Here is a 117995-nt window from a genome sequence, read left to right as displayed (position 1 = left end):
CTAATAAATATGCACCAAAATTTAGCGCGTGCATGCGCAAACAACTTTATCTACGTAGAGATGTCACACAACTTAACCATGAAAATAGAGTGCTGGGTAAGCCTTATAGGTACACTAATTTGGTACATGTTAACATAGGAATGCTATAAGCTCCCGTTTACAAGGACTGAGCGGAGCAAGGAAGAGTCCTAGCTGTGCCTACCATCACCCCCCCACTCCCCGGCCCACCCACCATCACCCCCCGGACCACCCACCATCACCCCCCCCGGACCACCCACCATCAAAACCCCCCACCCCCACTCCCCGGCCCACCCACCATCACCCCGGCCCACCCACCATCACCCCCCCCGGACCACCCACCATCACCCCCCCCCCACTCCCGGCCCACCTACCATCACCCCCCCGGCCCACCCACCATCACCCCCCCGGACCACCCACCATCACCCCCCACTCCCCGGCCCACCCACCATCACCCCCCCCCTTTGCAACACCCACCATACCTCCACCCCAGAAACCCACGCCAACTCACTCACCGTGATACCCACCTCACCCCACCGGTGTATATCTCATCACTATATACACAGAGTACCAGCGTCTGACGTGCAACAGGTCAAGTTTACGGGGCATATTTCATCCGCGCCAGTGACTTATGACCACCCAACATTCTACAGAGTACCACGTGAGTGACATGCTGTTCTGCATAATGCCACGTGAGTGACATGCTGCTCTGCAGAGTGCTACATGTGTGACATGCTGTTCTACAGACTGCCAGATGAGTCACATCCTGTTCTGCATAATGCCACGTGAGTGACATGCTGCTCTGCAGAGTGCCACATGAGTGACATGCTGTCCTACAGAGTGCCACATGAGTGACATGCTGTTCTGCAGACTGCCAGATGAGTCACATCCTGTTCTGCATAATGTCACGTGAGTGACATGCTGCTCTGCAGAGTGCCGCATGAGTAACATGCTGTCCTACAGTGTGCCCACATGAGTGACATGCTGTTCTGCAGGCTGCCAGATGAGTCACATCCTGTTCTGCATAATGCCACGTGGGTGACATGCTGCTCTGCAGAGTGCCACATGAGTGACATGCTGTCCTACAGAGTGCCACATGAGTGACATGCTGTCCTACAGAGTGCCAAATGAGTGACATGCTGTTCTGCAGACTGCCAGAATGAGTCACATCCTGTTCTGCATAATGTCACGTGAGTGACATGCTATACTACAGAGTGCCGCATGAGTAACATGCTGTCCTACAGTGTGCCACATGAGTGACATGCTGTTCTGCAGGCTGCCAGATGAGTCACATCCTGTTCTGCATAATGCCACGTGAGTGACATGCTGCTCTGCAGAGTGCCACATGAGTGACATGCTGTCCTACAGTGTGCCACATGAGTGACATGCTGTTCTGCAGGCTGCCAGATGAGTCACATCCTGTTCTGCATAATGCCACGTGAGTGACATGCTGCTCTGCAGAGTGCCACGTGAGTGACATGCTGCTCTGCAGAGTGCCACATGAGTGACATGCTGTCCTACAGAGTGCCACATGAGTGACATGCTGTTTTGCAGACTGCCAGATGAGTCACATCCTGTTCTACAGACTGCCAGATGAGTCACATCCTGTTCTGCATAATGTCACATGAGTGACATGCTGTTTTGCAGACTGCCAGATGAGTCACATCCTGTTCTACAGACTGCCAGATGGAGTCACATCCTGTTCTGCATAATGTCACATGAGTGACATGCTGTCCTACAGAGTGCCACATGAGTGACATGCTGTCCTACAGAGTGCCACATGAGTGACATGCTGTTCTGCAGACTGCCAGATGAGTCACATCCGGTTCTGCAAATCACATCACGCTACAACCCTGAAGCCCCGATCCCATTTATGCCGCTCCCATCTACATCCTTTCAGCTGAGGGTTTGTTGGTATCCTCTCATGTCCCTCAGTACAATGTGACACGCTTCGATCATTCCTGCACATGTAAGTCACTCTGACTCACTCAGTGTAGGACATACTCTATGTGCTTATAACATTACAACAGCCCTCGGGTAAATACTCTGTACTCCTTACGCACAGTAACTCCTCAATCCCATCGTCAGCCTTTCAGCCTTTCTCTCCCCATAAATCATTCCGTCTCACTTCCTGGTTCATACACCCTCCCCCCACTCAATCTTTGCCCCCAAACACACTGCTTTCATTATATGTTATTCACTCAGACCTCCTAAATACATCCTACACTCTCCCTATCTTTATTCCACCGGTATTCTCCTATCTTCTCACTCAACTTCTTCCTCGTCACTCCATGCCCTGAGTACAAGACAAACACCTGCGGATATTTCTCCAGGACACGTCAAGTCTTCCAGCCACTGCTCTAAACACCCGCCTCACTTTACCAGGTTGCCGAGTTGTGGCACCTTCTGATGAAACTACAGCCACCGGACCTTCCCTGGCCAATATCTCTGTCTGGACGACTGCCTCCGATTTTGTCACTGTTGAGTATGAAGGGAAAAGATTACGTCTCTCCTCAATAATTCAGGGTTTGAAATCCGCATACCGTTTAAAATGTGAAAAATACTACACCCTTTGCAAGTAATGTGAATTGAAAACAAAACAACCTAAATCGCGTTTTAATGGATAAAAGTTCCAGAAGTATTAGGAAATCTCCAACCGAAGGATTTACATGTCAGTTAAGAACGGGACAATATATGTAATCGAAGGGAAATTTCCCAAAAAAGATTTGGATAGCAAAACAATAGAAATTATTTTGAAATCAAGAACAAAGTCCTCCAGATGGCAATCCATGAAGAAGAAAGCAAAATATGTTCCCAAAGAACAATTTTCCAGAATGATTTTACATTACAGATATATGGCCACTTGTCATATCCCGATGTGGCCACTCGTGTCATAGTGTGCCGGGAAAAGAATGCCACAATAAGTTCATAAACCCCTGTAGATATACCTGTTTCTGGCCTCTGTTCCTCCTCATCTTGTTCGCATCTCTGATGTCCTTTCTTAAACCCACCGCGGTTATCTGGGCGGTTTAGCATCAACCAGCCGTAGCGCTGATCAACGGACTGAGCAGAGACAGGGGTACCGTCAGCCCACGTGTCTCTCTCCACCATTTCATACCCGTCCCAATCGTCGAGCATATTGCTCTGGATATCCTGTTGTCTGGCTTTCATCTCTGACTTGGTCAGCTGCCGCTGCTTCATCCTGACACTACTGCGGCCCGTGTAACTGTTAGAGACGGTCAGCCATATAGACGTGCTGTAGATCCTCAGGCGGTCATACTGTGCAAAGCGGACCCCGAAGCGAGGGGCCGTCCGCTCACTGGCTGTGCTCCTCAGACAGCCACGGCGTTCCGATGATCCCCCTTTCTCCAATTTCCAGACACAAGCTTCTGCAGTCGGATGACTTGTCTCTGAAATATAGCAAACCTTACATCAGAGATAGAGAAGGGCGCAGGGGTAACATTTAATTATGCCAGAATCCAAATTTTGTCAAGGTCACTGTCTATACCGTGGCAGATCAAGCACACTTGGTTTTCATGCTTGATGTTGTTTATAAAGGAAAATTGTACTGGTGTGTCTTGATCTTTGTCAGATTATTTCCAATTCGTTGACTACACAAAATACGCTGACAGCAACAAGTAGCAAAACATCAAACCTCACATAGCACATGCAATGAGTACGATATACACGTACAACACAACGTGTATTCATCTTAAATTCTTGGAATAAGTTTATTCCAAATCAGATATAAACAAATACACATAAACGCTTGGGAAAAAAACATGAGTAATTTGCCTTGGTCTGTCTTACCTTTGCTGATTGGCTGGGCATCATGCACCTGTAAAGAAGGTTCGCTTGGATGTGACTCTCGGGTTTGGGGTAAATCTCCATGTATAGAGCCTTGTCGAGTTAAACAGACGTCCACAGGGTCGGTTTTGCTTGAGTTAGAGGACGGTTCACTCAGGGTTTCCTTTAACGTACAGCTAATGTCGGCTTCGCGGACGGGGGAAACCTTATTACTGCGATGCCCATGTGAAGAGCGTGTAGCCCCACGGGTTGTGGCCCTGACTAAGTTCTCGGGCGCGGACCCGTGGATGGAGACAATGGTTGAGCTCTCGGTTGTGGACCCGCGGATGCAGACCCTAGCTGAGCTCTCGGTTGCGGAGCCGCGGATGTTTGCCCTTATTGTGCTCTTGAGTGATGATTTGGGGGGACGACATCGCGCATCAGATCTTGCGCATAAGATTGAAGGAGGTTGGGTGTCTTTGGCTGTTGTAGTATGTGTCGCATGCAAGCTGGTTGTGGAGGGGCATAATGATGAATCATTGTTTGTCTCCAAATCGTCAGACGACAAATCTGATGATGAATTAGAGGAATCTGCTGAAGGCTGTGAATGAGGCTGAACAGTTATCACCTTTATATCATTCACCCTGGGGGAGGACAGTGCTTGGAAGTCCAGTGAATCCAAATCTGATGATTGTGAATCCGACAATGGCAGATCTGATGACGACAGATCCAGTGATGACATGCCAGATGAAGACTCGTCCGGTGATGATCCCAGCAGATCACTGGCTCTAGAGTCCGTGGGGGAAGTGTATGCTGTTTGTTCCCTTGGAGACAGATTATGCTGTACAATGTCTCTTGGCGCAGGCTGAGTAGTTTTTCCTTGTGGTCGGGCGTCTGTGATGACGGCTAGGTCATCCGATAATGGACGATTGGTCCAGCTTAGCAGAGGCTCTGGGGAGATCAACATCACATCTCTCATTTGATGAACCTTAGCTAGGTCCTCGGCTTCACTGTAACTGGCATCTTGTCCATGGTTTGTCACAATCTGCTGGGGTTCGTCTTCCTGACGCGGTGAAGACGGGACATCAATTGTTAAGTTGTTTACCGGATTAGAACGACTCGCTGGTGGGAATCCACCTTCTGCACTGAGGTTTTCACTCATGGGTTTGTACCAATCTGGATCAAATGCGCAAAGATTACAAATTCCATTGATAGATCGCTCGATGCAGTGATTGAGCAAGAACCCAAAGTTCCTAATAACTGTATGAAAATACACTGCGCATAATGGACAGGCATAGTCTGGCCCTCGCCTACCTGTCGACCCAATGAGTTTATCTTTTGGACGACTAACCAGTAAGGTCCAAGTTGTTAGAATCAAGAGTCAAACAGGAGCACAAATGGACATACATCTATTTGATATACCAGAAATATGCACCAACCATGGACGAGTGTCTCACATACTCAATGTGCCTGGTGAATATCATGAATGTCATCTAAGTAGTCTTGCAAACTGCACCGGACTCGCCCAGACCCACGAACACAAAGAGACGAACTGATGGACAGACAAGACTAAAAACATGCAACAACCACAGCCGAGATCTTCAGTAACACATTCTAATGTCATGAGCTATAACCACACTATCGGCGATCTGACGCACATCGTGCACGTTTACAGTAACACGTTGTAATGTCATGAGTTGTGAGCCATGAGTTGTGAGTGCACTTTACCCGATCTGACATACACCGTACAACTTTACACTAACGCGTTCTAATGTCAGGCGCTGTAACCACACTATCGCCGATCTGACGCACATCGTGCACGTTTACAGTAACACGTTGTAATGTCATGAGTTGCGATCATACTTTCGCGGATCTAATATGCACCGCACACATTTACAGTAACACGTTCTAATGGCAGGCGCTGTAACCACGCTGTCGTCGATCTTACGTACACCGTGAACATTTATTTATGTATTTATTTGATTGGTGTTTTACGCCGTACTCAACAATATTTCACTTCTACGACGGCGGCCAGCATTATGGTGGGAGGGAACCGGGAGAGCAGAGCCCGGGAGAAATCCACGACCATCCGCATGTGCTGTCAGATCTTCCCACGAACGGCTGGAGACGAAGCCAGCATGAGTTGGACTTGAACTTAATACGACCGCAGTGGTGAGAGGCTCCTGGGTCATTGCGCCAAACTGGCGTGCTATCCCCTCCCCACCAGTAACACGTTTTAATGTCATGAGTTGTGAGCACAGTATCTCCGATCTAATATAACACCAAGCACGTTTACACTAACATATTTACAGTGATATGTTTTAATGTCATGAGATTTGATAACACTATCCCTGATCTAAATTACACCGAGCACATTTACAGTATCACGTTTTAATGTCATGAGATGTAACCAAACTCTCCTCGATCTATCTTACACCGAGTACGTTTACAGTAACACGTTCTAATGTCATGAGCTTTGACCACACCATCCTTATGTACACAGATCTAGACTGGATCAAGTAAGGAAAGTTCAACTGTGGATAGCGATGCTATACGCCAAATAAACACAGGAACAAAGAAAGAACTTGGTGAAAAACACCAGGACAAACCAGCGTTTAAAGAGTATTAAGGCTTACCTTATGTACACTTATTAAAGATGGTTGTTTCCTTCTGTTTGTGCTTACCATGTCGCTGCTATGTGAACAAATGAAGTGATTGTGACGTCACGTCATCACGTGACAAGTTTGAGGGTAATCGGACGTCTTGGTAACCTCCGATTGACCTGGCGCATACAGACTGTACTCATGGGCGCATGGGTTTTTCAACTATTACGACGTCACATTGTAACAGAACTTTTCCACAACCCTTTGAAACTGTTGGATATTGTTGTCACTGGCTGTGACCACGCTATTCCCGACCCACCAATCTAACTTACACGGTGCACGTTTACAGAAACAGGTTTTAATGCCATGAAACCATACTATCGCCGATCTAACTTACACCGACCACGTTTACAGCAGCACGTTCAAATGTCATGAACTGTCACCACACCATCGTGGATCTAACTTACACCGAACACGTTCACAGTAACACGTTCTGATGCTCGGAAACTGTCAACACAACATCCCCAATCAAGCTTACACCGAACACGTTTACAGTAACACGTTCAAATGCCATGAACTGTCACCACACCATCACAGATCTAACTTACACCGACCACGTTTACAGCAGCACATTCAAATGCCATGAACTGCCACCACACCATCACCGATCTAACTTACACCGAGCACGTTTACCGTTACATGTTCTGATGCCATAAACGGTCACCAAATCATCCTGGATCTAACTTACACCGAACACGTTTACAGTTACACTTTCAAATGCCATGAACTGTCACCACACCATCCCGGATCTAACTTACACCGAACACGTTTACAGTTACACGTTCTGATGCCATGGACTGTCACCACACCATCACCGATCTAACTTACACCGACCACGTTTACAGCAGCACATTCAAATGCCATGAACTGCCACCACACCATCACCGATCTAACTTACACCGAGCACGTTTACCGTTACATGTTCTGATGCCATAAACGGTCACCAAATCATCCTGGATCTAACTTACACCGAACACGTTTACAGTTACACGTTTCGATGCCATGAACTGTCACCACACCATCCCGGATCTAACTTACACCGAACACGTTTACAGTTACACGTTCTGATGCCATGGACTGTCACCACACCATCCCCGATCTAACTTACACCGAGCACGTTTACAGTTACATGTTCTGATGCCATAAATGGTCACCAAACCATCCTGGATCTAACTTACACAGAACACGTTTACAGTTACACGTTCTGATGCCATGGACTGTCGCCACACTATCCTCATCTGAAGAGATCTGGAATCTGGCTAGGATCAAGTGAGGGACGTTTATCCAATCATTCCCGTAACATATGTCAACAAACAAAGGAACAAAGAAAGAGCTGTGGTTCAAAAACAACAGCATAAACTAATAGCGAGCATTAAGGCCTACCTTATTAAGGCTGTACACTGATTGAGATGATTGTTTTCAAATATTTGGCCGAATTGTCGCTGCTATGTGAACACCTAAGGCTACTGTGACGTCACGTCATCAAGTGGCGATTTCAGAATTATTCGGACGTCTCCGTAACGTTGCACAGACGCAAAGTATACGGGCTGCGCTTTGGCTCATGAGCTCTTCAACCATTGTGATGTCACCTTATAATACAACTTCGACAGATCTAATAATAAAAAAGTCAAGGCATCACCACGTAAATGTAAAAGGTTTCACAAGCTTTCGATCCACTTGCCGGATCGAATTAAGATGATTATTAAGATGATGGTGATGGCTTGACTTTATTATTATTACTGAACCTACGTACAACTAGGAGTCTTGAGCAGTATATAATTCAAAAGACCCGTTAGCACTGCTAGATATAGTGACGTCTTGTTATAATAGTACAACTCCGCTAGACCTGTTAGCGCTGCTTGGTGTGACAACTTTGCTAAGAATGTACCCCAAATCAAATCATAAACAAGTTTAAACTGAATCCAGTTGTAATAATGCGTCGGTTCACACGACCATGAGCTCAAACTAGTTTTAAGCCGGAATTTGTTTCTTCATGCGGTCAGATTTAAACCAGTTCATTTATAGCAAATTGACGTGAAAAATGTGCATTTGCGACATTCGATCCACTTACCATTCCCACAACAAGTATAAATCGACTCTGTTGGTCTCGGGATCACGCAACGATCTTGGACTTAAACCAAATATGCAATTCTTAAATTTGGTGTTTTCCCTTCCTTTATTTTATCTGAACGCAATACCTTTATTTATTACATTTTATCTGAGTATTATTTTGCAATACCTTACCTAGAATTTACGTTGTCAAGAAAAAAATTGACATTGGTACATAAGAAATAACAATTTCTTTGTGATCCCGGGGCCTAAAGCTGGTTGAAAGCCACGTCGTTACCGGGAGCAAATAAAGTAAATTAAATTTCCCCTCTTCAATGTCAGACTGGCATAAAGCGACTTTTTGAACCAGCGTAAGACTGTCTCCAATGGGGTCGGCTATGGGAGCTTTAATATCTGGTTTTCAATAAAATGAGTGTTACATGGGGTCTGTTGGTTATTAGATGAAGGTGAAAAGGTTGTGGTATAAACAGGAAGTCTCTGCTGTATGATTCTACAGGTGATGAGCTGTAAACAGAAAGTCTCTGTGGAATGATTCTACAGGTGATGAGCTGTAAACAGAAAGTCTCTGTGGAATGATTCTACAAGCGATGAGCTGTAAACAGAAAGTCTCTGTGGTATTACTCTACAGGTGATGATTTGTCAAAAGAAAGTCTCTGTGGTATTACTCTACAGGTGATGATTTGTCAAAAGAAAGTCTCTGTGGTATTACTCTACAGGTGATGATTTGTCAAAAGAAAGTTTCTGTGGTATTACTCTACAGGTGGTCAGCTGTGAACAGAGTCTCTGCTGAATGATTCTACAGGTGATGCGTTGTAAACAGAATGTCTCTGTGGAATGATTCTACAGGTGGGCGAGGTAGTAGATAAGAAAAGATGAATCAGTGTGGAAAGTACCAAAAATTTGATAACCTCTCGGCAAACGGTGAACAACCCGGCCATCAAAGTCATATTTGCTCAAAGTGCAAATAAATCCATATAGCTAATTCTCCGCACAACGACTTATTATAGGCCTACTTTCTTCCTCAGCGTGAGTCCAGCCAGCAATTTTCTGCAGTCGGGGCGTTTATTCAGAATATCGCATAGCTCTACCTCTAAATCCGCGATAACTTGGAAAACGGCAAGTAACAGTAGCCTGTTCATCTAAAACCCTTGATATCGCGGTAAACATATGCTATTGGCTCTGTGCAGTTTTCTTATGCAAGAAATAGTGGCCTGACCATCTAAAGCCCTTGATATCGCGGTAAACATTTTCATTGGCTCTGTGTAGTTTTTCCATGCAAGTAACAGCAGCCTGACCATCTAAAGCCCTTGATATCGCGGTAAACATATGCCATTGGCGCAGGGCAGTTTTCCTATGGAAGTAACAGTAGCCTGACCATCTAAAATCCTTGATATCGCGGTAAACATATGTCATTGGCTCTGTGTAGTTTTTCCATGCAAGTAACAGTAGCCTGACCATCTAAAGCCCTTGTCATCGCGGTAAACATATGTCATTGGCTCTGTGTAGTTTTTCCATGCAAGTAACAGTAGCCTGACCATCTAAAGCCCTTGTCATCGCGGTAAACATATGCCTCTGGCTCAGGGCAGTTTTCCTATGCAAGTAACAGCAGCCTGACCATCTAAAGCCCTTGATATCGCGGTAAACATATGCCACTGGCGCAGGGCAGTTTTCCTATGGAAGTAACAGCAGCCTGACCATCTAAAATCCTTGACATCGCGGTAAACATATGTCATTGGCTCTGTGCAGTTTTTCCATGCAAGCAACAGTAGCCTGACCATCTAAAGCCCTTGATATCGCGGTAAACATATGCCTCTGGCTCAGGGCAGTTTTCTCATGCAAGTAACAGCAGCCTGACATTCTAAAGCCCTTGACATCGCGGTAAACATATGCCACTGGCTCAGGGCAGTTTTCCCATGGAACCAACAGTAGCCTGACCATCTAAAGCCCTTGATATCGCGGTAAACATATGTCATTGGCTCTGTATAGTTTTTCCATGCAAGTAACAGCAGCCTGACCATCTAAAGCCCTTTATATCGCGGTAAACATATGTCATTGGGTCTGTGTAGTTTTTCCACGCAAATAACTGCTATGAAATAATCCGAAAAATTAGTTATTTGATTTTACTGATTCCTACATTGCCCAGCATTATGGTGGGATAAAAAACCGTGCAGCCCGGCGGAAATATATGACCATCCACAGGGTGCTGGCAGACCTTCCCAAGTACGGCTGCAGAGGAGGCTAGCATGAGCTGGACTTGAACTGACAGCGACCTCATTGGTGAGATGCTCCTGGTTTATTGCGTGCTAACAACCTCAGCCAAAAAGTAACGCGAAATCCAGTTATATAAACATATATGATAGCTTTATTTCTTGTGACGGACTTTCCATACAAATTTTATTTACAGTAGACAACTGTGTCTCCGCAATGAGCTGTGTGAAATGATTCATCCTGTACAGAGATAACGCTACTTTATGTATGCATGCTGTTTCCCAGCTACACGTGGAAAGCTGTCACGAACACAGCATCCACTCATGGAACATCAGCTAGACGCAGAGAGCTGTGGCCATGTATGGTTAAACTTACGGCGCTGTTCTGTTTTCCTAGCAGGAAGGAATCGGACTGTATTATTTCACCGTGGATGGTATACACAAGTGTATCAACCTCACCGTGGATGGTATACACAAGTGTATCAACCTCACCGTGGATGGTATACACAAGTGTATCAATTTCACCGTGGATGGTATACACTAGTGTATCAACTTCACCGTGGATGTTATACACATGTGTATCAATTTCACCATGGATGGTATACACATGTGTATCAATTTCACTGTGGATGGTATACACGAGTGTATCAACCTCACCATGGATGGTATACACAAGTGTATCAATTTCACCGTGGATGGTATACACAAGTGTATCAACTTCACCGTGGATGTTATACACATGTGTATCAATTTCACCATGGATGGTATACACATGTGTATCAATTTCACCGTGGATGGTATACACGAGTGTATCAACCTCACCGTGGATGGTATACACAAGTGTATCAATTTCACCGTGGATGGTATACACAAGTGTATCAACTTCACCATGGATGTTATACACATGTGTATCGATTTCACCATGGATGGTATACACATGTGTATCAATTTCAGTGTGGATGGTATACACGAGTGTATCAACCTCACCGTGGATGGTATACACAAGTGTATCAATTTCACCGTGGATGGTATACACAAGTGTATCAATTTCAGTGTGGATGGTATACACATGTGTATCGATTTCCCCATGGATGGTATACATGTGTATCGATTTCACCGTGGATGGTATACACTAGTGTATCAACCTCACCGTGGATGGTATACATATGTGTATCAATTTCACTGTGGATGGTATACACAAGTGTATCAATATCACCGTGGATGGTATACACAAGTGTATCACTTTCACTGTGGACGGTACATTGGTACACAAGTATATCAATTAACATTGATTCTGTCACTTCCTTTCACCGTTTTATCATAAGACGGGAGAAAAGTAACATACATGTACAGCCCTAGTGCAGACAACGCGGACTTCCTCCACAGAAATATGGACATGCATAAATTAACCACTAGCACATGGATATGAAAATATACAGCTAGGCTTATGGATAGGACAAACAATAACTCACAGAAACAGCATAAAATGAACAATAACACTTATAAAATCCCGCACAACAGTGGCAGACAGCAGAAAAGGTATGGAGTATAGTTATAGCTATGGTTCTTGTCTAATACTCTACTGGTAAGTATCGGTGTTTGACGGGTGTCCAGTTGGCGCTTGCAATGAACTGGGCAGTTTTAGTGGGAACACCATCAGTGTAACATAAAGACCAAAATGCCTGAAGCTCAGCCTTTGTACTCTCGCTACAGGTATGTCGATGTCCATAGCTAATGTCAAAATGATAACATTTCAAAGAAACTATCTGATGTAAGTATTTGTGGTTGATGACTTGTCTTCTCATGGCACTCTGTAACAAGAGCTTTCACCATCCCCATACTATATTACGTGGACCCTCTCAGTGAACACTTTGTCCTGAAGAGTGAATTTTGTCACCTATGTTAACCCCAGTTGATATATATTACGTGGTTGATAATAACCTACTTCTACCCAGAAGTACGTAAATACCAACCACTTCACTCTTACCCTGACCAAACACAGGTAAGTCCTGAATCTCTACATATACAGGTAACACAGACCATTGTCCTGCACAAATACTGCTGGCCATGCCTACATAGAATTTGGCAATTTTCACTCTGAAGCATTATTCAAGTATTAGTATCAGTACAACAAAAATCTCTCTCACTTATAGTAATTAAAACCCTTTGAGCTGCATAAAATACATGGACATGGGCACAGGTGTACAATTCTGTACCGAGTCCTCTCCCACATTACCATATCCATATCACCACAATGCTTTCATTAATTCTAACAGCTTTTTAAAACCACTGTTCTGGAGACAATAAGAAGTTTATCCTGGTTCTTCGGCATTAACGTTTTGGATGGAAAATGAGTCAGTTGGTAACTTATTTCATGAAGCCAGCTCCTAATTGCTGGGGGGACAAGCATTTAGTGTTACTGATCTGATGCATACGTAAGGGCAATATCACAAAACAGATAAATCGTACCTGCATGTTAAACTTAATTGTAGCCCTCAAGCACATGTGCCTTCAGCTACAGTGGCTTTTGTGGAATCCATTTTTTTAAATTGGGCTACACATGTAACAGGAGAAAGATAATATGATAACTTCAAAACTTGGTACTTCAGAGTAGGGAAGAAAAGGAGACCTACTGTGAGAAAGACAAAATGAAGTCGACACCTAAGCAAAAATAATTGTTGACCCAATATATACAGCACAAAAGAGAAAATATAGAGGAAGAGAAGAAAACACTAGACACACATGATGGTATAAAACAATTAGCAAACATTCAGGACACCACTACGTTCATATGCATATTCTTATTATTCATCTGATTATATACAGGATTTGACCACATTTACACCTGATCAGGCTCATTGGGATGCATGTGTATACAGGATTTGACCACATTTACACCTGATCAGGCTCATCCGGGATGCATGTGTGTACAGGATCTGACCACATTTACACCTGATCAGGCTCATTGGGATGCATGTGTATACAGGATCTGACCGCATTTACACCTGATCAGGCTCATTGGGATGCATGTGTATACAGGATCTGACCACATTTACACCTGATCAGGCTCATTGGGATGCATGTGTATACAGGATCTGACCACATTTACACCTGATCAGGCTCATTGGGATGCATGTGTATACAGGATTTGACCACATTTACACCTGATCAGGCTCATCCGGGATGCATGTGTATACAGGATCTGACCACATTTACACCTGATCAGGCTCATCCGGGAAGCATGTGTATACAGGATCTGACCACATTTACACCTGATCAGGCTCATCGGGATGCATGTGTATACAGGATCTGACCACATTTACACCTGATCAGGCTCATTGGGATGCATGTGTATACAGGATTTGACCACATTTACACCTGATCAGGCTCATCCGGGATGCATGTGTATACAGGATCTGACCACATTTACACCTGATCAGGCTCATCCGGGATGCATGTGTATACAGGATCTGACCACATTTACACCTGATCAGGCTCATCAGGATGCATGTGTATACAGGATCTGACCACATTTACACCTGATCAGGCTCATCCGGGATGCATGTGTATACAGGATCTGACCACATTTACACCTGATCAGGCTCATCCGGGATGCATGTGTATACAGGATTTGACCACATTTACACCTGATCAGGCTCATCAGGATGCATGTGTATACAGGATCTGACCACATTTACACCTGATCAGGCTCATCGGGATGCATCCGCATACAAGATTTGACAACATTTACACCTGATCAGGCTCATCCGGGATGCATGTGTATACAGGATATGACCGCATTTACACCTGATCAGGCTCATCCGGGATGCATGTGTATACAGGATATGACCACATTTACACCTGATCAGGCTCATCAGGATGCATGTGTATACAGGATCTGACCACATTTACACCTGATCAGGCTCATCCGGGATGCATGTGTATACAGGATCTGACCACATTTACACCTGATCAGGCTCATCCGGGATGCATGTGTATACAGGATCTGACCACATTTACACCTGATCAGGCTCATCGGGATGCATCCGCATACAAGATTTGACAACATTTACACCTGATCAGGCTCATCCAGGATGCATGTGTATACAGGATTTGACCACATTTACACCTAATCAGGCTCATCGGGATGCATGTGTATACAGGATTTGACCACATTCACAACTGATCAGGCTCATCCGTATACAAGATTTGACAACATTTACACCTGATCAGGCTCATCCGGGATGCATGTGTATACAGGATTTGACCACATTTACACCTGATCAGGCTCATCCAGGATGCATGTGTATATAAATGTATATGTATAGAGATGTATATACAGAGATATGTACACATCAGTATAACAGTTAGCAGTTGTACATGTGACAGTAAAAAGAGTAAAAACACAGAGCTGTACATACACAGTCAGACTTCACCAGTTTTACCAGCCAAACATTAGCCATACGCAGTCTCTACATTCACATATGTTCACATATGCTCTTCCCCAAATATATACAAATCATTTGGAATAAAGGATCACAAAATGATGCCAGAGCATCAATAACAGGAAGTCACATTGTCTGCCTCATAAATAAGAATACCATACATTTAAATGTGAAGAATGTCAATGATATGAAACTCATACAGATTTATTTGATTGCTGCTATACGCTGTACTCAGGAATATTTCATTTATACGACAGGGGTCAGCATTATGGTGGGAGGAAACCAAACAGAGCTACGACCTTCCACAGGTTACTGGCAGACCTTCCCATGTAGAAACTCACACAGATGTAGCCAATGTTCTCTCCCATAAAGCAGGGACCCCCATGTTAGTTTAGTCAGGGGTATGCATGTGAGGATGGATGGAAACAGGTAACTTCTGTGACAATGCCCAGAAAAAATCACAAACATGTGACGCTATAGCTCTAATACAAAGTTCACACCACAACACCAAGTGCCAATACAGTACAAATGTAGGGAGTCAGTACAGTACTCCCACCTGCATACTGGTATTCTACTTCTGCTTTTTTTGAAAAAATGGTATGTGTATGAGGTGCTAACTGACACATGTAAATGCATCAACAAAGCTTTTTATACCTATTACTAGCTCTTCTCCACCAGCTGAAGTATGCATGTAGAATATAGAGCAACATGTTTACCTGGTTAAGAGCTTATAATGGAATCATCTTTAATGCTCAGATTAACAGATTAAACAGATTTAAAAAATTGCCATTTCCATGGAAACAATGGTGACACAATGACATAGCAGCAGCTTTACTGCATTACATCTCAAGTACATGTAAGAATAGCAAATAGCTAACACCACATGCTAGCCTCAAACACCACATGCCAGCTTCTCAAATACCACATGCCAGCCTCAAACACCACATGTCAGTCTCAAACACCACATGCCCGCTTCTCAAATACCACATGCCAGCCCCAAATATCGTATGTCGGCTTCTCAAATACCAACTTATTAAAAGAGCTCATATAACAAACAGTATAAACAGTGCCTCACATGAAAACAATAATAATAAAATGAAGTATGTTTAGACATCATCTTTGTCTAGAGGTTGATCATGGATATTTTATACAAAACAGTTCAGACTTTATCCAGGCTTGTACCAATACGACTGAACGAGAACTGTGGACTTCCAGCCAGGACTTGTGTAATACACTCAGAGTTGTGTCCCCTCTCAAGCATGAACTGATATCACATTTAACAGGAAAAACTGATATATCAGAGACTGCATTAAAATGACGACCATTCCGATTACAAAGCACATATCACTATGCCTCTCTGTACAAAAAATGTGTATGAGTTTTAAACTCGTGTTATTCACATTTCATGGCAGTTCCCAGGCCTTTTGCCTATATTGACAGTATGCATATAGTTTGCATGAGCTATGGACAGAGAAATTCACTGTTATACAATGTACATATAGATATTCCTGCTCAACTAACAATTTACGGACACTCCTCCTTCCCCTCCCTCCCAAAAAACAACAGAATTTTATTTTATGTATACAGAGACAATGTTGTGTGGTAGGTACAACTCTTCAGTCACATTACAACATTACTAGAAAAATCTGCTGTCCATTCGACATTTTTACCTGAACATGTACAGATGTAGAGGGCTCTCAACACCCAGATGTATACCCGTCCACAGCATTAACAAACTGACAAAATATACACACCTAGAAGTATGCTGGAGGGTTACAGGAACAAAGGATTTCACAATCACTTATCTTTAAACCATTCTCCTTTTACACAGATTCTTCATGACCACACGATGGATATAGACAATCTTTTCTCAGTCGCATTATGTACAGTTGTTTCCTCACCAATTGTGCAGTAATGGCAGCAGTTATGACACACCATACATATAATCACATTTGGAGACAAGCCGTTAAATGAAGACATACCCTGATAGCATCTGATGCCAGACACATTCAACACAGTCCTCTGTGTCCATCACCCTGGAGACTTTCCCCATCTTCACCAAACCAGTGAGGTGTGAATACTTGTGTTTCAGCTTTCTGTATTGTTGTATCCTGTGTAACAGAGCCTCTCAACCTCAGATGGTCAATGGTTTCCACAGATCTGGACATTTCACTCAATCACCATTTTTCCTAGCACTTTCAGCTTTTGTTCTTATTGATATTCACCCTGACTACATTATCTACACACACTACAGATGTGGGAGTACTATGCCTGTGGCACATGTACAATGTGACCGGGTCGTTTATTGCTAAGGTAGTTTTGGACACACTATACCCACTAACATAACAGCCCCATTGCAGAAATTTCCATACATGTAATGCTGAAGGTGTTACCAACACTAGCATACATGTAAAACAACTTCATCATGGACTGGTGTTCTTCATTCCATGTCTGTAATGCTGAATGCATTTCCAACACGAACATAAAACTTTTTCAGCACAGAGCGTAGTTCTGGCTTGAGGTCGTAAACAATCATGTCACAGACAAGACTGTAGTAGGCTTTGGTGTGGACTTGAAACTGAAACACAACAAACCAGACACATTTTACACAGTTGAACATCTGACAAAGATGAAAAAGACAAGTGAACACTTCCCATAGCTGAACATTTGACAAAGATGAACATCTGACAAAGATGATCATTTGACACAAGTAAACACTTCCCACAACTGAACATTTGACACAAGTAAACACTTCCCACAGTTAATCATTTTACAAAGATGAACATTTGACACAAGTAAACTCTTCCCACAGTTGAACATTTGACACAATAGTACATTTCACAGTTGAGCACTTCCCATAGTTGAACATTTCACACAGTAGAACACTTCCCACAACTGAACATTTCGCACAGTAGAACATTTCCCACAACTGAACATTTCCCACAATAGAACATTTCCCACAGTAGAACACTTCCCACAACTGAACATTTCACACAGTAGAACACTTCCCACAACTGAACATTTTGCACAGAACACTTCCCACAACTGAACATTTCCCACAGTAGAACATTTCCCACAACTGAACATTTCACAAAATAGAACATTTCCCACAACTGAACATTTCGCACAGTGGAACACTTCCCACAACTGAACATTTCACACAGTATAGAACACTTCCCACAACTGAACATTTCCCACAGTAGACACTTGAATGACAAATGAACAGAACACAGGGTAACTACACTAGTCCCCACCCTACCCATGGTCAGTACTCACCCTCTTGTCTGACATCTTGAGGAGGCGTGTCAGCAGCAGAATGAGCAGACTTCCCCAGGCTTCCCTGTGACTGTCTGATTGTAGACTGAGGAAGTAATCCAGGGCTGTGCCACACACACTGTCAACATACAGGCAAATTGTGCAGTAAGTCTCATCCAACCAATAGTTTTAAAGCTTTAAAAATGCCTGAAAATTTCAAACCTTTGTCAAGTCTGGATAGCAACTATGTTGTTCAGCAGGTCATAAGTGTACACATACATGTACATGTATCAATCAATAGACTTTTGGAATATATCTATATGTCGTGGACTTTCTGAGAATCGCTTGATTGAACACAGAATGATCCTATAACTATTCTATCCTATAATCTGCTTCCAAAACAGGTCATGTTTACATCTTTCTGTTTTATTTCCTCATGTGTTTCACTCTGGATTAGTAGGCTGTTTTGCAATTTCTATACAACAAACAATTTCTATACAACGAACAATTTCTATACAACAAACAATTTCTATACAACGAACAATTTCTATACAACGAACAATTTCGGCAAAAGGTTCAGAAAGTTCAAAACAGGACAACAACATTATCAAACTCTGCAAGAAGTTTCAATTCAATGAAAAGAACCGATTTGACAGAAAGTCTGTGAAACTATCCAAAAATAATTTTAGATGATAAAATGAATAAAACACCTTAAAACTCAAATCTGGTTTGTGTGTCATCAAGGTGAAGTGCAAAGTCTCAATTCAATACCAACTCAATTCAATTCAACACTGACTGACGGACTGACAAATGAGGCTAGATGTAACCTATAGGGCGTTAATACCTGATGAGTCTGCTCTCGACAGCGGGCCATGCATCGTGCCGTGCGTCATCATTATACATTCTGAACAGTATCCTCAGTAAACATGCCAAGCTCTGGGTTTCCTGCTTCAGTAAGTTAGGTTTGGCCTTCCCCTTAAACCCTGTAACATACAACAGACACTCAATATCATAAGAATTACAGAACAAACCTTGTTACACAGGCTCTCTACAGACTCCGCAGGAGTGAACCGCTAGTCTCTCTGTAGCTCACATGAGGTGCACTGAAGCTGTGCTTCAGTTGAGCTTCTGGTCACAGAGTCCAAACATCCCAACAGTATGTGTACAGCCTGTGCAGGTCAATGACAGTGGGCTGCTGTGCTTCAGTTGAGCTTCTGATCACTGTGCTCAACCATCCCAACAGCATGTCTACAGTCTGTGCAGGTCAATGACAGTGGACTGCTGTGCTTCAGTTGAGCTTCTGGTCACTGTGCTCAAACATCCCAACAGCATGTCTACAGCCTGTGCAGGTCAATGACAGTGGACTGCTGTGCTTCAGTTGAGCTTCTGGTCACTGTGCTCAAACATCCCAACAGCATGTCTACAGCCTGTGCAGGTCAATGACAGTGGACTGCTGTGCTTCAGTTGAGGTTCTGGTCACTGTGCTCAAACATCCCAACGGTATGTCTACAGTCTGTGCAGGTCAATGACAGTGGGCTGCTGTGCTTCAGTTGAGCTTCTGATCACTGTGCTCAACCATCCCAACAGCATGTCTACAGTCTGTGCAGGTCAATGACAGTGGACTGCTGTGCCTTAGTTGAGCTTCTGGTCACTGTGCTCAAACATCCCAACAGCATGTCTACAGTCTGTGCAGGTCAATGACAGTGGGCTGCTGTGCTTCAGTTGAGCTTCTGGTCACTGTGCTCAAACATCCCAACAGCATGTCTACAGTCTGTGCAGGTCAATGACAGTGGGCTGCTGTGCTTCAGTTGAGCTTCTGGTCACTGTGCTCAAACATCCCAACGGTATGTCTACAGTCTGTGCAGGTCAATGACAGTGGGCTGCTGTGCTTCAGTTGAGCTTCTGGTCACTGTGCTCAAACATCCCAACAGCATGTCTACAGTCTGTGCAGGTCAATGACAGTGGACTGCTGTGCCTTAGTTGAGCTTCTGATCACTGTGCTCAAACATCCCAACAGTATGTCTACAGTCTGTGCTTACAATATCTGAGCTAGTGGCGAGCTTGTAGCATGCCATAAGAGACTGGTACTTGGGTGATTAACAGTTACAGGGAAGTAGTCAGACAGAAAACTCAACCAACTACATGTTGAAAAAATTGCTTTCAGATTGGGACTTAATGCTTTCTATGTACCCTTGCTAATTTAGCATTCCTTAAAAGACAAGACAGCACCTGGCTAAAACATATTTTAATCAAAAGCCTGATACTCAAGCTTTCTAAAAAGTATCACATTTTATTATTTTAATGAGAGTTCACCAAATAACATGTAGAACAAAATGACAATACTTCACAAATGACTGGTGTGAATCAAGGTAGCCATCTTGGGAATTGTATCCCATCAAGCACTATGCTATCAGATTTTGTGGCCTAATCTGTGACATAGCTTTTACCCATTCACTGCATGAAATGACAGATGATAAGACAGAGCTACTGGATAAAACATCATTTTATTATTGTTTACAATGATTTAGTTACATGAAGCCGTAGCCTCATTTCACACAGTATTATGGGAGCGTTCTGTATCATTTACGGACCACAGCAGACGTAGAATTACACGAATTACAAGCCGAGTAATAATGAACGACAGTATCACAAAGGATGTAAGTACACAGGATACTGTATCTGCCTAAACTGACTTCATCCCCCAGCAGACCCTTAGCCTACTTAGTCACTCTGTTCAAATTATACAAATACATTGTTTTGTCGTTTATTTTATCGTTTAGTCAGTAGTTTCTAAACAACAAATGTCAGAGTCAGTGAAATTAAAACTTGTATATTTTTTCTCTGAAGTATCAACTGGTAGACCACTCACCTGCTTTCCAGAGTATATTTCGCTGCTCATGGTTTGAGTTGAAGGCCTTGGCAAAAGTGTGTGACTCAAGGAGACAGTCTGCTAGCTGGAAGAGCTGTGAGGAGGCTAGATACTGGTACATGCCCTGATCTTCCTTCTGCTGGCTCGGGTCACTGCCATATGGGATCTCATCCCCCTCAGCCTGAACACAACAGCAACAACATGGCAGCAGGAAATATCAACACAACAAGAGGCCTGGGTGGCCTACAGCAACAACGTTGAGGAATATTACATTATTTAGCCTGTAATGTAACCACTGCACTAAGTGACAGGGCCCAGTTGCACAAGCTGTTTTAACGTTACGAGACTGCAAATACAAGGACGACATAATGCCTATGGTAGTGGTTGCCGAGGTGGTTAAGTGAACGCAACGTTAAGAGGGCTTGCCAAAATGGGTATGTACATATACTTATAGCAAGTTAATCTGCTCTGTCAGGTGACATTTCTGACACAGCTTGCCTGAGCAGCACTCAGGTTCTCAGATATCAGTCATTTTATTTATAAGAAGTTTATCTGCTCTGTCAGGTGACATTTCTAACACAGCTTGCCTGCGAAGCAGAAGCCAGGTTCTCAAATATCAGTCTTTTCACATATAACAAGTTTATGGGCTCTGTCAGGTGACAATTCTAATACAGCTTGCATGAGAAGCAGCAGCCAGGTTCTCAAATATCAGTCTTTTCACATATAACAAGTTTATGAGCTCTGTCAGGTGACAATTCTAATACAGCTTGCATGAGAAGCAGCAGCCAGGTTCTCAAATATCAGTCTTTTCACATATAACAAGTTTATGAGCTCTGTCAGGTGACAATTCTAATACAGCTTGCATGAGAAGCAGCAGCCAGGTTCTCAAATATCAGTCTTTTCACATATAACAAGTTTATGAGCTCTGTCAGGTGACAATTCTGTCAAAGATTACCTGATTAGCACCTGTCAGGTGACCTTTCTGCCATAGCTTACCTGATCAGCACCTGTCAGGTGACCTTTCTGCCATAGCTTACCTGATCAGCACCTGTCAGGTGACCTTTCTGCCATAGCTTACCTGATCAGCACCTGTCAGGTGACCTTTCTGCCATAGCTTACCTGATCAGCACCTGTCAGGTGACCTTTCTGCCATAGCTTACCTGAGCAGCAGCCAGGTTCTCCATGTCCTCCTTCTTACTGGTCGTAGGGAAGAAGACAATATTATCAATTGTCTGTATCAGCTCTAACTGAACTACACACTTTATCAGCAGGGCCTGGAACAGTCTCTGTTCAGGAGGCACTTCTGTAAACAGGGTCAGTCATATTTCTCAGTGGTATTTTACAACATCCAAGAGTTCAAAGGATTACATAGCTGTAAATTTTCTGCGTCTCTAGGGAACTAGAGACATCAGATATATACTTGTACGATGTATACAGCACACACGAACACTATCAAGGTCTTCAACGAACAGCAGATCTTAGGCACTTCTAGTTTTACCACAGCAATTCTGAACAATGAATTGTAACCCAAAGTACAAGTTAATTACTGCAGAATTTCAAGCTTGAGTATACCATTTGTGTAACAGGTCCTCAGCAAGGCCATTGTCAATACGCTGTGTGAACAAACACACCGGACACATCCCTGTACATCATTTAAATGGATAGACTTTATCTTACTAAAGATCATACTAAAACTGAAAACAAATCTGAAATGAGTCCTAATAAAAGTAGATAATATTAGGGTACATGTGCACTGTAGCTATACTCAATGGACTTGGGGATTTTGTGTTCCTGGGACTCTACAGACTCTATAGCTGCTATAGGTACGTGTACACTGTAGCTATACTCACTGGACTTGGGGATCTTGTGTTCCCGGAACTCTACAGACTCTATAGCTGCTATAGGTACGTGTACGCTGTAGCTATACTCAATGGACTTGGGGATTTTGTGTTCCCGGGACTCTACAGACTCAATAGCTGCTATAGGTACGTGTACACTGTGGCTATACTCAATGGACTTGGGGATCTTGTGTTCCTGGGACTCTACAGACTCTATAGCTGCTATAGGTACGTGTACACTGTAGCTATACTCAATGGAATTTGGGATTTTGTGTTCCCGGGACTCTACAGACTCCATAGCTGCTATAGGTACGTGTACACTGTAGCTATACTCAATGGACTTGGGGATCTTGTGTTCCCGGGAATAGCTGCTATAGGTACGTGTACACTGTAGCTATACTCAATGGACTTGGGGATCTTGTGTTCTCGGGACTCTACTGACTCTATAGCTGCTATAGGTACGTGTACACTGTAGCTATACTCAATGGAATTTGGGATTTTGTGTTCCCGGGACTCTACAGACTCCATAGCTGCTATAGGTACGTGTACACTGTAGCTATACTCAATGGAATTGGGGATCTTGTGTTCCCAGGACTCTACAGACTCTATAGCTGCTATAGGTACGTGTACACTGTGGCTATACTCAATGGACTTGGGGATTTTGTGTTCCCGTGACTCTACAGACTCAATAGCTGCTATAGGTACGTGTACACTGTGGCTATACTCAATGGACTTGGGGATCTTGTGTTCCTGTGTCTCTACAGACTCTATAGCTGCTATAGGTACGTGTACACTGTAGCTATACTCAATGGACTTGGGGATCTTGTGTTCCCGGGAATAGCTGCTATAGGTACGTGTACACTGTAGCTATACTCAATGGACTTGGGGATCTTGTGTTCTCGGGACTCTACAGACTCTATAGCTGCTATAGGTACGTGTACACTGTAGCTATACTCACTGGACTTGGGGATCTTGTGTTCTCGGGACTCTACAGACTCTATAGCTGCTATAGGTACGTGTACACTGTAGCTATACTCACTGGACTTGGGGATCTTGTGTTCTCGGGACTCTACAGACATGTTACTGTTGACACTATGCTGGCTGTCTGCTCTCTTCAAGCGTGAAGTGTCAGAGATGTTATCCAGAGAAGTCTGTGAACGGTCATCCTGTAAAGGAAAGGATCCCATCAACCACTAAAGGACTTGCCTGTAAGAAGGATATTCAATAGTTTGGGGAAATTTTAACCCTATTTATATGTGTGTACAATATACATTCATGAATATTGTCATAATTCAGATTTAATGCTTGTGTGTGAATATAAACTAAAAAACAACACGACATTTAAATAAATAAATGTTACGTTGATCGCATCCTCATTTATTGTATATTTATATATAACTGGGTCAGACTGCCTTTATACCAAAAGGTGGTCCAAAATACCCACCATACAAAAATATTTTTAAATGGCATTTTCTCCTTGAAAAAAACAGTTGGAAAAAAAATGACAAAATTCTCCACAAAATTTCTGAAGTGCAGCAAGAGTCTCCTAGTTGAGAGCTTGATAAAAAGTTATGGCTGATTAATCGCCACAGACTGGTGGAATGACTGCAGAGGGTGTGCTAGAGGCTTGCTTCAGATATCCTACCCTTGTGACACAGATGTAGATGGAGTGCATACCTGAATCTCTTCCCGATGAGACACATCATAGTCTGGTATTGTATCCTGACGCCCTGTCTTCAGTGGAGACCCATCATCTAGTTGAGTATCAGGTCTCCATGACAACAAACTAGAGAGAGGGGGAAAGGGTACACATAGCATGATTTAGATACAAAAAAAAAGAAAAGAAAAGAAAAAAATAACTGCCTACAGAATACTTGAATTACATTTCCTTTATAAATATTGGCAGCGAAAATTCTTAAACAAATGCCACAAATATTCCCGAAAGAGTTTTCATCACTGACACCAATTTCTAAAATCTTGATCATGACATTTCACTGCATGCAGAATTCCATATTAAACCTGCAGAACATATACCCATGTATGTACCTATTGTGTTCTACAGCTGCTATAGCTGGCTTCAGCCTGACACTCCCTAGGCTAGGAATGGTAGTCCTCTATAGTCGGCTATAGCCTGACACTCCCATGCTAGGAATGGTAGTCCTCTATAACTGGCTTCAGCCTGACACTCCCTTGCTAGGAATGGTAGTCCTCTATAGCCGGCCATAGCCTGACACTCTCATGCTAAGAATGGTAGTCCTCTATAGTCGGCTATAGCCTGACACCCTTGCTAGGAATGGTAGTCCTCTATGGCCGGCTTCAGCCTGATACTCCCTTGCTGGGAATGGTAGCCGGCTATAGCCTGACATTCCCTTGCTGGGAATGGTAGTCCTCTATACCTGGCTTCAGCTTGACATTCCCTTGCTGGGAATGGTAGCCGGCTATAGCCTGACACTCTCATGCTAGGAATGGTGGTCCTCTATACCCGGCTTCAGCCTGACACTCCCATGCTAGGAATGGTAGTCCTCTATAGCCAGCTTCAGCTTGACAATCCCTTGTTGGGAATGGTAGTCCTCTATAGCCAGCTTCAGCCTGACAATCCCTTGTTGGGAATGGTAGTCCTCTATAGCCAGCTTCAGCCTGACAATCCCTTGCTGGGAATGGTAGCCACCTACAGCCTGATACTCACTTGCTAGGGATGGTAGTCCTGAAGATGTCCAGCATCACAGAACCTGTTTTATCCCATACTTCTGATGAGAACTTGAGACCATTTGATATGACCAGGTTCTCCAGACAGTTTGTCCCTGATCGGGCCAACTGCTCGTTATCTGCAACAGGAAATGTAACGTACACAAGTGTGTTGTACTGTAGCATTGGTAGAGGAGCATCGTAACATACACGTGCGTGCTGTACTGTAGCATTGATGGAGGGGCATCATAACATACGTGTGTGCTATGAGCACTGGTAGAGGAGCATCGTAACATACATGTGTGTGCTGTACTGTAGCACTGACGGAGGGGCATCATGACCTACACATGTGTGCTGTACTGTAGCATTGATGGGGGAGCATCATAACATACGTGTGTGCTGTGAGCACTGGTAGTGGAGCATCGTAACATACATGTGTGTGGTGTACTGTAGCATTGACAGAGGGGCATCATGACATACACATGTGTGTGGTGTACTGTAGCATTGATGGGGGGGGGGGGCATCATAACATACACGTGTGTGCTGTACTGTAGCATTGACGGAGGGGCATCATGACATACACATGTGTGCTGTGCTGTAGCACTGATGGGGGGGCATCATAACATACACGTGTGTGGTGTACTGTAGTATTGACGGAGGGGCATCATGACATACACATGTGTGCTGTACTGTGGCATTGATGGAGGGGAATCATAACATACACGTGTGTGCTGTACTGTAGCATTGATGGAGGGGCATCATAATATACACGTGTGTGCTGTACTGTAGCATTGATGGAGGGGGATCATAACATACATGTGTTTGCTGTACTGTAGCACTGGTAGAGGAGCATCGTGACATACATGTGCGTGGTGTACTGTAGGATTAGTGGAGGGGCATCGTAACATACATGTGCGTGCTGTACTGTAGGATTGGTGGAGGGACATCGTAACATACATGTGTGTGGTGTACTGTAGCACTGGTAGAGGAGCATCGTAACATAATTTGTATAGGGGCATCGTAACATACACGTGTGTGCTGTACTGTAGCACTGATGGAGGGGGCATCATAACGTACATGTGTGTGCTGTACTGTAAATTGATGGAGGGGCATCATAACATACATGTGTGTGCTGTCCTGTTGGATTGGTGGAGGGGCATCGTACCATACATGTGTAGAGGGGCATCGTAACATACACCTGTGTGCTGTACTGTAGCATTGGTAGAGGGGCATCGTAACATACATGTGCGTGCTGTAACGTAGGATTGGTGGAGGGGCATCGTAACATACATGTGCGTGCTGTACTGTAGCACTGGTAGAGGGGCATCGTAACATACACGTGCATGCTGTACGTAGGATTGGTGGAGGGCTATCATGACATACACGGTGTGGTGTACTGTACCATTGATGGAGGGGGCATCGCTCTGAGAGCAGAATGAGTGTAGGATGTCTTAGGACTTACCTTGCTGGACACACCAGTGTAGCTGCTGGTAGAGCTCTGAGAGCAGGATAGGTGTAGGATGTCGTAGTACTGAGTGAACACGTCCACAATGGCATACAAGGCATGGTTGCAGGTTGTCGTCATCCACTCTGCTTTCTGAATTGAGATACAATCTGGTCAAACACTGGCTGCTTAGGCAGATCACTATCTACAGTTTGACTTGTATAACAAACGATGAATGGAATGCTGGGAGAAACGATGGTCATTTGAGAGGTAGCAGTCAAAGCCCGAGCTTTAAGTAAACCGGTCAGGGGCTGACTCACCAACAACAGAGGCACACGTTATGAGGGGTATATTAAGCAAAGCAGCTTACACTACCACTTTAAATAGATATTCTTCTATGTCCTAAATTAAGTTGAACCTTACTCCCTTACTACAACTACGTACCTCGTTCTGCTGCTCGGGTAACTTCATGTTATCAAAGATCCTGAAGACAATTCTGAAGAGGTCTCGCCACCAGTGCTGCTGGAATGATTCTCCATACGTCTTCTAATCTCAAACATCACAGTCAAGCCTCTGTCAAATGATAACACAGCAACATGTAGATTAAATGCAACATGTTGGCCTTGAAGAACTCAGTTATTGCACTTATTTTATTGGTGTTTCAGCAGCAATTAGTTAATGGGTAGAGGGAACCTGAAGTATCCATAAAAAAAAAACGAGTATGGCACACCAAGTACACCTGTACCCGATTACACCCCAGTCTAACCAGCAGAAGCAGGATTTCATGTCACAGCCTCAATGGTGAAGTTTTGGACAAGTTGTCTTCTTACAGAACACAGTGGACAACATGTCCAGCATGGATCCTTGGTATTGTAGTAGTTATACAAAAGGTGATAACACTCTAAAGAATCTAAATAATGAAAGAATAAAAGTAATGGTTAGCAAATCGTCACAAAAACACATGGAACAGAACATGGAGGAGTTCTCTAGTCTGACTCACGTTGTCCTAATGTGAGATTCACACCTGTTAATGATACAGGAGTGTTCACACCTGTTGAATTATACAGAAGAGTAGTCTAGTCTGACTCACCTTGTTCTGACACCCAGTTTACACCTATTGATGATACAGGAGAGCTTTCTAGTCTGACTCACCTTATTCTGACATTGAGTTCACACCTGCTGATGATACAGCAGAGTTTTCTAGTCTGACTCACCTTGTTCTGATATTGAGTTTACACCTACTGATGATACAGGAGAGCTTTCTAGTCTGACTCACCTTGTTCTGACATTGAGTTCACACCTGTTGATGATACAGGAGAGCTTTCTAGTCTGACTCACCTTGTTCTGACATCGAGTTTACATCTACTGATGATACAGGAGAGCTTTCTAGTCTGACTCACCTTGTTCTGACATCGAGTTTACATCTACTGATGATACAGGAGAGCTTTCTAGTCTGACTCACCTTGTTCTGACATCGAGTTTACACCTACTGATGATACAGGAGAGCTTTCTAGTCTTGACACCTTGTTCTGACATCGAGTTTACACCTGTTGATGATACAGAAGAGTTGTCTAGTCTGACTCACCTTGTCTTGATGTCCGGTTCACACCTGTTCATGATACAGAAGAGTTTTCTAGTCTGACTCACCTTTTCTTGACGTCCAGTTCACACCTGTTGATGATACAGGAGAGTTCTCTAGTCTGACTCACATTGTCCTGATGTCCAGTTCACACCTGCTGATGATACAGATGAGTTTTCTAGTCTGATTCACCTTGTTCTGACATCGTGTTTACACCTTCTGGTGATTCAGGAAAGCTTTCTAGTCTGACTCACCTTGTTCTGACATCAAGTTTACACCTGTTGATGATACAGGAAAGCTTTCTAGTCTGAATCACCTTGTTCTGACATCAAGTTTACACCTGTTGATGATACAGAAGAGTTGTCTAGTCTGACTCACCTTGTTCTGACATCCAGTTTACACCTGTTGATGATACAGGAGAGTTCAAAGAGAACAGGGAACCAGCCTTTGACCCAGACTCGGTCCTCCTCAGGGACGTTCATCTCTTCACTGCCATGTTCGCGGAACATCTGCAAAATAAGCACGTCACCCAGCTTAATCCTCAAGCCTTACAATTTACACTGTCCCTCTCATCAGTATACTGATACTCCCTCACCCTGACTGTCAGGTTAAGTTGTACCAAGTCTGTCATGTCTAATGCCCCATGACTGTCCTGTCAGGGGACTCACCTTTGGGTTTGAAAAAAGTGTGTCATGTTTAACGTCCCTGGACTGTCCTGCCAGAGGCCTCACCCTAGGGCTGCACCAAGTCTATGATGTTTAATGCCCCAGGACTGTCCTGTCACGGGACTCACCCAGGGGATGTACCAAGCCTGCCATGTTTAATGTACCAGGACTGTCCTGTCATGGGACTCACCCAGGGTTTGTACCAAGCCTGCCATGTTTAATGTCCCAGCACTGTCCTGCCAGAGGCCTCACCCCTATCCTGACTGTCCTATTGGGGGACTCGCCCTGGGGCTGTTGTAATACACATATATGTGTAATTTAACTGCCCTTTTCCTACTTACATTTGGTTTCTCGGCCACATATTTGGCACAGTTTCTGATGAGTCGTATGGCCTCCATGCTGGTGTCTGGGAAGGCTGCGTTACAAGCAAACTCTGACAGACACTTCACAGCATCTTGGAAAGAGTCAATAATGGAGGCAAAGTGCTTCTCAAAGATACTGGCTGTAACAGACAGAAGGAGGACACATATTACTGACATGGGTTTAGAAGAGAGTACCATTAAGTATTCATCATTACAAATTACCTGTACACAATTGAGACTTACAGGTAGGCACACTTACTCCTGGGGTACAGAATGACATAAGGTACAAATTACATCACTTTATAACACAGTTATAGGTCTAATTATTTATCTGACTGCCTTTTTACACCAAACTCAAGAGCACTTTACTTATACAAAAGTTTACAAATTAATGGCTGGATACAAAGTTACCCAACTCTCCCTCTCAGGAGTTAAATCTGAAAAATCTGTGTAAAAGCTGCCAGCCAAATTACCTGGTGCAGCATTCAAATATCTCACTGGTAACCTCACTGGCTAGATTCCCAAAATGAGAGACTCCAGTCTGACGGCTATAATTCTGAACCAAGCATTTTCTATCCGCACACAGAGCCTAGAAGGTTCCTAGCCACACACAGAGCCTAGAAGGTTCCTAGCCACACACAGAGCTTAGAAGGTTCCTAGCCACACACAGAGTCTAGAAGGTAAGAGGTTTCCTGACTCACATATGATTTTCCCAGTTGTCTGGAAGGCCAGCTCCACAATACCCTCATCTAGATCTGAAGCAGCCAGATGGAACACACTGAAGATGTTCTTCCAACCAGACTTGATGTTTCCTGCCTGTGAGTTGACCATCTGAGCTACACAGCGGACCACCATATCCCGAATTGTTGGTGACCTTCACGAGGCAAAGGCACAAAAACTCAGTAAAGTATGTAATATCAGCATTTTTCAGCTTTCGGCTCTTTTACAACCATATGACATTCAATAACAAAATATTATTATACTTCACAAATACATTTTTAATTTCATGCAAACGGTTTTGGGCAAAACATTATTTTTGTACTCTGTATCCGCACACAGAGCCTTATACTTCACAAATGCATTTTTAAAATATATTTTTAATTTCATGCAAACGGTTTTGGGCTAAACATTATTTTTATACTCCTAGATGATCTTACCTATTCTTTTTCATGATATGTTCAAATGGTCGGAGAAAATCTTTCTGAAATCTGAAATTGGCAAATTCTCCTTTCTCCAAAAACTTCATAGAGAGTTGACGAAGTGAGTCTACGGCAAAGAAAGCAATGTCCTCATTTGGGTTACACCCGACCTGTTAAAGAGAGTAAAGGAATAACACACCATAATACATCATACATCATGATACGTCATACATCATGATATGTCATGCCTCATGATACTTCATGCATCATGATATGTCATGCATCATGATACGTCATACATTATAGTACGTCATACATCATAGTACGTCATGCATCATGATACGTCATGCATCATGATACGTCATACATCATAGTACGTCATACATCATGATACCTCATACATCATGATACGTCATACATCATAGTACGTCATACATCATGATACCTCATACATCATGATACGTCATACATCATAGTACGTCATACATCATGATACGTCATACATCATGATACGTCATACATCATGATACGTCATATCATGATACATGTACATCATGACACACCACACCCCATACCTCATAATACATAATACATCACGATACATCATGATTATACTGAAATGACTAGGGTAGACAGGACTACTACTCATGGGTATGCTGAAATGACTAGGGTAGCTAGGACTACTACTCATGGGTATGATGAAATGACTTGGGCAGCTAAGACTACTAATCATGACTGCTGAAATGGCTAGGGTAGCTAGCACTACTACAAATAAGTAAGCTGAAATAACTAAGGCAGATAGGACTACTACTCATGGGTATGCTGAAATGACTAGGGCAGATAGGACTACTACTCATGGGTATGCTGAAATGACTAAGGCAGCTAGGACTACTACTCTTGGGTATGCTGAAATGACAAGGGCAGCTAGGACTACTACTCATGGGTATGCTGAAATGACTAGGGCAGATAGGACTACTACTCATGGGTATGCTGAAATGACTAGGGCAGCTAGGACTACTACTCTTGGGTATGCTGAAATGACTAGGGCAGCTAAAAATACTACTCATGGGAATGCTGAAATGACTAGAGCAGACAGGACTACTACTCATGGGTATGCTGAAATGACTAGGGCAGCTAGAACTACTACTCTTGGGTATGCTGAAATGACTAGAGCAGATAGGACTACTACTTATGGGAATGCTGAAATAGCTAGGGCAGATAGGACTACTACTCTTGGGTATGCTGAAATGACTAGAGCAGATAGGACTACTACTCATGGGTATGCTGAAATGACTAGGGCAGCTAGGACTACTACTCATGGGTATGCTGAAATGACTAGGGCAGACAGGACTACTACTCATGGGAATGCTGAAATGACTAGGGCAGCTAGAACTACTACTCTTGGGTATGCTGAAATGACTAGGGCAGACAGGACTACTACTCTTGGGTATGCTGAAATGACTAGGGCAGACAGGACTACTACTCATGGGTATGCTGAAATGACTAGGGTAGACAGGACTACTACTCATGGGAATGCTGAAATGACTAGAGCAGATAGGACTACTACTCTTGGGTATGCTGAAATGACTAGAGCAGCCAGGACTACTACTTATGGGAATGCTGAAATGACTAGAGCAGCCAGGACTACTACTTATGGGAATGCTGAAATGACTAGGGCAGATAGGACTACTACTCTTGGGTATGCTGAAATGACTAGGGCAGCTAGGACTACTACTCATGGGTATGCTGAAATGACTAGAGCAGCCAGGACTACTACTTATGGGAATGCTGAAATGACTAGGGCAGATAGGACTACTACTCTTGGGTATGCTGAAATGACTTGGGCAGACAGGACTACTACTCATGGGTATGCTGAAATGACTAGGGTAGACAGGACTACTACTCATGGGAATGCTGAAATGACTAGAGCAGATAGGACTACTACTCTTGGGTATGCTGAAATGACTTGGGCAGACAGGACTACTACTCATGGGTATGCTGAAATGACTAGGGCAGCTAGAACTACTACTCTTGGGAATGCTGAAATGACTAGAGCAGATAGGACTACTACTCATGGGTATGCTGAAATGACTAGGGCAGACAGGACTACTACTCATGGGTATGCTGAAATGACTAGGGCAGATAGGACTACTACTCTTGGGTATGCTGAAATGACTAGGGCAGATAGGACTACTACTCTTGGGTATGCTGAAATGACTAGGGCAGCTAGCACTACTACTCATGGGTATGATGAAATGACTAGGTCAGATAGGACTACCACTCTTGGGTATGCTGAAATGACTAGGGCAGCTAGGACTACTACTCATGGGTATGCTGAAATGACTAGGTCAGATAGGACTACTACTCATGGGTATGCTGAAATGACTAAGGCAGCTAGGACTACTACGCATGGGTATGCTGAAATGACTAGGGCAGATAGGACTACTACTCATGGGTATGCTGAAATGACTAGGGCAGCTAGGACTACTACTCATGGGTATGCTGAAATGACTAGGGCAGATAGGACTACTACTCATGGGTATGCTGAAATGACTAGGGCAGACAGGACTACTACTCATGGGTATGCTGAAATGACTAGAGCAGATAGGACTACTACTCATGGGTATGCTGAAATGACTAGGGCAGATAGGACTACTACTCATGGGTATGCTGAAATGACTAGGGCAGACAGGACTACTACTCATGGGTATGCTGAAATGACTAGGGCAGCTAGAACTACTACTCTTGGGAATGCTGAAATGACTAGAGCAGACAGGACTACTACTCATGGGTATGCTGAAATGACTAGGGCAGCTAGAACTACTACTCTTGGGTATGCTGAAATGACTAGGGCAGCTAGGACTACTACTCATGGGTATGCTGAAATGACTAGGGCAGATAGGACTACTACTCATGGGTATGCTGAAATGACTAGGGCAGACAGGACTACTACTCATGGGTATGCTGAAATGACTAGAGCAGATAGGACTACTACTCATGGGTATGCTGAAATGACTAGAGCAGATAGGACTACTACTCATGGGTATGCTGAAATGACTAGGGCAGATAGGACTACTACTCATGGGTATGCTGAAATGACTAGGGCAGACAGGACTACTACTCATGGGTATGCTGAAATGACTAGAGCAGATAGGACTACTTCTCATGGGTATGCTGAAATGACTAGGGCAGATAGGACTACTACTCATGGGTATGCTGAAATGACTAAGGCAGCTAGGACTACTACTCATGGGAATGCTGAAATGACTAGGGCAGCTAGGACTACTACTCATGGGTATGCTGAAATGACTAGGGCAGATAGGACTACTACTCATGGGTATGCTGAAATGACTAAGGCAGCTAGGACTACTACTCATGGGAATGCTGAAATGACTAGGGCAGCTAGGACTACTACTCATGGGAATGCTGAAATGACTAGGGCAGCTAGGACTACTACTCTTGGGAATGCTACGACAATACTCACCGTATTGAAGTGATCGCCGAGAATCTGCCAAATGCGAGACCACTGTAGCCTGATACGGCCCATATTGTAGTAAGAGATTTCCACTATCTTCTGTAGACTGAACATCCGCGGATGAATCGTGTTGGCAAGCTCATCCAGGGATACGTGACACAGTGCCTTCACAAACTCCACTGCCAATACAATAACAACAACAGTTTACTTATTGGAAGATCTCAGTTAGACAAAATTAGGGTAGTTCTGCTATTGTAATATTGGTTCTGCCATCATAAAACTTTACTTTTATCAAAATTTCCTTCGATTTTCAGAGACTTACCCACACTGAAATTGGGTATCATTTACAATGTTGTTGAATTTCCTATTTATAAATTGTAACCAAAAACTACTATAAATACAGGCACTGTTATTATTTCTTCATTATCAATTACAGGAAGCATATGTCTGCAGGATACTGGTCAATTATTACAGATCCTTAGTCTTTTGCTACCCCACATTTGGGAGCCAATGCTTATGTTTACAAAATTCCATCAGGAAATTAAATGTAAAATTAGAACAAATTACCTGGCGCTGCAGACAGAGGTTGTCTACACATGTAAGTTATCATCCCAATGGGACAGTGCTGTGCTGTTGTTGTTGTTCACCTATAGCAGGTCTACAGGTGTAATTTATCATCCCAATGGGACAGTGCTGTGCTGCTGTTGTTGTTGCTCACCTATAGCAGGTCTACAGGTGTAATTTATCATCCCAATGGGACAGTGCTGTGCTGTTGCTCACCTATAGCAGGTCTACAGGTGTAATTTATCATCCCAATGGGACAGTGCTGTGCTGTTGTTGTTGCTCACCTATAGCAGGTCTACAGGTGTAATTTATCATCCCAATGGGACAGTGCTGTGCTGTTGTTGTTGCTCACCTATAGCAGGTCTACAGGTGTAATTTATCATCCCAATGGGACAGTGCTGTGCTGTTGTTGTTGCTCACCTATAGCAGGTCTACATGTGTAATTTATCATCCCAATGGGACAGTGCTGTGCTGTTGTTGTTGCTCACCTATAGCATCTCCATCCAGTTTGACTGAGCCTGTGAATATCCTGTCCACTGCGACAACAACACTCTGTGAACTGGTCTCCCCCATTGTCTCCTGGATGTTGGCTAACTTTTTGTGATCTAAACCACCTCGTGCTATCACTGGAAGTATCATCAAAATCAGAAATCATGCAGGTAACATAGACAAAACATGAATGTTGTAGACGACAGTGTCTCAAAGTGATATTTTTCTTTCGAATCAACACTTATTGAGGTAAGGAATTTTCCTTAATTTCTCTTAATTTTATATGCTACATTTCTTAAAATCTATTCTGACCACTCAAAATTCTTGAGAAAACAAATTATCATGTTTCTTGAGTATAAAATTTAGGTCTTTATTTTACGGCAAATGCAAGTTTAGAAAACGAAGACGCTCTGAATGTAGCAGGAACTTAGAAATATCACACAACTTGACAAGAGCTGTGTTAAGTTACATATCAGCTGTGCAACATTCTGAGAGATAACATACTTTAAGAGGAAGTCATAATAAGGTAGACATTATCCTATGAGTGAGTGAGTGCAGGGGATTTAACGTCTTACTTAACAATTTTTCAGACATATGATGACGCAGGAGTCCTTAGAGTACACATGTGTGTAAAGTGCCTACTTGTTGCAGGACGGATTTCCACCGCTCTTTTATCTTGTGCTGCTTCACTGAGACGACTTCCCGAAGGCAGGTAAGCTGTTCTGGCAGAGCCATTATACTGATATGGGTCCCTTAATGTTGAACGCCAAGTGAGGAAGGTACAACTTCCTCTTTTAAAGTCATAGATGTGACTCGTTCATTATCCTACGATTAAAGTCTGTGAAGACATGGGATGAAACACCACGTATGAGAAGAAACAATAAAATAAAAGGAGAAGGACCTCTTGAGAATAAATATCAGTTTGCTAACCTACCTTCAGGGTCAAATGCCTCAATGGGGTGTCCCGCTGAGCTATGGTTGTTAGAGCTGGAGATGTACCGTGGTTTCACACCTGTCCCTATCAGCTGAGCAAGCTCCAGCTGAGAGATACACTTCATTATCTACAACATACACAGGAGATACACTTCATTATCTACAACACACACGGGAGATACACTTCATTACCTACAACACACACAGGAGATACACTTCATTATCTACAACACACACGGAAGATACACTTCACACAGGCTGTGTGAGATAAAATTCATTATCTACAACAGACACGGGAGATAAACTTCATTATCTACAACATACACAGGAGATACACTTCATTATCTACAACACACATGGGAGATACACTTCATTATCTACAACACACACAGGTGATACACTTCATTATCTACAACACACACAGGAGATACACTTCATTATCTACAACACACACAGGAGATACACTTCACACAGGAGATACACTTCATTATCTACAACACACACGGAAGATACACTTCACAAAGGCTGTGTGAGATACAATTCACTATCTACAACAGACACGGGAGATACACTTCATTATCTACAACACACACATGAGATATAATCCACTATCTACATCTACTGTGTTTATCTCACACAAGAGATAAACTTCATTATCTACAACACACACAGGAGAGACATTTCATTATCTACAACACAGCTGGAAGATACACCTCATTATGTACAACAAAGGTGGGAGATACATATCATTATGTACAACACAGGTGAGAAGTACACATCATTATGCGCAACACAAGTGGCAGATACACATCATTATGTGCAACACAGGTGGGATATACACATTATTATGTGCAACACAGGTGGGAGATACACATCATTATAAGCAACACAGGTGGGAGATACACATTATTATGTGCAACACAGGTAGGAGATACACATCATTATGTGCAACAAAGGTGGCAGATACACATTATTATGTGCAACACAGGTGGGAGATACACATCATTATGTGCAACAAAGGTGGCAGATACACATTATGTGGAACACAGGTGGGAGATACACATCATTATGTGCAACACAGGTGGGAGATACACATCATTATAAGCAACACAGGTGGGAGATACACATTATTATGAGCAACACAGGTGGGAGATACACATCATTATAAGCAACACAGGTGGGAGATACACATCATTATGTGCAACACAGGTGGGAGATACACATTATTATGAGCAACACAGGTGGGAGATACACATTATTATGAGCAACACAGGTGGGAGATACACATTATGTGCAACACAATATAAATATGATCAAAATCTATGCTGAACACATTTGTCACCTGAAAATGATTAAACGTGTTACATCCTCATTTATAACATTACTACGCCAAGGCAATACATACCAAGCAGTGGTTCCAAATATCCACCATACAAAAATTATTTAAAGGGTTTCTTTCTCTTTAATAAAAAATTGCAAAAATATTGTCCACATTTAAATCTAATTTTTCACAACCTTTCATCAGAACTTTTATGTTGTCTCCACCTTTAACCTGTCCCTTGAGCCTACATGCAGCTCTGGGAATTGCCTGCCCTTCCCTCCAGCAAGAACTTGCCACCCCTGAGCCTAGAAAAGGGAGTTGTCTGCTCTTCCCTCCAGCCAGGACTTGCCACCCCTGAGCCTAGACCAGGTAGTTGTCTGCTCTTCCCTCCAGCCAGGACTTGCCGCCCCTTAGCCTAGACCAGGGAATTGTCTGCTCTTCCCTCCAGCCAGGACTTGCCGCCCCTTGGCTTAGACCAGGGAGTTGTCTGCTCTTCCCTCCAGCCAGGACTTGCTGGCCCTTAGCCTAGACCAGGGAGTTGTCTGCTCTTCCCTCGTACATGGACTTGACCCCGGGGTTCGATCTGGGAGTTATCTGCCCTTCCCTCCAACCAGGACTTTCAAGTGACTGCATCTACATGTATGTCTTCGATTTGGATCATATTTATTTCCCTTGGGCCAGTAATATAGAACTTTTGTGGTTTAGCAACGACCATAGATGAACAATCTAGGCTTGCCCCGCTGAGCCTAGCTCAGGAAGTTGTTGGCCCTTCCCTCCCACAAGAATTTACCCTTGACACTAGCTCTGAGAGTATCTGCCCTTACCTTCAGCTAGGACTTGTCCCCAAACCTAGCTCTAGGAGTTATCTGCCCTTACTTCCCACCGGGGCTTGCCCCGCTGTGAGCCTAGTTCTGAGAGTTGTCTGCCCTTACCTCCAGCCAGGACTTGCCCAGGTAGTTTCCATCCGTATGAGCCACTGAGATCAGGGTTTTGATAGTGTCGATGTTTTTGGCCTTCATTTCTGTGATGGGAGAGGTCGCTGTGAGAAGTGTAAAGCGAGCCAAAGCCTGCACAAAGGCATCTCTTTCCAGCTGTAATGGCAACATCAAAATGGTAAAATCTCATTTCACACAAAAATAACATGGTAGTTTAACTTAATTAGAGACTAAACTACTTGTATTTATTTAATTATTTGATTGGTGTTTTATGCTGTAATCAATAATACTTATACAACTTTCACTTTCACTGATACAACGGGGCCCACATTATGGTGGGGGGAAACCCATGGCCATCTGCAGGGTGCTGGCATAATCTTCTGACGTACCACTAGAGAGGAAGCCAGCATGAGCTGGACTTGAACTCACAGCGGCCGAAATAAACTACTTGCAATTAGTCTGAGATAAGTATAGACAAAGGTGGTGTTCTTGACATTGGCATGACATTATCATTATAAAAAGTAAGTAGAGGCAGTATGACATGCACAACACTAGTTCTCAGCTTCCCAGGTCCTGAACTGCTCAGCCTCCCAGGTCCTGATCTGCACAGCCTCCCAGGTCCTGAACTGCACAGCTTCCCAGGTCCTGAACTGCACAGCCTCCCAGGTCCTGAACTGCACAGCCTCCCAGTTCCTGAACTGTACAGCCTCCCAGGTCTTGAAATGCACAGCCTCCCAGGTCCTTAACTGCACAGCCTCCCAGGTCCTGAACTGTACAGCCTCCCAGGTCCTGAACTGCACAGCCTCCCAGAGACTTAACTGCACAGCCTACCGGGTCCTTAACTTCACAGCCTCCCAGGTCCTGAGCTGTACAGCCGGACACCACTTTCACAAAACTTTAAAAGTTATGTTTCTTGTCACTTTTTCATAAAAGACGTCTAGGTTATACTGCCATAAGGCAATGTCATTTACCAGAAAAGTTTTGTGAAAGTGTCCCCAGGTACCTGCTGAGGTGTGGTGGTTGTCAGGTACCTGCTGAGGTGTGATGGCTGTCAGGTACCTGCTGAGGTGTGAAGGTTGTCAGGTACCTGCTGAGGTGTGGTGGTTGTCATGTACCTGCTGAGGTGTGGTGGTTGTCAGGTACCTGCTGAGGTGTGGTGGTTTTCAGTTACCTGCTGAGGTATGGTGGCTGATCTGCTTCCTTCACCTGTAAACTGTGACCTCTGCTTGAAAGTGAAATATACGGGGAAAAGCAAAACACCAATCAAGTATTTAAATCTATCACAGCTATGTCAGATCTAAATGTAAGCTATCTTTGTTAATTATCTTGTTTTGAGGTCGCACCCACCTCCATATGGAATATACAGGCAATGCGTATAGCACAGCGAATCCCATCCAGACAGAACGTAGCAATGGCCTGATCATCGCAGTCCTGTAATCCCACGCTGAATGCTGCCAGAAACGGGGTCCACGCCATCTGCAAGAGGGGACAAATCATCACATACCCAACAATCGACCACATACCCAGTTTGCTGGCAAACTTGACAACTGTCATGCACCTCGCAACTGTCAGCAACGTCACTTAAACTAGACCAGATTTAAGCCTTTAGAGGCATTATTTTACTCATTCAAATAATTTTCAAACTTTGCCTCCAAAGCTACCCAAGCTAGAAACAAGCTGTTTCTATAATTGACAGAACTAAATATCTTAATGGTCCAAATGAGTCAGTTATGTAACGTAACATGTGACAAACCTTGAACATAGGTCTGACATGCTCCAGGTGGGTGGCACTGGTGAAGTTAGACTGGACATGACTAACCCCCTCCATTAACACCTTGGCTGTCTGAGCCATCTGCTCCATCTCCACATTGTACAACAATCTTCTCTGTTTGTCACTTGTGATGTTCCCTATGCACAAACAAGGATCAAAGCATAGAAAACAATTTGGATGCTCTATGAAAAGCTTGAAAATAAAAGTTATACATTTCATGCATAATTTAAACTTTACATGCACATATGCATATATAGATGGATTAGCTTGTCAGGACAAGGACTACTGAAGTCATGACAGCAGCAATCCCCAGTTAGGCATGTATTTAAAAGTCATTCCTCATAACCAGAAAAGACTTCAAGACGAGAGAATAAATTTTTCAAATGATCTGATTTATCGGATTAAGCTAACTGATGAATACTGCAATTAAAGTGAACATAGAGTCTGAATTTAGTTTTTCCTGAAGTTTCATCTTTTATCAACAAAATAAATAGCAAATGTTCGTCACTACCTAGCCACTCATTTGGTGACACCATTTAGCCTTGCCGCAGCTATCTAGTGTAATGTCAGACTTCATGGCAAACCGTGGCAGACTTCATGTTCACTTTAGCATGTACTTTCACAGATAAGTGGAAAAAGATTTCCATGAATGACTACTGGAGAAAATGGGTTACATACGGCTTGCCTTTCCAGGTTTTTGACTTCCTGTTAGTTTCATTTTGATCTCATTGCCAGCAATCTCATCATATATAGCTGACAGGTACTCTCCGGGCAGATCCTTACTGTCGTTAATGCCCCGGTTCATCTTGATGTACTGCTCCTTGGTCATCTTATGAGCCACCTGAGGATACACATAACAGCCATCATCATCACAGGTAGCATTGCAAACTGATAATTTAATAACACTAACGCATATCACTTAGATCCATTTCATTTTCAACAGGCAGCAACCTTATACATGTTTAAAATCTTCTCATTCAGATGTGCAATTTTTCACAATTGTTCTAATAATGCAATGGTTGTGCAGATTTGCAGATTACCTGTGGGCTGTGGAGATCTGTGGTCAGCATGATGATAGAGTAGGCTAACACGTAGGCAGTGTCTGCACTGGCAAACAGATCTGATCTGGAACAGTAAGAAACAGGGGAGATAACTACAACACACAAAACACAGGGTGTGTCTGCACTGGTAAACATATCTGATCTGTAACAGTAACAAACAGGGGAGATAACCACAACACATAAAACATAAGCCGTTTCTGCACTGGTAAACAGATCTGATCTGTAACAGTAACAAACAGGGGAGATAACTACAACACACAAAACATAGGCCTTGTCTGCACTGGCAAACAGCTCTGATCTGTAACAAAGTAACAAGCAGGGAAGAAAACTACAACACGCAAAACACACGTAGTGTCTGGTAAACAGACCTAATCTGAAAAAGTAACAGACAAGGGAGATAACCACAACACACAAAACATATTAAGGGGAGAGAACTGCAACCGTAGTGAAATGACATACTGTGAAAACTACCCTTCTCCGTTGTTAACAGAAATACTGTGTAAACAATATGATCAAATGATAGATTTAAGTCTCTACAGCCTCACTGCTCACATCAAACAAATAACAAAAGTTGGACTCACTCTAGTCCACCGAGTGCATACCTGACGTGAACATATCAACTTTCTCCCTACACTGGGAGATAGGTCACATGTAACACCTATTATATGTCGATACGACATAGCCATGTCATGAAGACAGGACATCATTACTTACGTTATGTTACATGAGCAGAACCTGTCAGCAAACTTCTCCATGAGCCTGTCAATTTTCTGAGCTTCTCCGGGTAAGCGGAATCCCTCCAGGAAACGCCGGAGAGCAGAGACAAAGTCCAGATCATGAAAATCCATCTGATCCACATAGGCGTACATCACCTCCTTGTTAAGTCTGTAGCAATATAACATAATAATATAGGTACAAATATGAATCACTGTCCTCTGGTTTGATTGAGACATTTCATGACTGTTTGATGGGTGTCTCTGTGGCTGAGGTGGTTAGCGTGCCCGTGAGCCGCAATTACCCAGCAGTTTCTCACAAATGCTGTCACTGTAAGTTCAGCTCAAGCCGAACTTGAGATAAAGATAACTACCTTCGCATAAATCAACTTATGCTGGATTCTGTCAGGACTAAAATAATAAATTCAATGATTTTTACTTACTTTTCATTCTCGCCAAGAAAGTCTCCAACCACCATCTGCAAGTGAAAACAGAAAAACAGATATACAAATACAGAATCATATCTGCACCTCTGAAAACTGAAAGATCACAAAACAGAATTCAGTAAGCTGACAGAATTCATTTTTTTTATCTCCTCAAGCAGCCAGATGTGTTGTTTTTATTGCAATCCCTGACTTCATACTGAGGTCGAGCCAGCAAGACCTGGATTTGAAGTTTCCACCTCATTGGGCAAATGCTTATCTGCAGGGTTGAGAGCAGCCATTTCTGCAAGGACCCCCTGATAAATTCTTGGGACATTTTATCAGTGTTAATGATTCCTAATCTGGTGCATTACAGAGTTGGTGAATTACACAGCTGGTACATTACAGGGCTGGTGCATTATAGGGCTGGTACATTACAGAGTTGGTGAATTACAGAGCTGGTACATTACAGAATTGGTGAATTACACAGCTGGTACATTACAGAATTGGTGAATTACACAGCTGGTACATTGCAGAGCTGGTACATTACAGAGTTGGTGAATTACACAGCTGGTACATTACAGGGTTGGTGCATTACAGAGTTGTTGCATTACATAGCTGTTGCATTACAGAGTTGGTGCATTACAGAGTTGGTGCATTACAAAGTTGTTGCATTACAGAGCTGGTGCATTACAGAGTTGGTGAATTACAGAGTTGTTGCATTACAGAGCTGGTGCATTACAGAGGAGTTTCAAGATATCATCCAATACCACAAAGATGTTATACAACATCAGTTTTTCTGCCCATATTACTTATAATGACCTATTATGTCTATAAATGAAGAAGCAAATATTTGGTTTATCTGGTCCTGGTCCAAATGGAAGTATGACCTGATGCAAGGCACTTGGACACCTTGTTTGTGTCTACAGGAAATGTCCTCATCTTTCTCTTGGACACCTTGTTTGTGTCTACAGGAAATGTCCTCATCTTTCTCTTGGACACCTTGTTTGTGTCTACAGGAAATGTCCTCATCTTTCTCTTGGACACCTTGTTTGTGTCTATACAGGAAATGTCCTCATCTTTCTCTTGGACACCTTGTTTGTGTCTATACAGGAAATGTCCTCATCTTTCTCTTGGACACCTTGTTTGTGTCTACAGGAAATGTCCTCATCTTTCTCTTGGACACCTTGTTTGTGTCTACAGGAAATGTCCTCATCTTTCTCTTGGACACCTTGTTTGTGTCTACAGGAAATGTCCTCATCTTTCTCTTGGACACCTTGTTTGTGTCTACAGGAAATGTCCTCATCTTTCTCTTGGACACCTTGTTTGTGTCTACAGGAAATGTCCTCATCTTTCTCTTGGACACCTTGTTTGTGTCTATACAGGAGATGTCCACAGCTTTCTCTTGGACACCTTGTTTGTGTCTATACAGGAGATGTCCACAGCTTTCTCTTGGACACCTTGTTTGTGTCTACAGGAAATGTCCTCATCTTTCTCTTGGACACCTTGTTTGTGTCTATACAGGAAATGTCCACAGCTTTCTCTTGGACACCTTGTTTGTGTCTACAGGAAATGTCCTCAGCTGTCTCTTGTGATTGGAGATCAGCATCAACACAGGATTACGGCATATCACAGAGGTCAATCCATGAGAACAAACACAGGATTACGGAATATCACAGAGGTCAATCCATGAGAACAAACACAGGATTACGGCATATCACAGAGGTCAATCCATGAGAACAAACACAGGATTACGGCATATCACAGAGGTCAATCCATGAGAACAAACACAGGATTATGGAATATCACAGAGGTCAATCCATGAGAACAAACACAGGATTACAGCATATCACAGAGGTCAATCCATGAGAACAAACACAAGATTACGGCATATCACAGAGGTCAATCTATGAGAACAAACACAGGATTACGGCATATCACAGAGGTCAATCCATGAGAACAAACACAGGATTACGGCATATCACAGAGGTCAATCCATGAGAATAAACACAAGATTACGGCATATCACAGAGGTCAATCCATGAGAACAAACACAGGATTATGGAATATCACAGAGGTCAATCCATGAGAACAAACACAGGATTACAGCATATCACAGAGGTCAATCCATGAGAACAAACACTGGATTACGGCATATCACAGAGGTCAATCCATGAGAACAAACACATAAACAAACCCACAACTGACAGTTAGAAATCTGACAGTTGGTCCCAATGTTGCCTGTGGGACTTGGTCCTGTTACTATACAGAGGGACTCAGAATAAAGACTGAGTGTGTCTGCAGGCTGACAATCAGGTGACAGTAACAGGCAGAGGTTGCCCTGACTTCCTTGGCCCAGATCCTGACAATAGTGCCAGACATAATAACTCAGCATGCACATCAAACTGGTTCTACTGACATTCCAGGTAAACTGACATCTCTCCAGATTACAACCCTTTAAAATGCAATAACAGAAATGTTTACTTAGTCAAATATTTATGGTGCAGAACAAAGCAGACGTCTTCATGCTTCCAGTCTGTATGCTGTGTGGGGGATCTAGACTGGTGGGGAACTCTTCATGGCCATGTAAAGATTTCAGCCTGTGATTTGCACGTCTAGGTATTCCAAAGAAAGTCACTCCATGCTCAAGAACACAACCCATATCATAAATGACATAATATTTTGCCTCAAAAAGTGCATTTTTAGAGACAAACAAATGTCATACAAATTTACTTTTGAAGCTGAAATTTGGATGACTAGGATATCATCGTACCTTGCAAACACAGCTATAAATACTTGTCTAAGATCAGCAGAATCTCAGAATCAGGTCAAATGTGCAACTTTGTCATGCTCAAATTTGAGGTTACTTTACACCATATATGCAGTTCGCTTTGCTTTGGGTATAGCATCGCTTTGAGTATAGCATCGCTTTGAGTATAACATGGCTTTGAGTATAACATGGCTTTGAGTATAACATCGCTTTGAGTATAGCATCGCTTTGAGTATAACATGGCTTTGAGTATAACATGGCTTTGAGTATAACATGGCTTTGAGTATAGCATGGCTTTGAGTATAGCATGGCTTTGAGTATAACATCTCTTTGAGTATAACATGGCTTTGAGTATAACATGGCTTTGAGTATAGCCTCGCTTTGAGTATAACATCTCTTTGAGTATAACATGGCTTTGAGTATAACATGGCTTTGAGTATAACATGGCTTTGAGTATAGCATCGCTTTGAGTATAACATCGCTTTGATTATAGCATGGCTTTTTCCATGTACAGAGGATAAATGAGAATTCACCATTTATGGTTACTCTGCTGTCTATAGTTTCATGAAATGGAGACACGCAGTCCTGCAGGATTTCTATGAATGGCAAGAGAGCTTACAACCTATATGGGTAGATCTGTACTGTTTGTAATAGCTTATGATAAAGGCACGCTTACATATACATAGCATAAACTTCCACCCAGAACAAATTGCCAAAACACTCCGGACCTGCAACTTGCTCCTTCCCATAAACAGGACCATGATACTTGTACTGGTTGTAACATACACCCAAACCATCCACTCTGTTGATCTATCTTCTCACGTCATCTTATAATACACATACATCAACTATCACATACACTGTATAAAGTCAATCATCTCTACTGGCTGGTACCTTCTAACAAATCCTGCTACCGACTAAACCCATGGACAAAATATATTTTGTTCTTAAGAAATGCTGGTAAGACACTTATCTGTCAGCCACCAGTAAACTATGAGCAGAGTTGTCACAACAAAAATGCCTGGGTCAGGATTTGAAATTGTGACTGTGTGGATATTAGCAGGCTCTGAGCCCACAGGGCACTAAACTCCTAATTTACAGCAGCAGTTTCCACTGTTTCCTTTCTCATGACATTTTGGCCCATCCAGCATCTCCCAGCCACTAAAACACATCTGCTTACATCTCAAGTGTTTACTCCTTGACACATGCTGCCCCTCACAACACAAGCACTTTGCTCTACTCTCTAAACACAAGCTTATCTTTATTGTTAGCCAATGGGTGTTCACTTCTGCCAGGTCGCTTACTATGAAAGTCTTATTACTTCAGCTCATACATGATCCCAAATTTCCTTCTGTGGCCTTCAACAAGTTCAATCCAGGTCATTCAGCGAGTTTGAAGTCTGAATATGAACAAAAACTTCTGCAAACAAATACATCTAGTTTCCAAATGAATTTCAACTCAATTCAGCAATAAACAAAATCTCTTGTCATTAAGCTGAAAAACACTTTCTGTTTATCAATTATAAGTAATGCCTTAATGCCAGAAATGAAAAGATTGTTTTAATAAGTAAATTGTAGTATTAAGATCAAAGTTGTTGTGAGCTCAGCGTTGGTATGAAAAAGGCATAGCTCAAAATCCTTTGTGTTCAGGACAAAAAGCTCAACCCTTGCATATAACTAGAAAGTCAATCTGTAATAAAATTAGAATACGCTTTATCTCACTTTCAGGTTTTTACATAAAAATGCACTTTCTGAAGCACATAAAGGCTTTAAAATGATACTTTTTCTGTTGATACTTTGATTAAAATATTATCAGAAAAAAAATAACCTCACAAAATTTCTCAAGTGGTGCCCGCAAGAGTGAATGAATCAATCAGGAAAATGCTACACTTTAGTAGCGGTATGTACTCAAGACTTTAGGTGAAATACATTATCGGTATGAACTCAACACTACGTGAAATACAGTATTAGTATGCACTCAAGACTTTAGGTGTAACACATTATCGGTATGCACTCAACACTTTAGGTGAGATACAGTAGGGGTATGCACTCAAGTCTTCAGGTGAAATACAGTATTAGTATGCACTGAAGATTTTAGGTGAAATACAGTAGCGATATGCACTCGGTTATTTGCTTGCAAAAACCACATGTTCTTCAACTATCCACTACTCTTCCCTAAGGACCATCCCCTATTTATTGCACACCTCACTTATTCATGTATTTATAGTCTCCCACATGACTGTTTTTCAGTTGTTCCTAACTGTAAATGAACTACTGGGAATTTCAAATCTCCAAGGTAAAGCAGTTATTGGATCACCATGATTCACAGGAACACTAACCATATTTTCACAGGAACGCTAACTGTATTTTCACAGGAACGCTAACTGTATTTTCACAGGAACACTAACCGTATTTTCACAGGAACGCTAACTGTATTTTCACAGGAACACTAACCGTATTTTCACAGGAACGCTAACCATATTTTCACAGGAACGCTAACTGTATTTTCACAGAAACACTAACCGTATTTTCACAGGAACAATAACCGTATTTTCACAGGAACACTAACTGTATTTTCACGGGAACACTAAACCGTATTTTCACGGGAACACTAAACCGTATTTTCACAGGAACACTAACCGTATTTTCACAGGAACGCTAACCGTATTTTCACGGGAACACTACCTGTATTTTCACAGGAACACTAACCGTATTTTCACAGGAACACTAACCATATTTGCATAGGAAAACTAACCATATTTTCACAGGAACCATATTTTCACAGGAACACTAACCACATTTGCACAGGAACACTAACCGTATTTTCAAAGGAACACTACCCATATTTTCAGAGAAACACTAACTGTATTTTCACAGGAACACTACCAATATTTGCATAGGAACACTAACCGTATTTTCAGATGAGCACTAACCACATTTGCACAGGAACACTAACCATATTTTCACAGGAACACTAACCGTATTTTCACAGGAACACTACCCGTATTTTCAGAGAAACACTAACCGTATTTTCACAGGAACACTAACCATATTTGCATAGGAACACTAACCGTATTTTCACAAGAGCACTACCTGTATTTTCACAGGAACACTAACTGTATTTGCACAGGAACACTAAGCGTATTTTCATGGGTACACTAACCATATTTTCAGAGGAACACTACCTGTATTTTCACAGGAACACTACTTGTATTTTCAGAGAAACACTAACAATATTTGCACATGAAGGCTAACCACATTTGCATGGGAACACTAACCGCATCTTCACAGGAACACTGGCCTTTTGTTCACAGGAAAACTAACCGTATTTTCACAGGAACACTAACCATATTTGCATGGGAACACTAACAGTATTTGCACAGGAACACTAACTGTATTTTCACAGGAACACTAACAGTACTTCCACAGGAACACTAACTGTATTTGCACAGGAACACTAACCGTATTTGCACAGGAACACTAACCGTATTTGAACAGGAACACTAACCATATTTTGCACAGGAACACTAACCATATTTTCAGAGAAATAATAACCGTATTTGCACATGAACAATAACCAAATTTTCACAAGAATCCTAACTGTATTTGCACAGGAACACTGACCGTATTTGCACATGAACACTAACTGCATTTTCACAGAAACACTAACCATATTTTGCATGGCAACACTAACAGTATTTGCACAGGAACACTAACAGTACTTCCACAGGAACACTAACCGTATTTGCACAGGAACACTAACCGTACTTGAACAGGAACACTAACCATATTTTGCACAGGAACACTAACCGTAACCTAAAGTCTTGAGTGCATACTAATACTGTATTTCACGTAGTGTTGAGTTCATACCGATAATGTACTTCACCTAAAGTCTTGAGTGCATACCGATAATGTGTTTCACCAAAAGTCTTGAGTGCATACTAATACTGTATTTCACGTAGTGTTGAGTTCATACCGATAATGTATTTCACCTAAAGTCTTGAGTACATACCGCTTCTAAAGTGTAGCATTTTCCTGATTGATTCATTCACTCTTGCGGGCACCACTTGAGAAATTCTGTGAGGTTATTTTTTTTTCTGAAAATATTTTAATCAAAGTATCAACAGAAAAAGTATCATTTTAAAGCCTTTATGTGCTTCAGAAAGCGCATTTTTATGTAAAAACCTGAAAGTGAGATAAAGCGTATTCTAATTTTATTACAGATTGACTTTCTAGTTATATGCAAGGGTTGAGCTTTTTGTCCTGAACACAAAGGATTTTGAGCTATGCCTTTTTCATACCAACGCTGAGCTCACAACAACTTTGATCTTAATACTACAATTTACTTATTAAAACAATCTTTTCATTTCTGGCATTAAGGCATTACTTATAATTGATAAACAGAAAGTGTTTTTCAGCTTAATGACAAGAGATTTTGTTTATTGCTGAATTGAGTTGAAATTCATTTGGAAACTAGATGTATTTGTTTGCAGAAGTTTTTGTTCATATTCAGACTTCAAACTCGCTGAATGACCTGGATTGAACTTGTTGAAGGCCTAATAAGACCAGCCTTCTCACACGCAAAACAGGGGAAAAACAAAAAAAAACCCAACACATTTGACAGATTACTGCTTTTTTTTCTTGACTGCTTGACAGATAACAGTCTTGTATCCATCAGCGGTTATTAACTCTTGCTCTACACGGTTTTTTCTGCCATTTGACACGTGTAATTGTTTCCAGCAACGCATACACATATGTAAGTACTGGTAGACATTGTAGATAACATAAACCACACACTGACCAGCTGCTTCACATTACAAGCTGGTGGTTTTTCACTTGTCTAATTGATCCCTGAGCATGTCTGAGATATTACTCAGTGGTTGATACAGGACCATGAGTTCCGCCAACAGTTCACAGCCGTATGTAACAGTTAACTTGCCTTGTAAGACAGCACAAGATGGGGGTGTTAATACATGGGCTACCCTGCCTCCATTAACTGCTCAACCTACACTGTCGTCTCAGGTGTCCATGCCAGCCCTCCCTAATGAGGCAGGAAACAAAGTAATTGAGAGTGGAGAGCATAGACAGCATTTTAGAAATGAACACTTGATGGCTGTTCCCTCCAGTCGAATACGAGTACAAGTGACAATTTGAGAAATGAACACTCGATGGTTGTTTCTTCTAGCTGTATACCAACACAGGTGACAATATGAGAAATGAACACTCGATGGTTGCTTCTTCTAGCTGTATACCAGTACAAGTGACAGTGTGAGAAATGAACACTCAATGGTTGTTTCTTCTAGCTGCATATCAGTACAAGTGACAATGTGAGAAATGAGCCCACAATGGTTATTTCCTCTAGCTGTATACCAGTAAAAGGGACAATTTGAGAAATGAACACTCAATGGTTGTTTCTTCTAGCTGTATACCAACACAAGTGACAATTTGAGAAATGAACACTCGATAGTTGTTTCTTCTAGCTGTATACCAGCACAAGAGACAATCTGAGAAATGAACACTCGATTATTGTTTCTTCTAGCTGTATACCAGTAAAAGGGACAATTTGAGAAATGAACACTCAATGGTTGTTTCTTCTAGCTGTATACCAACACAAGTGACAATTTGAGAAATGAACACTCGATGGTTATTTCCTCTAGCTGTATACCAGTACAAGTGACAATGTGAGAAATGAACACTCGATGGTTGTTTCTTCTAGCTGTATACCAGTACAAGTGACAAAGTGAGAAATGAACACTCAATTATTGTTTCTTCTAGCTGTATAGCAGTACAAGTGACAATTTGAGAAATATACACTTGATGGTTTCTTCCTCTAGCTGTATACCAGTACAAGCGACAATGTGAGAAATGAACACTCAATTATTGTTTCTTCTAGCTGTATAGCAGTACAAGTGACAATTTGAGAAATATACACTTGATGGTTTCTTCCTCTAGCTGTATACCAGTACAAGCGACAATGTGAGAAATGAACACTCGATGGTTTCTTCCTCTAGCTGCATACCAATGCAAGTGACAATTTGAGAAATGAACACTCAATGGTTTCTTCCTCTAGCTGTTCACCAGTACAAGTGACAATCTGAGAAATGAACACTCGATGGTTGTTTCTTCTAGCTGTATACCAGTACAAGTGACAAAGTGAGAAATGAACACTCAATTATTGTTTCTTTTAGCTGTATACCAGTACAAGTGACCATGTGAGAAATGAACACTCAATGGTTGTTTCTTCTAGCTGAATACCAGTACAAGTGACAATGTGAGAAATGAACACTCAATTACTGTTTCTTTTAGCTGTATACCAGTACAAGTGACAATGTGAGAAATGAACACTGGACGGTTGTTTCTTCTAGCTGTATACCAGTACATGTGACAATGTGAGAAATGAACACTGGATGGTTGTTTCTTCTAGCTGTATACCAGTACAAGTGACAATGTGAGAAATGAACACTCAATGGTTGTTTCTTCTAGCTGTATACCAGTACAAGTGACAATGTGAGAAATGAACACTCGATTATTGTTTCTTCTAGCTGATACCAATGCAAGTGACAATTTGAGAAATGAATACTCGATGGTTGTTTCTTCTAGCTGTATACCAGTACAAGTGACAATTTGAGAAATGAACACTCGATGGTTGTTTCTTCTAGCTGTATAGCAGTACAAGTGACAATTTGAGAAATATACACTTGATGGTTTCTTCCTCTAGCTGTATACCAGTACATGTGACAATGTGAGAAATGAACACTCGATGGTTTCTTCCTCTAGCTGCATACCAGCACAAGTGACAATTTGAGAAATGAACACTCAATGGTTGTTTCTTCTAGCTGTATACCAGTACAAGTGACAACTTGAGAAATGAACACTCGATGGTTGTTTCCTCTACCTGTATACCAGCACAAGTGACAATCTGAGAAATGAACACTCGATTATTGTTTCTTCTAGCTGTATACCAGTACAAGTGACAATTTAAGAAAAGAACATTGGATGGTTATTTTTTCTAGCTGTACACCAGTACAAGTGACAATGTGAAAAATGAACACTCAATGGTTTCTTTCTCTAGCTGTACACCAGTACAAGTGACAATGTGAGAAATAAACACTCAATGGTTGTTTCCTCTAGCTGTATACCAGCACAAGTGACAATTTGAGAAATGAACACTCAATGGTTGTTTCTTCTAGCTGTATACCAGTACAAGTGACAATTTGAGAAATGAACACTCGATGGTTGTTTCCTCTACCTGTATACCAGCACAAGTGACAATCTGAGAAATGAACACTCGATTATTGTTTCTTCTAGCTGTATACCAGTACAAGTGACAATTTAAGAAAAGAACATTGGATGGTTATTTTTTCTAGCTGTACAACAGTACAAGTGACAATGTGAAAAATGAACACTCAATGGTTTCTTTCTCTAGCTGTACACCAGTACAAGTGACAATGTGAGAAATAAACACTCAATGGTTGTTTCCTCTAGCTGTATACCAGTACAATGTACAGCTTTTACTATCTGTCTTTGACTGAAGGGTTTGGTTCCATAAATATACATGTATGTTATCTTGGAACATCCAAAAAATGACAACAACTACAGAGGACAATTTCACTGGAACTGAAAGTTTGGTTTTGAATGATTCATTCATTTGATTTCTTCAGCATTACACAGTCAGTAATATTTCAAAAATTTTGCAAAATTAAGCAAAGTGTTTGTATTTGACATTCCTTGCACATATTCTACAGTCTGATATGAAATTAACAATTCAGTAAATCATACCCTTAGAACTCCCCTGCAAATATATGGTGTTATTCATGAATACATAAATAATGCAGAAGGCAAATGGTACCAATTAATTCTCTTTCATTATTTGACTGGACACAATGTAACTATTAAATTATATCTAACATGTTTCTTTTTAAATAAGTTTTCTTATTTTCTGGTACCCTTTAGCCATCATGATAAGCGTGATATGCCAAATGTTTGCAAACATAAAACTCCACTTTGTCCTGCGAGCCATAATTCATATAGGTTTATCAGTTGTGTATAGCAGGGTGCCAGAGAGTTTGTCACACTGGGGCTCATACATGAGAGCACAGACTGCTGACTGTTTGGAGGCTGTTTAACCCTTCTGTGACAGTACTTCACCGTTGTACATCCTTTGAGCTTCGTCAGCCGCTGTCAGTTTCACTTTAGTCATCATCACCTCACAGATATAGACACTGACTTCTACAAATTGTATAATTTTAAGTCGCAGTAGGCAGACAAGTTGATTTCTGTGAAATGTCTGGTTGCCCTATCAACCTATTACGTCACACTTCTAAATTATGAGCTCTTACAAGTTTTTATCTTTGTTTTCTAACAAATGCCTACTATGTCTACTATATGTGAGTCAGGCATTTCACACCCAGACATAAAGTTAATCATGAAAAATGGGAATTACAACCAAGAAAAACCCTCTATTAAAAAAACAAAAAACTGACAAAAAACACAAAAACCAAATCATAAGTCAAATTACAAAAATACTGGCACAATATTTTTGGATGCCTATGGGATTAAAACATATGATAAGGGAGGTCGATTTGGGTACAAAAAAAAAAGAAAAAAAACCCCTAGAGAGTTGGTTTGTTATTATTGAATGAAACATGTAGCTACAGTGTCTGACATGGAATCTGGTCCATGACTGGGATCTAGACTCATCTTGCTTGACCCTAAGAATTAAATAGATCATAGAAACGTGTTGAGCTTTGCCTGGAAGTTTGGGTGAAAGGGAAAATGTAAGTATTGCTACTAATCATTACATTATATTATAGTAAAATGCCCATTTGGGATGAATCTTTAGGGTAAACACAGTAATTTTCTGCTATAAATTTGAGTTCGAGATCTGTGAAGTCTATAAGACGCAAAGGTTTTTCACATACCTGGGTCATTAATTACCACATAGTACATGTAGCTACATAGCACCCCTCTGCAAATATCCGTAAAGTAATAAATCAGTGCATCTGATCAATAATAAAAATTTACATTTCATTTAAGATGTAAATTAACAGACTGGTCAGTCTGAGAGTATTTTGTCAGAGAGGTTGTGTTTATCTATCCCTCCCCAGATGCGCCTAATACATCCCACAATTGTGCTCAACACAAGGCTGTAGAATTTCTACTGAGTTTATTCTGCCATTCTGGTTACGTTTTTAACACTTATACCACACGCCACTCACAAGATCTGAATGGATATAAAGTTTATAATGACTGCAATGAGTGTTACCCAGATTACTACATTTGTATGCATATATGTTATGTCCTACAGCCACCTGAAAAACAAGGACTTCACATAGAATTAATTAATCCATTATTAAGATTAATAGGCCAGATGAGCTCCACATCAAAGAAGTACTCGCATCTCGAGGGGTTGCTCAGGCCCTGACCTTCTTTTCTCCTCCAGACTCGGCTAGTATTATGCACATGTAATTACTAGCTGGGAAATGTGATAAATATGCTAATTCCTGATACCTGGGGACTACGGCTGAGTGGAGATATATAACACTACAAACCAAAAAGTACCAGGTCTGGTTGTTTTGGACTATAGTACATGAGTATATACATGCAAGTCAAACAAAAGTAAAGTAGTACTGGTCCCTCACTGTTCAATAGGAGATAAATGTAGATTTAAACTTTCCAATCTCTTAGATTTATTTTATTTATTTGATGTTTATTTATTTGGTGTTTTACACTGTGCTCAAGAATATTTCACGTATAGGCGACCAGCATTCTGCGAGGAAAACCCATGACCATTTGCAGGTTACTGACAGACCTTTTCATGTATGCCTGCAGAGGAAGCCAGCCTCAGCTGAACTCACAGTAAACACATTAGTAAGAGTCTCCTGGCTCATTGCCCTGCATGCTAGGCACCTCTGCCATGGAGGCCCCTCCAATCTCTTAGAGTTTTGAAATCTAAATATATACACAGTATGCGTCCATATAGTGTTTTTGGCTCACTGGCTAAAAAAACCAAAAATATTTTTGAAAAAATGTGAAGTTCTCATAATGGCACTTAAAAAAGGCACAAAAAAATGTAACTCTAAATCAAAAAGCTGAATAAGAAAAAAAAAAAAAACACATATACTGATTGTATCATTGACACAATCACTTACAACATTTTCCACTGAACACAAAGTGTGGGAGTGTGTATATATGTATGTATACACATACTCCATCATGCACACTGACTTTCCCTCTTGTTTTTTCCCCGGGGCTGAAGCACAAGGGGTTCAGTGTCCGTTATTCTGTGGACTGATAGAAACACCGGGACTGTGAGGGAAGGCTTGGGACTGTGCTGGTAGAGCACTGAGGATTGGGAGTTGGTATAGCAGCAGCATCATAGCCAGGAACAGGCTACTCCACGAGGGAGGCGGTACGAGAGTCTCACTCACAAATCCAAGTCCACTGACTACCTAAGCCCGGATAATCCCTAGTCTTTTGTTCTATAAAATAGGGTTTTGTCCAAAAGTCATTCTCTGAAGTCAAGGCCGGGTGAACAGGTTGTCCACTGACTGGAGTTGATCTAGTCTGTTTGTTTCCAGTCACACACCATAGGCAAGGGTTAATATCTGCACTTCAGGCTCGTGACTGGACTCTTGAAAACCTCTCCGGATGTGTGAGCTGGCCCGGGTGCAGAGGGCAGGAACGTTCAGGCCGGTTGACTTTCCCCCTGGCTGGCTAAGGCTCCACTTTCCCATACATCATACTTGACACCTATTAACTGCTCTCTTCACAGGTGTCCTCAGGTCACTCTAGTCAATTACAGGCTTTCTTGGCAAATTGAATTCAGCTTCAGATTTTTGATCTGTGCCCCTGTGAGGTTGAGGACTGGTCCTTGACGGTGTCCCAGGCCTGATACCTGTATATGCTAGTGACAGCTGTGGGCAGGTTATCTACCTGTGATGTACACCTGGGTGTGACAAGAAAGGACAAGAAGGGACGGACACCTGCTTCAGCTGTAACATTGGTTATTTTGTAAGAATGGGAATGTGGCTTAGCTCAGCCATGTGCCGACTGCTATGTTTGTGTGTGTCATGCGTTCTGTGCATCTCTTCCCAAAGCCAGCAGTATGAGGCTGGTGGAGAAAGCAGCGGTGGTAACATCTTCATGGGGTCACTGTTCAATCATGAGTCATTACCAACTGGCCAGGTAAGATCAGACAGCACAGGTGATAAGTGTAGCTTCACTTTCCTCGTCCCCCAGGCTCAGATTCAGGGAGCTGGGTGCCTGGTGGGACAGAGTAAGGACCCCAAAATGAGCATGACAAGGATGCATGAGGACATAATTGAGGTGGAGTCTCGCATGATTGCCAGGGATGCTAACACCCGGAGAGAAATGAGAGAACTGCTGCGTCAAGTTCAAATGCAACGGGCCAGAAAGGGACCAGGTGAAGCTTCACGGTCTATAGACCAACTCGCCACAAGGGTGGCATCCATGGACAGTCAGATTCTGAAACTGGAGACAACAATGTCTCAGTTAATTGATCAGGTAACACAGCTGGAGGAGAAGGTACTCTCTGCTGAATCTGCCAAACACCAGATCGGACAGTACGTCAAGCAAGGTAAGACAATATTAATAGCTGTCATTCTCCTCACTGGTCATCTCAATCAGAATGCCATCATGGTACACCGGCCTGAGTTGCTGTCACAGGTAACTGGATCAGTTATCCAGCTCTTTGTTCACAAATACTCACTGAACTAAAGTTTGACTGAATACAGTAGAAAAGGTGTTTTAATAATAACTGAAAATGAGACTTTAGCTACATGTAGGTATATTCTTGTTAGAGCAGGCAAATGTTGAATTATGATTTCTGAAGTCACAAAAATGAACAGTAACATGTATACATCCAGATATACCTTCTGACCGTGGCAACTCCATAATAATCTCATAACCTCATGTACATTGGTGCAGGATACTGGTGACAGAGAATTACGTTTGAGCAGACTTTGGTTTTACTGTGACCCTTCAGCACGAGTTTTATTCTATACACTGCCATCTGTAACATCCATGTAGACAAGTGTTCCAATCATTACCAAGGCCAATAAAGATGGACTCACGTTTTATCACTTCTAGATATAGTAGGATTTTTCTTGTATCTATGGTGTTAGAGTACAGTACACACAGAGGACCTTGCCTAACATAGTTAGTGAGATGACTTGACTGTGGTCATAAGGAGTCACCTAGCTGTGTAAACATAATCTAAACAAGAACCAGTGTCACTAACCCATTGGACAAATTGTGGTCACTGGTGTGGACATTACAGCTAATAATGATGTGGGCAAGAGGTCACATGGTGGGTGAGAAGTCTTCTCATAGATTAGAGCTGCATCACAAGGGACACAAAATAGTACCTGTATTCATGAGCCATCCAAATCATCAGCATCATTCAGTGAAACTTCATGGACGAAAGAATCGATACAAACGTAACTCCACATACATACACACACACAAATATATATATACTGTATATAACCTCTTTTTTTCACACTATAAACATAAACACATGTGACTAGGGATAAGTCGCTACGGACCACAGGCCACAAACAACTCAGACCATTCATTCCTGTATTGTCACTACATGTACATCTGCTAATCACAGCAATGTCACAGTCAGCCAACTTGACATCATGTGCTGTCAATAAAAACTGCAATTGTGAGATGCCATGTCGACTGTTTGTCTGCCTGTCTGGTTACTTTGTATTTAAATTTGCTTTTAGCATCATTTCTGTCACAACAGTGTCTTCTTGTAGCAAGTCTTATAATGCCAACACATTTATTGTTTTGCTACTTGAACACCATCACAGAGACATCAGAGGCAATGTCCCAACATGTCCCAACATATATACTGACACTTGTTCAAACAGTGCTTGTCCATCCCCCACATTCAAGAACACTGTGAATTAGGCAATGGACTTCTCCTTCAGCACAATTTCTAGTAGACGCATGCCACAACATAACACAGTCAAAACACTACAGAATCTGGTAACAACTCTCATTCATGTGTATCTGGTAAACAGATTCTTACAGGACTATCTCACAATTCACAAATTCTCATCCACACTCATCTTATCATATCCTGATAATAAAGTAGTTGGACAGTTGTGTTCTTTAAAGGGCAAGGGATAAAGTGCAGCATGTTGTGAGACCAAATGGTACCAACTAACCTTGGTTTAATTAGTTGGTGCGTAATTTATTTCAGGAACCTGTCCCCCAGATTTTGAACGCTTCAACAACAGCTGTTATGCTTACTACCGTGACAAACAGACATGGTATAAATCCCAGGACTTCTGTCAGGAGCTAGGTGGACATCTTGTTTCCATAGAAACAGACGGTGAACAGGAGTTTATCAAGGATTACCTAAAACGCAAAGGTGAGGACATTTGTGGTCATATTTGTTTTATTTTTGCACAATTCCACAGACTGCACCAATAGCTGGCTACATAAGTGTTAGCAGCCTCCTCTTCTCACCAAAGCATCACAAACCATGAAGAGCAAGGAATCTACAAATCCCATGTCCTAGGCTGGGTTTGAACCCACACCTCCTGTGTCCTAGTGATTGAAAGGCATCTCTCACCACTTGGCCATGTCCCACTCACATTTTAGGGTAATATCATTCAAATTGATGGGGTGAGGGAGGAGCAGTTTGGGGTTCCTATGGAAGTCACCCTGCACACAGATACTATATACCACATCATTATCCACAGTTATTTGTGTAGAACAGAGGGGAAGCACCACAATATCAGAACAGCTTCTCAGCAAACTACAGTACTATCATAATGGCCACAAATTGGAAACTGCAAGAGATAACCTCAAACCCTCTGTGACAATGTGAAAACTAAATTTTAGGACAAATACCCTTATACAGTCAGACAGCCTAATATTGTGGATGCAAATGATGTAATGTTGACTTACAGCCTACATGTACATTAGTACTGTTCCACAGTGTGGCAATATGTTATAGTGTCTGTCAACAGAGTCTTCTGTCTGGTAACTCATTGTTAACCAGCAAGGCTGTGTGTATTAGCCCATTACCACATTATCCAGGAGGTTGGCTTAGGCCACCCACTTGAGCTAGGGTACCCCTAAGGAGAAGAGCCAACTGACCAGGTGTAGAGAAACCCACCTTCCTAGAAATGATCCCAGCTAAGAGCCAAAGTTTGAGAAAACAATACTGCCAGGTGATAAAACTTCTGGGAAGAGCAATGGGAGATGGGGTGAACGGTGACGGTCTTTACCTGATATATTACCCATCCTCCTGGGTAGTCAAACTTGTCTTCTGATAAAAAAAAAAATCCCTCCAACCTCCAACTAAGATTTGGTATTATATTAGACCCAATAGAGTTCCCTGTACTTTGTGGCATGTGAGCACTGGTAACAACAACATGGGGTAACCTGACCTTCATGTTAGCTGCATTGTGGCCATATGTGTTAATGGATCAAATCAGAATTGTAATACAACCATTATTTATGCATTTGACTAAAATGTCTTCCATGGATAAGTTAAGGCTCCATCATCACAAATTTTACTGGATTCTGGCAGTTTTGATGATCTTAGAAAAGTGTTTTGAGCTTTGTCTGGAGGGTAGGATAATATCCTTCTTGTAAAATACTTGATCACAAAAAAATATATCACTACCTAACTGCCATTACTACCTCCATTACTACCATAACTACCATTATTACCATAACTACCAATACTACCATAACTACCATTACTACCATTATTACCATAACTACCAATACTACCATAACCTCCATTACTACCATAACTACCGTTCTTACCATAACTACCAATACTACCATAACTACCATTACTACCATAACTACCATTACTTCTATGTAAAATGCAGACGGTGAGTGAAGTGTTGGGGGCCAAACCACTATCAGCGGGATGAACACTGCCAGTATTAACAGCAGTCTGCAGTCCTGTGCACACATCAACATGTTCTGTACACACATCAACATGTCCTGTACACACATCAACATGTCCTGTACACACATCAACATGTATATGTGTACCTTTCTCAAAGCTAATGTCTTTAAATCACCATATAGTGATCAGACACAGATCAAACCCGGTAAAACCTTTATTTTCTTGAACACATCATCAATTGTAACAAGATTACCATTCTTATGGCAGTGTTACTGATGTCCTTTGGTGTAATGCTTCCTTGGCATGTTTGTGATATGCTTGGTTGATTTCATTTTACCTTAATACACAGAGTTATGCATGGCTACATTTCCCTGGCAATCAATGGCCATTACGACCAACGCATTCCACCAGAATGTCTACACTACCACGCATATGATTTAAGGAAAAAAAAAACGAAGTGGCTGTAACTGTTTGTTAAAATGGTTGAGCTGTAATGAAAAGACATGATATGAGGACACATACTAAAGTTGGTCTGCTCAAAGCACCAGATAAACACAAACACAGTGAAAAGCAGGGTAGTAAGTTCTTGTGGTTAGGGTATCAATGACTATGTTAGTATGTTAGAACATATCAGAAGCAGCCAATCCATGCGACCACTATAGGGTTGGATCACACAAACGCTTGTCTAACAAGTCAGACATTCCGTAACATGCTAACTTTCCCACGAGATCCTTGTCTTAAGTCATGTCAAACATTCTGGGAGGGTCTCAATTTTAATATCCTGCATAATAAAGTGTCCTGATACATGTGTGCCAACAGACGACAGGAGGCCAGTTTTTGTTACATTAGAGCAAAAAAGTCAAACAATCTTGTCAAATCAGCGTCACAAGTAATGAATGTACATGTGTATACTACTGATATTGTGATGGCACACACTGGGACTTCATGTACAACCATCATGCTGTATCAAAGTGTCTTGTCAAATCAGCATCACAAGTAATGAATGTACATGTGTATAGCTACTGATACTGTGATGGCACACACTGGGACTTCATGTACAACCATCATGCTGTATCAAAGTGTCTTGTCAAATCAGCATCACAAGTAATGAATGTACATGTGTATAGCTACTGATATTGTGATGGCACACACTGGGGACTTCATGTACAACCATCATGCTGTATCAAAGTGTCTTGTCAAATCAGCATCACAAGTAATGAATGTACATGTGTATAGCTACTGATATTGTGATGGCACACACTGGGACTTCATGTACAACCATCATGCTGTATCAAAGTGTCTTGTCAAATCAGCATCACAAGTAATGAATGTACATGTGTATAGCTACTGATATTATGATGGCACACACTGAGACTTCATGTACAACCATCATGCTGTATCAAAGTGTCTTGTCAAATCAGCATCACAAGTAATGAATGTACATGTGTATAACTACTGATACTGTGATGGCACACACTGGACTTCATGTACAACCATCATGCTGTATCAAAGTGTCCTTGTCAAATCAGCATCACAAGTAATGAATGTACATGTGTATAGCTACTGATATTGTGATGGCACACACTGGGACTTCATGTACAACCATCATGCTGTATCAAAGTGTCTTGTCAAATCAGCATCACAAGTAATGAATGTACATGTGTATAGCTACTGATACTGTGATGGCACACACTGGGACTTCATGTACAACCATCATGCTGTATCAAACTGTCTTGTCAAATCAGCATCACAAGTAATGAATGTACATGTGTATAACTACTGATACTGTGATGGCACACACTGGGACTTCATGTACAACCATCATGCTGTATCAAACTGTCTTGTCAAATCAGCATCACAAGTAATGAATGTACATGTGTATAGCTACTGATACTGTGATGGCACACACTGGGACTTCATGTACAACCATCATGCTGTATCAAACTGTCTTGTCAAATCAGCATCACAAGTAATGAATGTACATGTGTATAACTACTGATACTGTGATGGCACACACTGGGACTTCATGTACAACCATCATGCTGTATCAAAGTGTCTTGTCACATCAGCATTCACAAGTAATGAATGTACATGTGTATAGCTACTGATATTGTGATGGCACACACTGGGACTTCATGTACAACCATCATGCTGTATCAAAGTGTCTTGTCAAATCAGCATCACAAGTAATGAATGTACATGTGTATAGCTACTGATATTATGATGGCACACACTGGGACTTCATGTACAACCATCATGCTGTATCAAAGTGTCCTTGTCAAATCAGCATCACAAGTAATGAATGTACATGTGTATAACTACTGATACTGTGATGGCACACACTGGGACTTCATGTACAACCATCATGCTGTATCAAAGTGTCTTGTCAAATCAGCATCACAAGTAATGAATGTACATGTGTATAGCTACTGATACTGTGATGGCACACACTGGGACTTCATGTACAACCATCATGCTGTATCAAAGTGTCTTGTCACATCAGCATCACAAGTAAAGAATTTACATGTGTATAGCTACTGATATTGTGATGGCACACACTGGGACTTCATGTACAACCAGTTGAAACCATCATGCTGTATCAGGAAAAACATCCAAAGTGGGTCAAGTATGTCCTATGCAAAGAGAAATGCAGAACTAATTTACAAATGTCAGTTACAGTATAAAACATGAATACCAGTTGTACTATAGAACATGAATGTCAGCTACACCATAGAACATGAATGTCAGTTACACCGTAGAACATGAATGTCAGTATAACATGAATGTCAGTTACACTGTAGAACATGAATGTCAATTACATCGTAGAACATGAATGTCAGTTGCTCTGCAGAACATGAATGTCAGTTGCACTATAGAACATGAATGTCAGTTACGCTGTAGAACATGAATGTCAGTTGCACTGTAGAACATGAATGTCAGCTACACCATAAAACATGAATGTCAGTTGCACTGTAGGACATGAATGTCAGCTACACCATAGAACATAAATGTCAGTTACACTGTAGAACATGAATGTCAGTTGCACTGTAGAACATGAATGTCAGTTGCACTGTAGAACATGAATGTCAGTTGCACTATAGAACAGGAATGTCTGCTACACCACAGAACATGAATGTCAGTTACACCAATGAGTAAGTGCACAAGATCGTCACAGATCATACACTAGAATCTCCACACTTTCCCAGTGCACATCGGGCATGTTCTGATACCAGAAGCATGTGCCCCAAATCACGTATCTACATTGCTCAGGTTGAAAATCTACGGTATGTATTTTACAGTTCTGAATTCAAGATGTACATAGCTCCGTCAATCTTACTTCCTCCTAACCAACCCAAACATCTGCTGACATTGGTGACATCCCATGTGCAAATGGGCATGAGAGCGCTCACCCAGGTGGGTCCCAGCCTTCCTGGAACATTCGCTCAGTTGACCCCCACAGTACGGGATATCCTGAATCACTCATCTTAAAACCTGCCCCTCAGAACCTCACAGCTTAAAGACCCCCAAGATTTGATCAGCCTCCCTGCATTCTTCTCATCCGTCAACAGCTGTCTTATCTCATCAAGATTAGTGCTTTACAAATACTATCAAATCTCTCTATTTCACTTTTTCCCTCATTTTTTGATAAACATGCATCCAATTATAAATACTCCCAACATATACACAGCAGCCTTAGAGCATTAAGCCATATAACATTCTAGACTTTTACAATAAACTTACAAGATGCTTATGTTGAGACCAGAGCAACTATTCGACTTCTAAAAAGATTTTAAAACTCTTGAAGATTTTTTTAAAGATTCAGAGATCTAGGCCAGGACAAAAGTAGCCCCCAGACATAGGCTGTTCTTTCTGAGCAGAAATCTGTTTATTCAATCCTCCACCACGTGGCACAGCAAATCTCTTAACCTAAGAAATGCTATCCTAGGTAAATGCTATCCAGATTTCTTCACTAACGGAATTAGTACCTGCCAAGTTCCTGATTTTCAAAAATGCTGAAAGACAACTTTCATAGATTGGTCTTCAACATTTAGTCCAGTGGCATTTCTTTTAAGTAAAATCAGTACATTTACCATACCAAACTGCTTGACATAAACCAAGGTGGCATTTCAAGAGTCCAGCCAGTTCACTCAGATATGGACAAGACATGGTGAGGGCTCTTGTAAACTAACGCGAAGAGAATTTACAGTACTTGCTAGGCTGAATATACATCGTGCATAGTCTAGGACCACTCCAAAAGATGCTATCTGGGTTATTGTGCCATAAGGTGACATCATTCATGAGAAAAGTTTCAATAAAACTGATTTACGAAGTTTTGTGTCTAACACTGTTAGCATCTACCATAAAATCATGCCCTTTAGCCCCCTTAGTTTGCCAAAGCACCCCCCCCCCCCACCCCGGAGTCTCGTCCAAACCTGCATGAACTCACGAAACTCCTGAAATGCTGTCTCTGCTTACTTAAATTCTCTCCTCAGGATTCTGTAAACCTTGTCTGAAAAATGTGAACATTTTATCTCCATATGATTGCTGTTTTCTCCTGAATTATTTCACTACAAAAGTAACATTAAATTTTGCTAGAAAACATTTTGAACCACTGCTTTCTCTGCTTTTTGAAGACACCATGTTGTACTGCCAGCAGGTTGGTCAAGCAAAATAAGGGCAGACATTTTGTATATGTTTGTGTAATCCTTTTCAGTTTGTCACCTAGGCCTTGTTCTTCAAAACTGTCAGACTCAAAACCAGATTTAAATTAAAACCAAGTCTTCAGTTTTGTACTTAGCCCCAAAATAATTGTGCAACAGTATATTAAATATGAACTAAATCTGCTGCTGTTCCATTTGGGCTCTGTACACATGCACTGACTGATGGGTTTTGTTACAATCATAAATGCTGTTCCATTTGGGCTCTGTACACGTGCACTGATTGCTGGGTTTTTGTTACAATCATAAATGCTGTTCCATTTGGGCTCTGTACACGTGCACTGATTGATGGGTTTTGTTACAATCATAAATGCTGTTCCATTTGGGCTCTGTACACGTGCGCTGATTGATGGGTTTTGTTACAATCATAAATGCTGTTCCATTTGGGCTCTGTACATGTGCAATGATTGCTGGGTTTTTGTTACAATCGTAAATGCTGTTTCATTTGGGCTCTGTACACGTGCATTGATTGCTGGGTTTTTGTTACAATCATAAATGCTGATCCATTTGGGCTCTGTACACGTGCATTGATTGCTGGGTTTTGTTAAAATCGTAAATATATAATATTATTACTTATATGGTGACTCAGTGATAATACAAGCAAATATAAGGTGGTCAATAATCCTCATATATGAAGGTTACTGACACCATATATTTCCGTATCCTATCACTGAGTCACCATGTAACAAATTTAACCAGCAAAGGCCCATCAATTCAGTCCAGAAGACCGATGAAAAGGTAAACTACTTCAGCGATGTGACCACTGTTGCATCTCAACAAGATAACCTACTCAACAGACACATTTGAAGTCTTCTGCAGGATTCGAGAATATATCTGAATGAAAAGCATTCAAATTCAAATACATGCTTAAAACAGAGGGTAATCACCTTCAAGGGATTCATGTTGAAAATATATACAGCCTTCAAACATCTCATGAAGTAATACTGTATTCATCACTTCTAGAAACGTCTTTCTCTGAACAAGACATGGTGTAAGGGTCAAAACTGAATGCACACAGCCATATTAATTATAACAGACACACTCCCAATGCACATGTGGTATTCTATAAATGAGCAATAAGAATGAAGTTACCATTTCTCATATAAATAAGAATTAACGCTACTCCCCGTGATGATGCACGCACATGCTGTGCACAACAGATTGGTGAGTCCAGAAGCAATGAGAGAAAACATGTAAGAACAACCTATGTGTTTACTCTTCTACAAGATGGTGTTACCATGCGGGCTTGACAGCACGTGTAGGCAATCTTACCCGAATATCCTAATGGACAGCACGTGTAGGCAATTTAACCCGAAACACCATTTGTTCTATTGAGTCAATCGTCTAAACCTTTACCACTCCATTATTGTTAGCTTTTCTTAATCAGTTGTTCACACTTAACTGTGTTTGTGTCCATCTTGAGATCCAGTGTAAACAGTTGGCTGACTTAAGGGTGTGTAACTGGTATGTTATGGAACATACTTTACTGTTATGTACATTTAAATTTCTACTGCAACTTCTGGTTTGTATTGGATACTGAGGAATAACTGACATCTCAATTATAGAATCTATGTATGCACATGTATGCTTGAAGTTTTACGCCTTACTTAACAATTTTTCAGTAACATGACATTCAGGAGTCATTAGGTGTACATACGTATACTCTGTATTCTTGTGACAGAGCATCAACAAAGTACCGCTACCATTTTTAAAGCCTTTGCTATGACCGAACCTGGGTTTGATCCCAAGTCTCCCAAATCTGAAGCAGACACTCTAACCATTAGGCCACAGGAGCAGTCAAAATTATAATTATTTCAATGTCCTAAAATGAAGTGCAATTCATATCAAGGAAGCAGAAAGTAAATATACAATGGTGGTATAATACAATTAGAAACATGAAGAGGGGTCCCAGGGGAAGTCAGTGTGGGAGAAGTCATGGGCTACCTTCTCCTGCAGCCACATGCAGCCCCACTCATAACCCAGCATCTTTCACCCTCCTCTTCAACCTGCCCTTAGCTAATGGAGTATAAAACAAACCATGTGGCATGGCACATGATAGCATGTCCATTCTTTATGATGTACCACGCCTCATCTTGCAGTAGTTAACATTTCCTGCTACTGCTCTTCAGACTAAAAAAAGTCCCAGAGGAACACTGAACAGGCAGTCAGATCTGCAACCATTATCTAAACGCAACACATAAAAACAATATAAAGGTTGTTTGAAGAAGTCAGAGTTGGAGCTGTTTTTGTTACTCTCAAAGTTCTGCTTGCTCAGATCTGCACAACAAAACCACGTTCTCCGCAATCCATGTGGCAGCCTGCGGTATTCACCCTGCTTGACGTTCATGGTGATTGTCAAGAAAAATGTTTTACCAACTTTAGCTTACATCATACATAAAACACAAAGTTGTCCATACAATGTAGTATAACAGAACAAAAAAAAAGAGATTTGCAAATGTGAGATCTGCCTTCAATCTGTCTCACAAAAAAGATGTATTAAAAATGAAATAAAATGCTAAACCTAGACACTTTTTCTCTCTGATCAGGGGACACTGATCACGGACCACTCTGATCAGGGGAAACTGATCACGGACCACTCTGATCAGGGGAAACTGATCACGAAACCACTCTGATCAGGGGAAACTGATCACGGACCACTCTGATCAGGGGAAACTCATCATGGACTTCAGATCAACTACATATACTGTCCATGAATGCATGTTATGAAGATGTACCTCACACAGAATCAACTGGGCGGAGTTTAATTAAGTCTTCACAACCACAAAAAGGCTGAGGTAGTTTTTAATTTCCTTCTATTACAGCTGATCGGAAGCATCACTGTCTCCCAATATAAATAGGAGATGTCCACATTTGTCCACATACTGCTTGATCGACCACTCAACAGGCATTAGGCCTGTCACTCTGAACGTCCCATTGTGTCCGGGTGATAGCCATTTGAGCGAGAAACTATTTATCACATTTTATTATATTTGAAAATTTTAATAAAAATACAGTTTAGCGTACATTTCACTGCCCAGTTATGTTGGGCAGTAAAAAAGATGTTCGGCTATAGCATGTAAATTATATTTCTGGGTATAGAAAACACTGACATCCATATTAGATTTGTGTTCTTTGAACAGTACAAAAAGTCTTACACAAGCTGCAAGCTGATATTCTATCCCGGAAATATAATTCACATGCTATAACCTAACATGTGTAAACAAAATGATTTGGTGTAAATTTCTAAATAATCTAAATTTTTAAATACACCTGCACATCTCTTATAGTGAACACATAATGGAAATTTTGTCTGCCGTGGCTTTTGTCCTGGATTCATTACTAGAGAAGGAAAAAAAAACCAAACAGTCTGGCAGATATATAGTTCTTTCCGATCTCGTCACAAAACAGAATATATGAAATCTGAATGAGTAAGAAGAGGTTCTACTGATATCAAATGTGTATTAAAATCTGAAACTTCGCTTCAGGGAGAATGTTTCAAGTTTTCTGAAACAAACAAACAACGTATGTCATTTACCATATACTCCTAATACTGATCGAGGGACTTTTGTCCGCCAGCCCTTATGTCTGCTTTGGTCCGTCCCGGTTTCCATACACTAGTACATATCAGCTTATCTAGTAGTTGAGGTCAAAGCCCAGCCACATGTCCACTGTGCGCTACGTCTATCATATCATGGATACGCATTCTGGAGAACAGTTTGCTAAGTACATGGGTTTCAGGGAGGGGGCAGAGGACATGGGAAGGGGGGAGAGGACAATGGGAGGGGGCAGAGAACATGGGAAGGGGGTAGCGGACATGGGAAGGGGGTAGCGGACATGGGGAGGGGGCAGAGGACATGAGGAGGGGGGGAGGTGGAGAGGACATGGGGAGGGGGGAGAGGACATGGGGAGGGAGGAGAGGACATCGGGGGGGGGAGGAGAGGACATCGGGGGGGGGGGGAGAGGACAATCATTACAGTAACCATGTACCAACTTTCATCAGCCATAATGATAACCTGACAGTAATGTCACAAACACTAAACATGGTAAATAGGCCTAGCATTGTTCATAGGTTTTAATATCACAATGATGTATTTCATTATTTATTTGATTAATGTTTTACGCCTTACTCATAAATATTTCACTTATAAGAAGGCAGTCAGCATCACGATGGGATGAAACCATGCAGAGCCTGAGGGAAACCCACAACCATCCGCAGGTTACTGACTTCCCACATAAAGCCCAAGAGGAAGCCAGCATGAGATGGACTTTAACTCCCAAAGAGACTGCACTGATGGGAGGCTCTTGGGTCATTGTGTCATGTTGGCGTGCTAACCGACTTGGCCACGGAGGGCCTTCATACTGATGTAGAAAACTGGTAGGATTTGAGATATTGATATAATACCCCACATGTCCATGGGAATGCCCCATATCCTGTACATGTACGTTCTGTGGTATATGAAGAGTTATGGGAATCCCTTCTGACTAGTATGTAGCATCTTCTAGGGACTGGGAGCTATATGTGACATTTTCCTCATGCATATCCTAACTTCAAATTATCACTAACTTTATTACCATGGTTTTGTGTTTCTAATGTAGTTATGTCCAGTAAGTTGTGCTGTTAAGTGACAGGAAGTCTATCAATCCAGTCCTCAAGAGGATGTTTTCCCTCTTGACACAGAGCACTAGTGTAACACTCTAGTACAACAGCTGCAGTAGGAACAATGTCATCTTGGTACAGTCAACTAGGTCAATCATTCCATCTTGGTACGTTCCACAAGGATAGGGTCAATCATTCCATCTTGGTACATTCCACAAGGACAGGGTCAATCATTCCATTTTGGTACAGTCCACAAGGACAGGGTCAATCATTCCATATTGGTACAGTCAACTAGGTCAATCATTCCATCTTGGTACAGTCAACTAGGTCAATCATTCCATCTTGGTACATTCCACAAGGACAGGGTCAATCATTCCATCTTGGTACGTTCCACAAGGATAGGGTCAATCATTCCATATTGGTACGTTCCACAAGGATAGGGTCAATGATTCCATCTTGGTACAGTCCACAAGGATAGCGTCAATGATTCCATACTGGTACAGTCCACAAGGATAGGGTCAATGATTCCATACTGGTACAGTCCACAAGGATGGGTCAATGATTCCATACTGGTACAGTCCACAAGGATAGGGTCAATGATTCCATACTGGTACAGTCCACAAGGACAGAGTCAATGATTCCATACTGGTACAGTCCACAAGGACAGAGTCAATGATTCCATACTGGTACAGTCCACAAGGACAGAGTCAATGATTCCATACTGGTACAGTCCACAAGGATAGGGTCAATGATTCCATCTTGGTACATTCCACAAGGACAGGGTCAATCCTTTCATCTTGGTACAGTCCGCAGGGACTGAGTCAATCATTTCATCTTGGTACAGTCCGCAAGGATAGAGTCAATCCTTCCATCTTGCTGCAGTCCATAGGGATAGGGTCAACCATTCCATCTCAGTAACCCCACAGGGATAGGTCAAAATGATAGCTGTCAAAACAACTTTCTTGGAGCAAAAACCCGAATTCAGGGCACTATTAAAGATGGCCCCCGTGTTCCCAGTATGTTCATCGATGACATTATTGTCCAAAATATTTCCAACAACTCATGGAATATATGCATAAAATATACGGGTTGTAAAGAAATATAAAATACGTGCCCAAAATGAAAGTTTTTTTTCTCACTTTTTTAAAATAACTTTATCATATTCTTTGAGACCATATTCTTTGTTTTACACCAGCTCTTCTGCATCATCAGAAAATCTGACTTTAAGTAATATCTGAAGTAATAAAGTTGACCTAAATTCCTTTGGTGTTTTATAGGTGTTCGTCGAGACTCCTTTTGGGTGTACGCCGGTGGTAATGACCTTGACAATGACCGGGAATGGACGTGGATCGGGTCAAATCACGTGATCCGTCACCCGGATTTCTGGTACAGCGATGTCACTCCTGCTCCGGACACAGGCTTCGTCTGCATGTTCCTCTACCTTTGGGACCCCAACAATTATGCAAAATGGACCAAGGATAGATGTGACTTTCAAATGCCCTCCATCTGTGAGATACCATTGGTTCACAACTCTCTGTAGAAGACAGTGACCTTTCACTACTGTGTTTATGAACAACCTAGGCCTTTGACACCTGACATGGAGATGATGCAATGTGTGTGTCACAGTTTAAGCTCTTCCTGAACAATGGACTGATAAGCAGTTATTTAACACAATCAAATTGATTTGATTTCTAGGAGAAAACAGTATCTTTTGAAGAGATATTGAATTGTATGGATAAATACTTAAGCTAGAACAGTAATGCGTTCAATGAGTTATCTGGGCCATGGGTCACCAAACATTACAGCTGAATGGTATCTGGGACATGGGTCACCAAACATTAGACCTGAATGGTATCTGGCCCATGGGTCACCAAACATTACAGCTGAATGGCATCTGGCCCATGGGTCACCAAACATTAGACCTGAATGGTATCTGGCCCATGGGTCACCAAACATTAGACCTGAATGGTATCTAGCCCTTGAGTCACCAAACATTAGACCTGAATGGTATCTGGCCCATGGGTCACCAAACATTAGACCTGAATGGTATCTGGCCCATGGGTCACCAAACATTAGACCTGAATGATATCTGGCCCACGGGTCACCAAACATTACAGCTGAATGGTATCTGGCCCATGGGTCACCAAACATTACAGCTGAATGGTATCTGGCCCTTGGGTCACCAAACATTAGACCTGAATGGTATCTAGCCCATGAGTCACCAAACATTAGACCTGAATGGTATCTGGCCCATGGGTCACCAAACATTAGACCTGAATGGTATCTGGCCCATGGGTCACCAAACATTAGACCTGAATGATATCTGGCCCACGGGTCACCAAACATTACAGCTGAATGGTATCTGGCCCATGGGTCACCAAACATTACAGCTGAATGGTATCTGGCCCTTGGGTCACCAAACATTACATTAACTAATACATATGATTATTTTCCTCTGGCCCATGGGTCACCAAACACTACAGCTGAATGGTATCTGGCCCATGGGTCACCAAACATTACAGCTGAATGGTATCTGGCCCATGGGTCACCAAACATTACAGCTGAATGGTATCTGGCCCATGGGTCACCAAACATTACAGCTGAATGGTATCTGGCCCATGGGTCACCAAACATTACATTAACTAATACATATGATTATTTTCCTCCAATATTTTATGACCAAACAATACTTTTGTTTCAGTACAAGAATCACATTAATGATGATATCTTCACTGCTATGGGCAGATCACACAGTAGGCCTTTCACATTGGAATTTATCCTTCATTTTCAATTTAAAATAACTGCCTATAGAATGTTGAGAGCGTTGATTTACCCATGATTGCTGTCGAAAATGCCTTGTCTTTACTGGCTAACTTGAACACTATTGGTCTATCTGTGGGAATGCTAACAAAATAAAGCAACCTGCAAATTTTTATGAAAACTCTGGCGTGGATAAGAATATGTTATATCCAATGTATTTGGGAGGGTTAATTTTGTTCACCTTAAGATCTATGTTATGACTAACTCTGATCTGTAAACTTGGTCAACCTGCCCTTTAATAAGCACTAGCACATTTTCTAAGTTGTCTTAAAAGCACTTAAACCAGAGACTGTAACATCTATCAAAAGCACTTTTACTAAATTTTGATTAAACCAAACACGTATAAAGCTGTAAAGTTATACTAACTTTCACATGCAATTTTTTTTCTTGAAAAAACTAAATTATCAGAGTATTTAGAGCAGACCAGTTCGTGAGTATGTTGTTACTCTATTACCTATGTTTACTTATTCATGAGCTGTCAAACAATGGCTTAGCAGGGATTCAGAGGGTAAACCAACTCTACTCTGACTGGAGCTATTTCACCTAGATTTAGAAGCAAGAGTGGTAGTGTTTTTTTTTGGTGGGGGGGGGGGGGGGGGGGAGGGTATCCTCTATATATCAGTGTACTCAGCGATAGCCTTTACAGTCTCAAACTACTACACTTTCTCTCTAATACAGACCAGGGACTATTGTGACAATGGGGAGTTGCCTCAAGCTAAAGCTATTATCAAACATTGTTTTTTTAGGCAGGGACCCACCCAAACGTATCTACATGTATCCATTATGCTGACATTTAGAGCTAACCTGTAAATACGTATCTAAATATACATCTAAATGATATCCAATAGTGCTGTTTTATTATTGTAACATGCATCTGAAATGATTTGTTTATGTCACTAAAGATGCAAGCTTCATAAAGCTGTGTAAAATTATTTCTGTACACCTCATAGTTCTCTTAGAATCTTTCAAAGTACTTATTATTCGCCGAATTTATTTTTGCAGTTTTGCCCCAAAAATATGTTCGCGGGAATTCATTTTCGCATATTTAAGAGAATACTGAAAAACAAATCTTAAAAGTTTCCAAGATATAATATGGCCGAAATTATTCAAGCACATCAAACAGGTATCATCATGGGTGGCTTTAATCCTCCTTTGTTTCCTGAGGTGTCGCTAATCCTCGTGATCTGGATCAGAGATTAAAACAATGGGGGATGGATTATCACTACATAAGGAGATTACTTTCGCATCTACCGTGAACAGTTCTCAGACATGTGTCATGTCTTTTCGCATCACTGATGAGTAGTTTTAAATTCCTGGCAGAGTGACCTGTCACCTTTTGAGCAGTTCAATGCAAAACATATGAATTCACCATTATCGGCATAAGTTACCCATTCTCTATCTAGCAACACGGTAAGTTTTACATTGTTTTCAGTTTTAATCATCCTCTGTAGCAGGTCAGAAACTGCAAACATTAACATAACTGTCAAACAGCCATTGTGTTGTTGTACACACTTCACAGTTTGTTAGAAGCTCACTCACTGGACCACAGGAGAGAGACAGCCAATGGAATAGTGTGTATCAGAGCGACATTCATAAGAAGCCAGCACATGCTGGTATCTACTTTTCTTTCACTTTACGGGCACAGCGAAGACTGATCAAAGTAAAGGCGAACAAACTCCCACTTTGTTTTATACCCACCAAGCATTAGCACCAGAGTTTGTATATATTTAAACCATAATTTCCCTTCCCTGCTGTTAACATGTTTAGCTGGCCCGTCGGGGCAGCTTTCATAGCGCAGTTCCCTTCACCCTGGCAAAGATTTCACTTCATTATTACTACTACCTGTAGTATGTCATTCACTATTGGATATTTTTTCGCTGGAACTATTTTTCTCTGTAAACTATTGACTGCAAAATCCGCGAAAATTAGTTCCACACGAAAATTAAGTACTTCACAGTAACAGCGTACATGTATAAGTGGCTAACTTTTCATTTATGCTATTTTTCTCAATTCCAACTGGCATTTTTTTCTTCAGACAAAATATACAGAACATACATTTCATCTTCTTGATTCTGTAGAATGCTTTTAACTCCATTAATTATACTCTTTTGAAGATTCCTGCTTTGAGAGCCTTCCCACAATTCCTAAACACAACATGCCAAAGTTAGTGTTTTATGCTGCACTATGACAGAGGTACCCTCTTCATGCATGTATCCACACAGAAAGAGAAGCTCTTACCTTATCAAGTCTTTCATCGCTGTGGAAAAACTCGGCGATATCATCAGGTGTTGTTCCTAGCAGACCCTGCTCCTGAAGGTACTGGATACCTTTACGCGGCTTCTTGTTAAACCTAACACAGGTGGCAGAGAACACAAAGACAAAAATTTGATTGGTAATGTGTATAGACCACATCACACAATGTCATGGACCAGATGACTAAGGCTTCGCATTTAAAAAAACTTCATCGATCATACTTTTAGCAGTTTACTCACAAATCATGTTGCCTTATAGGGCAATAGCCTAGACAACTCATAAAGTTACAAGAACACTGCACTGAGCACCACAGATTATCCAAAAAGGTAACAAAAACACTGCACTGAGCATCACAGATTATCCAAAAAGGTAACAAGAACATTGCACTGAGCATCACAGATTATCCAAAAAGGGAACAAGAACACTGTACTGAGCACCACAGATTATCCACCCAGGTAACAAGAATATTGCACTGAGCATCACAGATTATCCACCCAGGCAACAAGAACACTGCACTGAGCATCAAAGATTATCCACCCAGGTAACAAGAACATTGCACTGAGCATCACAGATTATCCAAAAAGGTAACAAGAACACTGCACTGAGCATCAAAGATTATCCAAAAAGGTAACAAGAACACTGCACTGAGCATCACAGATTATCCAAAAAGGTAACAAGAACATTGCACTGAGCATCAAAGATTATCCACCCAGGCAACAAGAACACTACACTGAGCATCACAGATTATGCATCCGGGTAACAAGAACACTGCACTGAGCATCACAGATTATCCAAAAAGGTAACAAGAACATTGCACTGAGCATCACAGATTATCCAAAAAGGTAAGAAGAACACTGCACTGAGCATCACAGATTATCCACCCAGGCAACAAGAACACTACACTGAGCATCACAGATTATCCACCCAGGTAACAAGAACACTGCACTGAGCATCACAGATTATCCACCCAGGCAACAAGAACATTGCACTGAGCATCACAGATTATCCACCCAGGCAACAAGAACATTGCACTGAGCATCACAGATTATCCACCCAGGTAACAAGAACACAGCACTGAGCATCACAGATTATCCACCCAGGCAACAAGAACATTGCACTGAGCACCACAGACTATCCAAAAAGGTAACAAGAACATTGCACTGAGCATCAAAGATTATCCACCCAGGTAACAAGAACATTGCACTGAGCATCACAGATTATCCACCCAGGTAACAAGAACATTGCACTGAGCATCAAAGATTATCCACCCAGGCAACAAGAACATTGCACTGAGCATCACAGACTATCCACCCAGGTAACAAGAACACAGCACTGAGCACCACAGATTATCCACCCAGGTAACAAGAACACAGCACTGAGCATCACAGATTATCCACCCAGGCAACAAGAACATTGCACTGAGCATCACAGATTATCCACCCAGGCAACAAGAACATTGCACTGAGCATCACAGATTATCCACCCAGGTAACAAGAACACAGCACTGAGCATCACAGATTATCCACCCAGGTAACAAGAACACTGCACTGAGCATCACAGATTATCCACCCAGATAACATTTGTACAACAACAGTGTTTGAACAACTCTTTGATTACTCTTTAACCCAATGATCAGTCCGCTTCATGGCTGGAGGAAACTAGGAAACCACCACACCTTGCCAAGTACCTCACAAACCTCCCAATGACAAGCTGCAGCTGATCCAGCCAGAGCTGACGTAGAAGTCACAGCATCACTGTCAGGGTTTTGTGAGGTAAGACTGACCTGCTTGACATGAAGGACCCATAGTTTGCATTAAAGTGGAAACATTTAACTCACATTTCTATTCCATTTTCCATGATTTCTTTCTGTTGTTTGAGCGACTCAAACTGTTCTGGGTTATCCAGGGGCAGGTTTGGTGCAGCTGTGGAGCTACCATTAGAGTTGAGCGAGTTAGTACTGCCATAGCTGGTCATGGTGCCCTTCCCCGAGTCATTGTCACCCTCAGAGTAAGGCTTGTTTTCCTGACCTGAGTGAGACAAACCAGAAATATCAGAACAAACACACAGGCCAATGGACGGAGGTAGTTAATAATTTTTACACTGCTCATATAATATGCTAAATTAATAGAAGAAACAAAAGGTTGCTATTATGCATCTATTTTTTCTGCTGACAGCCTCACCTACAGTAGGAATGTGGCCTGACACAGAGATCTTTAATCCACTCCACCATACACTTAAGACTAGTGACAGACAGACTGTTGACAGCCTCACCTACATGCAGATCAAATTGGGAATGTGGGTTGACATAGAGATCTTTACTCTACTCCACCATACGCTTAAGACTAGTGACAGACAGACTGTTGACAGCCTCACCTAGGATGGACTGGGAATGTGGGTTGACACAGAGATCTTTACTCCACTCCACCATACACTTAAGTCTAGTGACTGACAGACTGTTGACAGCCTCACCTAGGTTGGACTGGGAATGTGGGCTGACATAAAGATCTTTACTCCACTCCACCATACACTTAAGGTTAGTGACAGACAGACTCTTGACAGCCTCACCTAGGTTGGACTGGGAATGTGGGTTGACACAGAGATCTTTACTCCACTCCACAATACACTTAAGGCTAGTGACAGACAGACTGTTGAAAGCCTCACCTAGGTTGGACTGGGAATGTGGGTTGACATAGAGATCTTTACTCCACTCTACCATACACTTGAGGATAGAGACCAGACACTCCAGTCCCTTGACCCGCATACTCTTCTCCTGGTTTGGCGATGCACCTGAAAACAACAACACTAATGCAGTCAGTGCAATGTAAAACATGCATGAAAATATGGACAGATGGTTTAGCTTAACAGGTGAGGAGACAACGGGGTGAGGGGAGAGGAGGGGAGAGAGGTGGGGCATCAACAGACGCTAGGCCTATGACACTTACAAATCTGTGATGAAAACCTTACACGTTTTCCGTCCATGCACCAAGAGAAAGTTGTCTGAAGAAACTGTGTGTAACTTTCTGTGTCAGAATTTGTGACAGTATTTGCATGTGTTAAAATTCTGTGCGGTGGAGCCCAGGTGTTTTGGTCTCCATTTCAGCCGAGAGCCCAAGATGATGTCAATATGATAAAAGGTCAAGTGAGCAGATGAATGAGCCAGACTGGAAGAAAGATTTCTCATGAAGTCCCAGTATTGTAACCTGTGTACAGTTTGATTGGTGTTTTATGCCATATTCCAGAATATTTTCACTTTTACAACGGCGGCCGGCATTATGGTAGAAGCAAACTGACCGAGCCCCGGGCACTTTTTGTTTTATGATACCTGTTAAATGTTTTCATTTTTGTTTCAATGTTAAGAGCTGCAAATGTCAGAGTGAACATAATTATGTGTTTTATTAATTGTTTACAAAAATATATCGAGAGGGAACATACGTGCAGCAGATAGCTCTTAACTTTGTTCAGCAAGTTTAAAACCACATGTCCTGATGAACTGTGCTCATATGCATGGTATACTTCCCACTTAGGTGCTACCCCATATGATTTTATTTAATATTTCACACCGCCCTTTATAGCTGGCGGTTTATATTTACATTTGACTTGGAAAGTGAAATTTGACTAAGTAAAACATGCAATGTACAAGCCGTGTGCACAGCCAAATACAGTGGTAGCAAGTAGATTTAGCTTCGGGTTTAGCCTGATTGTAGGCCTAATTTTATTTTTCGTGAATGAACATAAATCGAAAAGCGCTCCTTACTTTGGCACTTTCTTTTTCTACACTAAATACCTAAATACTCGCATTATCGGATTCTCTGGTAGTGTGTTGTTTATCAAGATTTTGCATGCCAAACACTTTGATCTGGTCCAGTGAAATGAACAAGTTTGAACGTTATGGCGACCGTGCAGGTACGTGTGACCGTTGGGACTCTTTTTGACACCTGTCCATGCATATCTTATACGTATGTGCGGCGACTACATTTATCAAGATAACACAACAACCAGTCTTATTTAATCTTCGTTCTGTTTCTCAGAAAGTTGTCAATGTACATGATGGCCTACATGCCGCTGTTGTTGTTGTTCTTGCAGTAATCGGCGTGGATTCAGGCTGATGCACCTTTTGATCCACCCTCCCCCCAAACCCCTTACTCACCTCCACACTCACCCCAGGTTATAAGTTTATGGTCAGAGTTTTTTTAGCTGACACGGACTACTTTTGAGGAAATCGTGAATGAGCCATTTCAAATTGGTTCGTTTTTCTTGAGGATAAAATGAATGAAGCTTACACCATTCGTTTTTGTATTCGGGATTTCCATTCGCGAAAAGTGAAGAAAAAATGCAGGATATATGGGGATGCTCCCTATTGCATGTCGTCACTGGACTATGTTAGACAGCTCACTTACCAAGTTCTAAGGCATGTCGTCCCTGGGCTATTTTAGACAGGTCATTCACCAGACGTTCGAATATATTTGCTAAAGCCAGATCACAGTCATAGTTTAGGTAGATATCGACCACACATTGAGCATCTGCAAAAATATAACACATTACAGCATTCATAATTTAATTTTTTTTGTTTTTTTTTGTTTATATTATTTTGAGTGAATTTTGCTGTTCATGGGTGAAGCAAATCAGACTGTCCAAAGAAAATGAAAGAGCTATGCCAGGTACAACCCTTACAGACAAAAACCAGCAAGGGCATGATACCTGACTGCATCCTCACTGGTCAAATCAGCAATCAGGGTCAGTTCATGGGTGGAAGAAATCAGACTGTCCATAGAACATGACAGAGCTATGCCAGGTACATCACAAACCTTACAGACAAAAACCAGCAAGGGCATGATACCTGCCTGCATCCTCACTGGGCAAATCAGCAATCATGGTCAGTTCATGGGTGGAAGGAATCAGACTGTCCACAGAAGATGACAGAGCTATGCCAAGTACATCACAAACCTTACAGACAAAAACCAGCAAGGGCATGATACCTGCCTGCATCCTCACTGGGCAAATCAGCAATCATGGTCAGTTCATGGGTGGAAGGAATCAGACTGTCCACAGAACATGAAAGAGCTATGCCAGGTACATCACAAACATTACAGACAAAAACCAGCAAGGGCATGATACCTGCCTGCATCCTCACTGGTCAAATCAGCAATCAGGGTCAGTTCATGGGTGGAAGAAATCAGACTGTCCACAGAACATGAAAGAGCTATGCCAGGTACATCACAAACCTTACAGACAAAAACCAGCAAGGGCATGATACCTGCCTGCATCCTCACTAGGCAAATCAGCAATCATGGTCAGTTCATGGGTGGAAGAAATCAGACTGTCCACAGAACATGACAGAGCTATGCCAGGTACATCACAAAACTTACAGACAAAAACCAGCAAGGGCATGATACCTGCCTGCATCCTCACTGGTCAAATCAGCAATCATGGTCAGTTCATGGGTGGAAGGAATCAGACTGTCCACAGAAGATGACAGAGCTATGCCAAGTACATCACAAAACTTACAGACAAAAACCAGCAAGGGCATGATACCTGCCTGCCTCCTCACTGGTCAAATCAGCAATCATGGTCAGTTCATGGGTGGAAGAAATCAGACTGTCCACAGAACATGACAGAGCTATGCCAGGTACATCACAAACCTTACAGACAAAAGCAATTGAGACCACTGACTTTGTCAAGAGCATCCCCGGAGAATGAGACAGTAAGGGTACCTCTACACATTTCAGCAATGGAGGCAAAGTTTTGCCATGCTTGGTCCAGGTACAGGTATATACCTGCTTGTTGTGTGCCCTAAGCTGCTGAACTCACCTGCACAGATTCTGGTAAGAGCCTGTATCACCATCCACTTGTGTTCAAATGAACTGCTGGACGTCTCCAATATGTACAGGAAAATCTCTTTGAAAAACACCTGGAATAAAATCAGCAGTAAAACACTGAGAAATATAAATGTTGTGACCCATGGACACAACAATACACCATTTTCCCCAATAAATAAATAGCAAAATACAAACTGAACAAAAATATGTGGCCATAACTTCCAGATGCCACATATATTCAAAAACCAAAATTAATGGCCTTAAATGGCAATCACACAAAATGATAAAACATGAGTGTTTTGAATGTTATTTTTATAGCATACTGATACAGCCTCCACATTTCCACATCTTGGCTCTTGAATCAACATTATCCTTTGCAATTATGTAATTGTTTTACAAGTAGAATAAATGGTGGTTATACAAGACACAAGTATAGATGTTTACACTGAGAAAAACCATTCCTGACTTTGTCACAACAATTCACGATCAAGAAATTTACTCATGACTATTCCTGTTTTATTCAAGACTGTTTCAGTAGGTTCTTTGGTAAAGGGTTGGACGGTCATCAATTTTGCACTCAAGATAACTCAGACAGCCAGGGCCCCCGCGGACACCCAGAAAACTTTCTTATCATGCGGGGAGACCGCAACGTTAGTACAACTAGATGTAATCTGTATGTATAGTATCTTACTCAACCCTTTACTCCAATCTATGTAAAACCAGCTGCAATGTGAACAAGAAATGTTGTTCAAATGTCTGGGAAAATTGTAACCCAAAACAATCATAGTATGAAAGAAAGTTATTCTTATTCAAAATGAAATTCATTTTCTGTGTTAAAATTCTACACGTATCTGAAACAATACAGCCATGTTTAGACTCACCTCAATTTGCATTTTAAGATGTTGTTTGAAGTGAGACAGAAGAGTCAGGAAAATGGCGAGGGAGAGTTCAAACACCTCTGGTACGGCGCTGACACCATTCTTGGACAGGGCCACGCACAGGTATTGTTTGATGGCATTGATGAACATTTCATTAGTTCTGAAGACTGGCCCAGCGTTCTGGAGGATGGACAGGAGAAGTTGTAGCGAGAGGATCTTAGACCTCAGCTCATGGGACCTGCAATCAGAGGAGGGTGATGTAACTACAACTATTAGTCATTGACTGACTGACTGACAGATTGACTGATCATTCAGGTAAGGTAGTAGATACATACTTAATTGGCTTAATTGGTCTGAATGGTCAAGGATCAACAACATAGTTAAACACCAGACTACTGGCTGCAGAATAGTTCCAGTTCACCACCAAATTACTGGCTGCAGAACAGTTCCAGTTCACCATCGAATTACAGGCTGCAAAATAGTTCCAGTTCACCACCAAATTACTGGCTGCAGTGTAGTTACAGTTCACCATCAAATTACAGTCTGCAGTGTAGTTACAGTTCACCATCAAATTACTGTCCGCAGAATAGTTCCAGTTCACCACCAAATTACTGTCCGCAGAATAGTTACAGTTCACCATCGAATTACTGGCTGCAGAATAGTTCCAGTTCACCACCAGATTACTGGCTGTAGAATAGTTCCAGTTCACCACAAAATTGCTGGCTGCAGAACAGTTCCAGTTAACCATCAACTTACTGGCTGCAGAATAGTTACAATTCACCACCAAATTACTGGCTGCAGAATAGTTCCAGTTCACCACCAGATTACTGGCTGCAGAACAGTTCCAGTTCACCACCAGATTACTGGCAGCAGTATAGTTACAGTTCACCATCGAATTACTGGCTGCAGAATAGTTCCAGTTCACCACCAAATTACTGGCTGCAGAATAGTTCCAGTTCACCACAAAATTGCTGGCTGCAGAATAGTTCCAGTTCACCACCAGATTACTGGCAGCAGTATAGTTCCAGTTCACCACCAGATTACTGGCTGCAGAACAGTTCCAGTTCACCACCAACTTACTGGCTGCAGAATAGCTCCAGTTCACCACCAACTTACTGGCTGCAGAATAGTTACAGTTCACCACAAAATTACTGGCTGCAGATTAGCTCCAGTTCACCACCAAATTACTGGCTGCAAAATAGTTACAGTTCACCACCAACTTACTGGCTGCAGAACAGTTCCAGTTCACCACCAACTTACTGGCTGCAGTGTAGTAACAGTTCACCACAAAATTACTGGCTGCAGAATAGCTCCAGTTCACCACCAAATTACTGGCTGCAGAATAGTTACAGTTCACCACCAACTTACTGGCTGCAGTGTAGTTACAGTTCACCGCCAAATTACTGGCTGCAGAATAGTTCCAGTTCACCACCAACTTACTGACAGCAAAATAGTTCCAGTTCACCATCGAATTACTGGCTGCAGAATAGTTCCAGTTCACCACAAAATTACTGGCTGCAGAATATTTCCAGTTCACCACAAAATTACTGGCTGCAGAATAGTTACAGTTCACCACCAACTTACTGGCTGCAGAATAGTTACAGTTAACCACCAACTTACTGGCTGCAGAATAGTTCCAGTTCACCACCAACTTACTGGCTGCAGAATAGTTACAGTTCACCACAAAATTACTGGCTGCAGTGTAGTTACAGTTCACCACAAAATTACTGGCTGCAGAATAGTTCCAGTTCACCACCAACTTACTGGCTGCAGAATAGTTCCAGTTCACCACAAAATTACTGGCTGCAGAATAGTTACAGTTCATCACAAAATTACTGGCTACAGAATAGCTCCAGTTCACCACAAAATTACTGGCTGCAGAATAGTTCCAGTTCACCACCAACTTACTGGCTGCAGAATAGTTACAGTTCATCACAAAATTACTGGCTGCAGAATAGTTCCAGTTCACCACAAAATTACTGGCTGCAGAATAGCTCCAGTTCACCACCAGATTAATGGCGCAGAATAATATGTTATCAAGCCTAATCACTGAACCAAACACTTGATTTGCCAATATTTACTTTTATACAACCAAGTACTTGTACAAACATCTAAGAGCTCTCATCACTTCATGCAGATTGTCTTCTCCCTCGCAATCCCGCGGTGCTACGTGTATCTTGTAACCCTTCCGTGTGTGAGGTGGGTAAACAAACAGGAAGTGAAAGACTGTTACAGTTATCATCATATACCTCTCCATATAAAAGTATGCCAGTCAGGATTACAAAGTATGTGTCAGTAAGCCGGTGGAAGCCAGTGTTGTGAAGCTGGGACCTGACAAACCATCCAATCTACAGCCCCAACCAAATAACTGAGAGCTAGATTTCTCAAGTATGCACACGCACATCTCATTGGTTGAAGGTCTGTACTTCGCCTAAAGATCCACACCTTTGGCTTCATTCTGACAGCTGTACAAAATCTGCTTGCTTCATTCTGACAGTTGTACAAAACTTGCTGGCTATATTCTGACAGGTGTGCAAAATCTGCTGGCTTCATTCTGACAGCTGTACAAAACCTACTAGCTTTACCCTGACAGATGTGCCTCCATTTTGACAGGTGTACAAAACCTACTAGCTTCAATCCGACAGGTGTACCAGCTTTATCCTGACAGTTATACAAAACCTGCTGGCTTCATTCTGACAGCTGTACAAAACCTGCTAGCTACAATCTGACAGGTGTACTAGCTTTATCCTGACTGTGGACAAAACCTGCTGGCTACATTTTGACAGGTATTCAAAATCTGCTAGCTTCATTCTGACAGGTGTACAAAACCTATTGGCTTCATTCTGACAGGAGCACAAATTCTGCTGGCTTCAATCTGACAGGTGTACCAGCTATATCCTGACAGTTGTACAAAACCTGCTGGCTTCATTCTGACAGCTGTACAAAACCTGCTGGCTTCATTTTGACAGGTGTGCAAAATCTGCTGGCTTCATTCTGACAGGAGTACAAAACCTACTGGCTTCATTCTAACAGCTGTACAAAATCTGCTGGCTTCATTCTGACAGCTGTACAAAATCTGCCAGTTTCAATCTGACAGGTGTACAAAGCCTGCTGGCTTTACTCTGACAGGTGCACAAAACTATAGCTCACCTGGGGTCAGGAGGTCCTTCCCCCAAAGGCTTCATTGATAATTTACATAAACTTCTAAACACCAGGAATGCATCTTTTTGAAGAATGTGAGGAAACACGCCCTGCACTTGCTCCAGGACTTCTGACCCCTCTAGATTATCATCAGAGGTCATGCGAGTTAAACCTGCCAACAGACATCAAGACTATTACAACCATAAACAGTATGGTAAATAAGAAAACTTTAGTTTATGGAAACAGAATGAGGTTTACAAACATTCTTGTGTTGAAAATTAAGTTAAACAGATTTCTTAAATATGAATGAAAGACTGATCTATTACATCATTATATAAAATATTTGAAAAGTTTGCAAATATACCTGTACTTACACACAACTCACTGAACACTACATGCACCTTACATAATAAAATAATATCTATTACATCCTCACATAAGCAAGTATCTGAGGTGAGCAACTAAAACCTATCACATGTTACAGAAGTCTAAAATAAGCATAATATTTTTCTTTTGTTCAGAAACATTGAATTCAATTGAAACTTTTTGTGCAAGCAAAGCAACACATGAAACTCATAAGTTTCACGCTAAAGCCATGCAAAATGCTGAAACATGTCCAAAAACGCCAAGTTGCACATGATACTCTTCCCCATGCAGCTGTGTTCCAGGAATGGCAGCATGATTCACCCTATCCCCTTACAACAGGCGTTTTCATCATAAAACAAATAATTAATGTAAAGGAAGTTAAAATTTGTCTATGCCTACAGATCCATGCTCTTCTAATCTAGGGAAGAATGGGTTACTGGCTGTCTGGTTACCATGGAGACCAGCGTGATGAGTTATGGTGATAGCGAAAGAGAGAGGAGAATGGGTGGAGTAGAAGGAGAGAGGTTGTGTTTGGGGCGTGGAGACTCCATCACCTTGTGGCCCAAGTTCACCCAGGACAGCTTCCGGGTTGGCTGCTGGGCTCGCTGGGTGCTGATTGGCCAATCCATCAGGAGGCTCCGCTGGCACCTGAGCAGTTGGTTCGCTTGTTGACATACTGCTGCCACCGCCACCACTCTGAGCTAAAGGGAGAGCGGGAAACAGGTAGGGTGAAAGAAAACACAGCCAGTTATCCCCCCAGAATGCACTAGGCAAACTCCATATATTAATGAGAGACCTTTTCCTAAGGGTTCCAAACCTCATAGTCTATTGTGTATTAATTTACCTAGAACAAGCTTCATTATGGATCATTTTGGATATCCAAGAAAGCACTTAGCTTTAGATGTGATGGGATGTCATGCAAAACACAACATAAACTACAGCTTGGGCAGAGTTGTCCTTGGGAGGAACAAGGCTACCCAATGGGTCATAACATAGCTGATATGTATTTTCATTCAAGAAACAAACAAGTGCTCATTACAACAACAACAAACTCAAACACAAAGGAAGACGGCACAATACACAATTCAAAAGGCTGTACAGAAGATTTTTTGATTGTAAAATGTTCGAACACAAAAGGCTGAAACAAAAAAAAATCCATACAGCCTTTCAAAACATTTCTAATAGTCTGTCTATTAAATAAACGGATAAATGAAAACAATAAAATGTTAATCTTATGCAGTAAATTCTAAATTTAGTGCCATTTAAACTTAATAAGAATTTAGAGCCATAAAAAATCCACCAAGAATTGAGTATACCACAATCAAATGACAGTTAAGACACATTGTATGTGCATGTTTTCTTCACAAAAACATAAGCAAGTATTATGAATTAGTGAACAGATAAAACTGTTCACTACAGAGAAAAGAAAACAAATGACAGCCCATCCATCAGAATGTACCATACCCTTATACAGCATGCTGGATAAACAGAAGTTTACAGGTAAGTGGAAACTTACACCTGAAGGTATACCACAACTAGCCTTTACACCTGGTTCGTCCAGAGAGAGAGAGTGAGTGAGTGCTTGGGGTTTAACATCATACTTTTTTTCAGTCACATGATGAGGACTGGTTCGTACAGAGAAATATCAATGAAATTGATTTTATGTGGTTTTTCAAGAGGCTATATAAGATATTTTCTACAAAAAAAATGATCTGCGCAAGTCAAATTGCTTAAGTAATAACCTTACACAAAATATCACCCATGTCTGTGCACATATTACTGTTCAAATTGCTTAAGTAATAACCTTACACAAAATATCACCCATGTCTGTGCACATATTACTGTTCAAATCCAGTAATAAAGTTTCTGAAATTTATTACTGGGTCGAATTGTAACTTTTTCAAATTTTAAAACCATTTTAATACAATAATACATGTATTAACAGTTCAGGTACGAGTCTGGTATTAAATGAAAGGCAATATATTGACCCATTCTTGATAAATACAGAAAACTTGATATGATTTTTTTGCCAAAAATGTCAAGTATAGCCTGTTTAAATATTTTTTTTTTTTTAAATGGTGGTTTATATTTTTTTTTTTAGAGGTTTTGTCTTTATCTTTGAATACGATCTACTGTTTATTTAATACTGCTGTTTTCTTTTATGTGTAGGGCCTACTTTTTCTGCTTTAGAAAAAGGCATTTTTTTTTTAGTTTAACCTCCTGAGTTCTGTATTTATTTCTTGCCCAATTTGAGATGTAGTCAAATCAGTTTACCCTCCTGAGTTCTGTGTTTATTTCTTGCCCAATTTGAGATGTAGTCAAATCAGTTTAACCTCCTGAGTTCTGTATTTATTTCTTGCCCAATTTGAGACGTAGTCAAATCAGTTTAACCTCCTGAGTTCTGTTTTTATTTCTTGCCCAATTAGAGAGGCAGTCACATTACATTTGGCCACGTTTACGTTGAGGTTGATTATTTGACAGAATAATAGTACAAATGCATAATAATATGTTTGCTTCACTAGAATTCTTACCTCACTTTTTCTCCCCAATCAAATAAACTTCTAAATTTTGCTCTGAATCTGAATTGTTACGGTTCTGCTGATTTGACATTTTCCCAACATTAGGCCTGCGTGACACAGCTAGATCATACCACCGACCCAACGAGCATGCACACTGTGGGGATAACTGCAAATAGCGCCATCTATGATGTCACCTCCACGTACTTAAATTAACTGTGTTTAACCCTGCTTTATTTTTAACTGAGAAAGTAAAACACTGCATGCTACTAGGGTAATGACTGAAAGACAAGACAGCATATCTGTTCGATACACCACGAGCCCAAGTAACATTTGAATGTGCAGTGGCTAGGTAACGGAAATTGGAGCATGTGTAATGCTGCACTGGCAAATCACCTTAGAAACGTTTTTAATTTGTTTTAGAAAGATTAGCTCTAAGAATTCAGTTTTCTCACATTTGGAGTAAGAATGATGTAAACGACACACATTTCCTTCCACCCAAAATCAGAATTTCAAGTTTTTATTTTTCTCCACGACTTTGAAGTAGTTAAAACAGAATTTTGTTTTTTACAGGAAATTCAACTTTCTCACTTTCACATTACTGTATATATTTCTCACTCACACACTAGCGGTATATAAACTTTTCATTTCTACACTGTGTGTATATATATATATATGTATATATATATCTATATATATATATATACACACATTTTTAACTTATACACTTTTACACTATATGTGGTCTCACAAACATAAACACTTCTCGCGCATAAACTATATATATTCTTCTCACTCATACACTATACTTCTCACATACAATATACTTCACTCACAAACTATACATATATTTTTCTCACTCATACACTATACATCCCCCTCATTTCCATACTATACATACTTCTCACTTATTGCTGTCTTTTCATTTATTTGCAGTTATTTGTAATTTGATTTTTTTTCAATGTTGTACTCAAGAATTTTCCCCTTATGTGACTCTCCCCTTAAGAGTCACCACTGACTGTCCCCTGACAAACACAAACCCTTCAAAATCATCTGGAGCAGGATTCACATATTTAACCCTGTTTGTGAATTTATTTTCAATCACTAACATAATTGTCAAAGTTAATAGAAATAAGATAGTGATGTATTACAACATCAGCCATCAACTCAACCGTGAGATTATGTTATTACAAGTACTCCACGTTACTGACACTTACCATGATATGTTGACAGCCCTGTAAACACGTACATACAGAGAGCACATACCATGATATGTTGACAGCCCTGTAAACACGTACATACAGGGAGCACATACCATGATATGTTGACAGCCCTGTAAACACGTACATACAGGGAGCACATACCATGATATGTTGACAGCCCTGTAAACACATACATACAGGGAGCACATACCATGCCCCTGTTGACAGCCTTGTAAACATGTACATACAGGGAGCACATACCATGCCCCTGTTGACAGCCCTGTAAACACGTACATACAGGGAGCACATACCATGCCCCTGTTGACAGCCCTGTAAACACATACATACAGGGAGCACATACCATGCCCCTGTTGACAGCCTTGTAAACATGTACATACAGGGAGCACACCCAGGGAGCACACACCATGCCCCAGTTGACAGCCCTGTAAACACGAACATACAGGGAGCACACACCATGCCCCAGCTGACAGCCTTGTAAACATGTACATACAGGGAGCACATACCATGCCCCAGTTGACAGCCCTGTAAACACGTACATACAGGGAGCACATACCATGCCCCTGTTGACAGCCTTGTAAACATGTACATACAGGGAGCACATACCATGCCCCAGCTGACATCCTTGTAAACATGCACATACAGGGAGCACACCCAGGGAGCACACACCATGCCCCAGCTGACAGCCTTGTAAACATGCACATACAGGGAGCACGTAGGGAGCACATACCATGCAGGTATCTCTGTGGAGGAACGGCATATTTCATGCACAGAAGTGTATGGTGAGGTCATCTTGGCTTTAAAGGCAGTTTTCAGTTTTAATAGATGCGCACTTATTTGAAACACTGTAAATGCCTTTTTATAGGCATGGTACTAACATTCACGGATTTCGCGGCAAACACATTTCCGCAAAAAATATAAAACCCATGTAAGTAATTTATTAATGCAGCATGTGTTACAGTTATAAATTGGTTAACAAACACTATATACCCTTTCAAACACGTTACTTAGAAATACCTAATTAAAATGTATTCCGGCTATCACAAATCCAGCTTAATTGATCGTCAGTCAATCTTGCCTTCTTTTAAGGCTTAGCTCTGTCTAAGTATCGCCACATTGCGACGTTGTTGTTGTTGTTGATTTATTGCCAAGGTTAGAGACATACAAATCGATAATTTGTACTGAGCGTGTGAACCTGATATGATATACATACAATGAGAGAGGCTGTTTTTTTATCGACAGTGATTGCCTTCCAGTCTGATTACCTTTCCAATGCGCCCGATCCATTGCCCGGAAGTTTCCGCACTTCAAACTTTTCATAACGATAATTTCTGAGAAATTTACTCAAATCTGCCACAGTTCACTCAAAGTTTCACTCACACTGCTGATGCATGAAAATTAAACAGTGGGACTGATTTATATCACATTTAATCCTTCACTGTCTCCCAGATTGAGTGACATGGATATTTGTTCACACAGGATGGTAAGGGCTTCGTCTTATAAAGATTAACAGTCTTCAAAAGATTAAAAGCTTGGGAGGATTAACTTCCTTCGTCTGATCAAGTTACTGTTTTGTATAGAATTTTTGTCACATCAGGTACAAACAAGTTTAAATGATAACATTGTTACTTGAATGCTTGAGTTGTTTTATTACTTGACGTTTCTGTATTGATTTTCGTGTATCAGTTGTCCAAAAATGTGTTTTCTTACAAAACCCGCGAAAGTCTATGCCCACGAATAAAAAGGCATTTACAGTAAGTAAAAGAAATAGTAAAAGTGTGACAGCAAGCTCATATGAGACTAGTACATAAACATACATAACACAGGACTACTGTAGACCCTGTACCCAAAAAAGGCATCAACATACTTACGTTTTTTCTATTTTTTTCTATTTCGCACAAATACAACAACTGGCATGTGAACCATCAACCAAAAGATGATAGCCCCCACTCCCCCACCTCCAACTCATAACACAGTGTTCTCCAAGTTGGAGCATTCCACAAAAATTTGTTATTGAAAATGTTAGGAGCATGGAGAAAATATGCAGATTAGAAATCCAACATCTGACAGGAAATGGCCATCACCATTAGGGTATTCTGGGTAACAGAGGAACTCAGCTTACCTGCCACGTCATCCAAGAGCTGATCTATGATTGTTGTCGCTATTTCCTCTGGAGTTAGCTCCCTTCCTTCCTCTTCCTCTTTATCTAATAAAGAATAGGCACTTATGTAATGATATTCTTTTGTAAGATTGCACATAAAGAAAAAGATTGAAAAGAATAAGCCACAGCCTGACCCAATTAATATTTGTCAAAATCTGGAATTCAAAATGATTCTACCACTTACTGTTGCTGGGGCCAGCCTCTGCTTTCTGGTTATCTTCCTGTGGAAATGAAGGAAGAATTCAATGAAATCATATTTTGACATTGTACAAACTGAAACTGATACAGTAAAACATTGAATCCACAATATAAATACTGTCAACTATGCTAACTGGATGCAACTGTTATAGAATCCCTCCATCACCCAAGATTTTTAGTTCTGCCAAGTAAAACCAGTGACTTAATTGTTGACACATCATTGCTCAGTGGTTACTTGAACTAGAAAGCACAAGTAGAACCAGTGACTTAATTGCTGACACAGCACTGCTCAGTGGTTATAAAGCCCAGAAAACCCCACCGTTGCACAATTTTATGCTTTGACTGTAATTTTCACATCTCACAACCTACCCCAGCATCTTTTTCTGTGTTTTCCCCAGATCCAACCTCTGCCTTTCCCTCACTCTCTCCATTGAGTTTCAGAGATGTCTTACTGTTACTTCTTTCTCTCTCCTTAGCTTCTTGTGACTGCAACTGGGCAAGTTAAGAACGTCACACTGAATACTGTCCACAAGATTTTGTACGACGTTTGTCACACTGACTGGCAGGACAATGAATAAAGCATCCATTTTAGGTCTCATCTCCAGAATATTTCACTGACACACATTCAGTCAGATTTTAAGGTGGAGGTAACTGGGGCATATGAACAAGAATGAAACAGCTTCAGGAAAACCACTGCATGTCCCATATGACACACTTTCTGGGTGATCCTTCACTACTGCCTCCCTCTTAGCTTAAGCTGAGCACTGAACATTGAATGGATGAATGATTACAGCTTAACACCACTGTGAGACAAACTACAAAGACAGCCGAGTTGAAAGCTTTACACGTGTCCCAACGGCAGAGTTTCGAGCTAAAACTCTTTTATTGCTATCGGTGAAAAAAAGTACGACTGTATCATGTGACCTATCAAAATTGTGAAGTTAAGAAGTTTCCGAAGGAAAGATGTGTCATTTGTGAATCTGGAAGATGCTGAGATTTATTTATTTATTTGATTGGTGTTTTACGCCGTACTCAAGAATATTTCACTTATGCGACGGTGGCCAGCATTATGGTGGGTGGAAACCGGGCAGAGCCCGGGGGAAACCCATGACCATCCGCAGGTTGCAGGCAAACCTTCCCACGTACGGCCGGAGAGGAAGCCAGCATGAGCTGGACTTGAACTCACAGCGACCGCATTGGTGAGAGACTCCTGGGTCATTACGCTGCGCTAGCGCGCTAACCAACTGAGCCACGGAGGCCCCGGAAGATGGTGAGACAAGTGACAGGTAAATTATTGTCAATAAATGTGGCCTAACATTTTCACAAGTCACAAGATACAGCAGGACTTTTTTTATCTTAAAAGACAAAACAGTTCAAACTCTAATCTAATTATCTGTTTATTAGACAGACCCAATAGAAACATTCTGCACGCCATAAAGTATACTGAGCAATTTCAATACTCTACCTAATCATATTTTCATATATACGTCTAGGAGGGTCCGGACAATGAATGGCAAAGAAAAAGAGATGAGATGATGGTGTCTTACTGCTTGGGCCTCCATCCTGGAGAAGATAACATTGAGCATTTGGGTGAGGCCAGCCTTAGCTGTGGTCTGGTTGATCAAGTTCTTACTGGCCAGGTAAATGTTGTAGCAGGTCCGCACGGTCTGTAACACTGTGCCCTCGTGAATCTCACAGGTGGTAGAGGTTACCACGGTCAGCAATGCCTAAAACACACAGGGCAAATGCCCGGGTTATTTTGTACTAGGATTAAGGGATTCATTAAGTCATTTGATTACTCCATTATTTCCCTTCACTCCCTTCACTGATTAAAGTAAAATTTCACTCAGTTAACACCCACAAAGAAAAAAGATACATTTTGTTTTACAATGTTCCAATCTGAGCTCTGCCTGATGGCAGAAAACTTCATAGTACCATATCCTCTGTTTATTACATCTACATCGGCCTATTTTATTTCATAGATCTGTGTTTTGCCCCTTACTGAAGAATGTTTCACTTCTATTACTGTGGATGAGTTTATAGGTGGGGGAGATTGAGCTCTAAGCTTGATAAATTTCAAGACATACATGTAGCTGTGGCTGATCCACAGGGAGTTAGTCTATGTTAGATGTGTCCTAGTCTACTGCTAGAAGACTTTCATTACAAACCAAAATACTGCAAGTCATCTGACGTGTTTTTGGTACATGATTCAGTGCTTATTTCTTTTCGGTGGTGAAACTGAGAGTGTACTACAGACACTATGCCACAATACAGCAATATTAACCAAATTTCAGATTTAACTGTCTTTCAATAAAGGAAGTCACGGATGGGTTATTTAGTTGGTTTGTGTTATACGCTCTTCTACCAAACATGGTACCAGAGTCAAACTTCTTGTTAACCCATATCCGCCCAAGCCATTTTTAGTAAATAAAGCTGAATCTGCCCAGTCCTATAGAAAAATAACTATTGTTTTCTGCACAGTGAACAGAAAATGTAGATTCTACACATTTGGTTTGAAAGGAACTATGTCAAGTTATATACTGTTAGAAAGCCTAATAACTGTCCTACAACATGGAATGATTTATTACATAACATTTTTGCTGTTGCCATGGTTACCGTACCTGTGAAAACTAAGAATAGTGGGGGTAAATTTATCACAACAGTGGAGTTGTAGGTTTATCTGCACCCATGAAATCAGAAATAAAGCTATAAAATGATTTCTTTCCTGGATATTGTAGAGGTATTGGCGTAGTACACAGAGACAGACATCACAACTTACTTAGCTACAGTATAAGGTAACAGGTGAGAATTAATTACAGGTGTGTTGTTTTGAAATATAACGTCACTACACAAGTTAGAATATCCAGAAGTGTTACAGCTCCATTTCAATGTACAGTAACCAAAATTACAGACTATCAATCACTCTGTCCAGGTAAATTGATTTATTTTGGGGATATTCTCATCAAATATCATGGCTCAAATCAATTTTTGCAAACATTGTATGACATGTAATTGGACACATTTGAAAATACCAAGATGTTATTCTATGCAGATGGGGCCACAGATCATATCAAATAAAGTAACTTTTGAACCCAGAATTTCATTCACACTCATGGATTGATGTATTGAGTGATCAATTATATTATTCTTTGATTAGTTTATCGGCTGTACCGGTATGCCAAGAGAACGAACTCTGACTGGAGTGCAGGAATAGACTGGTCATCTGATTCAGAAGAATTATCATGTAGATCTACATCGCCAATGTCAGTGTCACTGTCATTATCACTACCGGTACCATCAGCAACATTACCATTGCTAGTAGTTGATCTAGGCCTAGGCCTACTGGTGTTGACATCTCCGTTGTCACCAAAACTATGCGGCACATAGACGTCTGACACATCAGAATCAAACTCAATTTCACTTTCAGAATCATCACTAAAGAGCTGCGATATATCTCCTCCACTGTTGATAGCTTGGGCAAGTCTCTCGTTTTTCCTTTGAATGCCACGAACAATGCCGAGAGGAATGTTATCATCCGAAGAATCCGTGTCTTCTGCCATTTTTACACACAAAAATCACCTCCAACAGCGCGAGATGCTCAGTCCGCACAGGGTAAACACGTGTGTAAACAAAACCTGCCACGCCCCGCCTGCACTGTCCACTAATTTTACTGAACAATCGATGTAAATTTCTTCAAAATCGCAAAACACAAGACTGCAACTACAACGGAAGCCCACTGAAGCAGATCTGACGTCACATCAATGCTACGGGGATTCCCCAAACCACGAAAAGCGTGACCTAAATGATGATACGGAATACCCCGTATCTGGGCATATTCAGCTTTCAAAACACGTACGGCGTACGCCGTACTTGGGCGGATATGGGTTAAGCAGAGAATTAGGGATACAAAGATTTCTGACAGACGTACATTATAGGCTGTTCTGACAGACATGAATTACAGGCTGTTCTGACAGACATACATTATAGGCTGTTATGACAGACGTACATTATAGGCTGTTCTGACAGACATGCATTATAGGCTGTTCTGACAAACGTACTTTATAGGCCGTTATGACAGACATACTTTATAGGCTGTTATGACAGACGTACATTATAGGCTGTTCTGACAGACGTACATTATAGGCTGTTCTGACAGACATACTTTATAGGCTGTTATGACAGACGTACATTATAGGCTGTTCTGACAGACATGCATTATAGGCTGTTCTGACAGACATACAGTATAGGCTATTTTGACAGACGTACATTATAGGCTGTTCTGACAGACATGCATTATAGGCTGTTCTGACAGACATACAGTATAGGCTATTTTGACAGATGTACATTATAGGCTGTTCTGACAGACATGCATTATAGGCTGTTCTGACAGACATGCATTATAGGCTGTTCTGACAAACGTACAGTATAGGCTATTTTGACAGACGTACATTATAGGCTGTTCTGACAGACATGCATTATAGGCTGTTCTGACAGACATGCATTATAGCCTGTTCTGACAGAAGTACAGTATAGGCTGTTCTGACAGACACGCATTATTGGCTGTTCTGACGGACATGAACTGTAGGCTGTTCTGACAGACATGCATAATACGCTGTTCTGACAGATGTACATTATAGGCTGTTCTGACAGACATGCATTATAGGCTGCTAGTGTTTACCTTGATAATCTGGAGTTGTACGCCATCATCTGTCTGCGGACCATGAAAACAGCCACAGATCGTCTCCACAATACGATCTATCAGTCGCTTCCCTGGTGTCGTGGAATCGGGAGCATTTCCCACTAGGTGGCCGTACGCAATCAATTTCTGTGGTAATCATGAAAAAATTCTGAGGCATTTAGAGTAATGTTCGCAAGTACCTGGCTTCAAATTCAGCAGAAATTAATTCTCACACTTTCATTTCTAGATTCTAGATTAAAAGTGAAAGTGCGCACATCTTACCTGTAAACAGTCCAGAGCGGCGGTGACAATGCGCGAGCATTTTGATTGGCAGGCCAGCTCAAATGGGAGGAAGTATTTATCTGCGGAGACAAATGCTGCTTCTGACTTGGGCATGGGAAGGGCCGATGAAGAGTTCTGATCATCTCTAAAACACACGAACAATACGAACTGATAACACTGCAAATATTTGACTGGTGTATAACCCTGTACTTAAACATGTTTTTTTTTCACTTTTACAAAGCTGGTCAGTTTTATGATTAGTCTATAGGCCAGGAAATTGTGTCATTCACAAAGTTGGCAGTTTTGTCACACAAAACATGGCAGAATAACTAAAATATATGATATATCAATAATAACCTAACATCCACTTGCATGATACACCACACAACTGAAAAGAATTTGTATAAGCTCATCATTAATGGCACTCTAATCCATTATTTTAGACACAACTTATTCAACTTTGCAGGCTGACATGCTGTAGGTTGTATCACAGGTCAAACCTCTCCACAAAAATGTTTACTGTTCACTAACCTCTGGACAGCAAATTCTTTTTTCAGCTCATCTGGAATGAATAATAAAAAAAAATTCAAAAATTAGCAGCGGATTTATTTTTGAGTAGCTTTTTCTTAGTGAATTTGGTTGTGTGCCAGTCACATGATGTGACTTACACATTACTCAGAAAAGCATCTTTCATACAGTGTACATAGTTATTTGATTTATTTATTTGATTGGTGTTTTACGCTGCATTCAAGAATATTTCACTTATTCGACAGCAGCCAGCATTATGGTGGGTGGAAACCGGGCACAGCCCACGACTATCCGCAGGTTGCAGGCAGACCTTCCCATGTACGTCTGGAGAGGAAGCAGGCATGAGCTGGACTTGAACTCACAGCGACCGCATTGGTGAGAGACTTCTAGGTCATTACGCTGCGCTAGTGCGCTAACCAACTGAGCCACGGAGGCCCCCAGTGTACATGGTTAGATGATTGTACAAGCTAAGATTTGTGGACATGTACAGCATTCATATGCTGGAAATATACTTCTAATCCATAACAATTCCAATAATGCATGGCACCAACAAATAATGATGCCCATATGTGATCAACCTATGTACAACTACAGTGTATAAACGAATGTGACAATGGTAGTTCATAACTTCTGCATAATTTCTACTTGCTTTTTGATCACACACAGAAAGACCATGGCAAAAAATGGGTGTGGCAATACTGATGGTACATCAATACAGATAGGCTACATGGCTATAAATAGTACCATTTTTGCAGGTTGCCAATTATCAGTGCCAATACCTGTAACACCTGTTGGATCTAATTCATCTGTCAATTCTACCATCTCACTGCACAAGCACCAGGTGCCGCTTTCTGGATTAAGCGGACATTTTGTACAAGTTATCAATCTCCTGGCTAAAGACTAAAAGGCTACTTGTCAGAGAAATTAACATGACTAAAAGGCTACTTGTCAGAGTAATTAATACACATGATAACAGACACAAACAAATGACGCGCTCTACAAATAAATTTTACACATACTCTATAATAATTGCTTTCATCATTGCCAGTTTGAGGGAGGTGTTTACTTGCATTATCTTATCAATCACCCCCATGTGGAATAACAATGGAGTGTTTGACAGAACATCCCATTAAGGCTCAGCCTACGATTCTGGTTCACTATCAATTTCTGAGTAGTTTGACACTTGTGGTTGTCCCATTTTTATGCAAATCATATATACAATGTATTAAGCACTAACTGCACTTTGTGTGGTGGCTAAATATGTGCCCAGAAAATGAGACAGAAAACTTAAATCAATGTTGTGCAGTTATAATTGTAATCATTGCAACGAATTATTGAAATCTTCCTCTCTGTACCTAAATTTAATTCCCACCATTTATGCATGTTGTGACATGTAGTGTAGTCAATGTGTGCGGTTCATCAACTCCGCAGTCCAGGGATCATTGACTTCTGTGCCCTTTGAACTAAACAACCCATGCCTAAGAAAGTAAACTGTCACAATGTAGTGTAAAGCCATACACCTGTTTCCTGATTTGTACAGAAAACAAAGGCGTATAATCATAATTAATCAGGGAATCACATACATTTTACCAAAATACTCCAATACTTTAATCTCCATTATACCTATAGCAATAAAATAAAAACAGAGATCAAACATGTGATCTGAGTCAACGACTTAAAAGACAAGACAGATTCACACACACGCGCAAGTTAACATTAGATTAGTCTGTTGACAGGTTCCCGTCTTATGCGTTCATTCTGACTCTTGACAATGCACAGCAAGGACCTCGGGCTGTGATCTTTTAATATGGGGTTAGGTGCAGATTACAGCCAAGGAGTCTTCCAGGTTAAAATAGTGGTATTTAAAAACAGTACCAATACACGCATTTTCCAGGTAAAACTCCAATAAATTATATTAACCAAGACATTCTCTGTTCCTCTGCCAATTTTTTGCCACTTTCTGTAGCCTTAAAGGGCGGTGGATCCAAGATTATTCACAGATGTGGCTTACGCTCACACGCCATGTTGACATCGTGACCTTATAAATCGGGTTGTGGTTGACCTTTCACCACATCACTATGTTTTGAAGAGGTGGCTATCAGTTTTGACAGACAGAAAGCCATGTTACTTCATGTTACTTGCAATTGTCTGAAGTTTATGGAGCACCATGACAGATCCCACAATTTGTGCGAAAAGCTGAATTAAGTTTGCAGTAAAAAAAAGAGGGGTTGTTTTCGGCAACAATTCCATTCTAAATTTCATGGAAAGGTCATACGCTTCTGCGCATGTGCGCCTCACTAACTCAAATTTTAAAAACATGGCAGCTCACGGTGACATGCTAAATACGACCCTATTTTTGACTTCTGCAAAGATTTACATAAGAATGCTGATGTAAAGGCAAGTAGCCATTGTGGCAAAATGTGCATAAATGTTTTAGCTTTCAGAATTGGGGTGCTATATGTGTATTCAGGACAAATCTGATGTGCATGCATAGGAATTAAACGAAGGGGTAGCTGTGAGCATTATACCGAAATTGGGTCCACATAACTCTCGGGTTAAGGGTGGCCAGTATGTATAAACCACCCTTAGACCGAGGTCTTGGGCTACAAGGATGTGTAATGTATAAGAGTTGAAGGATTAGATCTTCATTATATTCTGGGACAGTATCACGATTATATTATAAGACAATATTACAATCGCATCAATAAGCAGGTGTCGTACTCAGACATTTATTCTAACAGGTTCAAAAATCAATCATTCCATTCCGCTCGTTAACACCTGCAGTTACCTGTCCTTCACACATTCCCACGCACAATCAATTTAAGTGGTTCAGGTCAATTGATTTTAAACAAATCCTCAAATAACAGACAAGTTAGCATTACAAGATCAAATTCAGTACAAAAAATCGCCGTAACAAAAACAAAACTGTGAAATAAGTGTCATACCTCTTGCCACCTCACAGGCCTTCTTCAATTGAGAATGATGAGCCTTTTTGATGTCCTTGTCGGCGAGAATCTTCTCCAACGTCCTCGTCAGAAACATAACTACTTGATGTGAATGTGCCACTTTGAAGGTTTTCACTTACACAAAAACATGAATAAATGTCAGAGTAAACTAAATTACTGAGCAAAGTTAATAGACACCACCTCCGTCTGTCGCAAACATCTTGCTGTCAACCATGTTGGAACTTATCACGTGGCCCCGGTAAAATTAAAATCTACCGTTGTAAAAAGTATGTTTTGTTTTATAAAAATGCAATAATTATAAACGAATGAATAAGTGAATACATAAATATAATCAAATAAAATCCTCTAAAATATTCTCATCATAATAACGAACGCTAACTTCCGGGCACAGATAAGTAGACTAAGAAACACTTCAGGAAAATTACCCCCAAAGCTGAGTTGTTGATTACAAGGTACACAGCTTCGAACAGAGAGAGAAAATATGCGCATCAGTTTCTGGTTTGAATAAGGTGCATGTTCAAATAATGTAGTAACAATTTTAAAGTGATAATTTCATTTTTGTTTAATGGACCGTCTCTTCACTCCGTTACTCATATAATTTATTACTCCAGGGTAATTCTCTAGTAAAGTTATTTCGGTCTACAGTTGTCGACATACAACGTTTGAGGTTTGGTTGAGACACTTGACGGAACTGTTTACGCGATACCGAAACATCTAAACGCCGAATCAACACAATGGACAGCCGTCCAGCCCAGAAGACATGGGAGATGTCGAACAGCATGGAAACGGTGAACAGTATCGATGAAATCTACCGCTACGACAAAAAACAACAACAAGATATACTGGCTGCAAAGCCATGGGAAAAGGAGTGAGTTTTTCTGCTTTGTCAGTTTTGGAAATTCTTTTAGGCCTACGTATACATTCAGTTACTCATTCGACCAGTCGTTTTGTATGATGGCATTGAGACGAAATTCTAGTTTATGTGAGTGTTGATGTTTATGACAGTTATGTGCAAGGTAATTATTCAAAGGTTTAGTCGCGAAATGTAACTCATATCGAGCAACAGGAAGTGTTGCAAGAGTTACAGGGAGAAACTGCTTCTGTGTTTGATCGATGGTAAACAACATTTATTGTATCCTCACATGCGCCTTAAAATTTCTCTGGTGTAAATTGACATCAATCGAGATGTTCCCATAATCAACTAACCTGTTTTGTGTGTCACCGCACCATACAACGATCCATGACAACCGTACAAATTCACAAATTAAATACATTTTCAGGCACTACACCCACTGTGGCTTCCATCTTATTCTGATAGACATGCATACATGTCACATAATTGATGTGAGCGCAGAAAAAATATAGTCATTCTAGGGAGATAATCATCATTATATGGAAATCATTATAGCAATCATTGTAGTAACACTAGGCAAGTCTGGTCGCTCATTTGGCTGGTTCCCTTCCGCTGACGTCAAATGGCACTTAACACTTCAGTCTCGCAAGTGATCGAAATGCTGGCAGTGGATGTAATGTCTGAAAATGCATTTATTTTGGGAAGTTGTGCAGTCGTCATGGATCATTTCTGATTCAGTGAGACTCGCAAATTAGTTGATTATGGGAACCACTCAGTTAATATTGATTTACGCTAGGGAAATTTTAATGCACGTGTGAAGATGCGGTAAATGTTGTTTATCGTCGATCTGATGCATTAGAAGCAGTTTCTCAATGTAATCCCCCAACACTCTGTGTGGCCCAGTGTGAGAGATATATTCCACAGCTATCAAAGATTAGAAACATCTACCAAATGGATTCTTTTATGACATGGATAAACAAACATTTTTGAACCAAATTAATCTCTGTTAATGCACATATAATCCATATACAACATCGTTATGTGTTTAAGGTATCTTTTAAATGTAGCGTTGCCATCAACGCAAATAAAGAACATCATGTTTTAAATGATGTGGACCTATTTTATTACTGGTCCTAGGTTGTAGAGCTTCATGTTAGTTGTCTTTTATGCCAAGCTTGCTTAGAATTCTGAAATGCTATTCTTTTAACTTCGAAGACCTCAAAGGGGCAAAACTTACTGCATCAAGCTGTTGATTAGTAGTCACCATGTACTGCACTGATACAGACCAAAGTATGGGTTAGAGGGGTTGCATGACCCACTTCTGGCAGCCATATTAAAGTAGTGCAGCTATACCAAGCCATGTTAAAAGTACTCCAGTGTGGCTGCCTGGCTATTGGTCTCCCAGAGTGATGATGTCACATGCAACCCTCAGGGACAGAAGTGAGTTCAGGAACACTGCATTTCAAAGTGTTACTGTTAGACTAGATTGTATATACTCAAGAAAGATAGGATGAGTATGATGATGTTGGGCACTGTAACACTCATGTTTGATCCTGGCTAAACAAGTGTGTCACTGATGGAGTTGTACAGTAAGTCCAGTTTCAGTACAAAGTATTGCCCCAATGAAACTCTTTTAGTTTGTAATTACACTATGGTAGAAAGCAACTAAGATTTTTGATGCTAAGTTCAGTATTAGAAATTTCTTTAGGTAAGACTGAAGAATGAATATTTGATCAATTAACAAGAAATCCACAAAATCTCAAGCTTTGTCATTTATTGTTAGATAGTATGGTACTCCTCCGTGGTTTCCTCTTTCAAAGATACAAGAAAGGGTTATTCCTATCCAAGAAAGATGCATTCCTATCCATCTTGCTGTGTGAACACCACGTGTGTCAAACCCTGACCAATGCTGTTAAGCCAAAATTAACTACTGTCTGTTACCGTGAATAGAACACGTTTCTTCTCTGTTTGCTTTATTTGTCGTAGATGTTGCTTGTGGTTTTACAAGTGTTTTCTGTACTACACAGTCCTCATTATTTCAAGTTCATCAAGATCTCTGCCTTGGCCCTGTTGAAGATGGTGATGCATGCTAGGTCAGGTGGTAACCTAGAGGTCATGGGACTGTTGCTGGGCAAAGTGGATGGTAATGTCATGGTTGTCATGGACAGTTTTGCACTCCCTGTGGAAGGAACAGAAACACGAGTGAACGCTCAGGCTCAGGCATATGAGTACATGGCTGCATACACAGAATTAGCCAAGCAGGTATGTGAGAATCACATTGCCTTCTCGTTTGCTGGTCTCACTGTGATTGCATGATCCTATACTTGGGTTGTGGTTTTATCAAGTCTCGCTACTTGTTTGATCCTATCATCTTTCTCTGTAAGATAAGGTTATTAGCAGCATGATTAAATGACCATATATAGTTTGATATAACATGCCAGCATCTCTTTTAAGGGTTGAAGTATTTTAGCCAGAAAAAAGTTATGCATGGGCAAAATTATCTGGTCCTTGTAAGATGTAAGATGAAGTTGAGTTTTGCTTCTCATTTTGTATAGATAATATATATAGATAATTTTAACAACCTGGTTACCCTTCCATGCATTTACTGGTGTATTTTACTGACAAGTTATAATAATGCCCGTTTTAAACATTATTAGAGTTTGGTCAGCACTTTACTTTATCATAACATAAGTTCATATTTGCCACTTAAGATCTCCTGAAATGTTTGCTGGGCTATTTACCCAAACATCATCATGGGATGCCATTGTAGGGGGGCTGTCTGGAGAATGTGATAGAATGGTACCACAGTCACCTAGACTACGGCTACCGATCTGATTTTCTGTAGAGAACCATCATTGGTAGTTTTGTAGTTGGCTACAATTTATTACTGTATGGATGTCGGCATTGTAGGTGGGCCGCCTGGAGAATGTGATAGGCTGGTACCACAGTCACCCAGGCTATGGCTGCTGGTTATCAGGGATTGATGTCAGCACACAGATGTTAAACCAGCAGTTTCAGGAACCCTTTGTAGCCATAGTGGTGAGTCTGGCCATCCAGTTACAGTGAACATGAAAAGATGACAGTTTCTATTTGTAACCGCTTGGACCGATAATTTGAATGACAGATATGAATGGTAAACTTCTTGGCACAGATTAAACTTCAGAAACATCACAAAGAAGATTAAGTGATCAAGACTTAGCTTAGGAAGAGTGTTTGTGTAAACAGTTAAACTTCAGTAGTAAGCCAACGTCAAAGAGACCTTGTCAAGACTTAGCTTAGCAAGAGTGTTTGTGTAAACAGTTAAACTTCAGTAGTAAGCCAACATCAAAGAGACCTTGTCATTTATAAAATACTTGATGCAGATGTTTCTTTGGTAAGGTGCATATGTGTAAAGTGCATACATGTATTTTTCTGATCTCAGGTGGATCCAGTTAGAACCATCTCTGCAGGCAAAGTCAACCTGGGAGCCTTCAGAACATTCCCCAAGGTGAGTACATGCATCAACGTGAGAGCCTTCAGAACATTTCCCAAGGTGAGTACATGCTGTAAAGTCAAGGTGAGAGCCTTCAGAACATTCCCCAAGGTGAGTACATGTTGTAATGTCAAGGGGAGAGCCTTCAGAACATTCCCCAAGGTGAGTACATGCATCAACGTGAGAGCCTTCAGAACATTCCCCAAGGTGAGTACATGCATCAACGTGAGAGCCTTCAGAACATTTCCCAAGGTGAGTACATGCTGTAAAGTCAAGGTGAGAGCCTTCAGAACGCTCCCCAAGGTGAGTACATGTTGTAATGTCAAGGTGAGAGCCTTCAGAACATTCCCCAAGGTGAGTACATGCTGTAAAGGCAACCTGGGCGCCTTCAGAACACTCCCCAAGGTGAGTACATGCTGTAAAGTCAACCTGGGCGCCTTCAGAACATTCCCCAAGGTGAGCACATGCTGTAAAGTCAACCTGGACGCCTTCAGAACATTCCCCAAGGTGAGTACATGCTGTAAAGTCAACCTGGGCGCCTTCAGAACATTCCCCAAGGTGAGTACATGCGTCAACCTTGGCGCCTTCCAAACCTTCCCCAAGGTGAGTACATGCTGTAAAGTCAACCTGTGTGCCTTCAGAACATTCCCCAAGGTGAGTACATGCTGTAAAGTCAAGGTGAGAGCCTTCAGAACATTCCCCAAGGTGAGTACATGCTGTAAGGTCAACCTGTGTGCCTTCAGAACATTTCCCAAGGTGAGTACATGCTGTAAAGTCAAGGTGACAGCCTTCAGAACATTCCACAAGGTGAGTACATGCTGTAAAGTCAACCTGGGTGCCTTCAGAACATTCCCCAAGGTGAGTTCTTTCTTTATTATGGTTTACCCAATCACATAGCACCTAAATTTACAGTTGGTAATGTAAGTGAAAGTTCATGACTACAATAAATGGCAGGCATGAGGATTTAGGAATTTGCTGTGAAACACTTTTTCGGTTCCATGTACTTTTGACCTGGGAAACGGCGGGAAATGTTTTTTTAGTTCCCAACAGTTTCTGCTATGAGAACTAATTTATGTGTAATAGTTTTAGTATAAATGGCATTTCATGAAATAAATTTTGTTGTTTACTGTTTCTTGTTTCTGTTTGCAGATATAATTTGTAAAGTAAAAATTATCGTAATCCCTCAACCTTTTTGTCTAAAATATATGAACTGTCACTGAATGATTCAGGTATCCGACAGTAAACTATGAAGAAAGAAGGGAGGGAACTGAGTAGTCTAAACTTTGTCAGTTTGAGTTATCTCTCCTGCGTGAAGAGTACAATGCAGCATGTGTTAAATACAACTTCCACATCAGCCTGGCGTCCAAATGAATCTCACTATCCGAATTTCATATAAATGACTTCCTTGTTCTAAGACCTTGATTGGCTTTCTGTCCTACATGTAATTCATTGTCAGTGGTACTTCCTGTCCATTGTGGCCGATAGCAATGCAGGCTGACTGTACATAGAGAGGATGAAAAAGGTCCATTTCTCATGAGACCGCTGTGGCAACAAAGTACAAGCGCCTAGTGCCACATTAGCCACAATGTGAACTCTCACAACTCAAGTCTAGGGACAATTAACTCTGTTGAATGTTTACTAAGCAGTACTGAGTGAGTGGCCAAGCCTTTTTTTGTGGGAAGTAGGCTTTCGTTTCCATGAATTTTTAACGCCACACTCAAGAATATTTCACTTATATGACGGCAACCATCATTATGGTCTGAGGAAAAAGGGCAGGACCCAGGGGAAACCCATGACCATCTGCAGGTTGTTGGCAGACGTTCCCACGCACGGCCAGAGAGGAAGCCAGCATGAGCTGGACCTCATTGGTGAAGGGCTCTTGGGTCATTACGCTGCACAAGTAGGCTAACCAACAGAGGCACAGAGGCCCCCTAAGGAGTTGCATGTAATTGTTGGGCATTTGTGGCAATTAATAACTGGATGTTAACTGATGTTAATTAAGGTGCACCTGTGAATGTGAGGATGTTAATGATGGTATGTGAGGGTCTTGTTGATGGCATGTGAGTGTGATTTCTTTAGTACAATTAGTAGTCTATAGTCTATAGATTTCTTTAGTCTATACTAACCAGTATATCTAACATAACCAGTGACCCATGTGAACCCATTTTTCGTTACTTTTCTTATTAGTATGGATATTCATATTACTTTATTATTACATGTATTGTTAAAAGTAGTAGTGGTAGTATTAATTAGTATTATTAAATATTTATACAAATATGTATGTATATATATATATATATATATATAGTAATGATAGTCATGATCCTGCCAATCAACACTAATGATGATAATGATGGCAATAATGCCAACAAAAGAAATATTGTTGCTGCTTTTATGGAGGTTGCCATGGCTGTCATTAATTATTATTACTGTTGTTACGATAATCATTATTTTTCTGTAATGTTTTTTTCTACAGTGATTGACAGCAGTCACTACTGCACATTTTTGGAACATCTTTTTTCACTGGGAATGGGGCCACATTATAAACTTTGCTTATGGTGGCCCATTGTGTCAAATGGCATGTTTGATGGGTTGTTAGTTCATGCGTATCTGTGCAAAATGAGATGGTTAAAGGTTGAATCATTGAACTGTTTTAGCAGTTATTTATCAGGCATGTCTGTAATTTCAGGGGTACAAGCCGCCAGATGAAGGACCCTCAGAGTATCAGTCCATACCACTCAATAAAATTGAAGATTTTGGAGTCCATTGCAAACAGTAAGTTTCAGTATTTCACAGGTTAGAATGAATATCTGTAATATGATTTGGTGTTTAGTTGGCGCTATTTGATGTTTGATTGGTGTCCATTTCATATACTGTAAATGCCTTTTTATTCATTCGACCGGCCCTGATAGCACAGTTGGTAGGGCATCCATTTCAGGACCGGTAGATCCAGGATCAATCCTTGATCGAGTCACACCTAAGACTTTAAAAGAGGAAGTTGTAACTTCCTCGCTTGGCGTTCAGCATGAAGGGGATAGTGCAATGACTGGTTGACCCGTATCAGTATAATGGCTCAGGCGGGGCGGCTTATTTGCCTTTGGTAAAGCGTCTCAGTGAAGCAGCACTAGATAAAAGAGTGATGGAAATCCGTCCTGCTACAAGGAGGCACATTACACATACATGCACCCTAATGATTCCTTCGTCGTCATATGACTGAAAAATTGTTGAGTACGACGTTAAACCCCAAGCACTCACTCACTCACTCATAATTGTTATTGTGTATACTTGACCCTTATCAGTATAATGGCGCGGCTTACTTGCCTTGAAGCAGCACAAGATAAAAGAGTGATGGAAATCCGTCCTGCAACAAGGAGGCACATTACATACACTCTAAGGACTTTCGTTCGTCGTCATATGACTGAAAAATTGTTGAGTACGACGTTAAACCCCAAGCACTCACTCACTCACTTACTAACATTCGTGGATTTCGCGGCAAACACATTTCTGCAAAAATAAGTACCACCGAATATAAAACCCATGTAAGTAATTTATTAATGTAACATGCATTACAGTTATAAATTCATTAACAAGCACTACAGTCCTAATACTTTTTCAAACATGTTAATTAGAAATACCTAATTAGAATTTCTCTTTCTCTTTGATTTGCAGATATTACTCTCTAGATGTTTCCTATTTTAAATCATCTCTGGACCACAGGTTACTGGAATCTTTGTGGAACAAGTACTGGGTCAACACACTGAGCTCCTCCAGTCTTCTCACGGTATGATTAAGTACAGGGTCAACACACTCAGCTCCTCCAGTCTTCTCACTATATGATTAAGTACAGGGTCAACACACTCAGCTCCTCCAGTCTTCTCACTATATGATTAAGTACTGGGTCAACACCCTCAACTCCTCCAGTCTTCTCACTATATGATTAAGTACTGGGTCAACTACCTAAGCTCCTCCAGTCTTCTCACCATATGATTAAGTACTGGGTCAACACCCTCAAGTCTTCCAGTCTTCTCACTGCATGATTAAGTACTGGGTCAACACACTCAGCTCCTCCAGTCTTCTCACTGTATGATTATGTACTGGGTCAACACCCTCAACTCCTCCAGTCTTCTCACGGCATGATTAAGTACTGGGTCAACACACTCAACTCTTTCAGTCTTCTCACGGCATGATTAAGTACTGGGTCAACTACCTAAGCTCCTCCAGTCTTCTCACGGCATGATTAAGTACTGGGTCAACACACTCAGCTCCTCCAGTCTTCTCATTATATGATTAAGGACTAAGTCAACTACCTAAGCTCCTCAAGTCTTCTCACTATATGATTAAGTACTGGGTCAACACCCTCAACTCCTCCAGTCTTCTCACGGTATGATTAAGTACTGGGTCAACACACTCAACTCTTTCAGTCTTCTCACAATATGATTAAGGACTGGGTCAACAACCTAAGCTCCTCCAGTCTTCTCACTGTATGATTAAGTACTGGGTCAACACCCTCAACTCCTCCAGTCTTCTCACTATATGATTAAGTACTGGGTCAACACCCTCAACTCCTCCAGTCTTCTCACTATATGATTAAGTACTGGGTCAACACACTCAAGTCTTCCAGTCTTCTCACTATATGATTAAGTACTGGGTCAACACACTCAGCTCCTCCAGTCTTCTCACTATATGATTAAGGACTGGATCAACACACTCAAGTCTTCCAGTCTTCTCACTGTATGATTAAGTACTGGATCAACACACTCAACTCCTCCAGTCTTCTCACAGTATGATTAAGTACTGGGTCAACACCCTCAACTCCTCCAGTCTTCTTACGGCATGATTAAGTACTGGGTCAACACCCTCAACTCCTCCAGTCTTCTCACTATATGATTAAGGACTGGGTCAACTACCTAAGCTCTTCCAGTCTTCTCACTGTATGATTATGTACTGGGTCAACACCCTCAGCTCCTCCAGTCTTCTCACGGCATGATTAAGTACTGGGTCAACACCCTCAACTCCTCCAGTCTTCTCACTGTATGATTAAGTACTGGGTCAACACCCTCAGCTCCTCCAGTCTTCTCACGGCATGATTAAGTACTGGGTCAACACCCTCAACTCCTCCAGTCTTCTCACTATATGATTAAGGACTGGGTCAACTACCTAAGCTCTTCCAATCTTCTCACTATATGATTAAGTACTGGGTCAACACACTCAGCTCCTCCAGTCTTCTCACTGTATGATTAAGTACTGGGTCAACACCCTCAACTCCTCCAGTCTTCTCACGGCATGATTAAGTACTGGGTCAACAACCTAAGCTCCTCCAGTCTTCTCACTATATGATTAAGTACTGGGTCAACACACTCAAGTCTTCCAGTCTTCTCACTATGTGATTAAGGACTGGGTCAACTACATAAGCTCTTCCAGTCTTCTCACTATATGATTAAGTACTGGGTCAACACACTCAGCTCCTCCAGTCTTCTCACTGTATGATTAAGTACTGGGTCAACACCCTCAACTCCTCCAGTCTTCTCACGGCATGATTAAGTACTGGGTCAACACCCTCAACTCCTCCAGTCTTCTCACTATATGATTAAGTACTGGGTCAACATCCTCAACTCCTCCAGTCTTCTCACGACATGATTAAGTACTGGGTCAACATCCTCAACTCCTGCAGTCTTCTCACGACATGATTAAGTACTGGGTCAACACACTCAGCTCCTCCAATATTCTCATGACATGTTACTGGGTTGGCAGTTGGCTAGGGAATGAATGCTAGCCAACGAAATTCAGTGGTAGACATCTGTTACCTGTGTCTTATTGTTGACTTGTGGTACCAATGTACTAGTTTCATGGCACTGGGAAGCATTGGTTGTTACCTGTAGTGCACCGATCTATACATATAGGTTTTCATGAAGCCTGATGTTCTGTTGTTAGAATGCAGACTACACGACGGGACAGATATTTGACCTGGCTGACAAACTGGAGCAGTCTGATGCGCAGCTGGGCAGGGGTGGCTTTATGCTTGGTATGGACTCTCATGAGAAGAAATCTGAGGACAAGTTAGCAAAGGCCACCAAGGATGGGTATGTCAACGTGTCTTACCAAGTCAGTTCAAGTTAAACTCATATCTGTAAATCTTATATTATCAGGCTGGAAATTGTTTTCCTACTTTCGAATGTGAAGATCAAATGCTTAGCTATTGTGTGTGGTCAACTGTGGAGATGACAGGAGAACATTTTGCAAGGTTTTGTTAATTTGTATGCTTTGTTGTTGTTGATAATTACAGATGTAAGACAACGATTGAAGCCATCCATGGTTTGATGTCTCAAGTCATGAAGGACAGGCTGTTTAACCAGGTCCATGTGAAGCCCCTGGGGCAAGCTGACCCACCTGCTCAGTGAAGGTGGAAGTAAAGATGAGGGTAAGTAGGTGTAACCCACCTGCTTTTGAATGGGGAGACAGGTGTAAATCACATACTCTCACACACTGTTCCACAAAGGTTTCAGAACTTGGAGGATCTATCCTAACAGACACTGCCATGATGGTTATGATGACAAGGTAGCAACAACATTGATCACTGTGTGGAACAAGTTCCTGATGGTGGTCACAACATGTTGTATAGGTCATCATCAACAGGTGTGGTGGCAGGGACAGTGGTCATCATCAAGAACTGTGGTGGCAAGGACAGAGGTCATCATCACTACCCAGGGATATCTGTCATCATCAGCAACTGTTACAGCTTTTCAGGCCATCTCAGGTCAAGTATAGAACAGTACTGATTGGATGGATTGTTGAGAGGCCTGTGCAAGACGGATGAAAGATGGATATTGAGTAATGTGTCCAAAAACATTGACAAATGTTTTCTGCTGATCCATGTACATGAAGGATAACCAGACAGGAAGCGCAATGTGTGCGTCAGCTTTGCTACAGATACATCCTTTAGCCCCAGTGAAATGTAACAAAAGCCTGTAATAAAAATTACGTGCAGACTGTGTTCAAACTTTGGGTTACTTGATTGATGGTCCCAGTTTGCAAGTTACAACACAGTATGGACTACCTAGCTTTTTCCGTTATATGCCATGATATGTGCAGTGCTGATCAGATTAGTGGAAGAACATTTTGTATATAGATATATATATATGTATTGACTTCAGCATCTGTTGGAAATAAACAGAATTATAAAAAACGGAAAAGAAAATGTTCCGATTTATTGCTAACCCTGGAAAGTTCTGTTTATTCACTTGTCTAATGGTTAGTCTACCTGTGTGTTCACTCATCTAATGATTGGAGTCCATTTTTTGGAAGGCCATATTTTAGCCCCTGGTTGGTCACACCATGAACTTTTCATGTGTTTTTTTCTTGTTCGGCATTTAAAGAAACGCTGCAAGGATTGGTTTTGCCAGTGATGTCAGTTTATTACTAGCGGATGGGTTCTAGAGCGAGGTTCCAGGATGTTTTAGTTACTATATATTTATCTGATTGGTGTTTTACGCCATGCTCAAGAATATTTTTCTTATACGTCAGCCAGCCTTACAGCGGGAGGAAATAATTTAGTTACACTTGGCAGTGCCATAAATGCACTGGCACTGAAACCATATTTATATTACCAGCAGATGTGATGTGTCCAGATAATGACGAGAGCATCATTAGTCCTTAGTTTGAAAATCACACTCGGTTAAAAAGAAGATATGAGCCCATCTTGGTCTGAAGGATAACGCCTTGTGTCACATTTCATTTATTTCACTGTCAATTGCACCATACTCAAGAATTGTTTGCGTACATTGATGTTGGTCAGTCTTATGGGTAAAAACCAATTTCCATTGGTAAACCACTAACAAGTTGCTGATTAATGTGACAGACAGGTGTGAAGGCCATATTGTTGGAAGACAAGTGGTCAAACAGGACAAGTGGTCACACTGCACAAGCAGTCACACGGGACAAGATGTGGTCAAACGGGTCAAGTGGGAACACTGGAGAAGTGGTCACATTGCACAAATTGTCACATTGGACATGTGGTCACACTGCAGAAGCGGTCACACTGGACATGTCACACTGCACAAGCAGTCACAAGCGGTCACATGGGACATACGATCACCCGGGACAAGCGGTCACATGGGACAAGGGACAACATGAGTATCGTCCACAGCTTGTTGTCAATCAGGCCTAACCAACAGGTAAAGGTGGAGGAGACTGTCGCGATATTCCCTCTATTAGTCTGGGTTTGAATCACACGGCACAAGCGGTCACACAGGACAAGCGGTCACACGGGACAAGGGACAACATGAGTATCGTCCACAGCTTGTTGTCAATCAGGCCCAACGAACAGGTAAAGGTGGAGGAGACTGTTGCCAAATTCCCTCTGTTAGTCTGGGTTTGAATCACACTGCACAAGCAGTCACATGGCACAAGCGGTCACATGGCACAAGAGGTCACATGGCACAAGAGGTCACATGGGACATGTGGTCACACTGCACAAGCGGTCACATGGCACAAGAGGTCACATGGGACATGTGGTCACACTGCACAAGCGGTCACATGGCACAAGAGGTCACATGGGACGTGGTCACACTGCACAAGCGGTCACATGGCACAAACATGAGTATCATCCACAGCTTTTTGTCAATCAGGCACAACGAATACGTAAAGGTGGAGGAGGCTGTCGCCAAATTCCCTCTTTTAGTCTGGGTTTGAATTACACTGCACAAGCAGTCACACGGCTCACACGGGACCAGCGGTCACACAGGACAAGCGGTCACACAGCACAAGCAGTCACACAGCACAAGCGGTCACACAGGACAAGCGGTCACACGGGACAAGGGACAACATGAGTGTCGTCCACAGCTTACTGCCAATCAGGCCCAATGAATACGTAAAGGTGGAGAAGACTGTCTCCAAATTCCCTCTACTAGTCTGGGTTTGACTCTGAAACAATTGGCCATGACCAACTCCCTGTATTGCATTTTATCCAAGTGAAAACTTGGGACGCAATGTCTGCAATGATATCATCAATTCTAGGAATATCTCAGTAACATGAGTGTAATGCCAAATTCAGCCATGGTATCTTTCTCTGGGGCTTTCACCCCTTGTCTGCCATGAAAAGTGCTAATAATATCATCAATTCTAGGAATATCTGAATAACATGAGTGTATGTTTCTCAGGGGTTTACACCCTTGGACTACAGTTAATCTAACATGAATGTATGTTTCTCAGGGGTTTACACCCTTGGACTACAGTTATTCTAACATGTAAGATGTTTCAGAATAACTAGAATGATAAATCCAAAATCAACCTCAATTTGTAACAATAATAATAATAATGTCTTTATTTTCATAGTTATCCGAACTCAGTCAATAAATTATCTTCCCTGAGGCCCTCCAAATGTATATATACTCTATAGCAAATGAACAAAGCAAACTCGAGCAAAATACAGGCACATGTTAATGTCATAAAACTGAAAACAACAACGGAGGAACCAAACAACAACCTATTTTTTTGAAGTAAATATTCTATCGTGCACAACATACATTGCAAAAACAAAGTATCTTTTCTGCCTTCCTGGTCGTTTTCATTTGTAATTTGATGTCTTAACCTTTAGGCTAGTTTGGAAGTAAATTGTGAGAGAAAATCTCATACAAACACTCTGAAAAAAAGACATCTAACAAGTACTCAAAATATCGTAATTCAAAAACATGATTTCATAAAAGTTGTAAACTCAAACCTAAACTACAAGACGGTATAAAGCTATATATATGTCCTTGATTTTGTCTTTAGGGTAGTTGACCAACACAATCAACTTCACACACGCACACAGATTCTCCGACCGGATAAATCATAACAACCAGGTATAAAGTTTCAAATCATCAAGATAAAGCCTTAAGAAACAACACAGTCGAGAAATAATATTTCTGTACCACAAATACAGCACTTCAATACTAAATATGCCACTTAACAAAATCAAAATTGACAGCTTTAGGATGTCTGAGGTAGTTTATAACCTAAAACAATTGCCCTGGCCTTCAGGTAGCCTGGATTTATGTCAAAGCTGCCTCGGGTTTGTCTTAGTGTGGCCCCTTGTTTCCAGGAGAAATCATTCAGCTCAGCTATTCTTTATTCAGTACAGTATGCTTTATACTTGCTCCCAGCCAGCACATGTTTCATACCTGCACCCAGCCGGCACAGGTGCTTTATACCTGTACTCAGCCAGCACTGCTGCTTTATATCTGCACTCAGCCAACACAGGTGCTTTATACCTGCACTCAGCCAGCACAGATGCTTTATACCTGTTCTCAGCCAGCACAGATGCTTTATATCTGCACTCGGCCAACCCAGGTACTTAATGCCTGCACTCAGCCAGCACAGATGCTTGGTTCGTGCGCTCAGCTAGTGTGCTGAGTACTGTGTATTCACAGTAAAATACAAACTTTATGCATGCTTGTAACAGAACTTAAGCCAGTGATATCTGTGGCCAAATGCATTATAAGACCCAACGAGAACCTCACAAGGCCACGAGGTTCATATTGTAAGTTATGGAAGACAGAGTCTCCAGCAGAAGTCACTTTAAGGTTTATAACGTTTTGACAAACATGAAGTTCGAGCTGGTTGCTGATTCAAACAGTGAATTAAAAGTTATGCCAAACTTCATTAATAGCCTTTTTATTCGAACACAAAACCTTTAACTGTGCCTGTAGGTCAAGAGGTTTGCAAGGTACCAAAGGTTGGTGGTTTACCCCAGGTACTCTGCTTTCCTCCACCAACACACCTGACCACTGTCTCTATAACCCCATAAAAGTAACTTCTTCAGTATCAATTTATTTTACTTATACGACAGTTGCCAGTATTATGGTGGAGGAAACTGGCCAGATCCCTGGGGAAACCCACTACCATCTAAAGGTTACTGGAAGACCTTCCCACATACGATCAGAGAGGAAGCCAACATGAGCTGGGCGAACTAACGGACCGCATTGGTGAAAGGCTTCTGGGTCATTGCATCTCACTGGCGTGCTAACCACACAATATCACACAATGTTGTACATGGGGCTTCCATTTGGATATTATCTCACAAAGTTCCCAAAGTCTGGGTCAGCCTGTATCAGTGATCTAGCAAACATCCAGGATCATATATGTGTGTTTGCTAGATGAAATGTTCAGACTGGAGTATTTTGATTGTCTCAGAAATAGCAGCAGAAAGGACCAATTGATTTGCCTACTGCACGACTGATGTGAATCTAAAATCCCAAGCAAACTGTTCACAAATCTATATAGGTAAACATATCTAATAAAGATGCAGTTGGTCTTTCTGAAACCGAAAAAATACCAGTAGATGTGTGGCTGGAAAGCTAATTTCAGGTGTACAGTATTACGATATGATCAACTCACAACTAATTGTACACCTGTATTACTATCTTATCAAATATGGCAACTTCCATTTATACAGGTAATTCATATTTTGGTAACTCTGTGTAAAAATACAAAATTGTTCTTTGATGAAGCTTTCAGCAGTGGTGTACCTGAACAAGACATGAACAACATCTGTTCCTGAACAAGACAAGAACAACATCTGTTCCTGAACAAGACATGAACAACATCTGTTCCTGAACAAGACAAGAACAACACGTGTCAAGGTGATCAAAACGGTAAATACAATGTTCTGCTTTTAACAAACGTGATCAGTAAGATATGACCATATTTAGAAGCTGTAATAGCTGTAATTGCATTTAGTGTGGTGATCACAACACCAAACAAGAGGTCAAACATGACAAAGAGAGAATTAGAAATAGACATTTTTTTCAAATTCTGACAAAATACATGACAGCTGAAGCATTACAACGATGCAGTTTTGATTTCATTTGCCAACTGTTTTGGTTTATACAAATTATACAAAATTAAGGCAGTTTTCAGACCTAATGCTGTCTAAATTGTACAACTTAGTCACCATGTGTCGTACATGATAACGGCAAATAGCAAACACATGTAAGAGACAAAATTCGCTGATGTCAAAAAGTGAGACTGTGGTAGAAACAACATTTGTAAATTAAGTAGCGTTCAAATTCGTCCTGATGCTAAATGGAGTTTTTAAAATCTTTGAGAATGGTCACTCTAACTTCTACAGACCAAAATAAAGCTTGCCACATTCCTCTTGTCATTTGTCCCTATTTTATTGTTTTTCCTGACAAATTTCCAGGAGGATATACATGTACATGTAGGTGTAACGCTTCTGTATTAAACCATGCATGTGGTGCCAATTAACAGCACTTTCCACTGGGTTTTCACAATGCTTTTCACCACAGGTCCTTGTTCTAAGATGCCGTCCCCTGAGCTGCTTTACTTTTAATAACATTTTTCTGTAAAGTGTATCAAATAAACAGTGCATCAAAAGTAAGTTCACCTCAAAACAATGTTTGACATTTACCAAGATATTTGCCCAATCGTTTTTTGCACGTGCAGCATCTCGGTAATCAGGTCAACACACTGTGGCAAGGATTACCCTGTACATACAGATGTGCCCCTATGAGCATGCGCAAACGCATCATCGATCGAATTTTGCTGTAGTTTGCTGTAATATCACACATCAAACACTGCCTCTCAGAAATCATTCCATATATATATACAGAGGTAGAGCTATTAAAAATCTTATCAGCATATATCATTCAGCAGACTAAATGTAGTATTAACATACGTGAATTAAATAATTATATCAGAGCAAATATATACATTTATTAAATTATATTTCCTGAAACTAATCGCCAAGTATCACCTGGAGATTAACAGAGTCCTATATATCCGTGTTTGGTCAAACAAGTGCCATTCTGTGTTATATCATTACAACAAATACATTCCTGAATGACATTTTGTAATGGTTGGCACATAAACCACCAACATAAACATTTATACCTGTACTGGCTGATGTCACCTTCTCTTCTGACAGATTATTATCACATTCAGCACACATTTATACCTGTACTGGCTGATGTCACCTTCTCTTCTGACAGATCATTATAACATTTAGCACACATTGATACCTGTACTGGCTGATGTCACCTTCTCTTCTGACGGATCATTATAACATTCAGCACACATTTGTACCTGTACTGGCTGATGTCACCTTCTCTTCTGACAGATCATTATAACATTTAGCACACATTTATACCTGTACTGGCTGATGTCACCTTCTCTTCTGACAGATCATTATCACATTCAGCACACATTTACACCTGTACTGGCTGATGTCACCTTCTCTTCTGACAGATCATTATCACATTCAGCACCATCAAAACAGATAATATCAGGGAGCCAAAATTGCTTTCTCTTTATTCTAACTGCCCTGGAACCATTTCGCTGACCTATCACTTGTGTACTTAAGAGAACATGTAAGAGGAGTGGCAGATCTGATGGACAGCATAAGGCTAGACATGCACAGAGAACATATCTACAGGTAGGCCTACTTGTCAAAAACCTGTAAATACAGAAAATATATGGATTTTCTTGGAGCTAAACTGAGGCATGAAGGGAATACATAATGGATTACAGGGGGAAATATGTTTTGAATCTGCATGTATAATAAAAAAACATAAGAACTTCATACAAATATATTGTTTAAAATGCACGCACCTCTGTCAGTGTCTGTATGGACGGGACATCTTACACAGCATAAAGCAAGTGAAACATTTGATAATTATATCATAGCATAAGAACAAGTGAAACGTTTGGGTAATTATATCATAGCATAACAGCAAGTGAAATGGCTGTGTACTTATATATCATAGCATAACAACAAATGAAACGTTTGGGTAATTATAATATTACATAACGGCAATTGAAATGGGTAATTAGACCATAGCACGAAAGCAAGTGAAACAAATGTCTAATTACATCATATGATGGAGGTACAACAGAAGAAGGCACAACTATGAGGCTTCGAAATGTTCCTTGTGCGTTACCGACACCGCGACAACCGCACTCTGATGGGACAGGAGATTAAAGTCATCTGGCTTGGTTAGGCCTAGGCACAAGCGCCCTCGCGAGTCTGTCACTGGTGAACAGCCATTAAGACACGTGTTTTGAAAAAGGCTAAGCTCACGGAGCATTTGAGCATTGAAGCCGGTTGTATATTGGCGAATAAGCAGACAAACAAGACAAAGGACTGACT

General features: G+C 41.3%; 3 protein-coding genes across 4 annotated transcripts; 2 read left to right on the top strand and 1 right to left on the bottom strand.

Moving 5' to 3' along the window:
- Positions 1-14033: 14033 nt before the first annotated feature.
- LOC135481245 (brefeldin A-inhibited guanine nucleotide-exchange protein 1-like) lies at positions 14034-99704 on the bottom strand. Its single transcript, XM_064761088.1, is given in 42 exon segments — positions 14034-17767; positions 18466-18583; positions 19289-19427; positions 21314-21494; positions 22474-22616; positions 24191-24317; positions 24829-24937; positions 25838-25976; positions 27299-27352; positions 27355-27433; positions 27725-27828; positions 27831-27853; positions 29238-29368; positions 29866-30026; positions 30588-30760; positions 31044-31195; positions 34510-34679; positions 35553-35690; positions 36488-36614; positions 38740-38898; positions 40090-40218; positions 40496-40650; positions 41192-41354; positions 41554-41638; positions 42289-42459; positions 42731-42765; positions 74763-74874; positions 76615-76804; positions 77439-77564; positions 79175-79297; positions 80586-80685; positions 81475-81709; positions 84622-84784; positions 85533-85679; positions 90837-90920; positions 91060-91096; positions 91443-91565; positions 92621-92800; positions 95752-95898; positions 96034-96178; positions 96565-96595; positions 99507-99704. Coding segments are annotated over 42 exon segments (5343 nt in total). The 5' UTR covers positions 99604-99704; the 3' UTR covers positions 14034-17629.
- On the top strand, positions 55622-73119 carry LOC135481249 (C-type lectin domain family 4 member M-like). Its single transcript, XM_064761093.1, has 3 exons — positions 55622-57077; positions 58716-58886; positions 70982-73119. Exons 1-3 carry the CDS (start codon positions 56498-56500, stop codon positions 71242-71244), a joined length of 1014 nt encoding a protein of 337 aa, XP_064617163.1. The 5' UTR covers positions 55622-56497; the 3' UTR covers positions 71245-73119.
- Positions 99705-99947: 243 nt separating the features above from the next.
- On the top strand, positions 99948-111050 carry LOC135481248 (COP9 signalosome complex subunit 5). 2 transcript variants are annotated; one of them, XM_064761091.1, is made up of 9 exons: positions 99948-100036; positions 100173-100395; positions 102408-102642; positions 103291-103419; positions 103802-103867; positions 106542-106627; positions 107522-107633; positions 109784-109932; positions 110136-111050. In XM_064761091.1, exons 2-9 carry the CDS (start codon positions 100262-100264, stop codon positions 110248-110250), a joined length of 1026 nt encoding a protein of 341 aa, XP_064617161.1. In that variant the 5' UTR covers positions 99948-100036; positions 100173-100261; the 3' UTR covers positions 110251-111050. The 2 variants fall into 2 exon arrangements, with proteins under 2 accessions (XP_064617161.1, XP_064617162.1); XM_064761092.1 differs by lacking the exon at positions 99948-100036 and having other exon boundaries at positions 100244-100395; positions 102424-102642.
- Positions 111051-117995: the final 6945 nt, after the last annotated feature.

This window comes from Liolophura sinensis, unplaced genomic scaffold (genome assembly GCF_032854445.1).
Source record: "Liolophura sinensis isolate JHLJ2023 unplaced genomic scaffold, CUHK_Ljap_v2 scaffold_14, whole genome shotgun sequence".
Lineage (NCBI taxonomy): Eukaryota > Metazoa > Mollusca > Polyplacophora > Chitonida > Chitonidae > Liolophura > Liolophura sinensis.
The sequence above is the reverse complement of the archived record's forward strand: the minus strand, read 5'-3'. Positions and strand labels throughout refer to the sequence as shown.

What these genes read in the sequence shown, in the direction of transcription:
- LOC135481248 (XM_064761091.1), top strand. Translation starts at nt 100,262, where the DNA reads ATGGACAGCCGTCCAGCCCAGAAGACATGGGAGATGTCGAACAGCATG. An exon ending in ACACAGAATTAGCCAAGCAG is followed by an intron (nt 102,643 to 103,290) that starts GTATGTGAGAAT and finishes TCGGCATTGTAG; the next exon opens with GTGGGCCGCCTGGAGAATGT. An exon ending in GCAAAGGCCACCAAGGATGG is followed by an intron (nt 109,933 to 110,135) that starts GTATGTCAACGT and finishes TGATAATTACAG; the next exon opens with ATGTAAGACAACGATTGAAG.
- LOC135481249 (XM_064761093.1), top strand. Translation starts at nt 56,498, where the DNA reads ATGGGAATGTGGCTTAGCTCAGCCATGTGCCGACTGCTATGTTTGTGT. An exon ending in CGGACAGTACGTCAAGCAAG is followed by an intron (nt 57,078 to 58,715) that starts GTAAGACAATAT and finishes AATTTATTTCAG; the next exon opens with GAACCTGTCCCCCAGATTTT. An exon ending in GGATTACCTAAAACGCAAAG is followed by an intron (nt 58,887 to 70,981) that starts GTGAGGACATTT and finishes GGTGTTTTATAG; the next exon opens with GTGTTCGTCGAGACTCCTTT.